Consider the following 114,654-nt stretch of genomic DNA (forward strand, 5'->3'; position numbering starts at 1 on the left):
TCTCGCCCACCCATAACCTTGACCGACCAGCGGTTTAACGTATGGGCCAGGGAAGGGAATGCTGTAACCTTGCCATGAAAGGAAAATGGGACCAGTCCCTCTCCCACACCATCTCACCCACCAGTCTTCCTTCCTTCCCACTCAGTGGGCATTCGATATAAAGTGCCAGGGAGGTCGTAGGACCCGTCCAGGTGGAAGCCCCAGGATGTTTCCCGAGAAGCGGCGTTTGCATCCCAGCAGTGTCTTTCCCACCCCCGCCCCGCGGAGCACCAGCGGCTCTGCGCAGCCCGGGCTGGCGACCCAGAAGGCGCAGAGACCCCGCCCACCCCTAAAAGCCCCGCCCTCTTGGCCCCCGCCTCCGCCCCCGCCGCGGCCTCCCATTGGTGGCCCGGTGTGTCAGTCGACCAGCGGGCTCCCGGGGCGGCAGCTCAGGCTGCGGTCCCCTGCCGGCGCCTGTATCGCACGCCAGCCGCCGGGAAGAGAGACGGGGCGCCGGCCGGCTGCCGCCGCGTCTGACAGACCCACCGGTCGAGGCTCCGCGGCCATCAGCAGCACGCGGCCGCCATGGCGGCGCGGAGGAGCCCCCCGCAGGAGCGGGAGCGGCAACGACCTCGCGACTCCGCCGCAGGTGGGCCCGGGGCCCGGTGGGGCGGGGCGGGGGCCGCGGGCGCCCGGGAAGCGGTCTCCCCGCCGGCCGTCGGCGCAGCCCTGCGTTGGAAGGTTCGGGGCCCGCCATCCCAAGGGTGGGAGGTCCTGGGCGCCCTGCCCGGGGCGGGGAGGGGGACGGGCTGCAGGGTTTGGGGGGCCGTCGGGGGCGGGTTCGCCCCTCAGTGAGGAACTGCGCCCTCGGGCCGAGGCAGCGAGCGACCCTCCGAGGCAGAGCTGGCGGGTTCCTGGAAAGAGAAAGCGGGTCCTGCGGGCTAGGATGCGTTGCGGCGGCGTGAGGTGCCCCGGCAGCGGCTGGGGTCGGGCCCTGGCGCCCACGAGCGCCGGTGTCCCCTTCTCGGTGTCCCCTCCGAGCCCTTGATTGTTGTCGGAGGGAAGTTGACGGGTTTCGCGCTTTGCTGGCAGAGGATGTGGCCGACACCTTCGCAGCAGTCGAGACTCGATGAGCAACAGAGAAAACTCTGGCTTTTGAAACAAAAATGTCACCAGGGACAGGAGCGGCAGCACAGTATATGGCACAGGTGGCCGGGGTCGCCGCGCGCCACCTGTGTCGCGGTGTCTCTGCCCTCTGCGTGCGTAGCGGGGCCCTCACCGGACGAGTGAAGGGTGCTTTCCTTCCCATGCTTTCAGCCCCAGGTCTGAGGAAGATGAGCTGCTTCTCAGTTTGGAGCACATTCCCGATTGTGTATTTCTCTGGAGGCCACCCGGGGGGTGAGAGCCCACTGGTGAATTTGGGGAGCACGCCTGTTCCAGGTGCCGCAGCGTCACTGGGAAGTTCTTGGGACTGCTTCTTAGTCCGGATTCTTGGTCCCAGCGGGAACTTTTGATTCACACAGCAAAGTGTCGGGTGTGGTGAAAACAGCCCGGTTCTAGGAGACAAGACATGAGTTCTAGACATCCTTTTGCCCAGGACTGCGGGCCTGGGTCCTGGTCCATAAAATGAGGGCACTGGGCTAGCTGATCCATAAAGCCCCTCCCAGTCTAGAATTCTGTGGTTGACGTATCTCCCACCCTCAAAAGTTTGGAGAATGAACTCATTTTCAACCTTTCTGCACCTTGGATTCTTATAGAATCCTGGGGGTGTATCCATCCGAACTTTTTCATATGTGATTTTCTTCCCTTCTCCCTGTGTTGTTTCGGTGGAGCAAAGCTGGAAGCGGAGGTGGGGCACAGCTGGGAAAAGCTGACTGGGGGGCGCGGAAGGGTATCTACTTTTGGCTTAATGTAATTGTCAGGAATTTTCCCTTCCACGGCACCAGGTTCAAGGTGTGCAGGCACTGTGAGCGCAGAGAGAATTCTTTCCTCAGCTCCAGCCTAAAGGGAAACATTTTCCTTCCTTAAAAAGTAGTTTGAGGGCTTAGGAAAAGGAAAACCAACACTGCAATTGAAAACACATGCCTGCAACAGAGCCTACAAGAGAATGTTTACAACCAAGTGGTCCACAGTTGCTATTTTTTGCCAGCCTGTTTGTCACTTTTATACTTCTACTCTTACGTTCCTGTGAGATGGATTAAATAGCAAATAAAATGTAAGTTTTGGCACCATGTGTTTTAGCTAAGTAGAAATTCTTGATTGGCACAATGACTGAATTTGAAAGTGACCTTTCACCTGGCTCCCCGGAGCAGGTGGGTGCTGTCCTATGTGTCTGCAGCCCCCAGCGTTGTCCCTGCCACAGTAGCAGTGGGTATTGGAGTTCTTTTCTCGGTGCTGGACGCGGAGACACTGCCCATACATAGTCTTATGTAATCTCTACAACCACTGTCCTGTGATGCTCGGAATGGTCACGGAATTTCCTCAGAGTTTCCAGCTAGTAAGTGGTGCCGGGATTTAAGCCCTGGCGGCCTGGCTTCTCCCGCAGCACGTTCTTAACCATCGCCCGCTTCTGTCTCCTAAAACAGTCAGGCTTATACCTGGGAGCACTCTAGGTTCCAAGGGTACCTCATCGCAGTTGAGCTGTTCTAAAGTAAAGTTGGCTTATCAACGTAATACCATTGTTGTTGCTCAAGGGAACTCACAGGTGTGTGCCCGGGAGAAAAAGTCATCATTATCGAGCTAAAACTTCCTACACGTGTGTTTCTTTATATGTGGCTCTGAAGTCTCTATGTACCATTTAAAGGAGTTAATGGACTAGTGTATCTGACCTTTCTCTCCTGCCCACTTGAATCCTCTGGTCCACGTTCAGTTACTTAGGACAATCTGTTCTCAAGACGGAGGTTATATACACATTTATTGATTTGTAATTAATTGAATGGAAGAACACTTAAATGTCACTTTACAGTAAGTCAACAGGGAGAAGTTTTTGTTTATACACTCATTTTTCCAGTGATCTTTTGTTCTAGTCATACTCTGTTCTTCTACTTTTTCATTTAACTGAGCCGGAATAGACGTGCCATCATGTTTAAAGTAAGAGGAAGATAAAATGTTTATGTTCATTTCTAGGAGACTAAGGACGCTTTTCTGTTAGTACTGTTGCTGGGATTCCCAGGCAATAAACAACAATCCCAGAAACCGTAACACGTAAGATGCTATGCTCAATAAACCTCTGAATTAAGAATTTAATAGTAAGTCTTCCACTGTTGATTTAACCAGGTGACTCTGACTTTGCGTTTACGTGGAACTGTTGGATGTTAGATACATAGTAATTTAAAACACCTTATTAGCTCTGTCTCTGCTTGCCAGTGTTATTGATTTTTATTGAATATTAGTTAGGGTTAGTCTTCTGGCAGAGGGAGTAATAATGTATCGATAATTGGAAGTTAGCTTCTCAAGAGTCCTCTCCCAACTTAGAAGCAGAATCCCAGCCCACTTCCCTGAGCACCGGCAGCTGCCCAGATACCTGGGTTTGGCCTCTTGGGTGGGGTCTGAGTGCCTGCGGCCCCCAGAGCCACAAGATGCCTTCCCGACCTGGCCTGGCCTGTGGGGCGCCTGCACTCCGGGTGGGCTCTGTGCCGTGGGCCCACCTCAGAGGTCAAGCTGGCCGTCAGACGCTGAGGCCCAGGCGGCCGGAAGGGACCCAGAAGACCTGGGGGTCCCGGTCTCGGCCTGTCAGGCTGTCCTGGAGGCACTGCCCAGATCTGGGGGGGCCAGGAGCGCAGGACCACGCCTACCCCTTTCTGTAAATCTTGTTAAATGTAAATCACATACAGCTGTCTTTTTCACTGGGGGGCGGGGGAAGCGTCCTTCCTTCTCATGTGCCCATACAGTGGACCTGAGCTCCTGTTCCCCCCAGGCTTGGAGGACCTCGTGGGCACAGGCTCGTTCCCAAGTGGCTCAGGAGTGGAGGTGGGTAGGGGCGCGGGCTTTGAACCTTGTGTGTCTCTCCCCTAAGCCGGGGCAGAGAAGGTTCCCCAGAGCGTCTTGTCTCCCAAGTTGAAGAGAAGTGGACTGAGCTTCTTCCCTGTAAAGAGAGAACCTTTCCCTGGGTCTTAGAGTGACACCAGGCACATCGTGGGTATATTTGTTGATCTGCGACAAGAAGGCCTCAACTTTGCTGTGAGATCTCTAAAGTGACAGGAAAACAGTGCTCTGTGCCTTCCAAATCGCCTGCCAGGATAGGTCGAAATGCTGTGGAAGAAGCAGAATGGCTGAGAGGACGGGAGAAGTGGAAGAGATGGCCAGCCAGGCCGGCTTGGGTGAGGACAGTCAGTCGCCATCCAGTTGTGAAGGGCTGAGTGGCAGACCCAATCAGCTCTGTGTCATTTTACCTGGTATTTAACAAATGAACTGGGAGCTCAGTTCGTAGCTAAGGCTGGCCTCGCACCTTGAAATGCAAACGTAGCCAATCGAATTATTAATATAAATGTTGGGTCCCTCAGTTTTGCACCTGAAGCAGTGCAAGCCTTGGGTGCATCGATTCCTTCCTCTGAAATCTGAAATAAAAAGAAAAATCTCTCAAACTGAGAGTTTATTAGATCAGTTTTATCCACGGTGTATCCCTCTCTTTTGTTTCTTAAACATTTGTTAAACTCAGTTTGGGATACTCAGCTGGTTGTCATGACAGAGGACTGGTACAGCCACTGCTTATAGACCTACCTTGTACTGCACTGGTCCTCATGCTTGGATATTCCAGCATCTTCTCCCACATATACCTCATTGATTCATTCAAAGTGTGGAGCCTCTAACATGTGAAGGTACAATTCTCCTTTCCCTCCCCACTCCCCCAGGCTCCTCAATCTTCCTCTTTTATTTCTTGCTGTCATTTAGAAACTGGGGTTCCACGCAAGCCCTTGCGGAAAAGGCTCTTTATCAAAATTCTGCTTTCAGGTCAGCTGGTGTAATAGACATGCAGACCTAAGCACGCATGTCTCAGGGGTGAAGTATTTGCTGGCATTTGTCAAGGTCTCATGTATCTTCTGTACACGCTCAGGCGTCTTTCCTGTAGTGCAAGTTTTGAGTGATGTTTTGAGTTTAGTTGAACCTCGGTTGTTTCACAACTGCTTAAAATCCTGTGCCTGTACCACAACGTGACCATTCCACTAACATAACTCTGAAACATGTTAACATAAAGAGGCATTTGGAGGAGAATGGCGCTGAGTGGCCTGGCCTCCTTGTGTTTGTTTATAGGGGAGGAAGCTGAGGTCCAGGTTGCTCGACTGTCTAGGACCAGACCTGGAGTTGAGTTCCTGACTCCCTGGGGCCCGCTCACTCCACTGCCCTGAAGCCATCCCACGAGGTGACCGCTTCACAGCCTCACTTCCTGCGTTATATTTACATGAGTGTATTTAAGGGAAGGGAAAACAAGAGTGGCGGCTCACCATTTCTCTTTTTTCTTTTTGCTTTGCTGTTTTGTTTTTTTGCCACGCCACACGGCTTGTGGGACTTAGTTCCCCAGCCAGGGACTGAATCCGCACCCCCTGCGGTGGGAGTGTGGAGTCCTAACCACTGGACCGCCAGGGAACTCCCACACCATTTCTGACGTGCATGTTAGAAGTCAGAAGGGACCAGCAAGAGAGAGGCTGTTAGGCAGGATTAGGTATGGTGGAATAACAGAACAGCCCCAAATAAGTGAATTAAGTTTATTTCTTTTATGGCAAAGCTCAGACATGGCTCCCCAGGGCTGGAATGGGCTCCGTAGTGTCAGAGGCCCAGGCTCCTTCCACTTTGTTTCCACCCTGCATGGGTTTCATGCCCACAGCTACTTTCTGATCCAAGATGGCTGCTGAATGTCAGTTATCACACCTACATTCCAGCTAGTAGGGAGGAGGGAGGGCAAGGAGTACACACTCCTCTCAACAGAACCTTTTGAAAACTGCCCATAACACTTCTTGGCCAGAATTCACTTACATGGCTCTACCCAGCATGTAGGGAAGGTGGAATGTAGCCTTTATTCTGAGTAGCTAGGTATCCAGCCAAAGTCAGGATTCTATTCCTGTGGAAGAAGAGAGAACAGATACTGGGGTTGGCCGGCAGTCTCTGTCGTGGAGACATGTGGACTGGATTCTGACTACATCGACTCATTTCATTTATTCAACAAATATTTATTAACTATCTACCATGTTTCTAGGGACCAGGAAAGCAGAGAGAAAACAGACACAGTCCCAGTCCTTAAGACATTTACCTACACAGGGAGACAGACACTAATCAAACACAAACACAGTTGTATAAACTGCGACGAGTGCTGTGAAGGAAAAGGACACCGTGTGCTGTGAGAGAGTTAGCAGGGATTTGACCAAGCCTGGGGTTTGGGATTGGGTCAGAGAAGCTTGGCCCCAGGAAGTGACATTTGAGCTGAGAGCTGGAGAATGAGTAAAGTGAAGAGTATTCCAGATGAGGGAAGAGTATTCCAGATGAGGGAAGAGCATGGGCAAAGGCAGGCCGGGAGGCAAGAGTGAGCCCTGATGGAGGAACTGAGGGCCACCAGTCATCCTGGAGCCAGAGGAAGAGGTGAGAGAATAGGGAAGAGTCAGGGTCAGACCAAGGGGGACCCTGGAGGCGGGGTGAGCACCCGTCCTGGTTTGCCTGAGACCAAGGATGTCCTCGGACGAGGAGCTTTTCAGCACTAAAACTGGGGGAGTCCCAGGCAAGCCAGGAGGAGTTGGTCAACCTCCCCGGAGGTCACATTAGTAGTTGGGTTCCTTGATTATTAATTTCAGCAAAGTTCTTTTTTAGGTAGGCATAGATCCCAGCCTTGGAAAAATAGCAACTGACTAGTAAAAGTAGCCCCACCCTGGCCAAAGGGAAAGAGACACAAAACACAGGCAGCACTTACTTGTAGCTGGATTACATGACCAGTGAGACTATCTGGCATGATTCCCCTAAGGGTAATTTTGGAAATCAATTGGCACGTGATAGTATATTTGAGCTAACAGAAACAGCCGAGGGTGGAGGAAGCCCTGACTCCGGAGCAGTGTGTCTCATCGCCAGTGATACACTGGAATCACCTGGGAGCTAAAGAAAAGCCCGGCGCCCAGCCAATAGATAGATTCTCCACAGGTAGAGCCAGGGCAAGGACGGTTCCCTCTCGGTGGCGGTGCCTCCCAGGCTCTGGTTCCGCTTGAATCGCTGGGGATCTTGTAGAACACAGATTCTGCTTCCACGGGGCCCGAGGATTATCTTTCTGAGTGCCCAGCTGGTAAGGATGTCGCTGTCAATAGACTTTGAGTACAATGCTCTATAATGTTTGGCGAGTTTGTTTGGAAGCCTCTGGTTTCTTTTCAGGGGAGCAGATCTGAAGGACCACGTAAAGGTAGGTGGGTCCGCGAGGGCTAGAGACTAGGGGAGGAGGACAGGGAGCCTCCGCCCTGGGCTCCCATCAGTGGTGGGCCCAGCCCGACTTCTCAGTTGGTTCCACCAGTGGCTGGGGTTACGTGGTGAGGCCGGTCCCTGGTTACAGGAAAACCAGCTCTCCGAGGCCTGTGGCTAGGATGGTGCAATAGGCGTTGCCCCATTACTCTCTTACTTGTTAGAGGCCTTTCCAGATGACTCCACTGGCTGCCAGGATGTGGGTCCTTCCTATAAGTAAGAAAAGCCAAAAAGATTTTTGAATAGGAGATGACACGTCCATTGAATGTAAAAAAAGATACAAAAAACAAACCAACAAAACACACACACCCTTGGCTTCAGAGCGGAAAATGGCATTGGAGAAGGGAAGCCAATTAGAAGGATGAGTAACCACTAGCGACAGAGGCCAAATGATTCTGATTAATGGAAAAATCACTGCAGCGAAAGTGGCTTGCCTCAGGGTGTACCTTATTTCTCTCTTGGTCACATGTTCATAAATGATCTATTTTGGGATGTGGAAGACAAGCTTAATTTTTAAAGGCCTAAGAGTTGAGACAGGGACAGAGCACCACGGAAGCCATGACAGGTCAGAGCAGTGAACCAAGTCCAGTAACGTGAAATTTAACAGGGCTGTGTGTCAGCTCCTGGGTCGAAAAAGCACAGAGCTTGCACACGCGATCTGGATAACCCCTTGCTTCCCTTCCCAGGTTCTGAACTAACTGAAAGGTGGACATGGAAGTCAGGGATTTTTAAAATGCCGGCTCGGTGATAAAATCCCTATGTCTTAGTCATATGGCCAGATGGGCTTGCAGGCAGTGCCTGAGCTGTACTCTCCCCTCAAAGGTCAGGCCTCCCTCCCAGAGAGACAGCAGCCCCAAGGGCACCTCTCGGCAGGCAGGCAGATCCTAGTGGAGAGGAGGGGGCTAAGCTGAGCACAGGGTCTTACACCTGCCATCAGGTAAGTCTTCCTCCCTCAAGAAAGAGGAAGAGGAGAGGGTAGAGGGGTGGAGGCCAGCACCAGATCTCCAGGACAGTTCTTCCCCCTGGAGGTTTGAGGACAGTGGGATGATAGCACCTTTTCTCTCTCCCCCTTCAGCAGATGGGGAGATGTGCTCCAGCGACAGGTCTAAACGGCTTTAGGTTGATGGCAGGCTGAATACTCATACAATCGCAGGCCAACCACGGCCCATGGGCCACATCTGTCCCACTCAGTTGTTGTATGGCCTGTGACCTATGAATGGTTTTTACATTTTTTAATGGTTGGAAAAAAGATCAAAAGAAGAATACCATTTCCTGACATGTGAAACTTATATGAAATTCAAGTTTCAGCGTCTGTAAAAAAGTTTTCTTGGAACACCACAGTACCCGCTGTGTACTGTCTGATGGCTGCTTCCCCTCTGTCGGGGACGATCTGAGTGGATGGGACGGAGACCAGACGGCTGGCAGTGCCGAAAATACTCTCTGACCCCACACAGAAAACTTGCTGACTCCCGATGGAGCATGAAGAAGTGGTTACGTGGCTGAATTCTCTCCCGCTTGGTCACACCCAGGACAGTGTGTTCTGACCTGCGGTCTCACTCTGAGTGTGGGGTGGGTCCCGAGAAGAGTGACCGGGATGGTGAAGAGACTACCCCCCTGCCCCTCACCACCAAATCATGTCAAGTGAGGCCTGGTGGAGAGAAGGGGGAGTGTCTGATCTAGAAGAGAAAAAGGCACAGTGGGAATGACAGCTGCCTTCCGAGTTCATGCTTATTAATTATTTTGAATTCTTGGAAGAGAATTACTCAGGAAGGGCAGTTGTGTAGTTAATTCAAAGGGCTCTGACCTTGAGTCAGAACATGTGGGTTCAAGTTCAGGCTTCTGCTTGCTTTCTCTGGGCTTCAAAGATGAAGTGTGCGTGTGACAGCTCATCAGGTGGCCAGGTCCACAGTGAATTAAGCTTCAGCTTTCACCTCAAAAGTGCTTTCCAGCCAGTGCTTTCCAAAAGGGGACACAGTCATGAATCCACTGAACTGGAACCCACCTGCAGTGTGGACAGCGTGTGTGTGTGTGTGTGTGTGTGTGTGTGTGTGTGTGTGTGTGTGTGTGTGTGTGTGTAGGGGGGAACCGGGGGAGAGATTCATTCTGCTTGAGGGCCTGGTGTGACTCAGGCCTTGGAGAACCAGTGGGATTCCAGCCCCTTCGGCCCAAGCATCCCGTGTTTCTGTCAAAGATCGTGTGGAGGAAGAATCAGACACGTTCCTCGTGACGCCAAGCAGCAACGATTCAAGTTGTGGTGACAGATCTGGTCACACCAACCGCTTGCCTCTTTGTTGAGACAAAGTGATTCATCTGAGGTCCTGCAGCTAGAAAATGGCAGAATAAAGACTGGGTCCCGGCCTTGTTCTGCCAGCCCGCTGTCTCCACCGGACCAGGGACAGGGAGTCTGCCTGGCTGGGTACAGTGACCTGGAGTTCTGGGGTCCCCGGAGCCTATCCCACCTACTGCTTTTGTAGTTGGGTGGGTTTTAAACCTCTGCCACATGGTTAGAAAATTAAAGTGACGGGTGGGACTTAACACACCGAACGCTGTGCCCAGTACATGAAAATACTCTGAGCTATGATGTTACTAAAAACACGCACACAGTCCGCTCAGTGTTTGGCAAGCAGCATTTCCTGCTGTGTTTGGTGACTCTTGGTCGGCAGGAGCCTTGGGTGACGCGTGCCCAGTCCCACGGGACGTGAGATTGCGCGCATAGCCTTGTTAAGTTGGTTGCACGACAGGGCTACCCTTGTGTGTCTCGCTGGTCATGACTTTCGAGATAAAAACTTTCACGTTGGGGGTTCTCTTCCTCAGCGATACTGATCTTGTAGTTGTTGGTTATAGAACTCTACTAAGCGGGAGACCATTGTTTCTTAACTGCGCAGGATTAGTACCTGAAATTCCAATGTGTAGAAAGTCTTTTGACCTCCCCATTTCAAAGATTTATTAAGAGGTTATTTGTTCTCTTTCCCACATAGCTGATAAAAAAAAAAAAACCCAACTAACCTATGGTTTTGCATGAGCCAAGACCATTTAAACGCAGCCTTTCACTCCACTGTGCTGACTTTTCTCTAGGAGTCTCCCATTTGCTCTAAGTTATTCAGAAGCCTTGACGTCCTAACAGGATTTGTTCTGTATGTCTATCGCTCTGTTTGCATATTGCTTAGCTTATATGTTTGGACGAACGTACCGTATTTTGCTTTATTCTCGAGCCTCTGAGGTTCTCAGAGCTCCCCTCTGAGAGAGATGACCCACCTGGGCATCCAGCATGAGGGCCTCGTGTTAGCCGGACCCCGACAGCAGGACGTGCTAACCTGCGGGCCCGGGCAAGCTGACCAGTAGCCTTTCCTGACAGCAGAGCCTCGTGCCACCAGACCAAGAGCTCCCTGGGGCCAGAGCATGTGTCTTTTCAGTTCACTGCCTGCCAGCCTGGCGCCCAGCCCAGGGTAGGAAGAAGTAGCATAACCAAAGGGCGAGGGGCAGGAGGGAGGGGGGCTTCCTGGGCCGCTCCCAGCCCACTGTACCACGTGGCCTGTGTGTACTCCTCTCTGGGGCACCCCCATCCCTTCACCACTCCTGCCACAGAGAAGGGGCACGGCCGTCCCAGGCCCTGTTTGCTTCCTAACCCATCCATCTCTCTTGGCCACTCTTCCTACCATCTCCTGCTAATCAGCCAGAACATGGCATTGAAGCTGATAGAAATATCTGTTGTATTTATTATGTTAAATTTAGTATTTTTCACCTTAAAGTTTTCAACAAGGTGATTTTCCCATGTTGTGTGTCTCGCTGCCCCTGCTGTCTTCAATGTCGAAATTAGGTCGCCTTTTCCACTGTTTAGCTCAGGCCTAGTCTCCGCGGCGAAGCCCGCCCCGGAGCCCTTGTTCTCCTCCTCTGCCTCAGGAGATGTCAGTGGGCCGGACCCCGGGGGAGGGGGGGGACCCCGGGGGGTGGGGCAGAGGAGCCGAGGGCGGAGCGAGCTCCCTGTGCCGCCGCAGCCCCAGGGGTGGCCTGTGGGGCAGGGGCCAGGCCCCAGCCAGGCCCCGGGGCTCTCCCTGAGAGCGCGCCTGAGGCTGGGGCCAAGTGCTGTCAGGGTGATCACTCGGTTTCCTGGCTCCTCTGGGTCTTTTAAGTTTTGTTTTCAGGTTTGTTTTTTTCTTTTTGGTTTCCTGTTTGAGTGTTTGAATTATTTCAGTTTTGGTACAGTTTAGAGAACAGAAAAAAAAAAAGGCTGAGTAGAATTTTACCACAAAAGAACAGTGGCTTCTTATTTTTTCAGTTCTAGTCAATGGTCTCATCTGCCACATGTAGTCTGAGTGATCACAGATCGGAGTTTAGCGTCAGATGGCCACACTACTGGCTTCAGGAGGTTCTGGTGTCATTACCCAAAGGACATCGCAACTGCCTAAGGGTTGCCTCGGATTGTGTGGGTTGAGGTCTCCGCAGGTGGTAATGCTGATGACTGGGGGGATGTGTAAGACCTAGTTCGTCCACTTTCCGCTGTCACAGGAATGCCTGGTGCCTCATGTATCACCTCATTTCGGCCACCACCCAAGCGGTCCAGCCCGAAAGGGTTAAAAAGAAATTTCATTTTTATCTCTTGATGAGCGTTAAAAAGGATCAAATCCATAATTCCTGGCAACGCTTGTTTTCTGCCTCTTCGTTGCCAAAGCCACCCCTCGTCCCCTACTCCGCTTGTTTCTTGCCCTTCTCGCTCCTCTGTTTATTATGTTGAAAGACTGACTCCATGGTGGTGGAACTTCTCTCTTTTCCTGTTAGTCCAGGGGCCGCCCCCCAAGGCCAGCTCGCTGTTAGGCAGGGCACCGGGCAGGGGAGGGGAAGTTGGGCGGGCGGGTGCTGACTTCTCCCTGGCCGGTTGGCCGAGGGGGACCCCGGGAAGATTCTGACATGGAAGATCTTATCCCGTCTCGGCTGCTTTGGGGGAAATGAGATTTGACTCAGGAGATCATCAAAGCTGTGATCATGATAGTATTTTGCTGGGTGTCTCATTTATGGTGTTCTCCTCCTTGTCTGTTGTTTTGAGTTGTAATCCAGTTACGGACACATGCAGGAGAAATTTTTTAAACTCTCTTTTTAAAGAGCCTGGATTCCACTTGCTGTAGCAGAGCTGGCATGGGATTCACTCAGCTCCATCATTCAGAGGCAGGGTAGGCAAGTGGGACGGCGTCCAGCTTCTGCATCGCAGTGCCCCGTGTGCTTGAATTCTAGCTCTGCGGCTTAGTTCATCTTTCTCTCCCTCGCAGTGTCCTCAGGTGATAAAATAATAATGAACATGTTTTGGGTACTTGCCGTGTGCCCGGCCATGAGCTCGGCACTTTTCCCAACATCTCCTTGGGGCATCCCGCAGCTCCAAGGGGGCCTCCGTGTTACCAGGGTAACGGCAGCGAGAGGAGCCCCTGAGCTACCCTGCGTCCCCGGCGCTGGGCTGTCCTGCTGCCCTCCCTTCCGGGGTTAAGGAACAGGCACTTGGGGGCATGGAGTCACCCACCCCGTGTACTGCAGGACCAGGGCCTCCTTATGCCACTGCGTTTCTAGGAGCAAATGAGACAATTCCTGTAAAACGCTTGCTGCAGGGCCTGGCACATAGCAAAAGCTCAAACTGTAGCTCTTTTAAACTGTCAAAGCCCCACTCCTGATAATATTTCCATATGAAGTTATGTGAACACCTCGGGGTTCTCTCTGAGCTGCAGCCCACTCCCCTGTGACCTCCTGAGTCCCACCTCCAGGCCGCTCCCTGGTACCCACACCAGCCCCCCTGATCCGCTCCCTGGCCCTTCTTGGCTAGTACCCGTGGCTGCACTGGGTAGAGTGGATGCAAGTTTAGGCTCGTGTTCTTGGTTTGCGTGGGAAGGGGGTGTTCAGCCCTCACATGTTTTTTTCTGAGAAGTTGATCGTATCGCCCTTTCTTGGGTTGGAGGTGGGTTTAATTTCAAGGATTAGGGCGGTAGGCTAGGGAAGTGCGTGTGTGCGTGTGTGCGTGTGTGTGTGTGTGTGCGTGTGTGCGCATGCACGTGTGTATAGGTGTGAGGAGACCATAATCTGCGGTGGGTCCCTATGGAGGCCCTGGCAGCTGTCGAGAGGCCTCAGGCTCAGGAGAAGCCCCCATTTCAGGGGTCTCAAATCAAATGCCCCGAGGGGCCGGGCAGTATCTTTTAAGAATGCAGCATGTCGATTGGAGTCTGTGTGTGGCAGATGAGAGCAGTGCCCCATGGAGGGGGCAGCAGCCAGCCCCCAGCCCAGTGACTGCAAGCCCTCCAAGTCCACACAAAACCCAGGACGACCCGGTGGGAAGCAGGCAGATGCTCCAAAAGGCTCTTCCCGGAGGAAGAACTATGAACGTGTTACTGCAGTGAGAAATCATAACCGGTCCTGGGGTTTAGGGAAATGGAGGCTCGCACATGTGGCGGGAGTGTCAGCTGTCTGAGGGGGCACTTTGGCAACATCTGTACCATCTGGAGATGTGCACACCCTTTGACCCAGAGTTTCCTCTTCTAGAAATTATCCTAAAAGATACCATGAGTCCACGAGGACTGTTGGAGGAAAATGTTTGTAAAAGTGAAAAGCTGGGAAACAATCCACATGCTCGTCAACAAGGCAGTGATTGTGTATACATATGATGCTCTCTCTTTATACTAAAATATTATACATTCTTTAAGGAGAATAATGTAGGCTTTAATAAAAGTCTGAATTATAGATGCAAAGGCATTATAGCTTACGTTTTTAAACAATTCATTAAAAACTTTGTACTAAGTATCTAGGTAGAAGTAAATACATAATTAACAGCCAATCAATTGTTCTAAACAGGTAAGTACCTGCTTTTGAAGATGTACTTTTCCAGTAAAGGGTACATGATGTCTCTCTGTCTCTTGTAAGCTTATTTCTTAGAGCTGCGTATGAATGTACAACGATCTACAAATAAATAGTTTAATTGAATAATAAAAAAATGTACTTTTAAATAATTATAAACATGCATATTTTTATTTGCTGGTAACTTTATTTCTTTATTTGCTGGTAAATTCTTTCTTTATTGAGAGTATATATATTTATTGAGAATGTATAGCAACTTTACTGAGATATGCATATCAAATATCCATACGAGCAAAAATGCTAAACTTGTAGATTCCGAATCCAGGAGGCTTTTACTACAGTTAATCATTGGAATTTTACTAAACCAATGTGCCAGGGAGGGAACTGTTTCACAATGAACCCCAGGAGGTTTGGCCACCATTCAAAAGTTCTCTTCCTCATTTGTACTTCAGCATTTTACATGTTCAAACATAATATAATTAGGAATCTGTTGCACATAGTAAAATATTGCAAGTACGTAGTTTGGGCTCTCCTGGCCTGTGAATTTTCTCTCCTGTCACATCAGGAATCGTAGTGTACCCTGTAAGCTGCACACCTAGCTCCATCCACGACTATTCTGAGTGGCCCACTTTCTGGAAAGCATGTCTCTGTGCCTGCTGTCTGAGTCTCGTTCTGTGCGTTCAGATGATGGCATGTGTTATGCCCCATAATGACCTAAGAGTATCGCCGTGGGCAAAAGTGGGTGGCGGCCACACGGCAGGAGACCCCCCTGGTGTGATTGACTCCTGTGGGCTCGGTGCTGAGCAGACTCCCTTGATCATTCTTGGATTTAACAGATATTCTACACAGTGCAAGGCGCACTGTGCTAGTTCTTAAATGATTTCATTCCATCTTTCTCCAGCGAGGTCAGTATTTTTACTCCCATTTTACAGTCAAGAAAATTCAGGGGAAGAGAAATGAGGTGTCCCACAGTCAGACAGCTGAGTAAGTAGGAGAAATGGGTTTTAAATTCAGGTCTGAGGGATTCCGAAACCCATGCTGTTTATGTTCCCTATTCCTCTTGAATTCTGTGGAACAAAGATATCTTTATATATGACACTGATTATAGGAGAACTAGGTGTTTCTTTAATCTTTAGATTGAATTTTCAAATGCTTTAAAAAACGTTTATTTAAATCAATGATAGACTCTTTACAGGTAAAATTATCCAGTGTATCTTTTTTCCCCCTTAAACAAAGCAGGCTTGTGTAATTGTGATGTATATTTATTTTACTTTTTATTGAAGTATAGTTGATTTACAATGTTAATTTCTGCTGTACAGCAAAGTGACTCAGACACATATATACATTCCTTTTTATATTCTTTTCCATTATGGTTTATCGAGTATATTAAATATAGTTCCCCATGCTATACAGTGTTATTATTGTTAAATTTTTGTAGGAAATGACCAAGTGCACTCCTGGACACTCGTCACCAGCCAAGCCTTAGATACCGCGTGGAGAGTAGGAAAGGGGTCAGTGACACTGGCAGTTTCATTTCTGGTGGGCACCCTCTGCTACTTCAGAAGGCTACATTTATATTTAGGGCACCGGCTGAAAAGGTATGTGGCTATGTCATCTTTAATTTTCAAAAATGCCCTTGCTGTTTAAAATAGAATTTTGATATTATCGTTCCCTTATCTTTTAGGTGGATTGGATATCTGCAGAGGAGATTCAAAAGTAAATATTTTCATGCATATGCTTCCTTATTTTTAAAGTGCAGAGAGGGTTCAAGAAGGGAAAGGAAAGGGAAAATTCACCACCTTGTATCTTTGATTTGGTCCAGGGAACCTCAGTGTGGAGGCAGAAGTTGATTTACTCAGTTATTGTGCAAGAGAATGGAAAGGAGAGACACCCCATGCCAAGCTGATGAGGAAGGTGTGTCTGTTTATACAGCTCGTGGTGGGTGGAGAATTTGTGTGTAAAAATCGGGAAACACGCATTCCATTCTGCTTTACCAAATGTGGCACCAAGAACAACTGTGGCTCTAATTAAAAGCCAACAGCTGCTAGACATTGCCTTCAGGCCTTTCACCTAGAGCTAGTGCCTTCGAGGACTTGGGTAAATTAGGCCCGTAATTTCAGGACACTTGAGCGTTGTACCCTTTTCAGCTCCCTGCTGACCAAGCCTATGAACACATCTGCACATGCAGTGGAGACTCCTGTCCTTGAAGGGATTCAGGCACCTTGACATAAAACATTTTGAGGATTTTTAGAACTTTCCATCAGACCAGTCTTGGTAAATATTCCCAGCAATGCTGTCCAACCTTGTCACTAGCTAAAGCCAAAAAAAAAAAAAAAAAAAAAAAAGAGTGAGAGAGAGAAAGAGAAAGAAAAAGAAAAGTACATTTAAATGACACTTTAGCATGGGCTTAAAAGTATATATAGTATTTTTCACTGTGTTCAAGTTGCAGACATCATCTCCCCAGAATGACATTTCCTGGCTCTGGGCTTCCAGGAAGTTACCAACTAAAATAGCATGACATGGACTCCATACACACACAAGTCACTTGAAAATGACACGTGTTCGTATTCATAATTTATAATTGTTTTGTTTCTGTTGTCCACTTTATTTGGGGGTAACACCTGCTGAAGGTGCAGTGGATTTGCTTTCTTTATTCTCTCATCCAGTGGAATTAAAGACAGCCTCTCCTCTCGTGCTCATAGGCTTATGAGGAGCTGTTTTGGCGGCGGCATATTAAATGTGTTCGACAAGTAAGGAGAGACAACTACGACGCACTAAGGTCGGTGCTCTTCCAAATCTTCAGCCAGGGCCTCTCTTTCCCATCCTGGATGAAAGAAAAAGACATTGCGAAGGTACGTTCTCACACCGGAAATTCGGGAAAGGTCACACTGATGGGGACTGCAACACAGATGCTCGGGGTCTTCTGTGGGTGGCTTTGTACACAGGGCGTCAGGAGACTGAAGGCCCTTTAGCCCAGTCCTCTGTCTCTCGTGTCAGTTTGCAAACAAACCATCTCAGAAGGATAGTCGCACTCAATTTTGTTTGTTTTTAATGCCGGCATCTTTTCTGGAGCAGGGCATCTGTCCTTTATAAGTTAGGTGGTCTGCTAAAATTCACTTTTCTACCCTATGGTTATTTGAGTGTTGACAAGCACAGTATGTAACCTCCATCCCAGAGAATCCCTTGTATCCCTTTTTGTCAATCCTTCTCTCACCCCCAACCCCAGGCGACCACTGATATGTCTTCTGTCCCTTTAGTTTTGCCTTTTCCAGAATGTCACGTAAATGGAATTATTTGGTGTGTAGCCTTTTGAATCTGCCTCTTTCACTTAGCATAATGCATTTGCAGTTCATCCACGTTGTTCCATGGATTTGTAGTTCACTCCTTTTATTGTTGAATGGTGTTCCATGATATGAATGTCACATATTTTGTTCCTCTATTCATGAGTTGAAGGACATCTGGATTGCTTCCAGTTTATTTATTTATTTATTTGGTTGCCCTGGGTCGTAGTTGCGGCAGGCGGGCTCCTTAGTTGCAGCTCGCAGGCTCCTTAGTTGTGGCACGTGGGACAACTCTTAGTTGCGGCACGCATGTGGGATCTAGTTCCCCGACCAGGGATCAAACCCGGGCCCCCTGCCCTGGGAGCGTGGAGTCTTAACCACTGTGCCACCAGGGAGGTCCCCAGATTGCTTCCAGTTGTTGACAGTTATGTATAAGGCTGTTATAAATATTCCCATACTGGATTTTGTATGAACGTAAGTTTTCATTCCTTTTGGGTAAATACCTAGGAGTGAGATAGCTGGGTCACATGATAGGTTTAACTTGATAAGAACCTGCCAACTCTTTTCCAAACTGGCTCTGCCATTTTGCCACCAATAACGGAGTTCCAGTTGCTCCACGTTCTCAGGTTTATTGTTTTGTTTTTTTAGCCATTCTAATAGGGGTGCATTTGTGTCACTGCCTTTTGTTTGCATTCCCCTAATGGGTAATGATATTGAGCATCTTCGCATGTGCTTATTTGCCATCCACATTACCTCCTTGGAGAAGTCTCTGTTCAGATCTTTTGCCCATTCTTTTTTTTTTTTTTTTTTTTTTTTTTTGCGGTACGCGGGCCTCTCACTGTCGTGGCCTCTCCCGTTGCGGAGCACAGGCTCCGGACGTGCAGGCTCAGCGGCCATGGCTCACAGGCCCAGCCGCTCCGCGGCATGTGGGATCTTCCCGGACCAGGGCACGAACCCGTGTCCCCGGCATCTGCAGGCGGGCTCTCAACCACTGTGCCACCAGGGAAGCCCCGCCCATTCTTTATTGGGTTGTTTGGGTTTTTTTAATATTGAGCTTTGAGAATTCTTTATATATTCTGAATATGAGTGCTTCATCAGCTATGTCATTTGCAAATATTTTCTCCCAGTCAGTACCTTGTTTTTTTCATTTTCTTAACAGTTAAAGCAGCACAGTCTTATGAATAACCTTAATTTTTATTTGAATGTAGTATGCCTAACCACAGATGTACATTTAAGGATGGAGGAGCAAAGAAATATAAAGTATTTGCATATATATGACTACACATGGTCTATTTCCTTACCATCTTTTGTTTAGAGCTGTTTTTAGTGGTAGTTTAATTGCGTCTAGCAGTTAAACGTGTGCTGTGTGCCAGCCCTGCTGCTAGTTGCTGAGGACAGAGAACTTAGCTGAGGCCCTGGGCTCCACAGGCTCAGCTGGGTGGGAAAATGGATCAGATACCCACAATGGATCAGATTCTTATGTATTCTGTAATCTTATTTAGTCCCAACAAGAGTCCTGCAAAATGGATAGTACTGTCATTGATTTTTGACAATTGTCATTGTCTCCATTACAGTGGAGGATGAGGCTAAGAGGTTACATAAACAGTGTTGGGTGAGTAATCTCTCAGCAGGCATGACAGAGTGACAGAGCTAGGTTGAACCCCAAAGTGCATCCTTGTACAATCTACATTCCCCTGATACACTATGTTACTCTAACGGTGCTTGGTTAAAAATAATTTCTAAAAGGGTATACCTAGGAAGTTCGGGAAATGTTTTATCCAAAAAGATTGTTTCTGTAGACGTAATCTTCATTTAGGTTTTCATTAGTTGTGAAACTGTGAATTAAGAAGATGATCCAAATCACTTAATCCACAAATCTAAAACAAGACTATAGGGCTTCCCTGGTGGCGCAGTGGTTGAGAGTCCGCCTGCTGATGCAGGGGACGCGGGTTTGTGCCCCGGTCCGGGAGGATCCCACATGCCGCGGAACGGCTGGGCCCGTAAGCCATGGCCGCTGAGCCTGCGCGTCCGGAGCTTGTGCTCCGCAACGGGAGAGGCCACAACAGTGAGAGGCCCATGTACCCCCCCCCCCCCCCCCCCCCCCACACACACACACACACACACACACACACAAAAAAAAGACTATATGTTTTTACTTAACTGTTGTTATAGTCTTTTAAAATAAAGATTCTGAATGGGATAAGATTATCTCCTGTGACATATTCCAAATTGTGTGTCAGACATGTTGAGATACTGATCACTGTTGGCATCTACTTCCTTTTTAAGCTTCCTGAAAAACTGCTCTTTTCACAAGGTTGTAATTGGATCCAGCAATACAGTTTTGGTCCTGAGAAGTATACAGGTTCGAATGTGTTTGGAAAATTACGTAAATGTGTGGAATTATTGAAAGCACAGGTGAGTCTTTAGGGGGGAAAACTAGGAATGAAAGCATGCACCCCACACACAGCCCCTTTTCTCTCATGCCAGGCATGTCGCTCTACGCCCCACTAGTAGGAAGTGGGGCAGGAATGGTCTTCCAGCAGCTGACCACTTCCTTCCCTGCTCTTCTGTGTCCTTCCCAGTAATGAACGGGAGCGAGGCTGTTCTACGCGATGATTACACCTATCACGGGCTAAGAGGGCTTTTGTGGACTGGCCGGGAAACCTTAACAATCACGTAGCTCTGCTGTTTCCCCAGAAAAATGTGGTGCAAGGTCCAGACAAGGCACTGGGAAATGCCCTTCTGAAATGTGCCTATTAGTAACTTGGGGACAGGACAGATGTTATAATTTGACTAAGATTGTTTTTCCTGCTCTGAATAAACACAGATTTTAGATCGTTGAAATGAATCCTCCTTGGGAAATACCATTTCTGTGCCACGGTTTTCTGATCTGTAAAACTAAAATGTGAATAGTCTCAACCCTGTACAGTTAGTTATTGTGAGGATTGAATGAGAGAATGCATGTAGATCGCTTTATACTCCGCCCTGGCACACAGTGAGTGGTAAAGAAAGAATACTAATTAGTACTGTTCGTCACTGGAAAGTCCTTTGTGTAACCCAACACCCTTAGAGGCAGCTTTAGGAAACTGACCTGTTTAGTATTTTACCTAGTAGGTGGTGCTTTTTTGAAAAACTAGTTTAAATGAAATATTTTGTTAATGTAAAAGTAATAAGTACCTAGGGTTAAAAAAATCAGTGTCAGATGATATAAAATGAAAAGTTAAAGTTCGACTCCCCTCTATTAATCTCTGGTTTGTTTTATAAGTACTTTAAAAGTTATGCAATGGTCTATGTATTCACCTTTTCCGTTTAAGTTTCACTTTACATCTGTGTTTTTAGTGGACTGAATTTAGTGGAATTAAAGATTATCACAAGAGAGGAAGTATGTGCAACATCCTTTTTTCTGATGCTGTCCTGGAATATAAACTTTACGAAGCTCTGAAGTTCATCATGCTCTATCAGGTCACTGAGGCTTATGAACAAATGAAGACCGCAAAGGCCATTCCCAGTCTTTTTCGACTCCTGTTTACCCGGGAAACCTCTTCCGACCCTTTAAGCTTCATGATGCATCACCTGAATTCTGTAGGTGACACGTGTGGACTAGAGCAGGTAAATGGGGCAGAAGAATCGTGTGTGTATGATGAAGGACGATGCTGGCAACACTTGAGCACATAGCTGTTTGTTTGTTTGTAGTTTGCTTTCAGCCATGATAAATCCAGCTGCAAAGAGGTGGCGGGTGGGTATGATTGCCCTCAAGTGAGGAAAAGGAGTGATAAACCTTCCTGCCCGATGCTGGCGGCTGCGTCTTTGCAGCCCTGTGGCTGGCGAATGGCAGTCGTGGGAGCGTTCCTGACCTTCCCGCTGCCTCTCAGGCAGTAACAGGCTTTCCCACAACAGAGGTTGCCCAGGAGGAAGTCCAGCTGCAAACTGAGGCAACATCTGGGAGAGCGTTTGGCTACTTAGTGCAGACAAGTAGAAGCTATTGAGATTTTAAAAGAAGTCCAGACGATGCTTTCATTTCCCCGTAGAAAAGGGCTTTCGTTTTGCTTTGCTTTCCTTTCCTAGGGGGTGCTCAAAATCATGACATTTTAATAAAAATTGATTTAAGACGATAAAAAAAAACCGTTGGAAAAACAGTGTAACTATTACTGTAAGCATTCCTTTTATTAGTTTTTTTTTTCCAGGCAGCTTTCCCTGTGATTTCTTCACGCTACTCCCCGGAGACGTTTCTCTGCTTGTCCCCTGCCCTCCACGCAGCGGACGTTCGTTCCCCAGCTCTGTGCCCCCTCCCTGGTTCATGTGTGGGTCAGCAAATACATCATCATCTCATGAGCGGCAGAAGAATACTCGCCTTCCGCTGGTGAGAGGTGGGAATTTGGAGATGTGTATCTGTGACCTCTCTTTCGTCTCGTCCCCAGATTGATCTGTCTGTACTTGGATACTCCCTGGAAGTGAAGATAAAAGTGTTCAGACTGTTCAGGTTTAACTCCAGAGACTTTGAAGTCTGCTACCCAGAGGAGTCGCTCAGGGAGTGGCCGGAGGTCTCCCTGCTGACCGAGAATGACTGCCACTATCACATTCCTGTCTTTTAAGTCTGCCTGGACCGGGCACCAGCTCTCGCCGGTGACAGTGGTCACACTTGCAAGTCATGTTTCTAGAAAAGCAAAGCTAGTATTGCTGCCATTGGAGGAATCGGGACCTCCCTCTCCAGGATTACAGGTACACTGGACGGAGACCCACGTGCCTTCCCTTTGTTTCCAGTGATTTCCTCCAGAGCCCTTGCACTAATGCATTTGTGGGTTGGTGGTTCGACCTTGTTTGTAAAGGCTCTGGTCATTTCACACACAACAGAGCACAAGGACATTTAGTTTGGGAAGAACAAGAACAGGAAGAAAGCGAGAAAAAAACAAGTAGGGGAAAAGGACTAAAGGGAAAGAATTGCTTTGTCTATAATCTTGATGTTCTTTGTTAAGAATCTTGTCTTTGACTGATTTGGGATCTTCATAAACATGGCCTTCTTTTATAAGCATTACCGTCCCAGGGATCTCTATGGTATATTGATTTTCCAGAACCATTCGATTAACTTTAAAATTGTGTGTGTGTGTATTTACACTCACACATAAACATGTATGATTTTATATATACACATCTAAACAAACACATACTTACACATAGCCACTACTTTGTAATGTTGTACAATTTGTTTTATCTCTTTTTTTTTTTTTTTTACTATTGCATCTGGCCAGTTTAATATGTTTTATATAGCTCAAAAAGAGAAATTCTGTAGATTAAGGCAACTGAATGACAATTATTGTACTGTCACAAAAATATTAAACGGTATATTTAATGTGTATTTACATGTGTATCTAATGTGTGTAGGGAGAATCCATCCAATCCCCAGAACCTGTAAATATGTTGGGTTAAATGGCAAAGGAGAATAAGGTTGCAGGTGGACTTAAGGGACTAATCCACTGACCTTGAAATAGGGAGAGGAGTCTGGGTTCTGCAGGTGGGCCCAACATAATCACAAGTGTCCTTAAAGTGGAAGAGGGACTTGGGAGAGGGTCAGTCAGAGGGAAGTGTGAGGTACAATCAGAGACAGATGCAACATGGCTGGCGTTGGTTACTTACAGCATATACAGGAAGAAAGTTACTGCAGGTTCGGGAAGGAGCCACAAGCCAAAGAACGTGGGCGGCCCCTGGAAGCTAGAAAAGGCGAGGGAACAGATTCTCCCCTAGAGCCTCCAGAGAGGAACGCGTCCCTGCCGACACTTTGATTTTAGCCCAGTGGAGCCCATGTCAGACCTCTAGCCTACAGACCTGTAAGACGATAGATAGGCTGTTTAAGTCGCTAAGTTTCTGGTAATGTGTTACAGCAGCAGTAGACAACTAATATACTCAGGCTAACTAGCTTTTGATCATCTTTATTTTGGAAATACTTTTTCAGTTTATTTTGGTAATCTTTATTTTGGAGGTACTTTGCTCGTCTGTTTTGAATTTCAACAAATATTGAATACAAAATAACCTTTAAAATCTTGGCTAATGATCTACTACTTCAAAGTTACACATCCCTTCTAAGAACGTCTTAACATGTTTGACGCTAACATTTTCTCACATTTCTATATTTTACTGTAAATAAAAAAGAGGTATGTTAAATGCTGTGGTGTATGAAAATAACATTCAGATTCTTCTGTAATGGGGACGATCACCTGTATGTACTACATAAGCCAGTGCTGTGCCTGCTGTCATTTTGTTTTCTGGGTGAAGAGCTGGAGAGTAACGAGCTCAGATCCAGGGGCTGTGCATTACCTTGACAGGCAGGCGAAGCAGTTGTTCTCACTAGATCTCTACAGTCCTTTCCTGCTTGGAGGCATCTGTGGTTGTGCATCACCCCTGTCATTGAATTGACACTGTTGCACGTTATCCCCTTGATGTGTTACTGTGACCAAGAAAAAATGAACTGTCCCTTCTGTGTTCACAAGCAGATATGATGACAGCCTGCAGCAGTTCTGCTGAGACTGATACACGTAGAATTGCTGCTCCGGACTCCTGGCTCCACCTGAGCCTGTCCAGGTATGTACCTGGCACATGTGTATTCCCACTGGCCTTGGCATCTCCTTATCCGGTGCAATGATTTCCACATCGATCCAGGACTGAAAGGAAGAACTTTTTCACAGGGATGGGCAGCCTATAACTCTGTGACATATCAACCCATGATGTTCATCCTTAACTGTGTTGGGGGGATGGGGCAGGGTGGGAAAATAATTCTTTAAAAAGAGGGGCAAGACCAGATTGTGGAAAACATTTCGATACAATGAAAGTAAAAAATAAAGACGACTTCTCAGTAGTTGCTGTGTTTTGGGAAAGCATCAAAACAGAAGATTTTAAGGGAAGAGGTACTGGGTGTTTTTATGTTTTTAATTCAGTTGTATAATTGAATGTAACAAACTAATTAATAGGAACTGCATATAAATTAGCACCACTTTTAAATGCCAACAATAAATTGGAAGTGAATTTCCTGTGTGATGCCAACATTTAATGTCTCTCTAACCTTATAGGGTTCAAATGAGGAGAGGAATTTTAGCAAAAATGAAAACGTATGCCCTTGTCCTTTTTTGATTTTAGAATAAGTTTCTCTCTTAAATTTTGGCCATGTGTGTCCACACTGAGGGGTTGTATGAATATTAGTACAAGACTGACTTTTTTCTTGTGGTAAAATATACATAATATAAAATTTACCATTTTAACCATTTTTAAATGTTTAGTTCAATGGCATTAAGTACATTCACATTGTGCAACTATTATCATCATCCATCCTTAGAACTTTTATCTTCAAGACTGACTTTTTTGATAAGCAAGTTTAATTCCCCTGCCTGGTACCTGGATTTCTTTTCCTTTTCACTTTATCTTTCTATCGTGCCCTTCTAATCTATTTCCTCTAGCCTTAAAAGACCCTCAGTGTAAAGTCCAATGTGAGGGAGGTTTAGGTGACCAAATGAGTCATGCAAATTGTGTTTTGCTTTGTCTCCAGAGTAAAGAAATAACTACAGATGGCTTCTGGTTTCATCCTAGGAACACTATCATTTGAAAGGTCCCCAAGAAACTGTATTAGTTCAGGGCCACCTTAGTGACTTGAATTTCTTGGATGTGGGCCTTCACAGCCCTGAACCAAAGTCATTTCCACCCACGGGGGAGCCAGGGGAAAGCCCCAGGGCCTTCTCTGGTGTACGGGAGAGCCCAAGACAGAGCTAGCATAGGTTCAGCCCAGCCTCAAGGAGAGAAGAGCAGCCCAGATCAGGGGCATTCCTGTTAATTTTCCAGGGACGTTCTGCAAATGGATTTTGGATGGAAATATTTGTTTTTGTTATATATCAGATGATTTTCTCATATTTTAATGAGATCTAAGAAAGACCATTTTAATTCTGTCCAAGCAGGCCTTGGGGAGGAAAAAAAAAATCTAATTTATGAGTACTCTGAAAATGTTGAGAATCCACATTAAAGAAGGTATTTTTTTTTTCTTTTTTTTTGCGGTACGCGGGCCTCTCACTGTTGCGGCCTCTCCCATTGCGGAGCACAGGCTCCGGATGCGCAGGCTCAGCGGCCATGGCTCACGGGCCCAGCCGCTCCGCGGCATGTGGGATCCTCCTGCGCCACCAGGGAAGCCCTGTATTTTAACTGATAACTGACTTGATATGTGAAAACCTATACAAATAGGAATAAAGGAATGACTAATTCAGAATTAGTTCTCTTAAATAGCAAGTTTCTAAAGCTGTGTGATTCTCTTTATAAGAATGTGTTTCACACTGATTAAGACTATGTAAATCGTTACTGTGTAAATTTTTAAAATATATATTTTTATAGATCTAAAACTTTAATGGTCTATTGGGTTGCTTGTCATAAGTTGAATATTGTTTCATTACCTTAGTATTGACTATACTTAGGTTTCTGTACTTTTATACTATATAGTATAGTATAAAGTATACTATATAGTATAAAAGTATATAGACTATACTTTTCTCTATAGTCACTCAGTTTCCTTCAAATCCCGTTTGTCACAATGTTTGCTTTATAGTCAGACACAAAATTAAGTGGGTCCAAATGGTACAATCACTTCTATATTATTTGCTGAAAACAGTTGAGTCGTCCCTCAATTCACTTTGGTTTTAATCCTGTCATACTCCTCTAGGCTAAGAAAATGAAAGCTTAGCTGGACTACATTTATGCTTAATATCAACATGGTTTATAAGTGATAGAAAAACTACTCACATATTCAGTCAGCCCTGGACCAGAAGGCTCTGTAGAACAGCCAGAAGTGCGTGCCATATGTCTGCACTGGAAGACCATAGAATGCGCTTTAGGAAACAAGAGCTCAGCGTGGAATGAGTGTGGTTCAAAGCCAGCGTGGATGAGTGGACCACATGTGGGACATTCAACTTATATTCCTATCTGGTGTCTCTGGAGAAAATACCACTCTCTGTTTAAAAAAAAAAAAACAAAAACAGAGTTCTGAATATAATTGATCCATTGGTCCTCATAGTCAACGTCATCAGGTCTCAGATTATTTAAGTCATTTTGCTGCCACCAGTGTCACTTAGTCACTTGGAAAGTTTAGTCAAGACAATTTCCTAAAATTTTTTTAAATGCTCACTTTAAGTATTTTCAACTTAGTCTAGATGGGTTGTAAAACCCATTTCTGTACAAGTAGTTTATTTAAATGAGGAATGTGCCCTAAGAAGCATTCCTGAGGTACAGAAATATTTTTTCCATTGAAATAATATTCTTTGTTTACGAATAGGCTTTCTTATTTCTAACTTACAAAACCTCAGACGGGACATCTGGACAGAACCATATAGAGGATGGTAGTTAAAACTATCAGCATGGCATTTTACTATTCTGTTTACTCATCCTCGAGTTTGAAAAGGTGGGGTGAAGGTCAAATCGGTAATGCTAGAAGGCTTCATGGACAACGTATAACTTTACTCCATTGCTCCTTACCATACATCAACACCTCTATAAGGACAAACATGAAGGCCTGAGACTTTCCTGGCCCCATGTCTTTTTATCACTGTCATCCCCAAAGACAGAATCTGGGAAGCAACTTGGGATCTACTTCATGTACCTTCAAGTCTCGGCTTTTGGCCTCTCCTCAGTGTGTGCATGGACTTCCTTTGGGTGCTGGCTTCTCTGTTGGACCGAACTTCATGGGAAGGACCCCAGGGCTAGGTGATGAGAAGCAGCTGGTGTAAACTGACGGTGGGGGTGAAGACCTGAAAAGCTGCATGAATGTTCTGGAACTTCCCGTATGTGATTCCAAGTAGACACATTTATGACTCCCTTAAATAAAAAAGGAGCAGAGATGAGGTGATACCTGGTGAAAATGATGTTTATTATAAAATATTTGTATCATTATAGCTAAATAGGAAAGATAAATATATGTTTATATCTCTTATCAGAAGCTACCCTTAGCTATAATTAAGCATGCTGGATAGATTAAAAACTGAGCACTGGTGTATATTTGATCTATGTTTAAATTCATTAGTCAGAAAGTGGTAAATGAGAAATTAATTTTTCCACTTGGTTTATATTTCACAAGATAAGAGTGGACACTTCAGTTGGCTTGTGAGGCCAGTTGTATTACTGGTTGCATTTTCAGCTGTCCCTCCTGTGTGTCTTTCTAGGTGCTAGCAGACTGGAAGACACTCCATGTACTGTACAGGAAAAGGAAATGTCACATTCTTTTTAAAGCAGGAAGTCAAGTGGCTTTTTCCTTTGAAAACTGTGACAGAACAGTGCTTATAAAACTATCCGTGGTGAATCTGGTGATGGACCTGTTCTTAAAATTTCCAATTCTTTGCAGACTGGCACTTTTGTAAAATTAAATTAAAATGTTGCACTGAGATCAAATTGCTATAAAAGTTTCTAAACACTTGCTCTCAGTTTCTGTACATTCTTGCAGATGGGCAGAAAGAGTTTGCTATGTGGCACTGGTCTGTAGAGCACCCTTTAGTAGCAGTGAAACATGAGTTTCAGGCAAGGATCAATAGCTTCTGATGTTATTTATCTGGGAGCTTGGGATTTTGCCCAGAACGGGAGGGCGGTTCTTTCGTTTTGTTGTTTTGCTATTGGTCCAACTTTTGTGTAGAGTTGCCCAGTACGTGCCTTGCTCAGGGCACCTGACTGAGGAGGTGCGTGGGGGCTGGGATCTCTCCTCTGAGTCATACCCTCTGCTTGGCGGAGGTCCTTGGATCAGCCATCAGATAGTCCCAGTTACATTTGCTACCTTTTTGAGAAGGCTTCCCTAGGTTTCTACATTCTCTTAGCGGAAATCAGCAAGAACCTCCTTTTGATTTCAGTTCGTTATGGTTAACAAAAATCTTCATCACATTTCTTTCTTTACTGGATTTCAAGCTCCTGTGGGAAGGAGTGTGGGTCTTATATTGTGACTAGAACAGTGCTCATACTAATATCAAATGAATTCCGAATCACAGGTTGGTAGTGAAAGCCACACTCAGCTGTTAACCTTCTTGAAGAAGCAAAGAATCTCATAGTGTGATGACTTTTTTCCTTCTTTTTTTTTTGATCCAGGACTTGAAGAGACAAAGTTTTTAGATGTAGTCCTGGGGAGAGAAACTCCCTGAAGTTAATGATACCCCGACATATTCATCCAGTCAGAGAGACCTATGGAATGGCCATGATAGACATAAGAGGTCAAACCAAGTATTGTTAACATTTTATCTTTAGTGAGGTTAAAATTAACCAAGGACATTGAGTTCACCGAGAAACAGGTTCTTAAACAAATATAGCTCATGAAAAAACATTGCTTATTGGGGTCACGGACTCCTAACAATGAACAGAAACTTAATATGTCTGGGGAACACACGTGCCATGTTGCACTGCTGGTGGAAGAGGCCTGACCCCAGCCTGGACTCTGCAGAGCCTCCTGGCAGGTCGCAGGTAGGGGACAGTGGTGTAGGGTGAGGCTGGTGTGGCAAACAGGGAAGCAAGGGCATAGCAGCCTGAGACCACCTCAGGTATTTATCAAAGTCAGAAGCAGGACACACCCCTTGGCATGCACAACTGACATCAGGAAAAATGAAGGCCTGGAAACTTACCACCAACACAGAGGAAATAACTTTTGGTGGCAAATGGGACAGGAGAGAGTTCTTAAACAACGAGTGGCTTGTAATGGTCTCTTCTCCACCAGACACATCCATCACGCCTTGGTTCCTAGGGTCTTCACGCATCTGAAAGGCACACTGTTTGACCCTCACAGGCCTCGTCGATAGTGGCCTGAAGAGGGGGCACGGGCTCAACGTCTGTAATAAGGAAGAGTTTTGAGCAAATCCATGAATTCCAATTCTGTGTGGGATTTTAGTGTGAATGACAAATGTTTATGAGCCTAAGTTGCTGTTTTATGATTAATATGAAATACTGCCTGAGCCTAAAAGCCAGTCTTGCCAGAAACACAAGAAGTATGTGTCTAACATATTTTGGGTTCTGTTCAAGCAGTTAGGTTGTGAGGATAGAAAACCACTTAAGTCAGTTCCATAAGGAGAATCCCACAGACCGACAGGGCAGGAAGTACAGCCAGTCCTCCTGGAAGGCACCTGGGACTTAGAGAGCCAAGAAGTAAAGCTTCCAGCAGCATCTCTCACAATCCACGGAGAGATGGTCTCATCGCTCAAGATTTCCCCGCCTCACTCTGTACATGATCTCTATTTCCTTTCGTCTCTTTGTCTCTCTCCACCTCCATCTCCCACTCTTCATCCTCCGGGCACACAAGGGTGCTCCTGCCACTGAAGGAAGCTGCATCTTAGCTCACCAGTCCAAAATCCTGAGAAGTAGAATCTGATTGGCTCAGCCGACCTACGGTCCTTGAACCACGTGCACAACTCTATCCAATCATCTGTGGCCAAGGCATGGGGCCCAGGCGCCTGCAGCACAGATTCAAAGTTTCTGGGAAGCAGGTGTGTTCAGGGCGTGCCTCAAACCATATCAAATACACGTGGAGTTTTCACAGCTCAGGTGCACACATGAGTGACCTTCAGCGAAGGAAGAAGAATCAGCGTAGTTCAGAGCACCTCGTAGTTAAGGTTGGTAATCATCCAATTAGCATCCTCACCGATAGAAATGTTAACGAGTTCATCAGAGAAGAACAAAGACAAATGCTGGTAACATCAAAGCTTTAGGGTAAGAGTCACACAAGGTTGCCCTCATGAGGCAGTTTTCTTAGCGGTCGGAGGGGAGATAGGAAAAAAAAAGAGTTACAGGTGTCCGGAGTAATTCCCTTCGTGTGCAGGTTTGTTGCTGTTGATCTGCTTAAATAGCCTAAAAGACACACATGTGCTGTTTTTCAAATGCAGACCGAAGTCCTGCGAGCTTTCCTGCAGCTTTTTGATGGAAAGGGGATTTACAGTTCTGTCCTCTAAACTTCAACTACGTGTGTTTTCAGCCCCATTTTTGGCCTGCGGTTGGCTAGCTCTGTAAAGTGCTCTGGGCTCCAGTACTTGAACTTCATGTTGCAAAGGGTAAATTTAGCATTGTCTGCTTCCTCCAAGTTCCATGACGACTTCCTTAATTTGTTGTTCTCTTTGTGCCCTGGGTAGTAAACTCTTATGGACAGTGGAGACTGGCTCCTGCACTCTTAAGCCTAAGTGCCAAGGTTGTCTGGAACCTTATGCACAGAATTCCCAACAGCTCTGTCACAGGTTAGTTTAGTGTTTACTGTAATGAGGTGTTGTTTTCCCTATGCCTTATTCCTTCTACAGGATATTATATTTGTTAAGATACAGCCTGGAGCCAGGGAACAGAGCAGAGAACCCAGACCCTTCGAAGGGTAAACCTGCTGGTTGTTCTCATCCGTCAGATTACATGTGTGGCTTTCTAGACACTAAGTAAATAAAAACAACGGGAAATCTTTGGAGAGCCTCATGGTGGATATCAGAAAAGATAGTTTGGTGTTGTAAATGAATATTCACTAAATCTATTTCTGGGCCAACCTGTGTTGGGGACATTAAAATTACCTACATTTCAAAGGTTAACAATGCAACTAAACTAAGCCAATGTAAGTTTAGGCTTAAACATACAGAGAAGAGGAACTATTTCCCACAAACTAATGGTCGGCAAGACCTAATGGAATGAGTGTGTTGAACAATGCTGTAAAAACCACAATAAAAAAAGCAGTCAGACTTAAGGCTTCATTTTAATAACCTCAGACACCAAGTTGAATATCCATGTGGGAAGAAGCAAACACCTTATAAAATAGATATGGTTGGTGCTAAACCTATACTTACCCCAGCTCAGGGAAAAAGAAGTAAATAGATATGGTGAAATGATTTCAAATTGTTCCAAGCCATCTCCCTTACTTTACTCCTAAACCATCCCCAGATAATGCGATTTTCAAAGTCAGTTATTGTGTTGAACAAAGGACAGTGATGAAAAATAGTAACCAAAGTCATTTTCAAATGAGTGAAACAAGATATGCTTCTTCAAATATGAAGAAATCTCTCAACATAAAACCATTTAACAACTTTTATGAAGTTTAGGAATTAAGCAAAGACGTGGTAAAGGACAACTGCTTCAAAATTGTAGCAATGCCTCTAAGTTCCTATTTGTAGGCTGATGGTCCTGAGGAGATGCATTAGGACCTCGTACATTAATGCAACCTTCAGTGCCATTTAATCCTAACAGGGACCAGAAAGTTCAGCATCATCTATGTAGCAGGCCAAAACGCTGCCAAGTCCTTGTATACAGAGGAATCAAGTATCACACTGAAGTACTGACCTGGTGATTAATGACCCACTATCCGCCAGCCACTTTTCTTCACAGGAGCATTCTAACTGTTTCTCAGCATCCAGCCATACGTTGGGTCCCTCTATGCAACTGCAGGCAACCTCAGTTCCATGTTCCCTCACAGCGACTCTTTGGTCTCAAGCTGTACCACGTGGAGAGAGGATTTTATGAATCTCTTGCCAAGGATCTTTCAGGTCAAGGTCAAGCCATGGATCTTTTCACATTATGCCTTCAAGAGACCAGCATCCAAAGTGACTGTGCAAGAGACCCAGAGGGTCACACCTTAGTAGTAGAGCTAAACTAGCCCAGAATAGAGACTACTCCAGATGTACCCTTAAACACTTAAAAAGAAGCCATGAAAGGATCAAACCAATCTGATCTTCCAGGACTTTAACTAGCTTCCAGAACAAAACCAACATTCTTTAAAGGAGGATAGCTAAGTTCAGATACTCAATGATCTAACGACTCAATGTTCAGGATCCCAAAAAAAAATACTAGACATGCCAAGAATCAGGAACTATGACCCATAACCAGGAGGAGAAAAAGAGTCAATAGAAAAAGACCCACCAATGACAGAGATGGTGAAATTAGTATTCAAAGACAATGAAATAGCTATTACAAACATGCTCAACATGTTTAAGGATCTTTAAATAATATGAATATAATCAGGAGAGACAGTGAAGACATAAAGAACCAATTGGAACTTCTAGAGATGAAAATTAAGATATCTGAAGTGAAAAAATACACTGGTTGGGACTAACTGCAGCTTAGACATGGAAAAAGACCAGGGAACCTGAAGATGTAGCAGTACAAACTATTCAATCTGAAACATTAACTAACTAAATAAATCAGGCCTCAATGACCTGGGGATAATATAGAGTGGTTCATTATATGTTTGACTGGAGTCCCAGAAAAGTGTGTGTTGGCAGGAGGAGAGGAGAGGGAGACAGAAAGATATTTGAAGAAATAATGGCTGAAAAACTTCCAAATTTAATAAAAACTATGAACCCACAGATCTAAGGACCTTAAGGAACCTGAAGTAGCATAAACACACACACACACACACACACACAGTAACATCAAAGTACATCAAAATCAAATTTCTGAAAGACAGTGATAAAGAGAAAATCTTAAAATCAGCCAGAGGAAAAAGGCACATGGTGTACAGAGGAATAAGGATAAGAATGAGAGCAGATTTCAGAAATGATGCAAGTCAGAAGACCATGGACATCTTTAAATTGTAGAATGAAAGAAAAAATACTGTCAACATAGAGTTCTATATCCAGCAAAAATCTTCTTTAAAAATTTTACCTTAAGGTGAAATAAAGACTTATTAAGACAAACAAAAGCTGAGAGGCTTTGCCAGTTAACATCACTATAAGTATTGTTAGAGGAAGTTCTTTAGATAGAAGAAAAATAAAACCAGATGGAAACTTGGATCTAACAAAGGAATGAGGAGTACAAGAAATGGTAAATATGTGGGTAAATATGAAAGTATTTTTTCACTTTTAAATCTCTTCTATGACTAATTACCTATATAAAGCAAAAATAAACATGTGTTCATAACTTATGCAGAAATAAAATGTATGACAACAATAGCACAAAGGATGGAAGGGGAAAATGGAAGTATATTGTTATAAGGTTATTATACAATATTCAAACATTATTAGTTAAAGTAAACTTGGTAAGTTGAGGATATATATTATAAACATTAGCACAACCACTAAAAGCTAAAAGGTAGAGGTATAGCTAAGAAACCAATAACAGGAAATAAGGGTAAAAAATGAACAGAGAACAGATGGGATAAATAGGGAACAAACATCCAGATGGTAGATTTAATCACAACCATTACATGTAAATGGTTACAAACACTCGAAATAAAAAGAATGAATTAGATCCAGCTGACTGGAGGGAATTCCTGGTGCGCTGTGAAGTGGAAAAAGCAACATACAGAGTTGCTGTTAGTATTTGTTTATCTATGGGTAGTAGGAGGGAGAGGTGAGGGAAAAACAAAAGGAGACTGACAAAATGGAAACAGATGCATGATAAAATAACAAGAAGTGTTAAATATAATCTATGACAGTGTTGTTGATAATAAAAATGTGTTCTGAACATAGACCAGGATTAGAAGATGACATGAACAAGTGAAAACATTGAATTGACCTAGGATGTGATTGTGGTTAATTTTATTCTTAGATTCTTGACCTTCCGTATAACTTTTATAACAAAATATTGAAATTTAAAAATAAATGTATGAGGTTGGAAGATACAGAAAATCATGACTCAAATTCCTTTTATAGTGAGTGGTTCTTTGACTCTCTAGTTTTGTGGAAGGAAAATGAAGACCTTTTGTGCAATAATTCTCCCAAGATAGTTCCAGCCCTGTAAATGCTTTAGCATCTTATCTGGTATTAGCACAGGGCACTGGCTGTTGTTGTAGGTAGTCATTAAACATGGCAAGAAACTCCACCTGAAGTGAGAGTCGGTCAGAGTTCTTTGGTTGCAGGTAGCAGGAACTGACTTTGGCTGACTTAAAGGAAAGAAAATCATTGGGAAGACCAGAAAATTAGTCTTGGAATTGAGGCAGCTCCAGAAGGAGGAAGCAGGAATTCCAGGGATCGTCCATAGCAGCAGCAGTCTGGTTGGGTTGCTTCCACTGAACTAGTGAATTCCAGTCTTACTTCAAACTTACATCACTGGCTCAAGTGTCAAAGTCCCAGAAAAAAGCACTGGACTCACTCACCATGTGCTCACTCTCTAGATACACTAGGACCTACTAGGAGGTGCTCAGGACCGCTTAGGGTCTTGGTAGCAGGAGGGCTGCTTCCTGTAATCACAGTTCTACCAAAATCACATGCACATAGAGAGGGAAGGCTATTTCCCCAAAAGAATTCAGGGTGTTCTAAGGAAGGGCTCATGGACACTGGGTGACCAAAACATACCTTTCTTGGTACTAGAAAAAGGAAGAGGAATCATGGGGAAATTTTCACAGGGTTGAGCGTCATACCAAGAATGTGGAGTCTACCTGCAACGCAAGATCCCACTGCATTCCTGAGTCTGGGGTCCAAATTGAGGAGGGCAAGGTTTGCAAATGCTTTTGTGCTATGAACTGTGGGAATTGAATTTATGGTCCAAAGCCCAATATAATAGACATGATAAGGCTTGCCTTTAGCCTGAAGGAATTTGATATAGTGGTTTGTGTTGGTGGCTTATTTATAAATATTATATGAATTTTTTCAATATAAATTTGTTTCAGTCTCTCATCTCAAGTGCTCCCATAAATATGTATTAATTATTATGGGTGTTTTTTTTTTTTTTTTTCTGATGGGCCTCTAAAACTGACCAGAAAGAAACCACATTAATACATTTGGGAAAAAGATATTCTAAATATAATAAATGTTGCTGGGTGATATGAAATGACATGGCACGTCTAAATTAAACCTTGAAGAAGAGTATAGGCAGGTGGGCAAGTCAGGAAAATCATTAAGGAAATGAAGCAAACTGTTGAAATTCTGTGCCCCACAAAAGAATAGCCATCTTGCAGATGGGCTTATAGTTGAAGAAAGCAATAAATAATCACTGAAGGAGAAAGTAAGGGTTAAAGAAAGAATAAATGAAATGGAAATGGGAAGTGTTTGCTTTTGAAAACATCTGGACTCAAGATCCACTCCCAGCTTCTCAGAATGATAGGGGCTCCTGTGTGCCTGCTCAGGGTGATGCTCTTTCTTTTCTCCAGGAACAGAAGTACCATTTACGATGTTTGTGTTAAGAAATTCCAGGGCTCCTACGGAAATATACTCTGACCTCTTACACAACATGTTTACTTAAGCCAGAGCAAAGGAAATAATGGACGTTGAGAGAGCAAATGGCTGCCTTCCACCCTGTTCCCTTTAAAAATCAGTAATTTTTATGTACTTCTTTTTCTTCTTAAGGAAGCAGCATCTGGCTTCATGGAATTTGGCAGAGTTAAGCATCCTGTTCTAGTTATGTTGATTTTTAAATACAAATAAGATTGGTAAATGGCAACTAAAGTTGAACCATCTGAGTAAGAATGAGAATAATGAAAGCCAGTGAGACTGAACCATACATTTTTAGTTAGGTCTTTGTAGGTCATCTTTTCCCTCTCCCACCCACAGTCATACAGATGAAAACATGACATCACATGATTTGACACAATTTTTCTGTTCAAACATTTGTGGGAACTTTCTATATAATTTCTTATTTTGAAGTGCTATTTTTTACACAATTCTTTTATAACAGTGTTGTATGAGGTTAGAATTAACATCTACCATACAGATAAAGTCTGTTATGACAGGACTGATCACATGGAAATATGTGTAGGGGACATGTAGCTGCAATTATGTGCTGAAGTTCATCTTTGGACTAAATTTAGAAAGGTGAAGGATTGGATATATAACTTTTAATCCTTTCCTCATCTTTAGAAAATGGGCCCATTTCCAGGCCAGGGCCAGGATTATGTCTTAGAAATTTGAGCCCATGTGAAGCATGCTTAAGAAGATTATTCTTACCATGAAGGCTCTTAACAGAATTAATCTTAAGCCTGAGTATGACCCAGACACTAGTCTGGGCTTTTAGTGTCACAGGATATTACGTGCACCCAGAATAAAATAAATTCCTCAATAATGCAATGGGATGATTTGCTCAACAATTCAGTAATAAAAATAACTTCATGAATACAAGTCATATGACTTATTTCACAAATATTGTCTTAGTTTATCATGCATGTATAATTATTCACAAGGTTTAGATACGAAAATGAAGCTAATAGAGGCAAGTGACTTGTCTAAGAACTCATGCTGAGTGAGTGCCTGGCACACAACGATATATTTTGCTAAGTGGATTAATGAAGTGTTGTAGCAGATCCTTTGTCTTCTGGTCAACTGCTTACGAAATGTACAAATGAAGACAAGCATAGCTGCCATAATATACAGCAGTGTTGAAAAGAAGAAAAGCATAATAGAAATGTCACTTTTAGAAAACTTTTGCAGGACTTTGGTAGCCTTTTGTAAGCTAATTTTGAAAAGATGGCAGGCAGGGGAGCTGTCCTTGGTGCTGAACCTTCCATGAGGCGAAAAGGTTAGAGGATGGCCTCAACCAGTTTTCCTACATATTTTCTTCTGGGCTTCTATTACCAATGACAATACTATCAATAAAAAATTCTACTTCTAACAAATTTTCCTTTCTAAATATTTTAAGGATTTTATAATATTTTTAATTATAGCTTTGTTATTATTTTAAAAGGTAAATTTAATGCTATAATTCACTAGATTTTAGTATAGTCACAAAGTTGTGGAATTATCACCATTATGTAATTTTAGAATATTTTTATTACTGCTGAAAAAACCCAAAGAAACCCCTCTCCTCAGCCTCTGGAACCAGGAATCTACTATCTCTATAGATTTGCCTATTCTGGACTTTTCATATAGATGGAATCATACAATATGTGGCCATTTGTAACTTACTTCTTTCACATAGCATACTGTTTTTGAGGACTATCCATGTTGTGATATGTATCAATACTTCATTAAGTTTACTGACAAACAATAATCCATTGTATGAATATACCACATTCTATTCATCAGTTAATGAACATTTAAATTGCTTCTCCTTTTGGGCTATGCTGCTGTGAACATCTATGTACAAGTTTTTTTGTGCGGCTACATGTTTTCAGTTCTCTTGTGTGTATACCCAGGAATGGAACTGCTGGGTTATATGATCTTTTTAATATTTTGAGGATCTGTCAAACACTTTTCCAAAGCACTTGCCACCAGCAATGTATGAGTATTCCAATTTTTCCTCATCCTTTTCAACAACTGTTATTGTCTGTTTTTTTAATATTAGTCATCCTAGTGGGTGTGAAATTGTATCTCATTGTGGTTGACTTGCATTTCTGTAATGACTAATGACGTTGAGCATCTTTTCATGTACTTATTGGACACCTGTCATCTTCTTTGGAGAAATGGCCATTCAAATTTTTTGCACATTTTTAAAAATTTGGGTGGTTTTTCTTTTTATTGTTAAGGTGAAAGAGTTTTTTATATATTCTGGATACAAATCCTTTATCAAATATATCATTTAGAAATATTTTCTCTCGTGCTGTGGGTTGTCTTTTCACTTTCTTGATAGTGTAAATGACTGTTTTCAACACAGTGATCCTTCTCTGATGGAATATTACTCAGCCATAAAAAAGAATAATGCCATTTGTAGCAACATAGATGGACCTAGAGATTATCATACTGAAACAAGTCAGACAGAGAAAGACAAATATATGATGTCACTTATATGTGGAATCTAAAAACTAGTGCAAACAAACTTATTTACAAAACAGAAATGGACTCACTGACATAGAAGACAAACCTATGGTTACCAAAGGGGAAGGGGAGAGGGATAAATTGGGAGTATGGGATTTACAGATGCACACTACCACATATAAAATAGGTAAACAACAAGGATTTACTATATACAGGACAGGGACTGTATACAATATCTTGTAATAACCTATAATGGAAGATAATTTTTTATTTATTTTTTTTGCAGTACGTGGGCCTCTCACTGCCGTGGCCTCTCCCATGGCGGAGCACAGGCTCCGGACGCGCAGGCTCAGCGGCCATGGCTCACGGGCCCAGCCGCTCCGCGGCACGCGGGATCCTCCCGGACCGGGGCATGAACCCGCGTCCCCTGCATCGGCAGGCAGACTCCCAACCACTGCGCCACCAGGGAAGCCCGGAAGAGAATTCTTAAAAAGGATACACACACACACACACACACACACACACACACACACACACACGTATAATCAAATCACTTTGAGGTACACCTGAAACTAATACAATATTATAAATCAACTGTACTTCAATTTAAAAATTGTAGAAAAAGAACAGAAATACACAAATAAAAAAAGAAAAAAAAAAGAATTCCAGTATCTATGCTCCAAGTAGCTCATTACGAAGGAAGGAACTCATTTACAACATAATTGTTGGCAAATATTATATGAAAGAAAAATTTTAGTGGTTCTCTGGTAAAAGGCTTGCTTATAAAACTGGACGATGCAGAATGTGTGGCATCTGTTCCCTGCAGGAGAAGAGGTATGCCTCACTATAACACTGTACTTTTCTCATTGTGTGGAACCTACCCTCCTATCAATAAAACAAACTCTGCTTGAAAATGATAGCCAAGGAAAAAAGGGGTGGAAGCATAGAACTGTTTTATATACTAATAAGTATTAAACCCCTGTTTTCAAATTTTATTCTTTGGCAATAAAATATATTCCTCTCACACAATCAGAGAAAGATTAAACTATTTTTTAATTGGAAAATATTTACATCAGCAAGAGCTTTTCCCCCTTATTGGAAAGCAGAATAAAAAAAAGAGTCTAGTGAGTTAACTGAGATCAATTTTATTCCTTTAAAAAGTTTCAAGGTTGAGAGATCAAGATGGTGTAATAGAAGGATGTAGAGCACACCTCCTCCCACAGACACATCAAAAATACATCTGCATGTGGAACAGTTCTCACAGAGTACCTACTGAATGCTGGCAGAAGATCTCATACAACTAAAACTACAAGAAAGATAACTATTTAACCAGATAGGGTGAAAGGAAAAAAAAGGAATTAGGATGGGACCTGCGCCCCTGGGAGGGAGCTGTGAAAGAAGGCCTTCCTCACCCTGGGAACTCCCTTCACCAGTTGGGAGATCATTTGGGACAAATAGGGAGCTTCAGAGGCTCACAGGAGAGTGCAGCAACTGGCTTATGGCAGGCAGAACAGAGACAGACCAGGACAGACGGTCCTGGACACCTCACTGCACTCCCCAGCCTGAGATGTGCATCTGCTGGTGTGTGCAGGGTCTTGGTGCTGAAACTCAGGCTTCAGTGGAGAGGACTGGGGTTGGCTGCAGGGAGACAGCCCAAAGGAGCTGGAGTGGGGTCCAGGTCGCAACTGGGGGTGTGCTCAGGACAGAGCCCAGATCTGCCGTAGCAGCCCCATTGTTAACATGTGCAGGGAGTGAGGGGCAGGGCCCTGACAGAGCAGCCTCATTCTATGTGTGCCTACAGCAGGCATGCATCTGCCTCTACAAGCTCTGGGAGCATGCAAGTGCCAGTGGGTTGCTGGCATGCAGAGGCAGGGCTGAAGTCTGAACTGATCCCTGGGTCCATGTGACTTTCAAGCAGGGCTAAAATCTGCAGAGCCATATCCCTACAGCTGTATGACACTGGTGATTTACACCACCAGGGCCTTTGTAAACTTCGCACCTATGGGACATCCAGGTGGATTACTGGTGCTCCCATGGCTAGGGTGGGTCTGGTGTTAGCAGCTGCGGGCTTTGCAAGTGTAAGCATGCAGAGGTGCAGCTGCGGTCTGGGCTGATCCCGTAGCACCCAGGGGTAGAACTATGGTGGGTCACGGGGCCTGATCAACATATCTGTGCTGGTGGCTTTGTGAGCATGGAGCCTAAGGGACATCCAGGCTGGGTGCCAGAATTCCCACAGCTGAGGTGGGACCAAGGGCAGTATACTTTCTGAGCATGCATGGGTGACAGGCAACCCCAGAGAGCACACTTCCAGGTGGAAAGCTCTTATGAAGGAATACTCAGTGGCTCCTCTTGCAGTGGAAGTACTCCAGTACCATCAACCTCAAACTGCAGCTCAGAAACAGATCTGAGAGCTAATACTTCAACAAATAAGGAGCAGACCCTGCCCCCAATAGGGCTGTGACAACCACAGAGCAAAGAGGAGGCCCCACTCAACATCCAGTGCAGGCTGCGGTCACCACAACACCAATCAAGCCCCCTATGAAGGAGACAACACTCAGCACACACGGAGGAGAGATGTGGAAGGCATCCATACTAAAAACAGTCTTCACCCCAAAAATATAAGACTCATGCAGGTTACACAGGGATGCTCCCACACCCTCAAGAACACAGTGGGTAAATTCATACAGTCAGAGAAATATAAGAAAAATGAAGAAGCAGAGGAACCAGTCTCAATTAAAAGAATAAGAGAAATCCCCAGAAAGAACAAACAATGAAAGAGACCTCTCCAGCCTGCTAGATCACGAGTTCAAAATGGAGGTAATAAAAATACTGAAGGAATTAAGAAAGGCTATCGATAGAAATGCAGATCACTGTAGCAAGGAGCTAGAAACTATAAAGAGGAGTCAAGAAAAATTAGAAAATTCATCTGCTGAGACAAAAGCCAAGCTAAAGGCAATAAATAGCAAACTAGATAATATAGAACAATGAATAAGTGATCTGGAAGATAAAATAATGGAAACCACCCAATGAGAACAGCAGACAGAAAGACAAACGAAAAAAAAATGAAAGCATTGTGAGACCTATGGGACAATATAAAGCAAGCCAATCTACACATAATAGGGATCCCAGAAGAAGAAGAAAGAGAAAAGGGGATCAAAAATGTATTTGAAAAAATTATGGCTGAAAACTTCCCAAACCTAAAGAAGGGAACAGATATCTACGTACAGGAAGCACAGAGGGTCCAAAACAAACCTACACCAAGACATATTATAATTAAAATGGAAAAAGTTGAAGATAAAGAGAAGATTCTAAAGGTACCAAAAGAAAAACAAAGAGTTAGTCACAAGGGAATCCCCATAAGGCTATAAGCTGATTTCTGTACAGAATCATTGCAAGAGAGAAGTGGCAAGATATATTCAAAGTCCTGAAAGGGAAAAACCTGCAACCTAGGATACTCTGCCCAGCAAGATTATCATTTAGAATAGAAGGAGAGATAAAGAATTTCTCAGACAAGCAAAACGTAAAAGAAGGGGAACGTAAAAAAAAAATCCCTTTAAAATTCGCATCCAAAAAAATAAAATACTTATGAATAAGCCTGACTGAGGAGGTGAAAACTTATATGCTGAGAACTATAAAACATTAATAAAGGAAACTGAAGATGATTTAAAGAAATGGAAAGATATCCCATGCTCTTGGATTGGAAGAATTAAAATAGTTAAAATGACGATACTACCCAAAGCAATCTACAGATTTAATGCAATCCCTATCAAATTACCCATGACAGTTTTCACAGAACTAGAACAAATAATCCTAAAATTTATATGGAACCATAAAAGACCCAGAATTGCCAAAGCAATCCTGAGGAAAAAGAATGAAGTAGGAGGCATAACCCTCCCAGACTTCAGACAATACTACAAAGCTACAGTAATCAAAACACCACGTTACTGGCCCAAAAACAGACATATGGATCAATGGAACAGAATAGAAAGCCCAGAAATAAACCCACACACCTGTGGTCAATTAATCTTCGATAAAGAAGGCAAGAATATACAGTGGAGAAAAGAGTCTCTTCTGTAAGTGGTGCTGGGAAAGCTGGACAGCCGCATGTAAATCAATGAAGTTAGAACACATCCTCACACTATAACAAAAATAAACTCAAAATGACTTAAAAACTTAAATATAAGACAGGGCATTATAAAACTCCTAGAAGAGAACATAGGCAAAACATTCTCTGACATAAATCATAGCAATGTTTTCTTTGGTCAGTCTCCTAAGGCAATAGAAGTAAAAGCAAAATTAAACAAGTGGAACCTAATCAAACTTATAAGCTTTGCACAGCAAAGGAAATCATAAACAAAATGAAAAGACGGGGCTTCCCTGGTGGCGCAGTGGTTGAGAATCTGCCTGCTAATGCAGGGGACACGGGTTCGAGCCCTGGTCTGGGAGGATCCCACATGCTGCGCAGCAACTAGGCCTGTGAGCCACAACTACTGAGCCTGTGCGTCTGGAGCCTGTGCTACGCAACAAGAGAGGCCGCGATAGTGAGGGGCCCGCACACCGCGATGAAGAGTGGCCCCCACTTGCCACAACTAGAGATAGCCCTCGCACAGAAATGACCCAACACAGCAAAAATTAATTAATAAACTCCTACCCCCAACATCTTAAAAAAAATGAAAAAACGACCTACACACTGGCAGAAAATATATGCAAATGATGCGACTGACAAGGGATTAATTTCCAAACTCTACAAACAGATCATACAACTCAACAAAAAAACAAACAATGCAATCAAAAAATGGACAGAAGACCTAAACAGACATTTCTCCAAAGAAGACATATAGATGGCCAACAGCACATGAAAAGCTGCTCAACATCACTAATTATTAGAGAAATGCAAATCAAAATTACAATGAGATCTTACCTCACACCAGTCAGAATGGTCATCATCTTAAAAATCTAAAAATAACAAATGCTGGAGAGGGTGTGGAGAAAAGGGAACCTTCCTACACTTTTGGTGGGAATGTAAATTGGTGCAGCCACTATTATGGAGAACAGTATGGAGGTTCCTTAAAAAACTAAAAATAGAGTTACCATATGACCCAGCAATCCCACTACTAGTTATATACACAGAAAAGATGAAAACACTAATGTGGAAAGATACATTCACCCCAATGATCATAGCAGCACTATTTACAACAGCCAAGAAAGGGAGGAAACCAAAGTGTCCATTGATGGATGAATGGATAAAGAAGATGTGGTATATATATATATACACATACACACACACACACACACACACACACACAATGGAATATTACTCAGCCATTAAAAGGAATGAAATAATGCCATTTGTAGCAACATGGATGGACCTAGAAATGATCATACTAAGTGAAGTAAGCCCAACAGAGAAATACAAATATCACATGATATCACTTATATGTGGAATCTAAAATATGATACAAATGAACTTATTTTCAAAACAGAAATGGACTCACTGACATAGAAAACAAACGTATGGTTACAAAGGGGAAAGGGAGTGGAAGAGGGATGAAGTAGGAGTTTGAGATTAGCAGATACAAACTACTATATATAAAATAGATAAACAAGGATTTACTGTATAGCACAGGGAACTATATTCTATATCATGTAATCACCTATAATGGAAAAGAATATGAAAAAGAATATATATTCATATATATATACATACACACACATATATATATAACTGAATCACTTTGTTACACACCAGAAACTAACACAACATTGTAAATCAACTATACATCATTAAAAATAAAATAAATTTAATTTAAAAAACTTTCAAATATAGCATTTATCCAACACCTACACTGAGTTGAAAAATATCTTCTCATATCCCTGAGCTAAAAATATATTTTCCCTACATGGGCAGTTTTCCATTATTTGTTTCAGTTAAGGGAATGTTCTTCCTCCTGCTAAAAATCAATAATTGCTATCAGTATAATTGAAGAATCATTCAAACATTCAAAGTTTGATTTGTTCATAAGGGTAAATGATATTTATTAATCTTTATTTTTAAATGCTTATTTTGTTGGACAGAAAATGAGAGTTATCTAATAGCTTAATTTACAAACATCTGAAATTCACTATTAATTTATTTAGCTTTCAAAGTGTTTTCCCCTAGTATCTTAAAGTCATTACAGGGCCATCTGAAATACTTTTTATATTTTACCCAAATAATTCCTCTGTACATTTACTTTAAAAAATAAATATATAGTGGGAGTCAGAAGACCTGAGTTCTATTTTTGATGTCACTGTGATCTCTAGAAGATAGTAAACTGCAGGTTTAATTTTCCATCTTTTGAGGATGCTATATGAATGATTAAAATTGGCTTTGAACTTTTCTCTGCTGGTGTCACCAGAATTAGAGTAAAGCAAGAATTTTTTTGTTTTATTTTGCTTTGGGTTTTTTTGATTTTGGTTTTTGTCTTTAACCACTGTTCACTACTGGGTTATGGAGAAGACACAGTCTACAACAAAAATCCTCATATAAGAGTCTTCTCAGTCAAGTCACCACTTCAGTCATTACCCTGCCCTACATAATGTCAGAAACATGAGAGCTTTACAGAAACATGGGCTCTGTCAACCTCCACCCTCTCCTTTGTCAAAAATTTCAGAGCAGGTGCAGAACTGACAAAGCTCACCTGGAGTTCACAAAGATAAATTCTGGGAAGGACTCACTAGGAATTAATATGACACCTGGGGAACAAAATTTCCTATCACCTGGTGGTCTAGGTAATATCACTCTGCTGGGATGTCTCCAACGGCAACAGTTATAAAGCTTTGGATAATCAGGTAACAATTAGACACTGTGAAATTCTGCCAGAGCTAGCTTCTACTGGAAGAGGAGGAAAATTTAATTTCAATAGAAATTTTTTTTTGTACTTCAAACGAACCAAGCAAATATTTACTTGTTACTAACTGTGTGCCAGGAACCGGGCCAGGTGTGGGGACATAAAGAATGATGGTATAGTCTTTACCCAAAGGAGATCACATTATAATTGAGAGACTAATGGAAAACAAATATTGATAAACCTGTTTTATTCCTATCTACATTTGGAACCAATATAGGCGGAGAAATTAATTCTCACAGGCAACTGAAGAGTGTAGATGTTATAGTTTAGAAGGTAGGATGGACCAAATTGTGAAGAAAGTGGAATGTCACATCAATAATAGTCAATAGGGAAGAGAGGGGGAAGATGGCGGAAGAGTAAGACGCGGAGATCACCTTCCTCCCCACAGATACATCAGAAATACATCTACACGTGGAACAACTCCTACAGAACACCTACTGAACGCTGGCAGAAGACCTCAGACCTCCCAAAAGGCAAGAAACTCCCCACGTACCTGGGTAGGGCAAAAGAAAAAAGAATAAACAGAGACAAAAGAATAGGGATGGGACCTGCACCAGTGGAAGGGAGCCGTGAACGAGGAAAGGTTTCCACACACTAGGAAGCCGCTTCGCGGGCGGAGACTGCGGGTGGCGGAGGGGGAAGCTTCGGAGCTGCGGAGAAGAGCACAGCAACAGGGGTGCGGAGGGCAAAGCGGGGAGATTCCCGCACAGAGGATTGGTGCAACCGGCACTCACCAGCCCGAGAGGCTTGTCTGCTCACCCGCTGGGGCAGGCGGGGCTGGGAGCTGAGGCTCGGGCTTCGGTCGGAGCGCAGGGAGAGGACTGGGGTTGGCGGCGTGAACACAGCCTGCAGGGGGTTAGTGCGCCACGGCTGGCCGGAAGGGAGTCCGGAAAAAGTCTGGACCTGCCGAAGAGGCAAGAGACTTTTTCTTCCCTCTTTGTTTCCTGGTGCGCGAGGAGAGGGGATTAAGAGCGCTGCTTAAATGAGCTCCAGAGACGGGCGCGAGCTGCGGCTAAAAGCGCAGACCCCAGAGACGGGCATGAGACTCTAAGGCTGCTGCTGCCGCCACCAAGAAGCCTGTGTGCGAGCACAGGTCACTATCCACACACCCCTTCCTCGGAGCCTGTGCAGCCCGCCACTGCCAGGGTCCCGTGACCCAGGGACAACTCGCCCTGGGGAACGCACGGGGAGCCTCAGGCTGGTGCAACGTCACGCCGGCCTCTGCCGCAACGCCACACTGGCCTCTGCCGCGATGTCACGCCGCCTCTGACGCCATAGGCCCGCCCCGCACTCCGTGCCCCTCCCTCCCCCACCCCCCCACCCCCGCCCGCGGCCTGAGTGAGCCAGAGTCCCCGAAGCAGCGGCTCCTTTAACCCCTTCCTGTCTGAGGGAAGAACAGATGCGCTCCAGCGACCTACACGCAGAGGCGGGGCCAAATCCAAAGCTGAGCTCCTGGGAGCTGTAAGAACAAAGAAGAGAAAGGGAAATCTCTCCCAGCAGCCTCAGAAGCAGCGGATTAAAGCTCCACAATCAACTTGATATACCCTGCAGCTGTGGAATACCTGAATAGACAATGAATCATCCCAAATTGAGGAGGGGGACTTTGAGAGCAAGATTTATTATTCTTTTCCCCTTTTCCTCTTTTTGTGTGTATGTGTATGCTTCTGTGTTAGATTTTGTCTGTATAGCTTTCCTTTCACCATTTGTCCTAGGGTTCTATCCATCTGTTTTTTGTTTTTTACTTAAAAAATTTTTTTTCTTAATAATTATTTTTTATTTTAATAACTTTATTTTATTTTATCTTACTTTATTTTATTTTATCCTCTTTCTTTCCTTCTTTCTTCCTTCCTTCCTTCCTCCCTCCTTCCCTCCCTCCCTCTCTCTCACTCACGCTCTCTCTCTCTCTCTTTCTTTCTTTCTACTTTTTCCCCCTTTTATTCTGAGCCGTGTGGATGAAAGGCTCTTGGTGCTGTAGCCAGGAGTCAGTGCTGTGCCTCTGAGGTGGGAGAGCCAACTTCAGGACACTGGTCCACAAGAGACCTCCCAGCTCCACATAATATCAAATGGCGAAAATCTCCCAGAGATCTCCATCTCAACACCAGCACCCAGCTTCACTCAACGACCAGCAAGCTAGAGTGCTGGACACCCTATGCCAAACAACTAGCAAGACAGGAACACAACCCCACCCATTAGCAGAGAGGCTGCCTAAAATCATAAGTCCACAGACACCCCAAAACACACCACCAGACGTGGACCTGCCCACCAGAAAGAAAAGATCCAGCCTCATTCACCAGAACACAGGCACTAGTCCCCTCCACCAGGAAGCCTACACAACCCACTGAACCAACTTTAGTCACTGGAGACAGACACCAAAATAACGGGAACTACGAACCTGCAAAAAGGAGACCCCAAACACAGTAAGATAAGCAAAATGAGAATACAGAAAAACACACAGCAGATGAAGGAACAAGATAAAAACCTACCAGACCTAATAAATGAAGAGGAAATAGGCAGTCTACCTGAAAAAGAATTCAGAATAATGATAGTAAAGATGATCCAAAATCTTGGAAATAGAATAGAGAAAATGCAAGAAACATTTAACAAGGACCTAGAAGAACTAAAGATGAAACAAGCAACGATGAACAATACAATAAATGAAATTAAAAATACTCTAGAAGGGATCAATAGCAGAATAACTGAGGCAGAAGAACAGATAAGTGACCTGGAAGATAAAATAATGGAAATAACTACTGCAGAGCAGAATAAAGAAAAAAGAATGAAAAGAACTGAGGACAGTTCAGAGACCGCTGAGCTCAGAGACCGCTGGGACAACATTAAACACACCAACATTCGAATTATAGGGGTTCCAGAAGAAGAAGAGAAAAAGAAAGGGACTGAGAAAATATTTGAAGAGATTATAGTTGAAAACATCCATTATATGGGAAAGGAAATAGTTAATCAAGGCCAGGAAGCACAGAGAGTCACATACTGGATAAATCCAAGGAGAAACATGCGAAGACACATATTGATCAAACTGTCAAAAATTAAGTACAAAGAAAACATATTAAAAGCAGCAAGGGAAAAAAAACAAATAACACACAAGGGAATCCCCATAAGGTTAACAGCTGATCTTTCAGCAGAAACTCTGCAAGCCAGAAGGGACTGGCAGGACATATTTAAAGTGATGAAGGAGAAAAACCTACAACCAAGATTACTCTACACAGCAAGGATCTCATTCAGATTTGATGGAGAAATTAAAACCTTTACAGACAAGCAAAAGCTGAGAGAGTTCAGCACCACCAAACCAGCTTTACAACAAATGCTAAAGGATCTTCTCTAGGCAAGAAACACAAGAGAAGGAAAAGACCTACAATAACAAACCCAAAACAATTAAGAAAATGGGAATAGGAACATACATATCGATAATTACCTTAAATGTAAATGGACTAAATGCTCCCACCAAAAGACACAGACTGGCTGAATGGATACAAAAACAAGACCCATACAGATGCTGTCTACAAGAGACCCACTTCAGGACTAGAGACACATACAGACTGAAAGTGAGGGGATGGAAAAAGATATTCCATGCAAATGGAAACCAAAAGAAAGCTGGAGTAGCAATTCTCATATCAGACACAATAGACTTTAAAATAAAGACTATTGCAAGAGACAAAGAAGAATACTACATAATGATCAAGGGATCAATCCAAGAAGAAGATATAACAATTGTAAATATTTATGCACCCAACATAGGAGCATCCCAATACATAAGGCAAATACTAACAGCCATAAAAGAGGAAATCCAGAGTAACACATTCATCGTAGGGGACTTTAACACTCCACTTTCACCAATGGACAGATCATCCAAAATGAAAATAAAGAAGGAAACACAAACTTTAAATGATACATTAAACAAGATGTACTTAATTAATATTTATAGGACATTCCATCCAAAAACACCACAATACACATTTTTCTCAAGTGCTCATGGAACATTCTGCAGGATAGATCATGCCTTGGGTCACAAATCAAGCCTTGGTAAATTTAAGAAAATTGAAATTCTATCAAGTATCTTTTCCAACCACAACGCTATGAGACTAGATATCAACTACAAGAAAAGATCTGTAAAAAATACAAACACATGGAGGCTAAACAATACACTACTTAATAACGAAGTGATCGCTGAAGAAATCAAAGAGGAAATCAAAAAATACCTAGAAACAAATGACAATGGAGACACGATGACCCCAAACCTATGGGATGCAGCAAAAGCAGTTCTAAGAGGGGAGTTTATAGCAATACAATCCTAACTTAAGAAACAGGAAACATCTCGAATAAACAACCTAACCTTGCACCTAAAGCAATTAGGGAAAGAAGAACAAAACAAACCCAAAGTTAGCAGAAGGAAAGAAATCATAAAGATCAGATCAGAAATAAATGAAAAAGAAATGAAGGAAACAATAGCAAAGATCAATAAAACTAAAAGCTGGTTCTTTCAGAAGATAAACAAAATTGATATACCATTAGCCAGACTCATCAAGAAAAAAAGGGAAAAGACTCAAATCAATAGAATTAGAAATGAAAAAGGAGAAGTAACAACTGACACTGCAGAAATACAAAAGATCATAAGAGATTACTACAAGCAACTCTATGCCAATAAAATGGACAACCTGGAAGAAATGGACAAACTCTTAGAAATGCACAACCTGCCAAGACTGAATCAGGAAGAAATAGAAAATATGAAAAGACCAATCACAAGCACTGAAATTGAAACTGTGATTAAAAATCTTCCAACAAACAAAAGCCCAGGACCAGATGGCTTCACAGGCGAATTCTATCAAACATTTAGAGAAGAGCTAACACCTATCCTTCTCAAACTCTTCCAAAATACAGCAGAGGGAGGAACACTCCCAAACTCATTCTACGAGACCACCATCACACTGATACCAAAACCAGAAAAAGATGTCACAAAGAAAGAAAACTACAGGCCAATATCACTGATGAACATAGATGCAAAAATCCTCAACAAAATACTAGCAAACAGAATCCAACAGCACATTAAAAGGATCAAGTGGGATTTATTCCAGGAATGCAAGGATTCTTCAATATATGCAAATCAATCAATGTGATACACCATATTAACAAACTGAAGGACAAAAACCATATGGTCATCTCAATTGACGCAGAGAAAGCTTTTGACAAAATTCAACACCCATTTATGAAAACCCTGCAGAAAGTAGGCATAGAGGGAACTTTCCTCAACATAATAAAGGTCATATATGACAAACCCACAGCCAACATCGTCCTCAATGGTGAAAAACTGAAAGCATTTCCACTAAGATCAGGAACAAGACAAGATTGCCCAATCTCACCACTCTTATTCAACATAGTTTTGGAAGTTTTATCCACAGCAATCAGAGAAGAAAAGGAAATAAAAGGAATCCAAATTGGGAAAGAAGAAGTAAAGGTGTCACTGTTTGCGGATGACGTGATACTATACATAGAGAATCCTAAAGATGCTACCAGAAAACTACTAGAGCTAATCAATGAATTTGGTAAAGTAGCAGGATACAAAATTAATGCACACAAATCTCTGGCATTCCTATACACTCATGATGAAAAATCTGAAAGTGAAATTAAGAAAACATTCCCATTTACCACTGCAACACAAAGAATAAAATATCTAGGAATAAACCTACCTAAGGAGAAAAAAGACCTCTAAGTAGGAAATTATAAGACACTGCTGAAAGAAATTAAAGATGATACAAATACATGGAGAGATATACCATGTTCTTGGATTGGAAGAATCAACATTGTGAAAATGACTCTACTACCCAAAGCAATCTATAGATTCAATGCAATCCCTATCAAACTACCACTGGCATTTTTCACAGAACTAGAACAAAAAATTTCACAATTTGTATGGAAACACAAAAGACCACGAATAGCCAAGGCAATCTTGAGAGCGAAAAACGGAGTTGGAGGAATCAGGCTCCCTGACTTCAGACTACACTACAAAGCTTCAGTAATCAAGACAGTATGGTACTGGCACAAAAACAGAAATATAGATAAATGGAACAGGATAGAAAGCCCAGAGATAAACCCATGCACATATGGTCACTTTATCTTCGATAAAGGAGGCAGGAATGTACAGTGGAGAAAGGGCAGCCTCTTCAATAAGTGGTGCTGGGAAAACTGGACAGGTACATGTAAAAGTACGAGATTAGAACACTCCCTAATGCCATACACAAAAATAAGCTCAAAATGGATTAAAGACCTAAATGTAAGGCCAGAAACTATCAAACTCTTAGAGGAAAACATAGGCAGAACACTGTATGACATAAATCACAGCAAGATCTTTGTTGACCCACCTCCTAGAGAAATGGAAATAAAAACAAAAATAAACAAATGGGACCTAATGAAACTTCAAAGCTTTTACACAGCAAAGGAAACCATAAACAAGACCAAAAGACAACCCTCACAATGGGAGAAAATATTTGCAAATGAAGCAACTGACAAAGGATTAATCTCCAAAATTTACAAGCAGCTTATGCAGCTCCATAACAAAAAAACAAACAACCCAATCCAAAAATGGGCAGAAGACCTAAATAGACATTTCTCCAAAGAAGATATACAGACTGCCAACAAACACATGAAAGAGTGCTCAACATCATTAATCATTAGAGAAATGCAAATCAAAACTACAATGAGATATCATCTCACACCGGTCAGAATGGCCATCATCAAAAAATCTAGAAACAATAAATGCTGGAGAGGGTGTGGAGAAAAGGGAACACTCTTGCACTGCTGGTGGGAATGTGACTTGGTACAGCCACTATGGAGAACAGTATGGAGGTTCCTTAAAAAACTACAAATAGAACTACCGTATGACCCAGCAATCCCACTACTGGGCATATACCCTGAGAAAACCATAATTCAAAAAGAGTCATGTACCAAAATGTTCATTGCAGCTCTATTTACAATAGCCAGGAGATGGAAACAACTTAAGTGTCCATCATCGGATGAATGGATAAAGAAGATGTGGCACATATATACAATGGAATAGTACTCAGCCATAAAAGGAAATGAAATTGAGTTATTGGTAGTGAGGTGGATAGACCTAGAGTCTGTCATACAGAGTGAAGTAAGTCAGAAAGAGAAAGACAAATACCATATGCTAACACATATATATGGAATCTAAGGGAAAAAAAAAGTCATGAAGAACCTAGGGGTAAGACAGGAATAAAGACACAAACCTACTAGAGAATGGACTTGAGGATATGGGGAGGGGGAAGGGTAAGCTGTGACAAAGCGAGAGAGTGGCATGGACATATATACACTACCAAACGTAAAACAGATAGCTAGTGGGAAGCAGCCGCATAGCACAGGGAGATCAGCTCGGTGCTTTGTGACCACCTAGAGGGGTGGGATAGGGAGGCTGGGAGGGAGGGAGATGCAAGAGGGAAGAGATATGGGAACATATATATACGTATAACTGATTCACTTTGTTATAAAGTAGAAAATAGCACACCATAGTAAAGCAACTATATTCCAATAAAAGAAAATAATAGTCAATAGGAACAGTCATTTGAATTTTAAAAGAATGACTTGGATGGAAGCATGGAAAATGTAGTGAGATGGAGGAGGGACACCAGAGGCAGGGAGATCAATGACAGGGCTTAATGACCAATTGGACACAGGAGGCGAAGAAGAGAGAGGAATTTAATAAAACTGGGACTTTTCTGATAACCTATATAGCATAGCATATTTTGTCATTCACTATCCCTTTACTCTGCTTTATTTTTTCCCCATAGAGCTTGACACTAACACACGCACACGCACACACGCACGCACACACACACACACACACCCCTGTGTGTTTTAGCTATTGCCCATTTCACCAGTACAATATAAGATTCATAAGGAAAGGAATTTCGCTGTGTTTACTGTTATATCCCCAGTGCCGACCACCAAAAACTACTTATGAAAGGATGAATTAAATGGCTAACTTAAGAGAATAAGTGACTTGCAATATCATTACCTAGGATAGGAAACATAGAAGGAATGGCAGGGTTGTGAGACTTGTGACAGATTCATTTTGAGGCATGATGATTTTGAGGTGGAACTTCAAGGTGGAATATATGGTCTGGAACTTGATAGAGAAGATGGGGCTACAGATTGATATTTGGAGGTCATGGGTGCTCGGGTATCAGTAAAAGAACAAATTTCTAACTGAGGAGACGTGATATACTGTGTGTGGATCTCAGAGTTTTGTGTGGCTTCTGGCCTCAGAACTATCATCTTAATTATCTGCCTCTGGTTCACAGAATTTGTAGGTATGCTTTACAGATGTTAAGGCCATTGGGAATGCTGTTCCTGTGGCCACACCTAACACATACCTGCCTGGCTATCCCTGTCTACTCTGTCATTGACTCCAGTTTACTTTGGGGGTGACAACTTATATATACATTTCCAATTCTTTGGACAGTTTTAATATTGTTGGCTGAGCATGTCTGCTTTCTTCCCATAAGCCACTTGAAATAACTGCTCCACTCCCTAAACACAAAACACACACAAACACACACACATGCATGTGATAAACCTAGAAACTAACAATGAATACAACAGGAATAAGTAATTTGAAAACTCATAAAAGAGGTAATGGCAATGAAGATGTTCTACAGTTCAGTATTTAAGACTATTTGGCAGGCAGTCATGACATTCCTTATTATTGAGTGTCAACTACTAGAGGTCATATATTTTTGTTCCTTAAAAGAGCAAGGGCATAATGGCCTGTAATAAGTATAACCCATGTCATCTCCCTTCTCATTTCCCAATGTCACTTTAATTAAAAATTACCTGGATGCGATAAGACAGCTCTCAATTTGACTGCCATTCTGCATGTATCTTGAGTCCTCACACTTTTCACAGCAATTTGATGTTTCACATGTTTCATGAGAAAAATAAACTATAGTATAATTTACTCCATTGGTTTTTAAGCAAATCTGAAGGATACAGTGTAGTAACCAGCATTAACAGTTGGATACAGAATATATCAAACATAATATTTGTTATAGGCTAAGACTCATCTGTCAAGGTTCAAATTGGATGAATTATATTATTCAGTTATTAGATACTTTCATTACATTTCATTTAAAATGTAATTACTGCTTCTATGGCTATCAAAATATACTTTCCCAATGACCTTCATTCAGGGTTGTGCTCCTTTCAGGAAATGTTGAGACTTTAGGATAGCCACCTCTGTACTTAGATAGAACTGTAGTAGTTCTGAATCAGACAGCTCTGACTGTCTTAACTGACTCCTTCCTTCAAAAGACATGGCTTAACTCCTAGACTGTGCCCCCTCCAGCACCACTTTTGCTGCATTTGTCAGACTGGCTGAAGTCTGAGTTAAAGGTCCAGGCTTGGAGTCTCACATGCTGTTTCCCTCCCTAACTTCTGGGTTTGGATGAAATGCTACATCATGCAGAATGGAATCTAGCCTCCTGAGTGGCCACTGAAAGGCTTGATGACACCACACAGTCACGTGGTGAGTTAGCTTTCTGTGGGGGTGAACCTCGACTTACAGGAAATAGGAGATGGGGGTGGGGGGTGGGAAGTCAGGCAGGTAGCATCTTCCTACCATGGAATAGTCTGAGATGGAATTCTTTCTTGCAGCCCTTCTGGAAGAGTCCAATGTGCCAAGTAATGACCAGCCTTTTTTTTTTCTTTTTTTGAAGTTTTGTATGAAGTGGTAGCCAGTCTAGTAACACACTGTATCACTTTTCCTTAGTTATTTTTCCCCTCGCACTCACTGTTTTCAATTTTCACCTCCTGTTATGCACTGAATTGTGTCCCCTGCCCCAGTCCTAAATTCATAGGTTGAAGCCCTATGACCAATGTGACTATATTTAGAGATAGGCCCTTTAGGGAGGTAAGTAAGGTTAAATGAAGTTATAAGGGTGGGTCCCTAATCCAGTAGGGTTGGTGGCCTTTTATGATGAGGAAGGACAGAGCAGCCAAGATGGCAAAATAGAAAGACCCTGAGCTTACTTCCTCTCACAAGCACACAAAAATCACAACTATCTGCAGAAAAATCATCAATGCAAAAGCCCATCAGAAAAGATCTTCTACAATTAAAGACATAAAGAAGGAACCACGGGACTTCCCTGGTGGGGCAGTGGTTAAGAATCCACCTGCCAATGCAGGAGACACAGGTCCAAGCCCTGGTCCAGGAAGATCCCACATGCCGTGGAGCAACTAAGCCCATGCAACACAACTACTGAGCCTGTGCTCTAGAGCCCATGAGCCACAACTACTAAAGCCTGCACACCTAGAACCTGTGCTCCACAACGAGAAGCCACCACAATGAGAGGCCCGCACACTGCAACGAAGAGTAGCCCCTGCTTGCTGTGACTAGAGAAAGCCCACACACAGAAACGAAGACCCAACACAGCCAAAAATAAATAAATAAAAGAAATTTTTAAAAAAATAAAAGAAGGAACCACAACGACACAGGTAGGAGGAGTGGACTCACAATATAATTAAATCTCATTCCCTCTGTGTGGGCAACTCACAAACTGGAGAATAATAATATTGCAGAGGTTCTTCAATGGGAGTGAGAGTTCTGAGCCCCATGTCAAGCTCTCCATGTCAGGTCCAGTACCAGGAAGAGGAGCCCCCAGAGCATTTGGCTTTGAAGGCCAGGGGGGCTTAATTGCAGGAGCCCCACAGGACTAGGGGAAATAGAGACTTCACTCTTAAAGGGGGCATGCAAAATCTCATATGCACTGGGACCCAGGGCTAGGTAATTTGATAGAAGCCTGGGCCAGACCTACCTGCTGGTCTTGGACAGTTTTCTAGAGAGGCAGGGAGCAGCTATGGCTCACCCTGGGGACATAGACACTGGTGGAAGACATACTGGGGGACATTCAAACACCTGAACACTGATGTTGGTGGCTAACATCTTGGTTCATTAATGCCAAGACCTGGCCCCACCCAACAGCCTATAGGCACAAGTGCCGGGGACACCTCAGGCCAAATAACTAACTGGGTGGGGACACAGCACTAACCATCAGCAGATAGGCTGCCTAAAGACTTCCTGAGCCCACAGCCATCTCTAGAAATACCCTTAGACATGACCCTGCCCATCAGTGGGCCAAGATCCAACTCCACCCACCAGTGGGCAGGCATCGGCCTTCCTACCAGCAAGCCTGCACTAGCCTCTAGACCAGCTTCACTCAGAGGGCAGACACCAGAAGCAGAAAACTATGATCCTGCAGACTGAGCCTACCAGCAGCAAGCCAGAGCCTACCCTGGAACCAGCTGAACACTGGCCCTGCCCATTAGCAGGTCAGTGCAATCTTTGGAACATCCTGGACCCCATACACAGCTGTGTCAGGAACTTTTCCCCTCCCAACAATCTGAAACAAGCTCTGGGATCCCCAGGCCTGCAGCCAGACTCCAGGAGCCAGATCTGCCTGCAAGTAGTTTGGCACTAACTGCAGGATCTGGCTTCACCTGCAAGTGGGTGAGCAACCACCCCAGTCTTTTGGACCCTGACTCTGCCCACCACTGAGCAAACACTAGCTCTGGGACCCCCTAGGGTTCTGCAACCAGCTGCCTTGTAACCAGGCACCACTAAACAGCAGCCAACAGCATCCACAGAAGGCAGGGCCTGGCAACCAACTGGACTAGGGGCCAACCAAACCTACCAGCCCGCCCACAGAGTCAGCCTAACACAACAGAAGGACCCATGCAGCCCTCTTAGGGGGAACCACCAAGCATATAGCTTGGGTAATGAGATGGGAGTGCACTGCTGGGATGCATAGGACATCTCCTATAAAAGGCCACTTCTCCAAGGTTGAGAAACGTGACTAACCTACCACATACATAAAATACAAATAGCAACTTAGAAAAAATGAGGTGACAGAGGAATATGTTTCAGACAAAGGAATAAGATAAAACCTCAGAAGAAGAACTAAGTGAAGTGGAGATAGGCAATCTACCCAAGAAAGAGTTCAGAGTAATGGGCCCACAAAGCCTACATAGGGAGCACTCCTAGAGCATATAGCTCTGGTGACCAGAGAGGAGTGCACTGCTGAAATGCATAGGACATCTCCTAAAAATGTCCACTCATCAAAGACTGGGAAAAGTAACCAACCTACCAGAAATAAAAACAGAGAATTAAGCAAAATGAGGCAACAGAGAAATATGTTCCAAACAAAGGAATAAGATAAAACACCAGAAGAAGAATTAAGAGAAATGGAGCTAGGTAATCAACACAATAAAAAGTTCAAAAGTACTGATCATAAAGATGTTCGAGGGACTTCCCTGGCGGTCCAGTGGTTAAAACTCCACACTTCCACTGCAGAGTGCACAGGTTCGATCCCTAGTCGGGGAACTAAGATTCCCACATGCCACATGGGATAGGCAAAAAAAAAAAAGAAAAAAAGGAAGATGCTCGAAGAACTTGGGAGAAGAATAAACAAATACAGTGAGAAGTTTAACAAAAAGGAAAAATAAAGAAAGATGAAATGGAGCTTAAGAATACAATAAGTGAGGGCTTCCCTGGTGGCGCAGTGGTTGAGAGTCCGCCTGCCGATGCAGGGGACACGGGTTCATGCCCCGGGCTGGGACGATCCCACATTCCGTGGAGTGGCTGGGCCCGTGAGCCATGGCTGCTGAGCCTGCACGTCCGGAGGCTGTGCTCCGCAACGGGAAAGGCCACAACAGTGAGAGGCCCGTGTACTGCACACACACACACACACACTCACAAAAAAAAAGAATACAATAAGTGAAATAAAAAATACACTAGAAAGAATAAAAGTAGATTAGATGATACAGAGGAATGGATCAAACTAAAAAAGAGAGTAGTTGAAATCACTTGAACTGAACAGAAAAAAAGACAAATGAGTAAAAAGAGATGAGGACAGCTTAAGAGACCTCTGGTACAACATCAGGCATACTAACATTCACATTATAGGGGTCCCAGAAGAAGGAGAGAGAAAGGGGCAGATAACATATTTGAAGACATAACAGCTGAAAACTTCCCTAACCTGGGAAAGGAAACAGACGTTTGGGTCCAGAAATCACAGAGTCCCAAACAGGATCAGCTGAAAGAGGACCATACTAAGATACACTGTAATTAAAATGGCAGAAATTAAAGAGAGAATATTAAAAATAGCAAGAGAAAAACAACAAATTACATACAAGGGAACTCCCCTAAGAGTATCAACTGACTTTTCAGCAGAAACTCTGCAGGCCAGAAGGGAGTGATATGATATATTTAAAGTGATGAAACAAAAAACCTATGACCAAGAATACTCTACCCCTCAAGGCTATCATTCAGATTTGAAAGAGAGATCAAAAGTTTTACAGACAAGCAAAAGCCAGAAGAGTTCATCACCTTGAAACAGCCTTACAAAAAATGTTAAAGGGACTTCTCTAAGCAGGAAAGAAAAGGCCACAACTAGAAACATGAAAATTATGAAAGGAAAAATCTCATTGGTAATGACAAATATACAGTAGTGGTAGTAAATCAATTACTTATGAAGCTAGTAGGAACGTTAAAAGACAAAGTAGTAAAATCGTCTATATCCACAATAAGTAGTTAAGGAATACACAAAACAAAAGGATGTAAAACATGATGTCAAAAACAGTAAACATGAGGACTGGGAGTAAAAATCCCAGGTTTTAAAAATGTGTTTGAACTTGAGAGACTGGCAACTTAAAACAATCACGTAGATATATAGATTGCTATCTATAAACCTCATGGTAACCACAAATCAAAAATCTATAATAATACACACACCAAAAAAAGGGAAAGAAATCCAAACATAACTCTAAAGATAGTCATCAAATCACAAGGAAAGAGAGCAAAAGAAGAAGAAAGGAACAAAAAAGAATTACAAAAATAACCCCCATACAATTAACAAAATTGCAATAAGTACATACCTATCAATAATCACTTTACATGTAAATGGACTAAATGCTCCAGTCAAAAGACAGAGTGGCTGAACAGATACAAAACAAGACGCAAATATATGTTCTCTACAAGAGATCTAAAGACACACACGAACTGAAAGTGAGGGAATGAAAAAAGCTATTTCATGCAAATGGAAACAAAAAGGAAGCCAGGGTGTAGCAATACTTATAACAGACAAAATAGATCGTAAAAAGAGACAAAGAAGGGCATTACAGAATGATAAAAGGATCAATCCAAAAAGAAAATATGATAATTTAAAATATATATGCACCCAACATAAGAGTACCTAAATACATAAACCAAATATGACCACCTAAATACATAAACCAAATATTAACAGATATAAAAAGAGAAATTGACAAATAACACAGTAATAGTGGGGGAATTTAAAACCCTGCTTACATCAATGGACAGATCATCTAGATAGAAAATCAAAAAGGAAACACTGACCTAAAACAGCACATTAGACCAAGTGAACTTAACAAGTATACATAGAACATTCCATCCAAAAGCAGCAGAATACACATTCTTTTCAAGTGTCCATGTAATGTTCTCCAGGATAGGTCATATTGTAGGGCACAAAACAAGTCTAAGTTTAAAAAGATTGACATCCTATCAAGCAACTTTTCTGACCACAACACTGTGAGACTAGAAATCAACTACAAGAAAAAAGACTGCAAAAGACATAAACATGTGGAGGCTAAATAATACACTACTAAACAACCAACTTGTCACTGAAGAAACTGAAGATGACACAACCTGATGGAAAGATATATCATGCTCATGGACTGGGAGAATTAATATTGTTAAAAATGACCATACTACCCAAGGAAATCTACAGATTCAATGCAATCGCTATCAAAATACTAATGGCATTTTTCACAGAACTAGAACAAATAATTTTAAAATTTGTCTGGAAACACAAAAGACTCCAAATAGCCAAAACAATATTGAGAAAGAAGAACAAAGCTGGAGAGATCACAATCCCTGATTTCAAACTATACTACAAAGCTACAGTAATCCAAACAGCATGATACTGGCACAAAAACAGACATATAGATTAGTGGAAAAGAAAAGACAGCCCAGAAATAAACCCACAGTTATATGGGCAATTAACCTAAAACAAAGGAGGAAAGAATATACAATGGGGAAAAGACAGTCTCTTCAATAAATGGTGTTGGGAAAACTGGTCAGTTACATGCAAAAGAAGCAAACTGGACAACTCACACCACGCACAAAAGTAAACTCAAATGCATTAAAGATATAAATGTAAGACCTGTAACCATACAACTTCTAAAAGAAAACATAAGAAGTATACTCTTTGACATTGGTCTTAGTAATATTTTTTTTTGAATATGTCTCCACAGGCAAGGGAAACAAAAGCAAAAATAAACAAATGGGACTACATCAAATTAAAAAATCTGCACATAGGAAACTATCAACTAAATGAAAAAGCTGCCTACTAAATGGGAGAAGATATTTGCAAATGACATACAGTAAGTCCCCTACATACAAACCTTCACGTTTTGAACTTTCAAAGGTGTGAATGTGCGTTCCATCAACGTCAGGCATGAGTGAAATTGCAGCTTGCCTTCAGTCTTCTATTGCTGAAGATCTTTCAGCTCTACCCTCTCCCACCTCCTCTCCCTCCCCCAGTCAGTAACTCTTCTTGCCTGTTCCCTCAATGCCAGCTGTTGTACTGTACTACTGTACTTTTCAAGGAAACATACTGTAAGATTAAAAATGTTTTCTTTATTTTTTGTGTTTGTTTTTTATGTATTATTTGTGTGAAAGGTACTATAAACCTATTATAGTACAATACTATATAGCCGATTGTGGTAGTTGGGTACCTAGGCTAATATTGCTGGACTTACGAACAAACTGGGCTTATGAATGCACTCTCAGAAAGGAGCTTGTCTGTAAGTAGGGGACTTACTGTAGCTGATAAGGGGTTGATAGCTAAAGAATTCATACAACTCAACATCAAACAAAAAACCAATTAAAAAATGGACAGAGGATCTGAGTAGACATTTTTCCAAAGAAAATATGCAGATGGCCAACAGACACATGAAAAGATGCTCAACAGCACTAATCATCGGGGAAGTGCAAACCAAAATCGCAATGAAATATCCCCTTTATATCTGTCAGAATGACTATTATCAAAAGACAACAAGTAACACGTATTGGCAAGGATTGGAAAAAAGAACACTTGTGCACTGTTGGTAGGAATGTAAATTGGTGTAGCCACTATGGAAAACATTATGGAAATTGCTCAAAAACTTAAAAATAGAACTACCATATGATCCAGTAATTCCACTTCTGGATATTTATCCAAAGAAAATAAAAACAGTAATTAGAAAAGATATATGCAACCCTATGTTCATAGCAGCATCTTTTACAATAGCTAAGATATGGGAGCATCCTAAGTTTCCATCCACAGATGAATGGATACACACACACACACACACACACACACAGTGGAATCTTACTCAGCCATAAAAAGAATGAAACCTTGCCATTTGTGACAACATGGATGGCCTAGAGGGTATTATGCTAAGTGAAATAAGTCAGAGAAAGACAAATTATGATATCACTCACATGTGGAATCTAAAAAACAAAAGAAATGAACAAATATAACAGAGACATAGACACAGAGAACAAACATGTCGTTGCCAAGGGGAGGAGTTGAGGGGGAGATAAGACATAGGTGAGGGAGACTGAGGCACACATTTCTAGTTACAAAATAAATGAGTCATGGGTATGAAATGTACAGTGTGGGGAAAATAGTAAACAATTAATTATGTAATATCTTTGTATGGGGACAGATGGTAACTAGACTTATCGTGGTGATCAATTTGAAATGTTCAGAAATATTGATTCACTATGTTAGACATCAGGAATTAACATAGTTTTGTAGGTCAATTATACTTCAAAAGCAAACAGACAGACTCATGGAAAAAGAGATCAGATTTGTGGTTACTAGAGGCACGGGTGTGGGTGGGATATTGGGTGAAGGCAGTCAAAAGGTACAAAACTTCCAGTCATATGATAAATAAGTACTAGAGATGTAATGTACAACATGATAAAGATAATTAACACTGCTGTACTATACATATGAAAGTTGTTAAGAGAGTAATCCTAAGAGTTCCCATCATAAGGAAAAAATTTTTTCCCCTATTTCTTTAATTTTGTGTTGATATGAGATGATGGATGCTCACTAAACATGATAATCATTTCATGATGTATATAAGTCAAATCACTATGCTAGACACCTAAACTTATACAGTACTGTATGTCATTTATATCTCAATACAACTGGAAAAAAATTAAATTCTAAAAAACTTGCTTGTACTAGTCAATATTGTGTAGGTTAGCATTCTCCAAGTGTGGTCTGGGGACATTTTCCCTGGGTCTATGAGGTCAATTTCAAAATCAATGACTAAATGTTATTTGCTTTTTTCATTCTCAATCTCTCATGAGTGTATTGTGGAGTTTTCCAGAATGTGATACTGCAGCTCTTTGAATGCAGAAGCAGACCCCAAAACCCAGCTTTATTCTGCTTAGCCAGACATTAAAGAGATTTGCAAAAATTGAAACAGTGCTACTCTTCTCACAGTTATTTGTTTTAGAAAATATATTTTTCATTAAGATATTACTATGCTAATGTACAATGGATTCATTTACATATTTTTAAAATTTCTCAGTTTTAATATCTAAAACAGTAAATATCAATATATAGAACCCACATAAACAAAAGTCCATTGAGGTCCTGTTTTAAAATGTAGGCTCTGTTATTACTCGGGTATGGTTAGGTCAATAGATCAGGAGATGACTGTCACTGAAAGGGAAGTCTGTTCCCGAGAGTAGGAGGCCTGCCATGTCACACAGGGCCACACAGGGCCACCGGGAAGTCAGTCAGAAGGCTGAAGGAGCGAGGGGAAAGCATGGGTGAGAGCCTTACTGTGGTTTTCGCAGAAAGGAACAGGCAAGGCAGGGTAAGCAGGTTTGAATAATTACAGCAGGCTCTTAGGTGTAGGGGTTGTCCTACGGTTTCCTGCATTTGGCCCTGAGGTGACTAGGACAGGTGAGTACAGGCATACCTCGGAGATACTGCTGGTTTGGTTCCAGACTATTGCATTAAAGCAAATGGGGCAATAAGGCAAGCCACACAAATTTTTTGGTTTCCAGTACATATAAACATTATGTTCACACTATGCTGCAGCCTATTAAGTGTGCAATAGCATTATGTCTAAGAAAACAATGCACATACCTTAATTAAACTAATGCTGCTGGAAAAACGGCACCAATAGACTTGCTCAACGCAGGTTTGTCACAAGCCTTCAATTTGTAAACAATGCAGTATCTGCGAAGTGCAGTAAAACAACATATTGCTGTATTGGCCCAGAGTATAAGAGCCCTGTGAGAGCTGGAAAAAGGGGGTGCTTATGGGGGCAGAGGGGGTATGGTTTTGGATTGGTTAGCTTGCACATGAGAGGTATATTCACAAGGGAGGAGCTTGTTATCTCTAGGAATTAGCTAGTCCTCAAAGGAGCAGTCTCCCCTGTGCTAGCAAGGTCCCAGGTGCCAGAGCTTTAAGAAGACAGAAAGTAAGGAAACATAGTCAATACAGGTCCTTAATAGTTTTCAAGAGTGTAGAGATGTTCAGAGACCAAAGAGTTTGAGGGCTTCTTGGCTCAGTAATGCACAGTAAAAAAAAAAAAAAAAAGGTGCCCCAAATCTCAACGTCTTACAGCAAAGAGGGTTGTTCGTTGCTCAGGTGAAGTCTTCACACTTCTGACAGGTGGCATACAGTCATCTCTGGGGATCCTTGGGGGATTTGTTTCAGGACCCCCAAAGGATATCAAACTCTACGGGTGCTCAAGTCCCTTGTATTAAATGGTGTGGTACAGTCGGCCTTCTGTAACCAAGGATACAGAACCCACAGATACAGAGGGCCTCCTATACAAAGAATATCAGAACATTAAAAAAAAGTCATAATTTCAGAACAAAAGAAAATCATTTAAATTGAATTACTTTAGCTTAATGAGAAACTCACTATATTATCCTTATTTGCTCAAGTATTTATCATGAATTAGTGAGATTTCCTCACTACTTAGGAAGAGTTCAGGGACTGGTGCTTGGAAATTTCTGAAATCTAGGACAATTGTAGATGGAAGTGACATGAAGGTGAGGAAAGACCTTACCTTGTTTATACGCTGAAAGGACCCAGCAGAGAGGGCGAAGATTGAACATATTGGAAAAAGAGACACCTGAGAGAACTCCTGGAGGAGGTGAAAGAGCAAAGGAGGGAGTGGTCTGAAATAGGATAGAGAGAGAAACCTCTCTTTCGAAAATTGGTTGGATAGGAGAGGGTGCTCCTGACGATAAGTTGAGGGAAGGAGAGAAGCTGAGAGAGTCCACCCCTAATGGCACTGATTTTCTCTATGAATCACAGGCAAGTTTACTGCTGAAGGTGAGCAGGGCAGGGGGTGTTGAAGGTTTAGGCCTATTGCAGGGATTGGTGAAGGGAGCCCACGGAGCACAAACAACAGGAAATGCAGCAGAACCGAAGGCCCAGCTGAGTTCAGACCTTAAATAGTAAGAGCATGAAACACATGGTAGCCTGCCTTTCCTAACTCAGCTTCTTAGCCCCGGCATTGAACCGAGATGGGGTTGGGGTGAGTGCAGGGAACTGATGTTTACTGAAAGGCTGTGTAGGGTGATGGTTAAGAGCACGGCCTTTGAAGTCAGCTGGCCTGAGTAAAAATCCTGTCACTTTCCTATTCAGTAAAATGGAGCCAATAATAGTCTTGTGGTGCTGTTTTATGTGGGTAACAGTGGTTTTGTGGAGTTGTTTTGAGGGCTAAATGACTAAATATATGCTGTGGATTTTCCTTCCACATCCTTGCTTCTGGGGCTTAAGGGACCCACCTAGGTTTCAGGGTTTCACGATTAGGTGAATATAGGACTCTTGAAAAGGGACTGTTGTGCTGCACCCCGCAGTCCTGTGAGCCCAATATTTGCCCAGCTTGAAGACCGTAGAAGGACCCCAGAATCAGTGACAGAGACGTCAGTGGTGTTAACGGATAGGAGGGTCTTACCTGTGTGAAGCGAGGTCCGGGCGTCACCCCCCCCACCCTGTGGAGCAGACAGCGGCGTCTTCACTACCTCGGCGACAGGGAGGTTACCAGCTGCAAGGGGAAGTGACGTCAGGTTGGCTCCTCGGTTACCAGGGAAACCAGCAGAGGAGCATGCCCCTCCCCACCCCTTTGATGAGCTAGCAAGGTGCGGATGTTCTGATCTAATGAGCAATCACTAGTCAGGGCCCGGGGCGAGTACATAGCCGTTTTTTGAGGAGGGAAGGTCGGTCAGGTGAGTAGGATGCAGGTGAGGCAGGGACTGGTCAGTCAGGGGATGCACAGAGAGCAAGGGAACAGCCATCGCGGGGGGCCTGACCATACAGGGACAATGCAGCCCCTCTGCCCCCCCTGTTTCCTCTGAGGTTCCTCCTCCGTGGTCTTCACGATCCTTTCTGGTTGTGGCGGGAAACAGAAGGCAGGTGTACCTGGGTCTCCCGTTTTGTCTCCAAAGGGCCTAACCTCTAGGCCCTACTTTCTTCAGGCCTTTAGTTTTATATCTCAGTCACCTGTTCTAGAAGTAAACTACACCCGGCCTCTTATTTGCGTTTCACCCTCATAATCCTAGTCCACCTATCATCCACTTGCCCTCCACAGAAGTACCTCTGGATCGCAGGGGGAGGTCACATATGTGGAAGAGGCAAAAGATAAAAGCATAAAAATGTTTTAGAAAATCTCTTCTTACCTACTAACTCTCTTACTTCTCCTGTGGGTAGATGTTTTCATCCCCCTAAAATACCCCACGCTGGTGCTCAGAGGGACCCGTAGTGTACGTGGGCAGGGTAACTTACACAGCTCGTCACTGTGTAAAAGCTGGTAATAAACAATTCTACGCCTGTGCTCTTCCACCTGGCGCTCTGCGCTGCCTCAAACAGAGGGCTGCACTGGTCCCGTGGGGGCCTGAGGGCTGGAGCATCGGAGGACTGGGGAGAGGGAGTCGCAGGTGCTGGTGAGAGAGTACAGAGCTTAGGCAAGAAGAGAAGGAGGGGCTCTGTGCTCAGAGAAGCGGGGGCTGGCGAACAGGGAGAGAAGGAAGCCGTGGAGGAGCTGGAATCGCAATGAGGGGATGAGCAAGTGGGGAGGGGAGAGGAGGGACGACTTCTGCAACAATGGGACGTGAAGCTGATGATTTTAAGGGGTTCACTTCCAGATGATGACGAGTAGCCACAGGACTACTGAAGAGAAGCTGAGCACCACTGGGGTGGGGGACACTAAGAAGCATGAGTTTCAGCCGTTTGAGTGAAAGTGGAAAAATAGATCTGTTGTGAGAGTCCTTTACAGATGCTTGAGGAGTGAGCTTGTGGTTGAAAACAGAGTAGGCAGGGGCCAGGGTAGCAGAGGCCCGGAGCTGGTGCAAAGGCAGGAGCCTCCCAGGAAGAGGGGCTGCAGAGGTAGAAAGAACCTTGTTTTTTAATTGTAGCACGTGGGGCTTCCCTGGTAGCGCAGTGGTTGAGAGCCCGCCTGCCGATGCAGGGTACACGGGTTTGTGCCCCGGTCCGGGAAGATCCCACATGCCGCGGAGCGGCTGCGCCCGTGAGCCATGGCCGCTGAGCCTGCGCGTCCGGAGCCTGTGCTCCGCAACGGGAGAGGCCACAACAGTGAGAGGCCCGCGTACCAAAAAAAAAAAAAAAAAAAAAAAAAAATTGTAGCACGTGGCAGTTCTCATACACGACTCTGTATGGTCCTCCCAGCAATTCTGTGAGATGCATACAGGGCAGGAAACAGACTTTCTCCGCAAAAACCTGCTAAGCATCAGCACTGGGACTCAGACCAAGCCTCCTGACTTGACCCACGCTGTCTGTAGTTTCCCACGAGAGTCTTGATCCTCTGCGTACAATTCACAGTAGGAGAGCAACCTCTTAGAGAGAAAACTTATAGACTCTACACAGAAATGAAAGAACTTTTCTTCACCCTAGAGTCTGTGTTAAAAATCTTCAGGCTGTAAATTGTGAGAGAGCTGTTGGACTGTCAGGAATTGGTGCAGGTGAGGTTCTTATGGTGCCATCTAGTGTCCGTGATTGGACTTACAAAACTTTGGCTATAAGTATTCTGAAAACTAATTTATTTAAGGAAATAGCAAGTAACTGATTAATTTTGCAAAAGAATAGACATTAAAACACCTAATATTTTCCTCTCCCTGCCGGGAAGATTTATTAACCTGGCCTCTTGATCACCCTGAGAGCTAGACCAATGCAGTGAATTACTTCATTGCATAACACAGAAATTATGACCTAATGAAGTCCAAGGTTACCTTATTTTCTTTTCACAATACCAGTTGATCCAAGACCTTAAAGATCATGAAGCTTGGTGCTACAAGTGTCTGAGGCATTCAGGTCTTCATTCAGTAGAATGATGTATACAGCAGTGCTTCATAAACTGTAAAATGTTAAGCAAAAGTATTATATAGAGCTATTATTTCACACATACGATTCCATACCCTTGACACACCTCCCTTCTAAGCTTCATATTTATAAGAGTTGCCATCTAGACTTTACATCTGAAGAAGCTGAGGCTCAGATATGTTATATGACTTGCCCAAGGTCATAGAGCTAGTTTTCTCTTTGCTATACTGCATTGCCACTATGACACTGATATAAGGAATTAATATGAGTTTATTCAGCAGAAATTTATTAATGCTCACTAGTGCCATCCGTTGGGTTAGGAACAAGGTATATAAAGATTTATGAGTGTTGGGAACTGAATGTTTGTGTCCAACTAAAATTCATAAGTTGAAACCCTAGCCCCTAATGTGACATATTTGGAGGTAGGGTCTTTGTGGAAGTAAAGTTAAATGAGGTCATAAGGGTAGGGTCCTGATCCAATAGGATTATGTCCTTAAGGATAGGAAGAGAGACCAGATCCAGATCTTGCTTTCTCTTGGCAGGCATATGCAGCAAGAAGGCAGCTGTCTGCAAGCCAGGAACAGAACCCGACCATGCTGGCACACTGATCTCACTTTCAGCTCCAGAACTGGGAGAAAATTAATTTCTGTTGTTTAAACCACCCAGTGTATGGTATTTTGTTATGGCAGCCCAGCCCAAGCCAACTAAAACAATGAAGATCTACTCCCCCTAAGCTGCTTCCAGCTTTGTTAGGGAAGTCAGCTGTCAGATAAATCACAACCCAACTTGCTGAGATAGATGTATGGACACCTCATATTTCTAAATGATTGCCTTAGAAGGAATCCTGATGAGACTAGTGGTGACAGGCTACCACAGATGTCAGACAGCTCTAAACTCAAATACATTTAAGAGATGACCTTTTACTTAGAGGTACCTTGTTATTAATAAACATGGACTTTCTCTCAGAACCCCGTGTGCCCTCTTTGCGTTGGAGATGGAATGGAGTTGCAGAGCGAGTGACTGAATGTGGCTTTGGGTTCTGGTTCAAGAACAGAACTTGTGGTCCTCAGCTGCTACATCTATAAAATGAGACAGTTTTGACTAGCTGCCATCTGAGGCAGTCATCTGAATATTTTTGCTCACTTTGTCCCTAAAAGAGTTTTGAAAAACTGTGAAACTGTTTCAAAATATTATAAAATTTGAAAGTTGACATCTAAAATTTTCCATTAGAAATGTAGTTTTAAAGAATGTAATTTCCATTATACTATAAATATTGACATTTTAAAATAAAATCATCACATGACTCTTATGTTTCCAGTACCATCAAAATAACATATTTATTAGAAAGTCACTATCATTCATAAAAAAGACTGCATTTCACATCATTCCTTTTTCTCAATGAAATATTATTTTCATTCCATTCTCCATTCCCAGAATTTTATGTAATGCGGTATATTTTTATGTTTGAAAGTCTTTTAAAATTAAAAATTAAAATTACCTGAAAGTTTTATTATAATTATCAGTAGTTAAAATTTGAAACAATATATTATAAATTTTGATAATAATTACACATAATTAGTAAAATTTTATTGGATACATCTCTCAAAATCTATTGATGAATGTTATTTATTGTTAGAGATAGAATTTAATCTAGTTTCAATTTCTATTTTGGGGTTTTATAGATATAAGCACTCAGAGACACTGTTCTCATAAATAGATGAGAATAGTTTTATTATAGTAAAGTCCTTCAATTATTTCAACTTCTGAATTGCATGCCAAAAGTATCATAGTAATCTCTCATTAAATGTTATTTTAAATCATCAACTTTAGGTTCTCCATCAAATTTGTTGAAAGCAAAGAATTAGAAACCCCCTGAATTACAAAAGGATTGATTATCCAGTCTTTACAGTCAATCTGGGACTACTATAGGACAATCATCTCACTTATAAATACTAATTTTAAGGAAGAGTGCTAAGTAAGGCAGAGAGCAATGAGCAATGAGCATGTCACCTGGATGACCTAAGATGCTACCAATGTTTCTTACCTATACTCTGCTTGGTTCTCTCAACTCTCTCACTCAGGAGCAATGCTTTCTTTGAGTAAAATTATCAACACTCTTATAACCACACTCTACATTATATCTGAATGAACATATTGGGCAAACTGTTCCACTGAATACCAAAATACCCACTCTTAAAGAGAAGAAAAGGAAAGACACAAAGCCTGAATGCAAATTTTTGATGCCTTATATGGGAGACTTCTCCGAAAGCAGAAGTGCTATCCAATAGAAATATAATGTGAGCTATATATGTAATTTAAAATTTGTTTAAAAAGCAGAAAGAATCAGGTGAAATTAAAGTTATATGTAATGCAATATTTCCAAATATAATCATTTCAACATTCAGTCAATATAAAAAGTTAAAAATGAGGTAGTTGTACATTTTTTTTTTTTGGTACTATTCCTTGTAGTATTTTATACAAGCAGCAAATCTTAATTCATACCAGCTACATTTCAGGTGCCCAGTATCCACATGTGACTAGTGACTATTGTATTGGACAACACAGCCCTTGAGATACACACTGTAGTAAGATTTGGGATGGATAAGAGAGCAATCTTTTGTTTTTGTAAAGTAAGAATATGGTGAACGTAAGAGAAGTGGTCAGAAAGGAAAATAGTCCTATCCATGCCCTCGTACAGCTGTGAAAGGTATCTTTCACCCCAGGGCCTACGCTGCACAGCTGTATGAAGTGGCCCTGGTGTACCTCAAGAGATAGAGGTACCCCACTTTGAAGATCATTATTTTAAGATGAATTCTAGCTGCCAGGGTCTTTGGAAAATAATGCAATGATAATGAAATTATGCAGCCTTATCTTCTGGAGAAGACCTAGTCAACTATCCTCTAAAATTCTGGAGCAAGTAAAAAATCATGAGACAATGATTAGCAAAAGATCCAGAAAGCCCTTGTTACTTTGTCAGCAATATCTTGGTATGACTTTTTTAAGGTATGGTTGACAACCTACCTTATTGCAAGCAGAGAGTTTTTGGTAATAGTAGGGTGATGTTTTCCCCTCTGACTTTGATGGAGATAAGATGAGGTTATAGGAAAATCATCAACCTAACATCAGATTACTCTAGGAGGTGAAGATTTCCTATGTTAGGGCACAGAAATGACTAAGAATCTCTTCCTTACCTTTATTTTCTTAGGAAACTTCTACAGTTTGTCCCCCTAGCTCTTTCTAAATTCCAGTGTACAGTATGAATGTTGGGCTTCCTTTCCAAAGGAACCCAGATGCTTGTCCTAAAAGGTAAGTATAAAGAAGTACTCTATGATACTGTCTTAGTTGGCTTGGGCTGCCATGACAAAATACCATAGACTGGGTGGCTTAAACAACAGAAATTTATTTTCTCACAGTTCCAGAGGTTGGGAAGTATAAGATCAAGGTGCTAGCTGATTTGGTTTCTGGTGAGAGCTTTCTTCCTGGCTTTCAGATGGCTGCCTTCTGTGTCCTCCATGGTAGAGAGAGAAGTCTGGTGTCTCTTCTTTTTCTTATAAGGACACCAACCCTGTCAGATTAGGGCCCCACCCATATGACCTCATTTCACCTTCATCACCTCCTCACAGGTCCTATCTCTAAATGTCTTAGTGAATTCAAGTTGCTGTAACAAACTACCATACACTGGATGGCTTAAACAACAGAAATTTATTTCTTACAGTTCTGGAGACTGGAAGTTCAAGAGCAGGCTGCCAGTATGGTTGAGTTCTGGTAAGGAAAGTTTTCTGATTTGTAGACTGCTAACTTCTCCTTATATCTGCACCTGGCAGAGAGCAGAGAGGAAGAGCAAACTTTCTTGTGACTCTTTTTAAAAAAATTAATAAATGTATTTTTGGTATTTATAATTTTTTACTGAAATATAATCAAATTACAATGTTTCAGGTGTACAGCAGTGATTCAGTTATATATATATATATATATATATATATATATATACACACACATATATATTCTTTTCCATTATAGGTTACTACAAGATATTGCATATAGTTCCCTGTGCTATACAGTAGGTCCTTGTTGTTTATGTATTCTATATATAGTAGCGTGTATCTTTTTATCCCAAATTCCTAATTTATCCATCCCTCCTGCTTTCCCCTTTGGTAAGTGTAAGTCTGTTCTCTGTGTCTGTGAATCCATTTCTGTTTTGTAAGTAAGTTCATTTGTATCATTTTTTAGATTCCATATATAAATGATATCATATGATATTTGTCTTTCTCTCTCTGACTTACTTCACCTAGTATGATAATCTCTAGGTCCATCTGTGTTGCTACAAATGGCATTATTTCATTCTTTTTTATGGCTGAGTAGTATTCCACTGTATAAATATACTATCTCTTCTTCATCCATTCATCTGTCATTGGGCATTTAGGTTGCTTCCATGTCTTGGCTATTGTAAATAGTGCTGCTACGAACATTGGGGTGAATGTATTTTTTTGAGTTAGAGTTTTCATCTTTTCCAGATATATGCCCAGGAGTGGGATTGCTGGATCACATGGTAACTCTATTTTTAGTTTTTAAGGAACTTTCATACTGTTCTCCACAGTGGCTGCAGCAATTTACATTCCTACCAACAGTGCACAAGGGTTCCCTTTTGTCCACACCCTCTCCAGCATTTATTATTTGTAGACTTTTTGATGATGGCCATTCTGACTGGTGTGAGGTAATACCTCACTGCAGTTTTGATTTGCATTCCTCTAATTATTAGTGATGCTGAGCATCTTTTCACGTGCCTATAAATGTATGTCTTCTTTGGAGAAATGGCCAGCTGTATGTGTTCTTTGGAGAAATGTCTGTTTAGGTCTTCTTCCCATTTTTTAAAATAGATTTATTTATTTTTATTTATTTAGTTTTGGCTGTGTTGGGTCTTCATTGCCGTGTGTGGGCTTTCTCTAGTTGAGGTGAGTGGGGGCTACTCTTCATTGCAGTGCATGTGCTTCTCATTGTGGTGGCTTCTCTTGTTGCAGAGCACGGGCTCTAGGTGTGCAGGCTTCAGTATTTGTGGCACTCAGGCTCAGTAGTTGTGGCTCGCAGGCTCTAGAGTGCAGGTTCAGTAGTTGTGGTACACGGGCTTAGTTGCTCCACAGCATGTGGGATCTTCCTGGACCAGGGCTTGAACCCATGTCCCCTGCACTGGCAGGCTGATTTTTAACCACTGAGTCACCAGGGAAGTCCCTTCTGCCCATTTTTTGATTGGGTTGTTTGTTTTTTGATATTGAGCTGTATGAGCTGTTTGTATATTTTGGAGATCAATTGCTTGTTGGTTGCATTGTTTGCAAATATTTTCTCCCAGTCTGTAGGTTGTCTTTTCATTTTGTTTATGATTTCCTTTGCTGTGAAAAAGCTTTTAAGTTTAATTAGGTCCCATTTGTTTATTTTTGGTTTTGTTTCCATTACTCTAGGAGATAGACCCAAAAAAATATTGCTACGATTTATGTCAAAGAGTGTTATGTGTATATTTTCCTCTAGCAGTTACTGTACTCCAAAAACTATATGATGAAGATGACACAAACAGATGGAAAGATATACCGTGTTCTTGGATTGGAAGATCAATATTGTTGAAATGACCATACTACCCAAAGTAATCTATAGATTCCATGCAGACCCTATCAAATTACCAATGGTGTGTTTTTGTTTTTCTGTTTTTTGTTTTTTGTTTGTGGTATGCGGGCCCCTCACTGCTGTGGCCTCTCCCATTGCAGAGCACAGGCTCCGGACACGCAGGCTCAGCAGCCATGGCTCACAGGCCCAGCCGCTCTGCGGCATGTGGGATCTTCCTGGACTGGGGCACGAACCCGTGTCCCCTGCATCGGCAGGCAGACTCCCAACCACTGCGCCACCAGGGAAGCCCACCAATGGCGTTTTTCACAGAACTGGAACAAAAAATTTTTAATTGTGTGTGGAAACAGAAAAGAAACTAAATAGCCAAAACGATCTTGAGAAAGAAGAACAGAGCTGGAGGAATCATGTGCCCTGACTTCAGACTATACTACAAAGCTACAGTAATCAAAACAGTATGGTACAAAAAAACAGACACATAAATCAATGGAACAGGATAGAAAGCCCAGAAATAAACCCATGCACTTATGGTCAATTAATCTATGACAACAGAGGCAAGAATATACAATGGAGGAAAAACAGTCTCTTCAATAAGTGGTGCTGGGAAAACTGGACAGCTACATGTAAAGGAATGAAATCAGAACATTTTCTAACACCATATATAAAAATAACTCAAAATGGATTAAAGGCCTAAATGCAAGACCAGATACTCTTGTGACTCTTATAAGGCACTAATCTCATTCATGAGGACTTTACCCTCTTGACCTCATTTGATCCTAATTACCTCCCAATGGTCCCACCTCCTAATACCATCCCATTTGCGTATAGGGTTTTAACACATGAATTTTGGGAAGACACAAATATTCAGCTCATATCACCAAATATAGTTACATTAGGGTTAGGGTTTCAACATATGAATTTGGAGGGGCCATGATTCACTCCATAGCAGATATTAAGGTACTAAGGGGTATGGAATTCCATTTTAGAAGCTCTTCAAATAATTTAAGATAATCAGCTGCCTGAATTATTTGTTTAGGATGAAATTGTTTAGCTGGAGGCAAAAGACTCATTTAATATTTTCCAGAATTCCAAGTCTTTTTATAACATCATCCTCTGTCATCTCCTTATGTATGAAATGGTTTGAATTTCATGATAAAATTTCATTATTACACACTTCTCCCAAGAAAAACTCTTGTGGACAATTTTGGGGGTTTTCAGGTAAACTATTACTAGTGCAAGATATTTTTAAATTATTTCTCCTAATTTTTTCCCTGTAAAGTTATTTCTTCTAGTCTCAGAACTGCAAAAAAATAGTAGTTCCCACCCCCAAAGTCCTATTTAAAAATAATGAGCATTCTACAATCAAGAGACATGCTGAAAAGGGGGGGGGTCTTTCAAATAAATACACAGGTATTCCTAGAGTAGTTAATTTTTAAGTGAAACTAGTGATACTTCCTGCCAAGCTTGAGTATAGTACATGAACCTGTGAAACTAGAATAAACTAAAAAGTACCTGTGACTACTTTAGAAACTGATGTACGGAATACACTTGTAGTCTATTTTTTATAGCTGTGACAATGGGAAATTCCATAGAGTAAAAATATAGGGTGTTTTAACTTTGCTGTAAAATATGAGTTTTTGGTATTGAAGAGGGAGATATGCATCCAACTTGTACTAAGTTCCTTATAGAGAACTTAAAAAATCAATCATTCCAACAAACAAATAAAAAGTGTAATGGCTCAGTAGTATTCTTCATGAACAGTAAATAAGGGCTGAAGTATTCAAAGAAAAGGAGCTCAGAATCTTTCATGCATTAACTATTCCAGGGAAGGCCACTGAAGAAGTAATATCAGTTTGAGATGGTTCAAAATCTGTTATCAAGTCTAAGGACTTACACATTATTATGTCACCATTTTACTTTTAGTTATCTAATTTACAAATGTTTGATTTTAAGAGGAAGCTGGAAACTAACTGGAATTGTCTCTAGCAATGTTATTATATAGGCTTGTACTCAGGCTTATAGATTTTTCTGCTATTTTTTATTCATCTTGACATAACAACAGGCTAATTGTAATTATATCACAGTTCATGGGCTTACGTTTCACAACTTCCTCTTAGAAACTCTGATTTAGTTTTTGACTTATTTAGTTTACACCCTTGCTCTCTAATAATTTAGTTCTGTAATGCTGGTTAAAAAATTTTTGGACATTCCCAATATGCACATATACATTAAAAATACACGTGTACCTTTGTGTGTATGTATTATGTATACTATAAAACACATACACAATAGCAATTTTAAAGGATTAAAGATGAAATAATTAAATTTTAAATTTAAATCTTTCTATTGAAGTACAAAATAAGAACATGATTTGACATTCTTCCTTATTTTGGAAAGTCTTGGTTTATCATTTTGTGACATGGTGATTTGAGTTTGAGTTTTTTCTAATATAATAGACTTTGGGGGGGGAATAGTTTTATATTTATAGAAAAATGGATATGATAGTACAGAGCTCCTATATACCCTGTACCCAATTTCTCCTATTACTAACATCTTACATTAGTATGGTATATTTATTACTTAATGAGCCAATTTTGATCCATTATTAACTAAAGTCCATAGTTTATTCATACTTCTTTTGTTTAACCTAATGTCTTCTTCTGTTCCAGGACCCCATCCAGAATACATTACATTTAGTTGTCATGTCTCCTTAGGCTCCTCTTGAGTGATAGTTTCTCAGACTTTTCTTCTTTTTGGTGGCCTTGACAGTTTTGAAGAGAACTGGTGAAGTAATTTTTAGGATGCCCCTCTAATGGAGTTTGTAATTTGTCCAGTGTTCCTCTCACTAGACTGGGGTTATGGGTTTGGAATATCAAAGAGGTGTGGTGCCCTTTGCATCCGATCATATCAAGGTTACATACCATCAATATGATTTATCACTGAGCTCAGGTCGCATTGTAACTTGGCCCATGGGTAAGTATTCATTTCTGCTAAGGTCCATCAGCAAGCCAAAACTTGTTTCTCACAAGGAGAATAGTTATTTCACAGGATGGCAGGGCTTTGCTACAAAATCCTAAAGGTTTGCATTGTGATTCAGTTATACGTACTTGCCAAAGACTCCAAATATCATCTCTATCTGCCGCTTCAAGCATCACTGGATCAACTGAATCATATGACCCAAGTGGCAAAGTAAGTTGCACAGCAGCTTGGACTGTTGCAGAGACTTCTCTTCTCTCACTTGGTTTTATGCCTCTTTTTTTTTTAACAGTAGGAAGGGCCAGATGTAACAACTTATCCTTCACTTAGAAGTGATATCTTGATATACTCAACTCCACTGGACCCCTAGAAATTTCACTGAGGTAGAAGGCCTCTGAATTGGGGTGGATTTATTTTCCATCCTCTGACATGCAAATATCTTACCAATATGTGTACAGTAATTGGTACTTCCTGTCTACCAGGACTAATCAGCATATCATCATCAACGTAATAGACCAGTGTGATGTTCTGTGGAAGGGGAAGGGGATTTAGTCCCTGCAGACTAAATCATGACATAGGGCTGAAGGGTTGATATAACCTGTGGTGGGACAGTGAAGGTGTGCTGCTGACCTTGCCAGTTGATTCCTTCCGGTGGTCTTTTTCAACACATATAAAGGAAAAAGCATTTGCCAGATCAATAGCTGCACACCAGGTACTGGGAAATGTGTTGATTTGCTCAACAATGAAACCACATCTGGAATAGCAGTGCAACAGGGATCATCACACAATCGGATTTACAAAAATCCAGTCATGCTCCAAGATCCATTTGTCTTCTGCACATGCCAAATAGGTGAGTTGAAAAGGGATGTGATGCGTATCACAACCTTTGCAACTTTCAAGTTCTTGATAGTGGTACTAATCTTTGCAATCCCTCCAAAAATGTGGTATTGTTTTCGTTTACATTTTTATAGGTAGCAACAGTTCTAGTGGCTTCCATTTGTCCTTTCCTACAGTAACAGCATTCACTCTACAGGTCAGGGGACCATTGTGGGGATCCTGCCAGCTGCTGAGCATGTCCATTTTTTATGCATTCCGGAACTGGGGAAATAACCACAGGTCGTGTTCAGAGACCCACTGGGCCTAATGCAAGATGAACCTGAGCTAAAATTCCACTGATAATTTGGCCTTCACAAGCCCCTACTCTGATAGGTAGATACTACAGTGATATTTTGGGTTTCCATGAACTAGGTCAAAGCCACTGTCTACTAAGCCCCAAAAGTCTGGTTATTTCCTTTCCTCCAACGAACAGTCACTCTTGTTGATGGCTATAGGACCCTGTGGGGAAGGCTGGGGAAAAAATTAACACTATACATTTTTGGCACTGAAGTAGGGTCCTTCCTCAAGAAGATCTGGCCTGCCCTTCAGAGTTCTGGGTATGTAAGTTGGCTCAAGCCTGGGAACTGATTGAGGGGCTGTGACTTTCTGTTTCAGTGACACAAGTTAGGGTTTCTGTTCATAGACCCAGAACTCTTCTGCTAATCTATTTTTTGGCTGCGCTGTGCAGCTTGTGGGATTTTAGCTCCCTAAGGATTAAACCAGGGCCCTCGGCAGTAAGAGCACTGAGTCCTAACCACTGTACCACCAGGGAGCTCCCAGAACTCTTCTGCTTATAAAGACCAAGTAAGAATTTAGTAATTATCCATCTATTTCTTTTCTAGGGACACCATGATCAACTAGCCAATACCACAGGTCTCTGCGAGTCAGACAATTCTGATTACTGCTTTGGCTCAGCTGTCCATTATAGCAACCACACTGGTACCTACCTGCCACCCTGAGATCCCATCATCACCACTGCATTTAAGAATCTCAGTTTGATAACAGGTTCCATTGTAAGATACATCTGAATACAGAGAGGAGCAATTGCAGATCTCTTCAAGGGTGCTGGAACTCACTTCACAAATTACTTCTCATAGTCATGTTGATGGGTAATGTCCTCTGGACCCTCCTGAGGTGGGTGAGAAAGTCTTACATGATAAATCAACTCTAAGATTCCCATCTTCCCAAGACTTTGGAGATCTTCCTCTACAGTATCCTAGGCAGTTCTGGCACTTCAACTTCATTTAGTGTAGGCACTTTTGGGTGGAAGGAAGTCAAGTGATCAATGGTGTTTTCGCTCAGTTTCTTCTCACAGTGGGTCCATTGGGCTCTGAAAGCCATCTTGTGGTTATTTCCTTAGTTCCATGGGTACAATTGGAAGAGACATACTCCGCAAACAATCAAACAAACTTAATCTTTTTCTAACCCTTTGATGTAAAATGTATCTGCTTTGTAGGCTCTTATCAATAAATTCAGCCTAATAGTATTTTACAAGCCTTCATCTTTATCCCTGTATTAGTTTCCTAGGGCTGTTACTGCAAAGTACCACAAACTGAGAGGCTTAAAACAACAGCAATTTATTCTCACAGTTCTTGAGAGTAGATATCTGAACTCAAGTTGTCAGCAGGGCCACGCTTCTCCTGCAGGCTCTTTGGAATAACCTTTGTCTTTTCCTAGCTACCAGCAGCTCCTGTCATTTCTTGGCTTCCAACTACATCACCCCAATCTCTGCCTCCATCTTCACATGTCCTAATTCCTTCTGTGTCTATATATGTCTGCACCCTCTCTTCTTATATAAGGATACCACACATTAGATTTAGGACCCACTCTAATCCAGCAGGACCTCATTTTACCTGATTACATCTTCAAAGAACCTATTTCCAAATAAGGTCACATTGCACTTCCAGTTGGAGAATGAATTTTAGGGGACACTAGCCATCCCACTATAATCCCACACCCTTAACATCCATACAAAATTTGACTGTATATTCTCTTGTGTGCTCTGAATTTTTTTAGCATGTGTATTTTACTTTTTCAAATAAAATTAAAGCAGAAAACTCGCCACACTTCTTTGCCATAAAATGCAAGTATTCTTTTCAGCCATTTTCTCCCTTTGATGCCCATTACTACATAGTCTCCCTATATTGGTTTCCTTGTCTTGCCCTTCTCCAACCTTTTCTCTAACTGCAGACAAAATAATCTCCTTCCGATCTTTCAAGGAGGATCAAACACAAAGTTCCTCGTCAGCTGAAGGAGGATTTTCAAGATCTGGTCTCCAGTACCCTTCTTCCAGGTTCATCTTTCAATAAAACCCCATTATGAACCCATTTTACCCCAGAACCCCTTGTAGGTTTCCGAACTGCCCAAGCCATTCCCTTCCTCCATACTTTGGCCCTGCACTCTTTGCCCCTTGCACCTATGACTGCTGCTCATCTTTAGCAGCTACTCTGCTATTCCCTCCCTGGACAGGAAGCATTTTTGTCTTCTCATCTTTGAAGTCTGTTAATATTTTCCCTTTGCTCTTGCTCCTCCTAAATCAAATTTCCTATTGGTTTTTTTAAAAATAGATTTTATTTATTTATTTATTTATTTATTTATTTTGGGCTGCGTTGGGTCTTTGTTGCTGCAGGCTTTCCCTAGTTGCAGTGAGTGGGGGCCACTCTTTGTTGTGGTTTATGGACTTCTCACTGCAGCAGCCTCTGTTATTGTGGAGCATGGTCTCCGGGCTTCGGTAGTTATGGCACGAGGGTTTAGTAGTTGTGGCTTGCAGGCTCTAGAGCGCAGCCTCAGCAGTTGTGGCACGCGGGCTCAGTAGTTGTGGCTTGCGTGCTGTAGAGCGCAGCCTCTGCAGTTGTGGCATGCAGCTCAGTAGTTGTGGCTCGTGGGCTAGCACAGGCTCAGCAGTCGTGGCTCAGCAGTTGTGGCACGTGGGCTCAGTAGTTGTGGCTTGCAGGCTCTAGAGCACAGGCTCAGTAGTTGTGGCACGTGGGCTCAGTAGTTGTGGCTTGCAGTCTCTTGAGTGTGGGCTCAGTAGTTGTGGCTCGCAGGCTCTAGAGCACAGGCTCAATAGTTGTGGTTCGTGGGCTCTAGAGTGCAGGCTCAGCAGTTGTGGCACATGGCTCAGTAGTTGTGGCACACGGGCTTAGCTGCTCAACGGCATGTGGGATCTTCCCAGACCAGGGCTCTACCCCGTGTCCCCTGCATTGGCAGGTGGATTCCTAACCACTGCGCCACCAGGGAAGCCCCCCAAATTTCCTATTTGAAAGAATGTAGTCCAACAACACACACACACACACACACACACACACACACACACACACACACACACACGGTGCTGCGCTGGCTCACCAGTTGGGTAGGACCGTGTCCCCCTTCTCACGGAGGGGATGGCTGTTAACTCAGCTCTGGAGCGACAAGCCCGGCACCACGCCGAAGGCCAGAGCCCGCCGGGCTCCAGGCTCGGGGCTGGGTGGTGACGGCATCGCCCATGGGAGGCCGGGGAAGCAGCACATCACCCATTTGGACCACATTCCTCGCTCTACAGCCGAGGAACCTCTGGCGGAGGGCGAGGCTCCGAAGCCCAGAGCGACACTGTAAGGCGCCCAAACATATTCGTACCCTTCACGCCCCAGGCCGGCCCTCTTCCTCCTCACCGAGGCCGAGTCCCGCCGCCCGTCCAGCGCTTCCTCTCCCTCACGCCCGGGGACTCGACGACAAGGAGCTGCCGCGACTCTTAGGTCAATGACCGCGCGCTGGGAACTCTGGGGCTGGCCGGCAGCGCGCGGGGGTGGAGCAAGCGCAGTAGTGTTTCGCGTGGGCGGTCCTCTCGGGCGGCTCGGCCCGCGCAGGCGCATGCGCAAGCTCCGCGTCGCGGGACTCCCGGCCGTCGCGGGCCGCGCCCCCTCGCCGCGGGTCAGAGGTCGCGGGGCGGGCGGTGGTGACGTGTACGGAAGCGTTCTGTGAACCGTCGGTAACCGGCGGGCAGCAGAGCTGCAGCGGCGGCCACGGCCTGGCGCCCCGACGGGAGGGGCTCCGGATCGCTGGGAGGCGGTCGAACCCCTGCGGCGCCGCCGCCGCCGGCGGAGGCCCCATGAGTCGGGGGACGATGCTTCAGCCCGGAGCGTGGCCGGGGGAGAGCTGTGCCGAGAAGCCGGCGCGGGAGGCGGGGGCCGCGGCGCTTGAGGGCGAGAAAGCGGTGTCCGGGGGCCAGCCGCGAGTCGCGGTGCGGTGCCCGGCCGAGCAGTGAGTTCGGGGCGCGGGGCGGGGACGGCGGGAGCGGCGTGGGGGCCCGGGCTCGGCACCCACGGGCGGGCGTGGAGTGGGGAGAGGTGGCCGGGGGAGGAGCCGGCGGAGGGCCCTTCGCCCCCTTGTTTTTAAAGTAAGGTCGTCGGTGAAGACACTTTTGTATCCAGTGTGTCCGATGACAAAAGTTTTTCTGGAAGGCGCGTTTTAAAATTCTGGTTATCCAGCACCCTCCCCCGCCTTTTTGACATTTCCATATCTCCAAAGCTAAAGAAAGCTCCAGCAACTTGGGAAACAGACTCCAGAAGCGTATTATCTTATAACCCACTCCATTAGCGCTTCCCCCCAACCTGTCGCGGCAAGGGGCTGAGGTTGTCGCTGTCACAACCCCAGGAAAGCTGAGCCACGCGAACTGCTTGTTCTTGGAAGGCAAGTCTGCGCTTGATGAGCGTCCCACCTGTTGGACAGACTTTGGACGGAGTCTGCCCCAATTCTTTTGCCCGTTAGCTGCTTAACTAGATGTCCCCAACCGCCTTGATTTTTAAATACGAAAGGCAGTGCTGCTTAGATCAATTCCTTATTGAACTGTAAAGGCGGCTGCGTACATCGGAAGAGTTTATAGTTTCTGCAAGGATTTGGGGGCAGGGGTGGAAGCAGAATATAAACTTGAAGGCTGAAACTTTTCTGCACTTTCAAGTTCTAGTCACATATAAATGCTTTCGGAATTCCAAAATTGACGAAAGCACTCAGGTAACCAGTTTGACAGAGATCTTAATTGGCTGGGAAGTGTGCTTTTCCCCCCCATTTCCTAAAAAGGGGTCCTAGGGGAACTGTTATTGCAGATAATGTATTACAATAATTCTTGCTTGCATGGCTCTTTATCGTGGACTTTGACCTTCTCCTTGAGCACCCAAGCCCCTTGGGATGGTATTATCCACACTTAATGGGTTAAGATTTAGAGCAGGAGGTCTCAAACTCCTGCCCCCAGGAGCTAGGCGGGTGTCACATGGGTTCCTGGAGAGCTGAGTCCTATGGGGACAGGGTCCACTAAGTTCCAGCCTATAGAAGATTCCAGATATTCTGACTTTTGTTTGAAATGTCCTGATTTTTATTTTATTTTTAAATTACATCCAGGTGTTTCACTTTTATTTTTTAAAATTTTTTGTCTGTGCCACACGGCTTGCAGGATCTTAGTTCCCCCGCCAGAGATTGTCACCACTGGACTTCAAGGGAATTCCCCTGATTTTTAAATAGTAGCCTTTTATTTTTTAATTAAAACCACTGTGCAGGCCCATGTGAGCAGATGTGGCTGCAGTTTTGCTCCCTGGGTTTGAGCCCTACCTAAGACTCTGCAGCGGGTGAAGTTGGGGTGCGCATGGGGGTGGTCTTTGCCTCTGCCCCTTCCCAGCCCGTGCTGGTTCCTGCCTGCGGCTTCCAGGCTGACTGCTGCTGCCGCACTTAGGCCCCGGTGGTCTCAGCTGTGCTCCCCACCTAGCGGCCCTGGCCCTCAGATGCTGTTTCTCAGCCTCAGCTGTGTCGTGCCCTCCTGGGAGATGCAGAAACTTTGAAGTCCGAACCACGGTCCCCCAAATACACAGAGTTATTTGGCAAGCTTTTCTGCTGGATGTGGTTCCCAGAGTCTGAGCACCTGGGGAAATGGGTCATGGTGCAAAAGGAACACTCTTACCTGATGAAAAGGTTTTGTGGCACAGGTGCCTCTTCTCTCTACTGTCAGTAGAATTATGGGCGTGGAGCTGAAGGGAATGTAAACAACCCAGCCTAGGTTTGTCATTTTATCGGTTAGGAAACTGAGTTGCAGATTTGATAGGTGCAGCTTGGCCAGGAAGGCGCAGGGAGTAGGTTTCAGGGCCAGGTTCCCTGATGCCTGGGTGGGGACCTCCCCCCATGTCTTTCTGGCTTTCTCAGCAAAACTAGGTAGAGGGCCATGACATATAATCATGCAGACTTCACTTTTTTTTTTTCTGGAATAAATATTCCAATTTGCCGTTTATTTACTAGCTTAATTTCTTTTTCTTCCTATTTTTGTTGTCTTTGATGATCTCATTCTCTTTTAACTCTCATAAGAGAGCAAGGGGGAGCCAGGGAAAGGAGGTGAAGATAACTTCAAATATCAGCTTCTGAACGTCGTATCTTACGTTCTGGGCTTCCTTGTTTATTATACGGGCAGTGGGGCTACTTCTCATTGCACTCTGATATTTTCTTAAGGGCTAGAGAAACTGTACTGCAGCATATAAACACTGCCATTACATAGTTTGCAGTATAATGTGTGCACATCAGTTCTTACATGATGATATATGCAGCCTAATAGTTGAGTGTAGATATAAATAAGTTGTGTAATAATGCCTGAACTAGGTCCTAAAATAGTTTTTGAATATTGTGCTGTTCTGTCATTGGAGCCAAATCCCTTCTTTCCACCCAGAAAGTTAGGTTTGACCTGCACAGGAATTGAGTAAAATATTTGCATCTGGAAATATGAAACACCATAAAATGCAGATGTTTTGAGATACCCTGCAGAGTCATTTTAATTCATTCAGTGGATAGAAATTATGAATACAAATCACAGCCCAACTTTTGTAGCCATTATATTGTACATCCGGGCTGTGACTCTGAGAGGTGCAGTGAAGGGTAGGGGAAGGGATGGCTCATTTCCTACAGGCTGTACTGTAGGACACAAATTCCTTGTGACCAAGCTCACTGTGTTTTGCAAGGGAGAGAAATAGTGGGGAAGAAAGATATAAAAATCATATGGATAAGCTACTTCCTAAATCTCTTTCCTTCCTTTCCTTTCTTTCCTTTTTCTTAGTTCGCTTGAGAGCTGTGGTTGGCTGACATCCCTTGGACAAGCCCTAGGGATGGCTCACAAGATGATTCAGGGTTCCTTTTGAGGAAGTATTAGGTCAGACCAGGTTCAGTTGACTTGTTTGGACATTACCTCCCTCCTATCAGCAGGTCTCCTATACTCCATCCCCTGCTCACCTGACCCATACAGTTGAAACTTATGCTGTGTCACTTCTTCCTCTTAGCTAAGCTAGTACTACAGTCCTTGAGGACCAGGATGGTCCTGGGACATGGTTGGTGGCCAGGCTAGACATGCTTAGGGAATTGAGAAGTGAGACTACTCCGTGGTCCTTCTCTGTCTGCCTGACGGTGGGACAGGGTTTGAATCCGGGGTCCACAGGCTGGCTGTGTGTAGGGGGGAACATGATGTGTCTGTGTACCCCTCTGAAGTGGAAGGCAAAATTATGAGTGTATTTATGTTTTTCTGGACTGAGGTTCTGAGGAAAGCTGTGGATTCTCAGAAGGGCTGTGAACAACAAACTGTGAAGCCATTGTCCTCGGGTGCTGCTAAATGTGCTATTGTGCGAATGTGTTTTCCCGCCCACCTTAGCAGCCCCGGGGAGTGGGGTGGCTGTCTTTGATGGGGTAACAGCGACTCCCTCCTGCCCCTTCCCCCTCCTGGATGTAGAACCTGCTTCAGAGCTGGGATGCATCTGAGAAACCTCCTTGTTGAGGGTGTCTTGGTTGTCCCCAGACACCTCTGGAAGTCACGTGGAATAGCCCAAGCTAGTCATGGAAAGTCCACTTGCAGATCGGAGGTGGAATTTCAGCCTGGGTGCCGGGACTTTCCCGCATTTGATGTGTTGTTCACTCATCTCTACAACCACTAAGAGGTGGAGAAAGGCTGGGTTGAGTGGTCTTTGCTTTTCCTGTGCCTGTGTGGGATGGTGCGTGGTGTCACAGTGGTTGACACTTTCAGCAACACTGCCTGGGCCATTAGTCTTCTAGGACAGGCCAAGTTAAGCATGAACTGCTGCGTTCAAGTCCAGAGAGCTGAACAGAGTCATACTCAGTTTAGCTTTTTTAGATAACTAAGGGAAGCTTAGTGCAAATGTTCATAACGGTGAGTGATTAAAGTGCTGTCTTGTTAGCTTTGCATATATGTTAGAATTCACTTTTTCATATCATGTGTTTACTTGTATCAGAAATTGAAAAACTGGCTTCACAGAAATGTCTTCTGCTTCACTGAGCCCTGTGTTTTTCGCTTATAGCTTTTGTTTTGGGGAGTAGTGTAATTTTGTCTACATGTAGTAAGCACTTTAAAATTAAGTTTTCAAACATTTATTGTTATCCAGGTCTTTGAAAAGAGCAAGAGGAATAATAATAATTTAGTAGACAATGTCATGTCACCTACTCAATGGTGTATATTGCCTTAATATTGAGAGTAAAATAATTCATCTCTGAGAGAAAATGGGAGCTCGAAAATACTTTAAAGTAACATTATGGTACTAAACTAATAATTTTCTAAGTAGAAATTATTAGCATTTTGGTTTTAAAATTTAACTTGACTGTGTACTTGAGTATGACTCACATGCCAGGGTCCGCAAGAAATCAAGTCAGATTTAAGACTTTTACTTTTCTTTTTTTTCTTTCTTTCTTTTTTTTTTTTTTGCGGTACACAGGCCTCTCACTGTTGCGGCCTCTCCCGTTGTGGAGCACAGGCTCCGGACGCGCAGGCTCAGCGGCCATGGCTCACGGGCCCAGCCGCTCTGCGGCATGTGGGATCTTCCTGGACCGGGGCACGAACCCGTGTCCCCTGCATCGGCAGGCGGACTTTCAACTACTGCGCCACCAGGGAAGCCCAAGACTCCTACTTTTCTTTACTACTTTTCTAGTGATGGGTATGTTTTCTAGAAGGAAACTTTTTGCTGTGGTGATCATTTGAGCCTGTGGACTTCAGTGGCCTCTTTGTGCTAAATGGTGGACACGCCTCATCCCTACCCCAACTTGACACACACAAAAGATTGCCCAATTTCTGAAACTGGTCAGCATCAAGGATTTTATCTTATCATATATCCCCTTTCCTTGCATTGTTTCAATGTCTTCCCTTCCCATGACAAAAATTTAAACTTCTAGCTATTTCAGATTCCCAACTTTAAATATAATTTTTTGTTGTTATTTTCAGCTTTAATATTTTGATACTTAAAAAAGTTAAAGCAGAAGTTTATTGAGTGAAGTATTTTCTTAAATAAAATTATTTTAATTTTTCTTGCTTTCATATATCTCTCTCACTTTCCAGTTGATGGTCCTTATGTTGGATGAATATTTCATTTTGGCTGTTAAATGTCTTATTTTCTGATCATATTGATTGAGCTTTATTGCTTGAACTTCTAACTTATCTTCTCTCCAAGGAGATAATAGTGGCTTTTAAAAGCCATATTATCGTTTCCCTGGTGGCCTTGGCAAGTTAGCAAATGTCTTTGGCCACATGTCCTTGGTGGCCATGGACGTTGGCAAACGTTTGTGCAGGGAATCTGAATGAAATCTAGTGTGGCTACAGTCATTTGAATATACCCCAGGCCTCCCATTCCTCAATTTCTGCTTTACTTCTTTTGTATCTCTTGAGTCACTGCATTTCTATTACCAGTAATCTCCCTTTCTGCTCTGTCTTCCTTTTGCATTTAGTCTCCTTTGCGTCCCTTTCCTGTTGGTCTTTGGCGGAATTTGTATTTGCGGCTGTGCAGAGAGATGCTTGTTTAGAGAACCTCCTCTGGGCACTGGTGTTGCCATTGCACTTTGTTTATTTTGTAGATTAGAAAGGAAGGAGACGAGTGCATGTGAATATGCCTGCCCATAGCCACAGAATTGGCTTGACGTGCGAATAGATTCATAGTCTGTTAGAACTAAGAACTGGAAGAGGAACCATGTAGATCATTTAGGTCTTGTCTGGTCTTCTTGTTTTGAAGATGAGAAAACTGAGGCCAAGATTAGGGAAGTGGCTTCCCCAAAGACATGCTTCTGATGATGATACTGTGAAAATGATTCACTTAAATGCCTGTTTTATAGGATCAGAATTTCTCTCCTATTTGATAACGCTAGGAAGGAGGCCAAAGGATAACATTAAACTATTGAAAAAAGACCTTAACACATTTAGTCACTTTTTATTTTAAGCATTTGATGTATAGTCCCTGCGAGTCTGGTTTCTGTTTGCTTTTAACCCTGGCACGGGCTCCATGGGTGACATCACACCTGTTACTTGAAATCTCACTGGGGTTAGAGCACATGGAAAGTACCTTTTCCCTAGTATGTCCCCTCAACCTCACAACGTTAAAAAAGACAGGCACACACGCCCCATCACCTTTATGTGGAGAGAAGAAAAGGAAGAAAGGAATAAGAAATGATCTTACCACTACTCTACACGAATGGATGTAGCATGAAAATTAATAAGGCTAGCTAACGTTTTTGAGTGCTGAGTATTTATGCGTCTGTTTTCACAGCAGTCTCTTGAGGTGAGCGCTCTTACTGTCCTTTTTTTTTTTTTTTTTTTTTTTTTTTTTGCGGTACGCGGGCCTCTCACTGTTGTGGCCTCTCCCGTTGCGGAGCACAGGCTCCGGACGCGCAGGCTCAGCGGCCATGGCTCACGGGCCCAGCCGCTCCGCGGCATGTGGGATCCTCCCGGACCGGGGCACGAACCCGTGCCCCCTGCTTGGCAGGCGGACTCTCAACCACTGCGCCACCAGGGAAGCCCTTACTGTCCTTTTTACAGGTGGATACATTTAGGTGGTGAGAAGTGTGGTCACTTGAGTTGCATGGTTATACGTATGGCTAGTGAGGAGTGGTTGAACCCTGGGTAACTCCAGCCATGGCACCCCCAGCGAGGCCACCCACACGGCATGTGCCCTGAGGTGGTAGGTGGTAAGCCATTCGTGCCGGGGCATGGATGGAGCCGATCACAGGTATGAAAGCACAGGCTAGAGTCGGTCAGGTGTTTGGACAGAAGTGTGGGTGTGTGTAGGGCAATCACAGAATACAAGCTAGAGTGGTGGGACGGGTCCAGATTTAGACTTCCTTGCTTATATGGGAGCCATTGAAGGGTTTCAGAGGGGTGGAGGGTATGTTAGTGCCCAGCTCAGTCTCTGTCTCAGCGGCCCTTCTTCTGTCTCTTGTTCCCTCTCACTTGGTCCCCTTTCCTCCGGCTGGGCTGATGCTCGCGGAGCTGGGGGGCTGAGGGAATCCAGGGTGTGAGTACGTCTCTCGAGTCGCTCACCCGGTTCCTTAGTAACTCCTCCTTCCTGTGTCCAATGTCCAGGGTGCCTGGAGCCTCCTGTCTTGTGTGAGGAGTGGGGGTGTGCTGTCATGGGGAGGGAGTACTGGGAATTGGGGGTCTGATCTCTCCTGATGTGTACACCAGCCAGTTTCCTTGTGTTCAGCCCTGGATGTCTCCTATACCATCTGAAGCACTTGGCACCTCCAGTTCCTGAGCCTTACTGGGGCCCTGCAGGGTGTGCTGGTCTTCCCTTCCAGCAGATGCCCCTCCACTGGCCTCGAGGCTTCCCCCGTCCTCCGTCCCTTCCTACCCCTTCTTCCACTTTTGGACGGTTTGGGCTTTCACATGTCTTGTGGTTTCAGCAAAGATAGAGTTGGCACTTCTCTTTCCCATCATTGTCACGTTGTGGTGTATCTTGAGGGGAAAAGGAGGCATCTTAAAACTCAGAAGTCCCGTTTTTCATCCTTGTCTGGCACCCAGTGGGGTCTTCTCCCTTTCCAGGACTTAGTAGTTTCTTGTTAGCTCACTGAAGGAGCCTAGAGACTCTTTTGGGAGCTGTTGTGCTAAGTCCCAGTGAAAGTATGCGGGGTGCCAGGGATGTGCTCGGCAGAAGGCGGGTGGCTGCTTGCGTGTGGGCCTCAGGGACCAGGACGGGCCTGAGGGAGGTTTTGTAGCTCTGGGGACTTGTAAATCTCCTATCCTTGTTTTTAGAGTAGCTCTTGTAAAATTTGCTTGTGACATATTAAAGTTGGCACTTGGCCTGCACTCCTGTATACTTTTATTAGCACCATCTCCAGCATGGCATGGCTTCACTGATAAGATGCACGCTAAGATGCTTACATACGTGAGGCATTAAAGACGTTACATTTAAAATGGCCTCAGAGCCATGCAGCCAGTGGAGTGGTGTAGAATGTCTCATTTAAAGTAAAAAACTGAATTGGAATGCTAGAAACATGAGTCTAAGATAAAAGACCCATATTTTATCAGACTGTCATCATGTAATGTGAAAAAGTTAAACTTTGCGTGTCATAAATTTTTTCAGCAGTTGCATGTTGTGATAAGAGGGAACTTGTCAGTGCAACAAATTTTTGAAATGTCTAACTTGGTATGATTTCAGCGAGGAGGACATGTATCGTGCGGCGGATGAAATAGAAAAGGAGAAAGAATTACTTATACATGAAAGAGGGTCATCAGGTATGTTTGGAATTGTTTTCTTTATAGAGTTCCTACTGTTTATAGTAGAAAATGCAGTTACATCGGTATATCCATTTCCATGAAATATTGAGATGTACTTCCTAGGAAACATGCGTGTGCGTGTGGTCTTATCTGTATTGGATTATTCATTTTGCTGAGGTATGTTTGGGGAATACTGTTTCCTGAGGTTTTACAGTTTTAATGCAAATACTTCCCCTGTGTTCTTTACATTCATATGGTTTTTGCACCCCTGAGGCTTTGTTTAATCTCTTGACACCACTCTCTCTCAGTTCTTGACTTGCTGATATTCTTAGAGGGAGAGTTTGGGTTTGAAGGGCATTTTTCATTTCAAGTGGAAGGACTTACTGAGAAGCCTGCTCTCCGGGTCTTTGCGTGCAGAAGGCCACATGAATTTGATTAACTGATAAGGAAGAACGGTCATGGAACTGAGAGCACTAATTCTCCTGTCATTTCATGATCTTGTGTCCATGCTTCTGCTCAGTCGTGCCTGCTCTGCTCGCCCCACCAGGGCCCGTGGACCCACGGCTGCAAGGCTGAGCCTCTGCTGGGGGCACGGCCGGCGGGGCTGTGTGTGAAGTGCCCCCTTCCTTCCCTGCTAGCCTCGTGCGGGAGCCCAGTGGAGATGCTCCGAGTTGGGGGTATGCCACAGATGGTTCACAGGGGGCACTTTCTTGTGCACCACTTGTGTGATGTGTGTGTTCTGGTTGAAGAACTAGCTCCTGTTTGTCGTATGGTTAGCAAAGCATTATACGTGTAATTAGGAACAAAAGATACAAAGTGGGGTCTTCGATGATAATTTTTGAGTCTTCCTCACAAGGAGTTGGTGGAACTCTTCACTGTGGTAGCCAAGGGAGATGTTATGGTCCCCCATAACCTTCAGAGGATGCTCGAATCTTCTGCTGAAGTTGCACACAGTTCACCTCGGATTCAGTCCTTAGCAGTCATATTCCTGAGGAGAAAGTGCTTCTTCAGCCATGGTTTATTCCTGCTGTGTGTGCAGGGGCCCCTTGCTTTCTCGCTCACTCTGCAGGCTCTCTGTTGGAATTCTCCTCTGCCCCCCAGGGAAGGCCTGTGCAGGTGCTCTGGCTTTTCAGGGGACCTTGTCTGAGGCCTTGTCCAGCTTTAGTCTGAGGTCAGAATGGATCCCTTTATACCCTGAATCTCAGTCCTCCTGGGTTCATGGCCCTTCCCGCAGTAACATCCTGTAGAAGTGCCTCTGGTGGGAAGCTCTGTCCGTATAAAAATTTCTTTATTTTACTTTTCTTGAATAACCCCAGATGAATTTTTGTTTTTTCTTATTTTCCTGATGATTTTATTGCATTGTCTTCTGGTTTCTCTTGTAGTTGAAAGTACTGCAGTCAGTCTGATCCTTGGAAATCTGTCTTTCTCTGTCTTCTCTTTGTCTTCAGTGTCCTACAGTTTCTCCTTGAGGTTTCTTAAATATGGATTTTTTTTTTTTCTTTTAAACATTTTGCTTGGGATTTTTTTTTTTACTTTTTGAATCTGAGGATGGCTAGTTTTCATCAGTTCAGGAGAATTCTCAGCCACTATCTTTCTGAATATTGCCTTTTTCCTATTCTCTCTACTTATTCCTTTCATAGCTCTAATGAGGTGTTTGCTAGCTTTCATTCAGTCATCCAGGTCCCTCTGTCACACACCCTTTCAAATGTTTTCTGACTTTCAGCCTCTGTTGCATTCAGGACAGTTCCTTCGGAAATATTTTCTTTTTCTTTCTTTTTTGGAAAAGTTCTATTTCCCCTCTGAATTTGCTTGGTCTTTTTTTTGATAGTGTATTGCTCTTTGCTCATGTTTTTATTCCTTCCTTTAAGCATTTTGAGCATACTCTTTCAGGCCTGATAATCCCATTATCTGAAAATCCTGGCAGGCCTAATTATGCCAGTTGCTATTTTTCCTTATTTCTTGTTTCTTCAGGGTTTGAATTCTAAGCTCAGCTTTCGTGTGTCTGTGTAGAGTATATGCAGCCTGTCTTGAGTGTGAGAGGATTTGGCCTTGTTTCTGCCAGGCACCCAGGGAGTCACCTGCCTTGGGCCACGTTAGGTTAATTTCTGGGTTTGAGCTTCCAGGGTCTTGCAGCTAGTGTGAAGTCACACCCTGGCCCTGTGTGAGAGCCGGCCCGTGGTTATGAATTCTCAGCGGAGGCTTCCTCTCTCTCCGAGTCAGAGCCCAGGCCAAGGCAGAGAGTTTTTTTATGCTCTCTCTTTGTTAGTGAAAAGCTTTTTTTCACCTTGTCCAGGCAGGGGTCAGCAAACTATAGCTCCCTGGCCAAATTTGACATGGCCCCTGGTTTTGTAAATAAAGTTTTATTGGAACTTCTTGGTTTACACATCACCCATGGTGATTTTCATGCATAGTAAAGTTGAGTAGTTGTGAGAGAAAACTTTACACCCTCAAAGCCTACGTTACTTACTCTCTGGCCCACCAGAGAAGAAGTTTGTGATTCTTGCCCTAGCCTCTCAGTTGAGAGCCCCAGCGTTCTGGAGGGGTTCAGTTTTAACTTCCCATCCTCTGAGAGTCTGAATCCTTGTCTTTGTCACCATATGGTGGTTAAGGAACAAACCTCTTGGTTAATTTGGCTTCTGGTTGCCACTCTGATTTTCAGCTTCCCCCTTTGTGTTTTTTTTGTGCGTTTGTCTTTGTGGGGTTTTTTTGCCACTAGAAATGTTCTTTCCTGGGAACAGTAATCAGTCTGTGTTGGATGCAGTTAAACAAAGCAAGGAACTGTTGTATACTTAAACCGCTTGAGGTCAGGCACTGCCTGTCCTGTGTCTCCAGCTTCTAGCCTGGAGGATGGCATGCGGTGGCTGTTGGAGTCCTCCTCCCAAAGAATGGTGGCAGGATGGGACTGAAAGTATAATTTTGATGCTAGTGCTTTGTGAGTATCCATTTTCCACCCTCAGCTGTGTCCCGCGGACCTCTGATTCAGCACAGGGCTGTGGCTTGCGGCTTGGCCTCTGAGCCCGCTGAGCCTTCTGCCTTCTCCCCTCAGTCCTGGGGTGTGGCCTGCCTCCCTGACCAGGGGCCGAGTCCTGTCTTGGTGCACACAGGAAGAGGACTGCAAGTGAGGAGAGTGGCAAGGCTGGACCTTCTTCCCGGGAGGCCCTTCCTGAGCTGGAAGCATGCTCTGCCTCGTGGCAGAACGTGCCCCGCTAAGTGTCCTCAGCTCTGGACATTTGTAGTTCCTCAAGCTTTGTGGGGAGGTGAGTAGGAAGGCGATAAAAGGGAAATCTTCCCTCCACTAGATAGACACTCAAACAGTGTTTATTGACTTCAGACAATGACTGGTTTGTATTTGAGGGTTGGCTCTGCAGCGGTGGTATTTGTGGTCTCCGTTTATTATGCTCTGGGGTCTGTTTCACCTTTAAGCCAGTCCTGACTTATGCCACAGATAAATGTATCTGTTATCTGTATATGTGTTATTTTCCCTTTTGTATAAAAGGTTTGTTTTCCTTGTGAAAGGATTTACCATGAGATTTTTAAAACAGGCGGTTCTTACATTTTTTGTTTTTCAAAAAAATTGGTTTACCTGAACTGCAAACAGGGATTAGGGGCTCCTCCTGGGCTCCTGCATCAGTCATGCCTCATCTGTCACACCCTGTGTGGTGAGTACCTGTGGTCCTTTCTTCTTCAGTAGTCTCTAAACACATTCAGGACAGAATCTGGGGCTTTAACGTCTTCTTACCCCCCGTTCCTAGCTCAAAGCTTGGCACATACTAGACACGCAGCAAGTGTTTATTGAATTGAGCTGAATATAACATCTTTATTTTGTGTTCAGCTTCCTCCTGAGTAGATATGTTGTAAGGTACTTCTGTGTTTATATCCCGATTTCTTTGCTAACATTTACTTCTTCAGTATTTTAAAAAGGAAGTCAAGAGATGCCTGGAAATTTACCTCTTTCTTCCTAGAACAGACATACGCATGTGTGTGCATACGCATGTGCCACAAAATCAAATCTCAAACCTCATAGGTTAAACAAGGAAGTTTAAAGGCCATTTTTTTACTATATCGTTTGATCATAAGTTGTATTTTTTAATTTGGGGGGATGTGTTATTAGAGTCAGACGAGGTCTGTGGTTCAGCTGATGTTGAGAGCTCCATTAACTTCTGGCTGATTATCAACAGTTTATAGCCTTTTGGGATCAAGGCGGGATATAACTAAATAGAGACAATTAAATATACTTTTGTAATAGAGGTCTTATCTCTTTGTATAATGGATGTAAAAAACAAATTACAAATCATTAGATGTATCTTCTCAGAGCTTAGACTGCTGCATATTTAATGTGAACATTATTCATGGGCACCTGGGTCCGTGTGGTTACAGGTGCTGAGGGCACAGCTGAGAAACAAAACAAAGCCCCTGCCCTCAGGGAGCTCATGTTTTGTCGTGTGTGTGTGTGTGTGTGTGTGTGTGTGTGTGGTGTGTGTGTGGTGTGTGTAGGGGTGGGGAAGGCAGGGTGCAGAAAAAGAAATATGTCAGGTGTTGATCAGTGCTAATAAGAAAAACAAAACCGTGTAAGGGGAATAGAGTGAAGGTGTGTGTGTGTGGCATTTTGATATCAGGCATCAGCGTCAAGAGGTGAGCAGAGACCTTCAGGGAGCGAGGAGCGGGTGCCCCGCAGGTAGGGCAGGAACCGTCAGCGTGGGCAGTGGTGGGAGCTGAGGCCGGAAAGGCAGCGGGCGGCCCGGGCACGAGGCCCTTGTAGGTAGTGAGGGAGTAGAGTCGAGTGTGATGGGTGGCCTTGGAGCCCAGCGGTGGTGGGTAGCATCTGACTTACGTTTTAAATGCACCCCTCTGGCTGCCGTGTGGAGAATGGTTGGTAGGGTGTGGTGACAGGGAGGCCCACTGGGAGCCCTCGGTGGTCACCTAGGAGCGAGGTGCTGGAGGTCTGGACCAGGTGGTAGGCAGCAGTGGAATTCTGGATTTTGGGGGACCGCAGTGAGCGAGAAAGGAAATCTCAGGTAAAGCAGTACCATTATTCTGATGATGCTTTGTTTCATTGTTTCCCCCTCCCCACCCCCCCCACCCCCCCTTTTTTAATTCTTTAACAGAGCCCAGATTAAGTGTAGCTCCTGAAATGGATATCATGGACTATTGCAAAAAAGAATGGAGGGGAAATACGCAAAAAGCAACATGTATGAAAAAGGTATGATGCCTGGATGCACGCATTTTGAGTCTTTCCAATAGTCTATCATAAGTAATTATTTAATATGTCCTTTTGTATTTTTAGATGCTAGTTATGACAACTGCCACTAGACTATGTAATTATTGGTGTTCTAACGTTAGAGATGAGGAAACAGGCTCCAAAGATAAGGGACTTGTTTGGAGTCACAGTATTAACATAGAATCATAATCAGTTATTCAGTAACTTGATTTCTTTGGAAAACACATAAATGGCTCTGTGCTGTTCAGGGTTGGGCCAGCCATTGGTTGTCCTCTTGGGGTCATTTGGGAACACTGCCCTTCTGGCCTGGTGAGGTAAAAGGCGCAGACGTCATGCATCTGCTGTCCCCACTCAGCTTTCTTTCCATGTCCTCCAGTTCTAGGGGCCTGGACTCTCCTGTACCTTCTAAGCAGAGGGATCTGGAACTACTTCCTTTATTTAGGGCAGCAGTCCCCAACCTTTTTGGCACCAGGCACAGGTTTCGTGTAAGACGATTTTTCCACGGTCTCAGGAGGGGGATGGTTTCGGGATGATTCAAGCGCGTTACATCTATTGTGCACTTTATTTCTATGATTATTACATTGTAATACATAATGACATATACAACTCACCGTAATGCTGACAGGAGGCGGAGCTCAGGTGGTAATGCGAGTGGTGGGGAGTGGCTGTAAATACAGATGAAGCTTCGATCGCTTGCCTGGTGCTCACCTCCTGCTGTGCGGCCCGGTTCCTAACAGGCCACAGACCGGTACCGATCCATGGCCCAGGGGTTGGGGACTACTGATTTAGGGCATCCCAGGAGCTGTCCCCCTTTCAGTCCCATTGCATAGATTGGTGACCCTGAGGTAGTCCTTCCAAGGCTGTGGGACATCAGGGATTCCCATGACACGGTCCCACTGTGGCTATGACTGGGTTGGGTCATTACTTGAGTCAGGCCCCTTGACCCACTCCCACTGCACAGCAGGTCGAGTGGCACATCCTACTGGTTCCCCCTCAAATGTATCCTGAATCCAGTGTTCCTTCGTAGATTGAAGTTGCTACTCCAGTTGACACTTGAAAAACACAGGTTTGAGCTGTTTGGGCCCACTTCTATGCAGATTTTTCCAATAAATATGGACTACAGCACTACATGCTGCATGGATGCAGAGGGCCGCCTGTAAAGTTACATGCGGGATTTTGACAGAGTTGGGGGCCAGCGGTCCAACTGCGCCCCACACGCGTACCCCGGCACCCCAGGCTGTTCAAGGCGTGGCCTTATCTGACTTCCTCCGAGCTACGGAAATGGCAGTTTCACCCTAATGCTTCTACCACCTCTTGTAACTTATGGATTATACCCTTTACTTATTTTTCTCTTGGGATTATTTACGTTACAAGTTTGAACGCACTTCGGGCACGTTAGAGATATTGACCTGTCATGTTTGATAGAAATATCTTTAAAATTTTTGTTTGTTTGTTTAGAACTGTACTGTTCAGGATTTAAGATTGTTAAGTATTTGAATATATTTGTTCTTGTCCTCAGAGTTTCATTTTGTAGAAAATGTTGTGCCCCTTTCATCAGGCACCTCAGCTGCCCATGCCTGCCCTGAAATGGGCTGACCATACTCGAATGCCACTGCCACTTTTGAAGCTCTGAGAGCCAGTGTCAGCCCTGTTTCCCACAAGTCTGGACTGTAGACTACTTGTGTCTCAGGCACTCGTTAGAGAGCTTCAGACAATGACACGACGTACCTGGGACTCTCAGTTCCTGCCAGAGCTTAAGAACGTTTAGATTTGTGTGGCCATCTGCTGAATATGCATATTGGCTACTTGTAGATTTTGTAAAAACCTCCAGCTCTGTATCAAAGTAGATAACCAGAGGCCAGGTATCTAAACTGTATTTTCTCATCTTCCCCAGAAATGCTTACACTGACATGCAACCTTATTTTTGGATCTCAGTCTCTTTAAAGGATCTCTTCTAACAGTTGGCACCTTCAAGCCTGTAATTGAAGATGTTTACTAAGTTATCCAAGTGTTCCATATTTTGGAACTCATGCTGAAGTCATTCCTCTTTGATTTCAGTTTGAGGTAAAGATATGACCCTATAGTTGGACCCTTCGGTGACCAAATAATCAAAGGCACATCAGTTAGAAAAGCATCCCATCGGGACCCGTGGCAGTCAGAGCATTTCTGGGCCTGATAACAGCTTGGATCTCTGTTATCTTTTAGTCCTTATTTGTCTGATTGTTTTGTTTTGGGTATTCATTTACACACTTGGAAAGATACAGTTGCTGTTGAACTAGCCATCGTGAGTATTTGGGGTAACTAGAGGTTCACCATAGGGAAGAGGTGCATATTAGCAGGCATGAGTCTGCTTGACGGGCCCTTACATTGCAGTGGTTGGGCCACTGAATAAAAATGCAACTCTCAAAATTTTATTATTGGAAAGACGTACTTTCATATCCACTTAGAACATCATCCTGTGACTTGAACCTTGAAAACAACTAATAACAGGGTCCAGTGCCTGGACACAGGATGACTGTCTACATGGTGTCCACCCCATGAGGGCGACACTTCTTCTTTTGTGTAAATGTGGGTAGGAAGCAGGGTTTCGAGTGATTGTTGCGGAAGAGCAGGACTAGCGAAAGGTCTGCCAGGTCGGGGGCGAAGCCGTGCGGTGGGGAAGCCGTGAAGCCGACGCCGACGCCTGAGCAGCGTCCAGCGGGGAATCAGTCATCTGGGCCCCTGGACCAGGTCGCTGGGATTTTATGCTGTCCTTTTCGGGGGGCATGCTCCAAATGGTCCGTTTGGATGGCTGTATTTGAGTTGACTGAGCATGTCACTGAGCATTTTCATTTCCTTGTTTCACTTGCAGGCTAAACAAGAATGACACTTAAATCCACTTTTTGAAAAAGTCTAACAGAATTTATCCAGGCACCTCCTAGCATGTAGTTTTTTTATGTATTTCACGGAAATTTGGGATTTGGGGGTATTATTTTTAATGTGGAGATACGAGCTGGGTACATCTCTCTTTTCTTTTCTGTCTCCATTAAAGAGTTTAGGGTCAATCTAAACACAGATTAAAGCCTTCAGAATGTTGGTTATTAATAAGTGAATGTTACAACGGTTGGTAAGGGGCATATAACTTCAACTTTGGGGGTGACTAGTGTTTTAATAATACTTGGTGTATTATTTTATATGTTCTAGTATGTTGCGTCTGCTACCTATGCTGATACTATGTACAGTACTAACATTTGTTAATTTCCTTTGATTAATTAAAAAAAGAATTCAAATATCTTACATGAAAGACTCAGCCAGTCTTGTTTCCGTTCTTCTAGTGATTGGGGGCACACTTTTTCCACAGGAATAAAATTCTCCCCACTCTCTGAAGTCAGTAATGACCATTTTGAATTCTCTGATGCTTTTGTCCAGGGCTACGAGGAGGTGTCTCAGAAATTCACCTCCATCAGGCGAGTCCGTGGAGATAATTACTGTGCGCTGAGGGCCACGCTCTTCCAGGCCATGAGCCAGCCGGCCGCGCTGCCCTCCTGGCTGCAGGACCCGGAGCTCACGCTGGTACGCTGCTGCTGCAGGTTTGAGTCTGCAATGTTTCCAGTTGCTTTTGTGAGAAAGACTTCCCCTTCTCTGCCCTGTGCTACGTGCTTGTACTGTCTGCGGTGTGACGTCAGTGTGTGGGTTTATTCAGTTTTGTGTGGCTAAGATGATTTTGCATAGCAAAGTGACTAAAAATGATTGATATTTCCCCAGAAGAGGAAGGTGATAAAATTTCTTCAGTGCTTCAGCTTAACTAGAGAGCAGGTGTTTAGGGTTTGTTCAAAGCACTTAGGGCAGTTTGACTTCAGTGTTGGAGTCTCTACCAAGTGGGCTGTATATTGTACTATCTGAGAACCTGCTGGGGTTTTAGGAGGCAGATTTCTGTGATTCTAGCTCCAATTCAAGGAATCAGCACCCTCTGCAGAGTGATAGGAAAGCTGGCGTGGCAGGCGGCAGAGCAGCAACCCTAGAAGAGAGACGGTTGCTGTCAGCCTGGGGGAGGCTCCCTGGGGAGGTGAGGGTCAGGGGCTGTGTCCCAGGCCTGGCCCTCTTTAAGGTTTTAAATCTGCAGCCTAGTCGTGACACCCCAAGAAGTCACATCATCAGTGTGTCGTGGATACACGACACACATCAGCTTGAGGTCATGATAGGTTGGATGATAGAATACCCCAAAAGAGTTTGGTGGGCAGGCACGATTGAGCAGAAGTCACAATATGACATTACTTGGAAGAAAATAGGAAACCTTGCGCCTGTATTAAAACAGAACCCCAAACCGAAACTCAGAGTGCTAGCTGTGGGAGATCTGCCTTACCAGCAACTTATGAGGGGGGAAGGAAGAGTCAGGATTTTAATGGATTGCAGGCCCAGTACGAGCCCACTGATGTGTGATGCCTGCAGTGATAAGGAAGCCCTGTCTTAAAAGGAGCGCTTCTAAAACACAGGCAGTGACAGCCCTGTCTTGAACAGGACTGGTCACATCCCATCTTGAGGACCCAGTTCAGCTCTGTGCCTGTACCCTCAGTACAGGTGGGAGTGTGCCCGACAGGGCTCATCTGCTTTGGGGAACAGTTGAAGGAGCTGGGGTATTTGCCTAGAATAAAGACTTTTAGAGGATACTGGTTGGCAGTTAAGCTAATTAGAGGTCTGTTGGGTGAACGGGGTATCACATACCCTCAAAGAGCAAAACCAGGATCAGTGGGTGGAGGATACCACCTGTCTCTCAGGTGATTATCTACTTTATAAACTGGTGTAAAATCACGTGTGTATAAGCTATTTAAATGATATCTGTGAAAGATACTTCTAATCAAAGATACATTATCTTTTTTTAATATAAATTTATTTTATTTATTTTTGGCGGCATTGGGTCTTCGTTGCTACGCGTGGGCTTTCTCTAGTTGTGGCGAGCGGGGGCTACTCTTCGCTGTGGTGCGTGGGCTTCTCATTGTGGTGGCTTCTCTTGTTGAGCACGGGCTCTAGGCGCATGGGCTTCAGGAGTTGTGGCTCACGGGCTCAGTAGGTGTGGCGCACAGGCTTAGGTGCTCTGCGGCACGTGGGATCTTCCCAGACCAGGGCTTGAACCCGTGTCCCCTGCATTGGCAGGCAGATTCTTAACCACTGCGCCACCAGGGAAGTCCCAAAGATATGTCGTCTTAAGCAGATTTCTCAGTGTTAGCTTTTTTTTTTTTTGAGAAAGGAGCAAAAGAAATTGATGCACTAGGCTATTTTTAGCTTTGCAAATTAGACATATCAGTACTGAAATATTTCAGAATTGTTGGTCAGTCAAAAGCATGCCTGTGGACATGAGACACTGCTTGGGAAGCAGACATGGGTGATGTCACTGTATTTTGCTTTAACTTTTGTTTGACAGCCATAGCTTTATTTATTGATTGTGACAAAATCCTCCTCGATTTTAGGCTGCTTTCCTTTGAGCCTTTTACTTTAAGGGGCTGCTTAGATTTATGGACTTAATTGATGTAATGAATTTGAAGTTTTAACTTTCCAAGGAACTCTGGTGCAAGCAGTGCTCTACATAATTAAACATACAAAATACGCTCCATGAAAGTAAAGCATAATTTTTATTTTACTAACAGGATACATTTGGGTAAGGTTATCTGCCAAATTAAAAATAGTCTAGGTAGGTTGTGCTTGGTTTCTGATCGGTATGAGAGCACGTTGCGCGTATGAGCAATGGGGGCTTTAAGGTGGTTTTCCTGACTTCATTTGAGTCATGCGGAAATTCTCAAGTACTCTTTCTAATTTCTTCCCTTTTCTGTATGTATCAGTCAACAAGTAGAGTTTTTCTCTTGGGAGCATAATTAGTTGGTCACAGTGGTATTATTTTTGTCATCTAACCTTTCTCGAATGCCAAGATGCCCACGTCAGAGAGAAAAAGCACATCATACCTGTCCGTGAGTTTAGTATGAAAGTTTATTAAACTTTTCTTGCTCTCATCCAACTAGAAGACTTGTCCCTGTGTTGACTCTTCAGCCCCCAGCAGATTCCCTCGATTTGAGCACTTTCCTGACAGGGTCTGTTTTGCTATGTGTCTTGGGCAGGTGACAGATGCACCACACGCTTCTCATTTGAAGTGTCAGTGCAGGAAGGGGTACACAGACTTGGTTGTCGTACTTGACCAGACTAGTTTTTAACCACCTCCCAGGTGTCTCAGGCAGCCTCCTGTGGATGGCATTCCACCCCTGTTCTCATGCTGGCCCTTCTGCCTTGTCTCCTGTCGGAAGGTCCACACTGACAGGGGTCTCGTTGGGTGAGCGAGAGGGCGGTGCAGCGTGACTGGAAGAAGTCGGGGTGGAACCAAGTACGAATACCGCCAGGTGGTGAGGCCTGCAGAAGCCGGCGGTGCACCGTGGTGGTGGGGTACCCGGACCGCCTCGCCCCGCAAGTGGGGCCTCTCCGTTACCAGAGACTACTTGTGTAACTGTAATAAGGAGGCGTCTTAATATTTGTTAACGCTCGTGATTAAGACAAGCAGATCAGGTGATACTTAACTCAATTCTACAGAACAAGAAGGTCTTACAGGAGTTTTGGTATGAAAGTCTCTGTGCCCATTTCCTACCCATCTTCCTACTAAATCAGAATAACTTGTATCCTGTCATGTTAATTAGGCCATGCTTGCTGTTACAGCTTGGTATAAAGTATGGGGTTTAAAATGGGGTAGGCTCGCTGTTATAAACACAATAACTATCTGACAAACAAGTCTGTCTCAGTTTACCCTGATCCTTGATCTTTCTGAATTGCCAAGGGCCTCTTCTGACCACTACCCTGCATCCAGTGACAGTCATATGTCCTGGTGTCCACGGGGCTTTTAGAAGTCCTTGGAGCACTGACCACTTCTGGGGACATAAAAAGGCTGCTCTCAGCAGGCAGGTTGGAGGGAACCAGTTTCAGCATTGTTAGGGTCTCCTGAACTGCCCAGGCTCTGTAGTAGCCCACCTCTTCACACTGGGCATCGGGCAGGTCCTGGGACACCTGAGTTTGTATGTGAGTCTGTAGACTCAGAACCAGTCCTGGCCCAGCCTGCAGGCTGCATGCTGTGCTAAACATCCCTTGACCTCAGCTTGCACTTCGTCAAGAATCCGGTGAGCCCAGAGAAGCTACACACCCTGTAGCTGGCTGTATCTGCTTCCATTTACATTTGGAGAGATGTTCTTTGTAGCGTTTTGCCATTTTCCCTCTCTCCTAGAACATGCATGGTTTCAGGAGATTCAAGGGAAGTAGGAGCGCTAGACCGAGACCCTCCCCTTAACGTGAGCTCAGTGGAGGCGAGCGAGCCCAGGCTGCTCGTCCCGTGCTGCTCGGCTCCTCTGGCCTTGCTCGTTCGTGGCCTGTCTGACAGTCCGGCTGCCTCTCATCTCCTGTCATCATGTCTTGGCTCCCTGTCTGTCGTTCTCGCTTCTGTCCAGATCCTAGTCTCTGTGTTTGACTGCAGTCAGATGATCTGACCGTGACCCTGACCTTGGACGTGGCTTGGTCTGGCTGTTCTTAAACTTGGGCAGCAGCTGGGTCCCCAAGAGGTGGTATCCTTCGGGGCAGGGGTCCTTTGGTTCCATAGTTTTAGAATGTCTCTGAGTGGGTGGGACCTGTGACAGTGTTTGCTTGCTTAGGGTGGGATAGACTGTATATCAGAACTCATGAGACAGTTTGGGGGTGACACATTCTTGTTACTTGCTATCCCTTTAACCATGGTGCTGATTTCGAGAATTGTGGACATTTGCTAGAGAAAACAGGCTGTTTTTATATTTCAGTCACAAATGAAATTATACCTAAGCTAATTAGGCAGTTTAATACTTTATTAAGTATTTCCTGTCATTGTTTCTTGTTTTTCATTGTTTCTTCTTTACGTCTCCCTTACCCCAACAGAAGTCCAGTCTCCGTGTGTGTAGTGTAAAAGAATGGCTGTGTGTGTGTGTCGTATGTGTCATGACCCCCTGAAAGCATTTAAAGCTATCCTCATTTTTTTCATCTGAGTAAAGAATTTCAGCTCCATTATTCTTTCCTCATAGTTTCTTTTCACACCTCAGTTTGGGGCTTTCTCCAGGCTCCCCACAGCTCCCAGCATATACAGCCCTTGATAATTATTCCAGCAATACTTTGGCCCATGCGTGGAAGGAATGAGGAAACGGACTTTTTTTTGGGTTTTGCTCGGTGTAGTTAGATCGTTGGGGTCTCTTGAGTAATTGAGCATCGTGCCTGCTTTTTAGGTACATACACAACATCACGTGATGCTTATGTTTTCTGGGCTTCCTTCCACGCCGTTTCCCAGCTCACATCTGCGTAGCCAGTATTTTCTGCTCACTGCACTTCTCTGTGCCCAGTTGTGATTTCAGCTTATTGCCACTTGAGGGCATTTTAGAGTCTGGTGATAAACCAGAGAACCTGAGAGAAAAGTTGGCAGCAGAACTGCCCACATGTTGCTGAAATGTAGGACAGTGTGGGCACAGAGCTGGGCTGCTCTTGGGTGGGTGGTCATTTGTCATCGTAAGAAGATGAGAACACAGCCCCTCCCCCATTAATGCCATCATTGTGATAACCACCTGAAGAGGAATTTACGTCCCTGTTGTGGTTTTGTTTTTTTGTAGAGATGAAACCACTGTAGTTTCACATGACTGCTGTAAAGGGAAGGTAAAACTGGAGTTCCCGTTCATGCAAGGGTCTTCAGAGCCTTAGATTCCAGGAGAACTGAACACATGGCCTCATTTAAAACTGTATTATAACTGTTAAACAAACTCAGGTTCTAGGGAGGAATTAATTATTCTCTAATGATCTTTTGACTTGGAGGTGAACTCTTTTTTCCTTTCTGCATTTTATAGCACTGAAGGGACATGCCTGTGCCCGGCCTAATTATATGGATTTCTCCAAGACTGTTGGGAAAGTCTGAGGTCCCATGCTGACATCGATCCGGTTATGTCCCAGCTTGCTTTTCAGACTCCAAATTCTATTGATGATGAGGGGAAAACAAAATAGCAAACGCTCCAGGAAAAAAAAGGAAACAGGCAAAATAATAGTTGAGCTGTCAGTTCTCTAATGAGCTAGCCCATCACAACTCCCTTAACCCCTGCATCTTGTTCTCAGTTGTATTTTCTATCTTACTACACTGATTAGTTAAACTAGATACCATAGTGTTTCTTTCTAATATTAAAACTTTGATGATAGTGTAAGTATCAGAAGTTAGGTTTTCTTTTCCTAGTCAGGAAAGGAACAGGTTTTTACCCTATCCTGGACCATCTCACAGGCCCAAAGCGCCTTCCTGAGTCAGGCATTAGGGAGTGGTAGGGAGGCACCAGTGAGCCCCGCAGCTGCTTGGGTGGTTTATGCGAAGACCTGGTGTGAACACTGCCTTCACGTACCCTTACAAAGTGCTGTGGAATGTTCCTGCCCGCGGCTGGAACCCAGCCAGGTACATTGTGCCTTTGGGTTTCAACCAAAACTGCCATTTCACTGTAGAAGCCCTCCTCAGGGTGGGTCTTTCCGAGATCCTGACTTCCAGATTTAGGTCCGCCGTCCTAAACCCAGACAGATGTGCAGGAATTAATTCTGGAAACGAAGGTAGGTCTTGTAGGCTTCATTGTTTCTTATAGCTTGGATCGTGTGATGGCCTTTCTGGAATGCTAACATTTTTCTCTCTCTGTTTCTTGATACTCTAGTTACCAGAAAAACTCATAAGCAAATACAGCTGGATCAAGCAGTGGAAGCTTGGACTGAAGTTTGAGGGGAAGAGCGAGGCCCTGGTTGATAAAATTAAGGAGTCCCTCACTTTACTGAGGAAGAAGGTTTGGAACATGTAGTTTCCTTTCTGTGATAAGTGCAAAGCTCTCACTCCCGGGTGCCCCAGCACACCACTTCTTGGTCTTCACTTAGTGGATTACCACACGCTCTTGGCTGGTTTTTAGGCAAAATAATTCTAAACGAACACAAACACTTCCTATGAAGTGTTCGGTAAAATGAAGAAATATCAACATCGTGTATTCTCGGAGGAGATGATGTGTTTAATGAAACGTTTAACTTTGTTTAAAGGAAACCGTACAAATGTAGTCTTTTCTTCAGTTCTGACAAGTTTCAGGGATATCATTTAGTCCATGTCTCTTACAGGATTATCAGTGATAACGAATTCACATTTATTAAATTCTTCCCAATTATGTTCATGTTTTAAGATTCTGTCCATATTTATTAGACTTGTTTTCTTTCATGATGATTTTCCAGGGGAGCAGATTTAGTAACTTGTCCTTTGACAACTGTCCTGAGGGTTTTTCTGAAGCAGAATTGTGAGGAGGAACTTGGTCTGCTGATTCCCAGTGATTTGGTTATTAAATGCTCCCTCTTCTGTGGCTTTCCGCTGCCTTATGTGGGTCGATATCCTGCTTGCACACTGGCCCACACAGAACTCTAGGTCGCTGGCCTTTGAGCAGCCTAAAAGCTCTCCTCACCAGGGACCCGGGATTGAGGGCCTGTTAGTTGCTCCAGGCTTTGTAGATGGAGGAGGGAGGCCGGTAAGGAGGTGTCAGGCATCGGCTTTCGGGATTCCCCCAGCACATACCCTGGTTGTTGATCTGTTCACTTGACTGTGGTCTGCCCCCATGAGACTTTCAGCTTCACCAGAGACTGTCCTGTCGATTCCTTTACAGCCAGTGCCGGGTGCTGAGCCTGGCACCTAATAGGCATTTGGTCAATATTTTGTTGAATGAGTGGAGGGCCCTGAGTTCCTGGAGCCTAGTTTTTATTTACAAACATGAGAAATGTGTACTGGAAACTATACTGTTGAAGGAAGACCAGTGATGAAGAAATGGGAGCAAGAGAAGGGGAGAGGGGGTCTGTTCTTGCTGCCTGTTGGAGCAGAGCACAGGATTCAAGGGGGCTGGGGGACCTGCGCCTGCCCAGGCCCTGGGTTAGCAGGGGGTTGAGCATAAGGCTCTGGCCCTGTGGGAGTGAACAGGAAGGCTCTTCAGCTCAGCCACTGGTGACAGCTTCCTTTTTAACTCTTTTAAGTTCTTGTGAGGTTGCTTTATTAGCTGTGCCTACTGTAACTAGATCCTCATTTGGGGGAATGTTTAAGTGATTCCAGTTTGTAATAACATTAAAATTATACATTAACACTCTGAGCCAAAAAAAAAAAAAAAAAAAAAAGCCTCTGAGCCGGCATCGTTAGCACTTTGTATGTGCCAGGCTGCACACTAAAAGTTTGATACATTGTTTAATCCTCACGACTACCTGGGTATCGTTGCTGTGGTATCCTCACTTTGCAGATGAGGAGACGGAGGCCCTGCAGAAGCCACCAGCTGCTCGGTGGCAAGGCCTGTATTCCACCCTGACTCTCTGACCCCAGAGCTGCGTTCTTGCCTGCCAGCTTGGTCCCCTTCTGGAAAATATGAGGTGTTCCAGCTTGCAACCCAAATATTGGAGCGAGTCCGGTGGCACAGTCATTACTATTAACACTTACTCTTGTATTTAAAATGTTAATGGTTTTGGGGAGGAGCAGTAGTTACTGGTTATTCATAAGGATTAGTTTTATGTTGGCACCTCCTATCCTCGTTCACTTTAACTTAAAAGCACATATGTTTATAGGGTTTTCTTTTTCACTTAAAGAGTTTGCTTATGTTAGCTGAATACCTGATCCTCTGCTTTACTCTGAATCAGAAGTCGGTAAGAATTTCCGGAGTGGATTTATTCATTTGAAACTCAAGTGTATATTTAAGAGGTTAGAAGAATAAGTTTAGTAAACAGATACTCAGGATACCCCGCAGTCTTCCTGGTGCATCTCCATGTTTGAGGGTTGGCTTGGTGTTTCTGGGTGGTAACGGCTGCCGTAAACCCCTTAAGGGGGAGGAGTAGTTTCAGCTTCGCTTCACAGCGTCTCACACGGGCCTCACACACGCATGTTAGCTCTCCTGTAAGTATTTCTGATTGACCGGTTTGATCTCTTTGCCTGGGAAGGCAGGGGAGTTGAAATTTCCATTCCATGGCCCTAGAGTTCTCCTTAGTACATTATACTTTTGTTTCAAGTTAGTGGGGGAAGAAGTGAATAAGGAATTTGTGAGGTCTAAAGAGTGCCATTGTTTGAGCTGGAAGCTTGAGCATTGAGCGTTGGTACGTGACCCATGGTTGCCTGCCTATCTTGAAAATAATTTTGTGCTCATCGTGTGGAATTTTACCAGGGACTTTTAGAGAAACAATTTAATTATTATGTAACTTTCTTATTACAGTGGACAGACTTGGCTGAACTGAGAACTGCCGAAGCGAGGCAGATAGCTTGTGATGAACTGTTCACGAATGAAGAAGAGGAGTACAGCCTCTATGAAGCTGTGAAATTTCTCATGCTAAACAGAGCCATCGAACTATATGATGATAAAGAGAAGGGAAGGGAAGTGCCGTTCTTCTCTGTGCTTCTGTTTGCTCGGGACACGTCAGGTGACCCCGGACAGCTGCTGAGGAACCATCTGAACCAGGTGGGGCACGCCGGTGGCCTTGAACAGGTGAGCTGTACCTTTGGGAGTATATTGGCCCAAACAGCAGCTTCAGCCGCCAAACCTCATCCCAGTTTTTGTGAGCCAGGAGTCGAGGGTCTCGGGAGGCTGCAGTTGGATCTTGTTCAGGGCTGCAGTCATCTGAGGGCGTGATTGGGGCTGGAGGGGCCACTTCCAGTATGGCACGCTCACCTGGCTGTTGGCAGGAGGCCTCAGTCCCTTCGCTGGGAGGTGGTGGGAGGATTCTGTTCCTCACCATGTGGGGCTTTCCATAGGGCTGCTTGGGTGTCCTTGTGACATGGCGGCTGGCTTCTCTCAGAAAGGGATCCAAGAAGAGAGCAAGGAGGAAGCTCCAGTGCCTTCTATGATCTAGTCTTGCGAGTCACGCACGGTCAATTACACTCTATTCTGTTTGTTAGAAGCAAGTCACTTAATCCTTCCCACATTCAAGTGAGGAGTGCCAAAGAATTGTGAACGTATTTTATAACCGCCGTGGTTATCTCAGCCTGGGCTTGCTTCTGTAGTGTGGTGGATGGGATCAGTACCCTTGGCTCCAGTAAACAAATAGACCAAGCTCTTGGAAGAGTCCTCTGAAGGGTCTTGTTTTTTTTTTTTTTTTAATTGAGGTGAAGTTCATATAACACAAAATTAACCATTTTAAAGTGTACAACTCAGTCACTTTCGGTACATCTGCGGTGTTGTGTGACCATCACCTGTGTCAAGTTCCAAAACTTTCCTTCCCCTGAGAGAAAACCTGGTGCCTGTTAAGCAGTCACCCCCAGTGATTATCTGTTTGATTGTAGCCATTCGAGTGGGTGGGAAGTGGTTTCTCATTGTGGGTTCGGTTTGCATTTCCCTGATGACTTTTCACGTACTTACTGGTATTTGCATATCTTCTTTGGAGAAATATCTGTTCAAGTCTTTTGCCCAATTTTTAAACTGGTTATTTGCTTTTTTACTGTCGAGTTGTAAGGTGTTCTTTGCATATTCTCTACACGAGTCCCTGATCAGACATAGGATCTCTTCTTGATGATGTGCTTGTTTATAACGACCCATATATACAAAAGGACTGGGGCTGGGCCCACGGGGAGGAAGAACGGTTGTGGCTGAGCCATGCCATGCACCTCGGGGACACCAGGGTGGGAGTGGGTGGAGAGCCCTATCCTTCACCGTGGCTTCCCGCCACATCCTTCAGTGTTTGCTCTTCCCCCAGGTTGAAATGTTCCTTCTCGCCTACGCTGTGCGCCACACCATTCAGGTGTACCGGCTCTCCAAGTACAGCACTGAAGAGTTCATCACCGTCTATCCCACCGACCCCCCCAGGGACTGGCCGGTGGTGACGCTGATCGCCGAAGATGACCGGCACTACAACATCCCCGTCAGAGTGTGTGAGGAGACGAGTCTGTGAGACACTCCTGGACAGCCTGGTGACGCGGCTCGGTCCTTGGGACTGCAGGTCCCTTGGAGTGACCTCTGAGGACTCTTGGGCCTTGTGAGCCAAGCTGGACTGGAATGTTCTGAAGACTAGCTTTTGATAATCAGAATTAATCAAGTTTTTTCCCTCACCTATGATGCACTGTGTTTCACTGGGGGCCTTCAGAGCACACCTGTTGAAAGGTGCAGACTACATCTCCATAAACAAACACATTTGTATCAGAGGAGACTTATTCTGGAGAGGAATATGTTCAGAGCTCTCTCTAATAGTAAACTGGCTTTCCGTTTTTTTTTAAAGATGGTAATTTTTTTGTTTTGGTGGTGATGGGTCTCTGCAGTGCCCTTCCTGTGCACCTACGCGGTCTGCTTATATGGTAGAGTTCTGGGACAAAGCTTGTCAGCGGCCCAGCCGTAACATCCTCTGATAGTCTCATCGAGCAGTGGTTTGGATTTACATGTTAATTAAAGCTGTTCTAAGCAGATTGTCTAATGGAAGGTTAAGAACTGGGTCCCCAATAGTGAGTTATTTAAAGGCTGGAGAGGGAGCTGCAGGAAGAGGCAGTGGCAGCAGGACGTCCTGACTCTGAAGAACGTGACAAACGCCTGCGGTTGGGAACACACCAGGTCTCGTGCTGGGTGCAGGCGCTGGGTGCAGGCGCTGGGTGCAGGCACTGGGTAGTTGGCGGGTGAGCGCAGCTCGTTGCTCTCTAGGATCGGGGCTGCTCCTTAGTCTCCACTTCCATGGATCCACCATTTTATAGTCAGAACAAGGCTTAGATCCACCTGTTTTAGAGGAGACCAAGGCCAAGTGATTATTTTTTTGGAGAATGCTTCCGTTGCCAAATCTGTGTGGCTCCTCTGTTGGATGAATAACAGCAAAGCGTCTCAGGCTTCTTCTCGGTAAGTTTAAACAGAGCGTGTGCTTAAAACTGACTGCAGCAGCGTGGCCGAGCTGCATCTGCCCTTGATTTGGCTATGCCCTGGGGAGGCGGTGTTCTGGCCATGAGTGATTGCATGTCACAGGCTAGGGTGGTGCCTGGGGGCTGGACAGGGCAGCCCAGCTGAGCGTGGTCTGCATCAGGGCCCGAACCATCCACGTGGGGCGTGTACTGTGGCCACGGCGCAAGGGACGGGACGTGTCACTCTTTAGGACTGTCAGTGGCATCTGAATTGGCTCAGTATTTGTGGACGTGGTGTTACCCTGAAGCACTGAGCTTTATTTTATAGTAAGTAAGATCTTTATTTGGTCCAATTTAAGCTTATAGTTTATAAGCTATCTAATCCATTGTTGTTTTTTTCTCAGAGGGGCAAACCTTTTGTGATAGTGTTAGTTTTGCTTTCACTTAAAAATTAAAATTCTTGGTTGAGAAAACTCAGAGGACACATAAAACTATGCAGACGGTTACATCAATATTGATATTTTCCCCATTACCTCATCAATAGTATTCACCACGTTTCCGTAGCTACTTATTCATTGGAGCGTTTGAATTAAATTCTGCTCTAAATGGTGTGAATGTGTTGAGAGGCTTTGCTTTTCACTGTGAAATGCAGTGGTGCCTCAAATAAGGAGGCACCTAGAAGCCAAGTGAAAGTAAAACTGACGAATTCTTGTTGGCTTTGATGCTTCATTTTATGGAACTCATTTTTCATGTAACTTACAACAGGAAATGCTTACCGTTCATTCCTGAACATTTTTAAAAGCACAACTTCAAACACTTAGGTTGTATAAGGCAGTAGGAGTCTGTGTCCATCTAACCGTTGGTGCATAGCCGCTGCTGGATTTAATAATACTCATGATCACCTGTCTTTGCGTTTTGAGAATGTTCTAATCTTAGTGAACTTGAGTTGAGCTGGGCTTCTGGGCAGCTTGTTTATGTTTCATACTTTTTTCTTGTTCCTGTGTGTGATATTGTTAGAGTGTGTGCAGAAATTGTGGTCTTAACCACCCCACTGATAAAAATTCACAAGGGTGCGTTTAAGTTGCTCTCTGTCCCAAGGCCTTATTACACTCTGCTCTCAGACTGCCATCCAGGCTTAGAGGGATCACAGCATAAGAGAAGTAAAACTTTCAAAGAAACAGTACTTCAGGAAATATAGATGATTGGCCAACTTTAAAAATGTTTCTTTTTGTTGCAACATGCAACTACAGTCGCCCCAAGTTTTAATTCCATTTTTCATTCCTGGTCTTGGCCTAGTCAGGTGACATCAGCAGAATTGAAATTGAACTGAGACCAAAATGGATTCAGGAGGATGATCTACTCAGAGGGAATTTCTAAAATGATAGTGTTCCAGAAAAAGGAAGGTAGTAGGAATGACACTGTGCTTACTTTCTGTCCCAGAGTTTATTGCAGGAGTTCAGTGGTTTGGACCCTATGGTCTTGGCAGAAGGATAATGTCTACCTTAAACAGGCGTGACTTAAACCTTTGAGCTCATTTAAGGTGCATTAAACCTAAAAGAATTTCCCTGTAACAAGTTCCATGGAATTAACTCTGCTCACTGAGAACTTTTCCCACTTCCCCTCCTCACCTGCTAAGCTCCTACATTTACAGCATCCATTGATTTCACTCATAACACATGGAACAGTGAGGGTGGCAGCTGAGAACAAGCTGCCAATGTGTGCTCTTTCACTTATGATCTCAGCGTCGGGGGGGGGGGGGAGGGGCGGGGATTTGATCTGAAATGTCAGTTCCTCTTCCTTAGAATCCAGCATATCCAAAAATGCTTTAAAGGCACAGAACAGGATTGACCCTGCTGTCTAGATAGAGCCATTTACACTTTTGTTATTCTGTACACATTCGGTTAATATCTGATAAATACTGGTGTTTTTCTCTGATTGTGGAAAACAGACATTGCCTTTGTTTTCTTTCATTATTCTTTTTTCCCTCCAATTCTAGAGCTTATCAAGTAAAATCTCAGGCCACCTGAATCTCACACCTCTGTCAGGAAGAAACACCTTTGTTGGTTTTTATGTGCTTGTGTTTTCCTTTGTTTTTTAAGAGGCTGTGTTATTCCTCCTGCCCTCTTCACCCCAAGGTGCTCTTTCACTTGAGAGTTTGTAGTCTGCTTTTTGAAGAGCTTCCAGATGGTGACGGTTAGGTGCTCTCTCCCCTTTAATGATCTAGGATTCTTACCTCACAGCACAGAAGTAGGACTCAGATAGACTTCCTGGCTTTTTCTCCTTTTTGGTGTTAAAGTTTGATTGTTTTCCTCTCTCTCTCTCTTTCTAAAGCAAGACTTGGCAGGTACTCCCCCTTTGAAAGCCAGAAAGTGTTTTCAGAAGTGTAAACCTCCGGGGAATGTTATTTGTAGGCATACACAAAAATACATAGGTGCCTTTTTAAAAAGATCTGTATCTCCTTAAAAGCAATAAAAAGGAAGCCCTGAATGTGTGTGGAGTGAATCTGAATCTGAAACGTGTGTGAAAGGTATAGAACCCCCAAATAGTTGAGCACAGGCAGGGCACAGTGTCAAGCTCAAGGAACTGTACGAAGTGAACTGAAGAAGGAGGAACTGATTTTAGATTAAAAATGCCTTTTAAAAACAAAACAACAGACGCCTGACAGACCTCCATGGCTTACGTCATACAAGGATAAAAATCTGAACCAGTGGAAGACTTCTGTGCGTGGATTCTGCAAACTCCTTTTTCTAAAGTTCTAAAGTTTTCTAAAGTTCTAAAGTTCTAAGTTTTCTAAAGTTCTAAAGTCCCCTACTTAACAGAAGGAGACTATGTAATGCTTAACTCTTTCGGAAAAACTTCTTGGTGATGTCTTCTGAGGGACTGGAGAGATCAGGGAGCCACTGCTGAGTTACGCAGTGAATTAAGACATGGGCAGCTGATGATTGATACCTGTGTGATCCAGTTAATAACTTGGAGCTGTGAGAAGCACAACACTAAACTGGCTTGGCTCCTCCCACCCTTGGTAGCAGCAGCAGTAGGAGCAAGGCAGGCTCGGCCGTGACCAGAAGGGACGTGTGCGTGTGTATGAATGTGCCTGCTTGCTGGCCTGCAGTCGCATTGGGACGTTCTCACGTACGCGAGGTCCCACAGCCTGAGACCCGGCCACATTTGGGAGGGTGAAGGTGAGCTGTCCCGTTTGCATTTTTTTCTTTTCATGGTAAATTGATATTTGTTACCGGGAATGGTGGAATGGGTTAGTAGGCATAATTGAACTATACAGAGTGGTCATTAAGTCTGGAGATAATTGTAGTGGAAAGTCATATCAACAAGCCATTTATTGCGTATATCTCTGTTCCCAGGCCTTTATGGCCATCTGTATATTTCCATATTTTGAATACTCATTAATAGGGAGAACACTGACCAGAGCTTTATCGCATTCTTGTTGATTTCTTGGGTGTAGTTGTGGGTCAGGGGTGAGAACGCCGAAACATGGGTAATCCAAGGAAAGGATACGGGGCTGGAGATAACCACGGTCTCGGCAATCTTTTGGGGGTGGTTGAGCTTAATTCTGAACTTTAAAATAATTTTTTGTACTCAAGACCTTTTGTATAGTGAAAAATGCCTTGATCTGTCTTCTCATAAATGGTGCTAAAATACGGTACTCCTACAGGAACCAGAGCAATCCACAGTAATGTTGGTCACGTCGAGTATTTCGTTGTGGGAAGAAAGCCAAAGTGAATGTATTTAATGAGCCCCCTTCTCGTTTCCATTGTCTTTATAAAAACGTTGTGGTATTGTTACTCACCTTTTAGCCGCTTCCGACTCTCTGTGTTGTGAATTCTGAGAGGGTAACGACCCACCTTCTGTCTCTGGCGGTGGTTTTCCTTCCTTGTCAGCCGGGCTGCGGGCTGCAGAGGGAGGGCAGCCGGGAACGTGGTGTGAACCTGGCCCGCTCGCCTTGGCTTGTTTAGCAGAGTGTCCTGTTTACACTGTAAAGTGTCAGCACCTGTCAGAAACCGCGCCTGCTCAGAAAACTGTGCCCCCAAGGCTCCTGTCAGCTTGGGGCCTTGGTCCTACCTGCATCTGCGGCAGGAGTGTCCCCCGTGACGTGCTGAGTCTTCGTCTTCACCGTCAGAGGCAGAGCCTACTCGGGTTTTGCTGCCGATCCCCTGTAGCAACCTGGCCACTGAGGATTGTAAAAATAAATAGCAAAAAACAAACTTAGAAAATAAAAACTCAGAAGCCTGGCTGTGTTGCTCTGGTTAAATGCCTGACTTTGAGGACCTGGGAGATTTGGGTTCAGTGCTTTAAACCTTCCGGCACCTCCAAGACGGGCCTGTGATGCCGATGACTTTACAGTGTTGAACCTGTAGGAAGTGATCCGCCCAAATTAGATGCACACTTCTGGGCCTCTTGGGTCTGGATTCAAGACCAGTCTCATCACCCACTACTCGGGGGAGCTGGGCCCAGTTACCCCGCCTCTGTAGCCTCAGTCCTCACCTCCACCACCGTCTGTCTCCCCTGCGGGTGGGGGGAAGCAAGGTGCAAGCACTCAACAGAGTGCTTCCAGGAAGATCCCCTAGGCCTGCAAAGCAGGGCTGCAGTCACAGTCCAGACCCAGCCTGGCCGTGTGTTTGCCTGGGAGAGGCCCTCAGCGTGTGCAGCGTTCTTAGGTGTTTAAGAACCAACCAGACCGATGGGAGCGCACCCAGAAGTGTGATAGCAAGACCTTGCATGCACTGCGTATGAATCGGACTGCCACTGAAAGAGGTTAATCATCTGAAGAAGGGGGAAGACAGCAGGCTTTCACAGGTATTCTTGGGGTTAGAGGATGAAGTTTCGGCCACCGGTGCCCTACCTTCCTGTGAGTCAAAGAACTGAGTCTTTGCAAAATGGTGCTGGGCTTCTGAAGAACCCACTGCTTAGGGGTTGGGCATCCAGAGAGCAGCAGTGGCAGGTTGGTGATGGCCGCAAAAAGACCTCCCATGCCAAACAGCAACAGCAAGCTCTCCTTCCTTCACCGCCCCATTCAGTTGCGTTAATAAACTAAATGCTGTAAATACACTCTCCCCTTTTCCCCTCCTCTTGTCTGAGTTGTGGTGCTGTCCTCGATTCCGAGGGCAGTGTTTCTGGCATTTCTCCTCCATCGCCTCCCCCCACGGTAGGAAGTGTGGAGAAAAACAGGGATCTGGGCTGTGGATCCTAGGGAGGCCCTTAG

The 114,654-nt window shown here is 43.9% G+C and overlaps 2 protein-coding genes and 2 long non-coding RNA genes across 21 annotated transcripts; 2 read left to right on the top strand and 2 right to left on the bottom strand.

Annotated features, from left to right (window-relative positions):
* The first annotated feature begins 435 nt into the window (after positions 1 to 435).
* Positions 436 to 24,532, top strand: OTULINL (OTU deubiquitinase with linear linkage specificity like). Of its 5 annotated transcripts, none has more exons than XR_010941883.1 (9): positions 441 to 628; positions 15,671 to 15,830; positions 15,917 to 15,948; positions 16,055 to 16,146; positions 16,935 to 17,084; positions 19,800 to 19,928; positions 20,853 to 21,122; positions 21,932 to 24,231; positions 24,266 to 24,532. XR_010941883.1 is itself a non-coding variant. In XM_067730396.1 (8 exons), the coding sequence occupies exons 1-8, from the start codon at positions 565 to 567 to the stop codon at positions 22,103 to 22,105; spliced, it is 1,062 nt and encodes a 353-aa protein (XP_067586497.1). In that variant the 5' UTR covers positions 436 to 564; the 3' UTR covers positions 22,106 to 24,532. The 5 variants fall into 5 exon arrangements, 3 of the variants coding, with proteins under 3 accessions (XP_067586497.1, XP_067586496.1, XP_067586498.1); XR_010941884.1 differs by having other exon boundaries at positions 21,932 to 22,232; positions 23,999 to 24,532; XM_067730396.1 differs by having other exon boundaries at positions 436 to 628; positions 16,944 to 17,084; positions 21,932 to 24,532.
* On the bottom strand, positions 5,668 to 7,843 carry LOC137221145 (uncharacterized). Its single transcript, XR_010941895.1, has 3 exons — positions 7,717 to 7,843; positions 6,875 to 7,617; positions 5,668 to 6,034 (listed from the first exon to the last, which is right to left on the bottom strand). It is a non-coding gene; the product is annotated as an uncharacterized lncRNA (long non-coding RNA).
* LOC137221143 (uncharacterized) lies at positions 15,474 to 80,724 on the bottom strand. 10 transcript variants are annotated; one of them, XR_010941890.1, is made up of 13 exons: positions 80,549 to 80,724; positions 71,147 to 71,250; positions 67,343 to 67,467; positions 65,056 to 65,145; positions 63,706 to 63,913; positions 63,225 to 63,317; positions 31,797 to 31,947; positions 29,126 to 29,329; positions 27,133 to 27,347; positions 26,280 to 26,487; positions 23,145 to 23,333; positions 21,861 to 21,958; positions 15,474 to 16,541 (listed from the first exon to the last, which is right to left on the bottom strand). It is a non-coding gene; the product is annotated as an uncharacterized lncRNA (long non-coding RNA). The 10 variants fall into 10 exon arrangements; XR_010941885.1 differs by lacking the exons at positions 15,474 to 16,541; positions 63,706 to 63,913 and adding an exon at positions 64,159 to 64,236 and having other exon boundaries at positions 21,910 to 21,958; XR_010941894.1 differs by lacking the exon at positions 15,474 to 16,541 and having other exon boundaries at positions 21,910 to 21,958; positions 80,514 to 80,724.
* Positions 80,725 to 80,831: 107 nt separating this feature from the next.
* OTULIN (OTU deubiquitinase with linear linkage specificity) lies at positions 80,832 to 113,245 on the top strand. Of its 5 annotated transcripts, XM_067730398.1 has the most exons (8): positions 80,837 to 81,137; positions 85,619 to 85,837; positions 89,321 to 89,397; positions 94,485 to 94,579; positions 98,006 to 98,149; positions 104,290 to 104,415; positions 106,843 to 107,112; positions 108,317 to 113,245. In XM_067730398.1, exons 1-8 carry the CDS (start codon positions 80,986 to 80,988, stop codon positions 108,509 to 108,511), a joined length of 1,278 nt encoding a protein of 425 aa, XP_067586499.1. In that variant the 5' UTR covers positions 80,837 to 80,985; the 3' UTR covers positions 108,512 to 113,245. The 5 variants fall into 5 exon arrangements, with proteins under 5 accessions (XP_067586504.1, XP_067586500.1, XP_067586501.1 ...); XM_067730399.1 differs by lacking the exon at positions 104,290 to 104,415 and having other exon boundaries at positions 80,833 to 81,137; XM_067730400.1 differs by lacking the exon at positions 98,006 to 98,149 and having other exon boundaries at positions 80,834 to 81,137.
* Positions 113,246 to 114,654: the final 1,409 nt, after the last annotated feature.

This window comes from Pseudorca crassidens, chromosome 3 (assembly GCF_039906515.1).
Source record: "Pseudorca crassidens isolate mPseCra1 chromosome 3, mPseCra1.hap1, whole genome shotgun sequence".
NCBI classification, from domain to species: domain Eukaryota; kingdom Metazoa; phylum Chordata; class Mammalia; order Artiodactyla; family Delphinidae; genus Pseudorca; species Pseudorca crassidens.

Coding starts and splice junctions, on each gene's coding strand:
- OTULINL (XM_067730395.1), top strand. CDS start 565: ATGGCGGCGCGGAGGAGCCCCCCGCAGGAGCGGGAGCGGCAACGACCT. Junction 629..15,670: donor ACCTCGCGACTCCGCCGCAG/GTGGGCCCGGGG, acceptor AAATTTTTGTAG/GAAATGACCAAGTGCACTCC. Junction 17,085..19,799: donor AAGAAAAAGACATTGCGAAG/GTACGTTCTCAC, acceptor TTCCTTTTTAAG/CTTCCTGAAAAACTGCTCTT.
- OTULIN (XM_067730398.1), top strand. CDS start 80,986: ATGAGTCGGGGGACGATGCTTCAGCCCGGAGCGTGGCCGGGGGAGAGC. Junction 89,398..94,484: donor ACATGAAAGAGGGTCATCAG/GTATGTTTGGAA, acceptor ATTCTTTAACAG/AGCCCAGATTAAGTGTAGCT. Junction 107,113..108,316: donor ACGCCGGTGGCCTTGAACAG/GTGAGCTGTACC, acceptor CTCTTCCCCCAG/GTTGAAATGTTCCTTCTCGC.